Raw genomic sequence first — 144,179 nt, forward strand, 5'->3', positions numbered from 1 at the left:
AACAGTTTGACCAATAGCTTTTTTACTTCCTGGTTTTTATGTTCCACCAGCCCCGCTGGTTGCGGAAGATGTGACGTGTTGTGCTCTAACCCAATCCCCCTTTGTTCGCAGTAGTCCTTGAAGACCTTAGATACAAAGGGCAGGATTTTCATTGGGCCGTGGAGGTGGGATTGGAGGCGTGTGGGGGGTTAAAATCCTGAAATCGGGGGCACAAACCCATCCTGCCCCCAACCCACCTCTATGCCAGTTTCAAAGGAGGCGGGTACCCGCCCCGCACTGGGACCCGCCTCCCCGCGGCGGGAAGGGGATTACTGCCAATTAATTGCCCGTTTACATGAATCACCTGACAATTCTGTTTCTCCCTTCTCGAACGGAGAATATCATCCCACAATGACTTATGTTTTATGGGTTTACCCTTATGATTGGTAAAATTCATTTGTTCCCAGAAAACTAGATCTTGGTTATATCCTCTTTTACAGTAGTCACTATCCGTGCAGATTAGTGTGGGTTTAATAAGGTCTGCCTTTTCTAAAGCATACCATAATGCTGCAGCGTCAGCATATCTTATGGCCAGGGGGTATAGACAGTAATTATTCTGGATAAAAAGAATAGGAATCTTGAAAAGTCCCTACTACTATCAGGCAGTTTTTAGCCTAATCCCTATTTTTAATGTTGAAGTGTGGGATTCCCAAACCACGCCAAGTTAGAGGAGGCGGACCGTTGGGATGAAGGGCTTGGAGGGGTCGAGATGTCCGGTGTTCACGTGAGTGATGGGTGCATGAGTGCAGAGGTAAGTGTGTTTGGTGTATGTAAAGTGTTTAAAGAAGTTTTACTTACATGTACTTACCTTTACAGCCTTCCTTCCTTCAGGTCTCGGGAGTCCCTCTTCTCACCAGCACAGAATGGCTGCGAGCTGTCAAAAATTGCAGCATTCAACTTTCTGTTCCGGGGAGATCTCTAGATCATCCTGAGAGGAAGGAATTAACCTGGAGTACAGATTGTCAGTGTTTGACAGCTTCAAACAGCTGTGAAGCACAGATATTTCATCTGTCAAAAGGTCTTGACAGACGAAATATCAATCTGTGATGTCACCTGTTGCCGAGTGGTCCTTAATTGGCCTGCTGAGCCTGCTGGGTGGGCTCAACAAGGTCAATCAAGTCAAAATCGTGTGGGTTGGCTAGAACTCGATGGAGGCGGGACTACAACCCCGAAAGTTGTAGTCCCGCCTCCTACCCGACTCCTCAATGAAAATCTAGCCCAAAGGCTCCGCCTTGATCGGAGTGTAAGATTTTGGGTGCACCAGCTACAGTAATTATATCAGAAATAGCCCTGGCAAGTGCGTTTTCCAAAACAGTTTTTGTGGGGACCAGCCAGTGCATCCATTTACACAAACGAGAATATGTCTATATCCCAAAGATGGGGGAAGTGGTCCAATAAAATCAATAAAGAATTTTCCCATTGGCTCATCAGCTTTCACAGGAACCAATGGTGGTGGCTTAATTAGTGATGACTTATTGGTTAAATAGCATGGCTCACAATTTGCCACGTATGTTTTACAGGCTTTAAGCATGCCTGGCCACCAATATAAGGGGGTCAATTTGCAGAACATTGTTCTGGCACCACAACGTGCTTGACTTATGCTCTCGTGAGCTTCTTTTACATGCTATTCTCGTTTGTGTCTCGGGGGTACTTCTCAGTTTCCCTTGGGCAACTTTACTAGCACAATACCCGTAGGGGTTTCCGAGGAAAAGTACTTTGGTGGATATCTTTTGTTGGGCCTAATAGCTGAATCAGTTCCTCATCCTGATTAGCTGCCTGTTCTGCCCTAGTTATTACACTAACATTGGCAGGCCCCTCTTGAGGGGGTGTCATGCAGACCGAATGTTTCGCTTGTTCATCTGCAAGGCTGTTTCCTTTTGAGCATTCTGTCCCAGTGGTATGCCCGTTTACATGAATCACCTGACAATTCTGTTTCTCCCTTCTCGAACGGAGAATATCTTCCCAAAATGACTTATGTTTTATGGGTTTACCCTTATGATTGGTAAAATTCGTTTGTTCCCAGAAAACTAGATCTTGGTTATATCTTCTTTTATAGTAGTCACTATCCATGCAGATTAGTGTGGGTTTAATAAGGTCTGTCTTTTCTAAAGCATACCGTAATGCTGCGGCTTCAGCATATTGCGCTGTCTTATGGCCAAGAGGTATAGACAGTAATTCTTCTGGATAAAAAGAATAGGAATCTCGAAAAGTCCCTACTACTATCCCCACCCCAGCTGAGGATTGTTGGGATGTCCCTTTTTTAATAGTCATCGACGATCCATCACAGTAAATAACTTGATGGTATTCTGTAAGCGGTCTCATAGGTATTTGTCTGATTCCCTCCTCCGTATCATCATCCTCCATGATGGGGAGATGCTCTATCTTTCCACACTGATTTGGATGGCATTGTAGATAAGGGTAGCATCTATTTATGAGTTGCTTGAGGAGGTCTTTGCCTCCCCCCTCTAGGCAAGTTCGATCAAGCTGTGTTTGAACATGTTTTTCCCTGTCATCCTGGTCTCTGGATGCTTCTACAGGTCTGGTTGAAATTTGAAGGTAATGTTTCATGTCTGGTTGTCCTATAATGAGGGAACAGGCCAATTGTGGTACCAGTCCTACATCTTGGGTAACCATGATTCCATATATAGTAATAGGTATTTTGTAAAAATTAATTATTTTGGTTTCGTCTTTTGTGAATCCCCTAATGATGTTTTACAAATTGGGCTTCCCAAACCTGTTCACTTAGTTTTTATAATTGCAGGATCTATTACAGTGTAACCAGCTCCCATATCAAACAGGGCTTTTGCTTGTGTGTTTGTGGGCATGGTTGCCAAGGCATTCAAGAGGCCCTGGCTGGGTGCCAGGCCTCCAATCCTGGGATTGTTCATCCTCAGGGTCCTGAGTTTCATTTGCTGCGTTGTCTTTAATTATTTTAACTGATTTTTGTTCCTCCCTCTTGGGGGTTTCATGTTTTCCAGATCCCTGAGGGTGTTTGTCGGACCATTTATTATCTTGATGATCCTCCTGTTGAGGTGGACGTTGGTTCTGCCGAGAATCTTTTTGATCCCAATTTTGGTTTTCTCGGTATCCTTCCATGGCTCTCTGATAGTTTTGGCCAGTGTAAAAGCTGTCCCCATAGGGAGTCCACTGTCCTTCGCTTTCCTTTCGAGGTCTAGCCCCTTGTCTATCCCATCTTTCTGGGGAGAAATCTGTCTCATATTGTGGGCGAGTTGGGGGTGTAAACCTTTTGGAATACCCTCTTGGGGGTCCCGAGCCACAAGTTTGTGTCTGGGCGGGGTGGACTTGAGACTTGGATCTATAAGTCCTTCTTTGAGTACCAAAGGTAACTTCTCTGGTTTTTTCATCCCTAGTTTCTGATCTCATTACAGGTTTAGTTTGGGGTAGACCTAAGAGGTCATGATTTAATTGGATAATGCAATTGACATTATCCCATCTTTGTTGGTTATCTCAATAGTCATTTAGAGCACCCGCACAGGCAAGTTTGAGGGCTGTATTTTTACTTATATTTTTTTTCCACCCCTTTGTTTTGTATCTTCCCTTCCCCCCCCCTTTCCTTTTTTTTTCTCTCTCCCACACGGCAGCTGTCTCCCATCCTGGCAGTACACTTCACATCTAATCTTGCCGTCTTTTGTCTCCACTGTCCTATTACCATCTCGTCTGGTTTTGAATACCTCTTAATGTCTCTTTTACTTCTTTTACTTCTTTTGTTCTATCGCAGCCCTGCCTTTGATCTATTTTATTTCCTTTCCAGTTTGAAAAAGGGTTAGACCCGTAACATCACTCTAATTTCTCTCCACAGATGTTGCCTGGCCTGCTGAGTTTTTCCAGCATTTTCTGTTGTTATTTCAAATTTATCAAGGTTAGTTAGAATCCAGCAGGTTGTTTCCTGGTTGGTGTTTCCCAGTCTACCACACATTGTGTAGATAGAGCTCAGGTTTACTTGACCTAGGGGCACAATTTGTGGTTGCTGGGGTTGGCTTACTGTACCAGTAATCATTGCACCTCCAGCATTTAGATAAGATTGAGCTAGTGCCTGTCGGCATTGTTGTAATGGATTCTAAGCTGTCTATAGTTTTCTTGAAGATTGTTCTCATTTATTTCATCATGAGCTTGCCACCTTAACAGGAATCCACGGACCTCAGGAGCATAGGCTGCTCTGGGTCCTGCTATTTGGCCATGGTTGCCACCACCTTGTTGGGCACCATTCATTAGGCCTCCCAATTGTGCAGGGGTGCACCTTATCATTAAGGAATTTAGTGGATTTGGAGTATTTGTTTGATTATCCCACAGAACATTCTGTATCCCCTGGTTCTGGGGATCAACATCAATTGTGCCATGAGTTCTAAAAGCTCTGGCGGCATCAAAGCTTTCTATTTCAAAAATTATCACTTGGTTTTGTGGAGGTACAGGGATAGGATTATTTCCCCTAATAAAGCAATTGTTTGAATATCCTAATAAAAAAGACTTGGCCAATTCCGACAGGGTTTGCCATTTTGTCAGCACCTAACCTCGGTTAGGGTTTAATATGAACTTTATAAGCTTAATGGTATATTGAGGGAGTTTTGATTTAAGTTCTACAAGGCCTGATCAGGGACTTGTCATCTCTAGAGACTTAAATCTGGGTCTTAGTACCACTGTCAGTAAAACACTTCTTCTATACTTAACAATCTACAAGATGGATATAGATATAAACATAAGTATAGGTTCTGTATCATCTCATTAACACAGACGTTGGGCGCCAACTGAAGGGATAATTACTAGTCCGTATTCCCCAGACGTTCACCTTCACTAAAGTTAGAGATAGCCGATTTCTATAAGACGCTTAATTGGGTCTAAAGGTCCAGGCTATCTCTCTCTAAAGGAAAGGAACGACTTGAAGATGTTACCGTCCTCCAGATAGCACTTTTATTAGTTTAACTACACTGTAACCTTCCGGATATTATGAGGGTCCGGAATACTCCTCCAGAATTCTGTAACTCCTCACTAAAGATGTACAGAGATTGAGTTCGCGAGTTTGATAGAGAAATGCTATGTGAGACAATTCTAAAAATATATTGATTTATTAAAGAACTGGCATGTAGTTAACAACTGGTGAATTCAGTCGCATTAACAGTTCTAAAAATAAATAGCTTACAATTCTTATTCTCAGAGATCCTTATTCTCAAATCTTAACTTCGTTACATTTTTACACTTCTTACTTATTTCTAATCCAGGATATCCATCAAAATCAAATAAAAGTACCCTTTTGATCCCCGAGACTCAAAGAGTTAAAAACTTACAGAGCCTGCCTCTGAAGAGTGAGAGAATCGCTTTGCCCCTTTCAGCGACTTCTGGCTTCCTGTCTGAAAGTTTCATATTTTATACCCTTTCTCAGTGGTATATCCTTTGAAGTTTTCTGCTGATGTAAGCTAATTATCTCTAGTCATTTCTCTGTTGACTTTTTTTCTATTCTTACTGTCAATTCAGCTGTTAGCTTGCAGAATTCTATCTGCTATGTAGGTGTTCAAAGCTTATCACAAAAAACGGTTATAACAGATGTATTTATTTGATGCCATTCTTACGAAGGACTTCTATTCATTTCTTAAATCACTTTAGCTGTTTGTAAGCAGATGTCATGTCTCCTAGTTATTCCAAGTTCAACAGAAACATAATGTGATTGCTTGGTGCATCTATTGATATCATATCTACAAAGTCTTCTGTTGGTATATTTTTCAACATGTAAATTAAAAACACTTCAACTAGGGTGTCCTATGCTTTTCTTAGCTACTTCAATTGGTTGTATTAAGAATTATGTCTCCTGTCTTTCATTTGATGTTACTTTTACAAAGGCACATGTTTCTTTAATGTTTTGTGTTTCTGTTTGAAGTGTTAGTTTATAACATTTTAAACTGGGTAATGTTATTGTGTTTCTCCCAAACTGCAGACATTCTGGAAGCAACTCTTTGCTTCTTCAATAGGGCCATTGTTTTAGTATAAACAACCAATTCCCATTTCAAAAGCTTGTATGGTGTTTACAGCTTTGTGTTAACACTTCATCTTATCTCAGAAGCCTGCATTTCTGTTTACAGCTTGTTTCATTGAGGCTTTTAGATTTTTAACCCCAGTTTGTCATGTTTTAATAAAGTCAGAATTCTGTTCATAGGATGGTGTATTTTTCTGAAATATGGCTATTCCTTTACAACATAAGACATAAGAACATAAGACGTAGGAGCAGGAGTAGGTCATTTGGCCTCTCGAGCCTGCTCCGCCATTCGATATGATCGTGGCTGATCTGATCTTGGCCTCAACTCCACTTCCCTGCCTGCTCCCCATAACCCTTGACTCCCTTATCATTCAAAAATCTGTCTATCTCCACCTTAAATATATTCAATGGTCCAGCCTCCACAGCTCTCAGGAAGAGAATTCCAAAGATTCACGACGCTCTGAGAGAAGAATTTCTCCTCATTTCTGATTTTAAAGGGTTTCCCTTATTCTGAAATTATGCCCCCTAGTGCTAGATTCCCCCACGAGGGGAAACATCCTCGCTTCATCTACCCTTCAGAATCTTATATGTTTCAATAAGATCCCCTATCATTCTTCTAAAAGCCAATGAGTATAGGCCCAACCTGCTCAACCTTTCTTCATAGATAACCCATTCATCTCCGGAATCAACCTCGTGAACCTTCTCTGAACTGCCTCCAATGTAAGTACATCCTTCCTTAAATAAGAAGACCAAAACTGTACACAGTGCTCCAGGTGTGGTCTCACCAACGCCCTGTACAGTTGTAACAGGACTTCGCTACGTTTATACTCAATTCCCTTTGCAATAAAGGCCAACATTCCGTTTGCCTTCCTAATTACTTGCTGTACCTGCGTGCTAACTTTTTGTGATTCATGTACAAGGACCCCCAGATCCCTCTGTACCTCAGCATTTTGTAATCTCTCCCCATTTAAATAATAATTTGCTTTTTTGTTTTTCCTACCAAAGTGCATAGCCTCGCATTAAACTCCATCTGCCAGATTTTTGCCCTCTCACTTAGCCTATCTATATCCCTTTGGAGAGTCTTTGCATCCTCCACACAATTTGTTTTCCCACTTATCTTTGTATCATCAGCAAATTTGGCTACATTACACTCAGTCCCTTCATCCAAGTCATTAATATAGATTGTAAATAGTTGAGGCCCCAGCACTGATCCCTGCGGCACCCCACTAGTTAGTTTGCTAACTTGAAAACGACCCATTTATCCCGACTCTGTTTTCTGTTAGTTAGCCAATCCTCTATCCATGCTAATATATTACCCCCAACCCAGTGAGCTCTTACCTTGTGTAGTAACTTCTTATGTGGCACCTTATCGAATGCTTTCTGGAAATCCAAATACACGACATCTACTGGTTCCACTTTATCCACCCTGCTCATTACATCCTCAAAGAACTCCAGCAAATTTGTCAAACATGATTTCCCTTTCATTAAACTATGCTGACTCTGCTTGACTATATTATGATTTTCTAAATGTCCTGCTATCACTTCCTTAATGATGGACTCCCGCATTTTCCCAATGACAGATATTAGGTTAACTGGTCGATAGTTGCCTACTTTCTGTCTTCCTCCTTTCTTAAATAGGGGCATTACATTTGCGGTTTTCCAGTCCGCTGAGACCTCTCCAGAATCCAGGGAACTTTGGTAGATTACAACCAATGCATCCACTATCTCTGCAGCCACCTCTTTTAAGGCTCTAGGATGCAGGCCATCGGGTCCAGGGGACTTATCCACCTTTAGTCCCATTAGTATGCCTAGTACTTTCTCTCTAGTGATTGCGATTGTTTTAAGTCCCCCCCCCACCACCCCAATTGCCCCTTGATTATCCATTATTGGGATGCTTTTAGTGTCTTCTACCGTGAAGACCGATACAAAATATTTGTTCAAAGTCTCTGCCATTTCCCCGCTTCCATTATTAATTCCCCAGACTCATCCTCTAGGGGACCAATGTTTACTTTAGCTACTCTCTTCCTTTTTATATACCTGTTGAAGCTCTTACTGTCTGTTTTTATATTTCTTGCTAGCTTACTCTCATAAGCTATCTTCTCTCTCTATATCATTTTTCTAGTCGTCCTTTGCTACTTTAAAAAAATTTCCCAATCCTCTGGCCTTTCACTATTCTTCGCAACATTGTATGCTTTTGTTTACAATTTGATACCATCCTTTACTTCCTTAGTTAGCCATGGATGGTTCATCCTTCTCTTAGAGTTTTTCTTTCTCACTGGAATATATCTTTGCTGAGAGTTATGAAATATCTCCTTAAATGTTTGCCAGTGCTTTTCTACAGTCTGTAAGGGGTTTTCTCTCTGAGATCGCAGAGTTTTCTCTCGCCAGAGGCCTCTCACTCTCTCTTTTGCACAGTGAAACCTTGAGTGGTTCGACCCACTCACCCCTTAGGTTCTAGACACTGGACTTAGGTGCAGGAACTACAATGCAGAGAATACTCTTATAGACCAAGTTTAATGAAACAAAATGAAATTTTATTGCATAAGGAAAAACAAATCAAATGCAAGCAAATGAGGGGGTACATGGGAGGGAAAAACAAATCATAACAATACATTACTTAGCTAAAATAGATACAGGCATATTATACCTTACAACAGTCATCACGAAATGGGGAAACACACGGAACATCGAGGGACAACAACTCATGTTAATTATACCCAAAATGACCACCCCCTTTAACCTATCTAGATCCGATTATGGAGGGCCAGAAACATGCTCACCAATCCAACTAGGAATTGCAAGGTTTTGAAACAGGTCTGCGTTTTGATCCTTTCAGGTGTCCTGTCTCCTCGTGGTCATTGGGCTGTGGGAGCAGCGGGCTGCTCAGGCTGATGGCTCCTCTACTTCAGCAAGACGAGCGGATGCTCATCTTGTTCACAGCTCATTTTTTTCCTGTGCTCCAGCCCACGATGTGGTGGGGCGTTTCGTCCTCTCTTCTTCTCCTCAACTTTCTCCTCGTTTTGCCGCGGCCCCAGGGTTTTTGGTCGATGATCTCCCGACGAATACCCCGGAGGCCGAACACAAACTTGAACCACCTTCTTGACTCGGGAATGGCCGAGGCGTTCCCGCTACCGACTTCTCTCTCTGGCTATGAGGTTTTAGCGTGCTCGTCTTCCAGAAGCATCTACAAGCTTCCTCCTAGATTCTCGATGGATCCCCAATGTCATCGGCTATCTGGGCGCTCAATTCTTCAACCAGCAGTCCTGTCTTTTCCCGGGATCCCCAATTATACTTCTCAATCGAGGCCTTATCTCCCGCCTAATCAAGCTTGGTCTTTGTTTAACTTTTGGTGGGCTTATAGCACAGCGGGATAGTTATTATATTCAAACTGCTTTCGGGATGGCCGGTGATGGCCATCTCTGGTCTGGAATGACTTGGTAATGTTTTAATGGTTTCTTGATGTCCTTAACGGGTCCTTGATGTGTTCTTTATGAATATGGAACTGTTCCCCTTTGTCTGGGTAAACATCTAGATGGCCTTTATCTACAGGCCGATCTGACTGGATCTGCATCCAATCTATATGTATGTGTACGTGTCTGGTTTCATTCTCTCAGAAACGGCTTCCAGAACTTACTGTGGGTTGAATCCACAAAGGCTGTCTGGGGACTGCAGGAACCATTTTAAAGTGCCCCAATAAGTCGGTCACGGGGTCTGGCAGCCATCTTATGTGTCCCTTTCCTGGGCTTCTTTTAAAACAGTCTTTTAAAATCAAGGCCTCTTCTGCCAGAGGACCCTTATAGTACAATATTAATTTTGCGAATTCTACAAGTCTTACCCTGTAATATATTTTCCCAGTCCACTTTAACCAAGTCTGCCTTCATACCTTTGTAATTACCTTTGTTTAAGTTCAGGACACTAGTTTGAGACCTAGCTTTCTCACCCTCAAACTGAATTTGAAATTTTATCATGCTATGGTCACTCTTCCCAAGAGGATCCTTCACTTCGAGATCATTAATTAATCCAGCCTCGTTACAAATTACCAGATCTAAAATGGTCTTCTCCCTGGTTGGTTCCACAACATATTGTTCCAAGCAGGTAGTAAGCCAGGGATTATTACCTATGTGGTTCTGCTTTTTAATTTAGCCCTAGCTGCTCATACTCCCTCAGCAGAACCCCTTTCTTTGTCCTACCTATGTCATTGGTACCTACATGGACCACGACAACTGGATCTTTCCCCTCCCACTCTAAGTTCCTCTCCAGCCCAGAGGAGATGTCCTTTACCCTGGCACTGGGCAGGCAACACAGCCTTCGGGACTCACGCTCTTGGCTGCAGAGAACAGTATCTATCCCCCTAAATATACTGTCCCCTGCCACTACCACATTTCTTTTTGCTCCCCCCACTTGAATGGCTCCCTGTACCACGGTGCTGTGGTCAGTTTGCTCATCCTCCCTGCAGTTCCTGCTCTTGTCCACACAGGGAGTAAGAACCTCGTAACTGTTGGACAAGAGCAAGGGCTAAGGCTACTCCACCACTACCTCTTGGGTCCCCATACCTGCCTCACTCATAGTCACACCCACCACTCCCTGACCACGGACCAAATTTGAATTAATTAATCTAAGGGGTGTGACTGCCTCCTGGAACACAGCGTCCAGGTAACTCTCCCCCTCCCTGATGTGTTGCAGTGTTTGAAGCTCGGACTCCAGCTCATCAACACGGAGCCGAAGTTCCTTGAGCAACCAACACTTACTGCAAATGTGGTCGCCGTGGACCTCAATGGTGTCCACCAGCTCTCTCATGTTGCAGCAGTAACACAGCACCTGCCCTGCCATCTCTAATGTATTTAATTAATTAAGTGTTTAAGTTTTGAATGTTCAGTTTTTAATCCCGGCTCTTAATTTAAACCAATACACAAGAAAAGAAAGAAATACTGACCAACCAATCACTTCCCTGCTTTCCTGTGACATCACTCCTTGTTTTTGTTGTCAGGTCTGCTGCCTCTGCTCTCGGGCCTTCCTCTGCTGTGCTGTTTATTTGCTCTGCCTCTGTTCTCGCTCCTGCTCAGGTCCGCTGCCTCTGCCTTTTCCCTGTGATGTCACTTTTTATTTTTCTCCGAATGCGGTTGGGGGGTTTCAGAGCCAAACTCCCGCTGATTCTCTGTCCCCTCTCATACAGATTTTTAACTCCTGCTCTCCTGGAGGCTGACAAAGATAGAAGAAGAAAGGAGCTGTAAGGGGAGGGGTTTTGGTTTGGGGTTTTTGCCTGGTCAGTCAGCTGTGTGTCTGAGCTGTTCCAGCCTCGTGTGGTTCGAATCGCTTCCCCTTTGGTTCTGGCCACCGGACATATTTCAGTAGCGATATAGACAAAACAAGACCAGTGGTTTGGTGCAAAGAAAAACTAATGTTTTATTGAAATGAAGAATAAATTGCTATACAGTGAAAATAATTATGAATACAGCACACTTTTACTTAACGGGGAGGAGAAAAGACGGACACAGCGAGGGAAAATTGACTAAAATTACAATTTAACAAAATTCCCCTTAGTTCCCACCCCTTATACCTATCTAGGTTGCCTTGTAATGGGCCAGAAAGTTTATGCTCACCAGTCTACGATGTTGAAACACCTGCTCCGTGCCCTGCAGACTGCCTTGGATTTTTCACCGCCCAAAGTAGAGATACCCCAGTAATTCAAAAGTAACTGCGGGTATTCCACTTCTTTGGGCGGGCTGTGATGATCCTCTTGGAGGCAGGGCACCAGAGGCGAGGCGGTAGAGAGAGAGAGAATGGCTTCCTGAGGGGCTACCTTTATACCCCATTGGGAGCCCTTATCTTCGCGCCCAAATCTGGACGTATCTGGGTTACACAAAAGGGACCAATCTGTCCCCATTGACCGTAATGGGTTTGAATGTGTTTCCCATTCATTTAACTGGTTTGTGAATGGAGCTGTCCCAGTTTGAAAAATGTCCCACTGGTTTCTTGAGTGCTCGGTAAACAGTACTTGAGTGCTCGTGTAAACAATCCTTTGTCCTGTGAGTGCTCGGTAAACAGTACTTGAGTGCTTGTGTAAACAATCCTTTGTTCTGTGGTTACAGCCTAACCACAACTAGATTGACAGCAATCACTTAAGCCCTTGAGTCAACACTGCTGAAGGCTTGTGCAAACAGAGTCCTTTGTTCCATGTTGAAACTTCCTAACCGCAGTTGATTGACAGCTTCAAGTACCTTGCGTCAGCCAGTGCTGGGAGATCCTGCTTTTATATTCATACAGGCTGTCTTTCTCTTTTGCCACGAGGCCAGCTACAGCCATCTTTAATGTCCTGGGTTTTTAAAGTACATTCCAACCAGGTTTTCTTTAGTCAAATAATCTTTGGGGGCTGCTGAAATTTTGTGAACCTTACAGTCCTCCCTTGGATACTAAAACTTGTTTGCAGTATCCTATTAAAGGTGAGCAAAAATTTCCGACCCCCCCACAAACAACCTTCCCTTATACTTATCTATATCTATCTCTGATCCCTCGACACCTCCATCCCCCTTACCCAGAGAGAATCGCAGTGCACGGTAGGCATCTATCGATAGAAAAACATGATTATTTACAATAATTCAAGCACGGAGGGGTCCAATGCCCCTGCACCACTTGTGACATCATAGAGCTTTATCACGATACAACATCTTTAATGAAATTAACACCAAGCCAAAACATATTTGTTAAAAAATACAAACGGAAGAAAACGAGCTTCCCTTTTTTTAAAGAAAAAAAAACAAATCTGCCATCACTCATGATTAGTTACAATTCGGTCTTATTGACCTCCGAGAAGTCAAATTTGCAGAATTTCTGAAACATCTTTTCTTTGGGGTGATGATTCGTATCCTCGGGCACTGGAGGGAGGCCTCCCCATACGTGAAGCCGTTTTCCCTAGAATATTGGGTTGAATTGGATCCCAATCATCCTGGCCAGCTCCCCTCATGGTCATCTGCCTTCCACAGACCCCTCCCATCGTGGGCTAGGGTTGCTCCCTTGCCCGGGCATCCAAAGGCACGATGGTCCTCCGCACCTTTCGAAACTCTGAAAAAAACTTAAAAAAACATCTAGCCAGGTTCCCTGGCTCGGGGGAATGTGATTGGGTCCCGTGACCTCAGCTCACATAGACAACACTCTGGAACGGTTCCATACTTAAAACTTATAGGTTAATACTTAAAACTACCGATTGCAATATAAAATTAAAATTAACACACTAACTTACTTGTACACATTATTAAACTTAAACAAAGCTATATACAAGCGCCGCCTGTCTCCGGGCGGCTAGCCTAATCTCTGTTAGGACTGTTGCAGGCTACTGCCTGCAGCAAAGCTGGACTGATCCCAACTTCTCGTCCCTGGCAGCTTATGGCTGCTGGTTGGGGACCTCTGTCTCTTGGCTTCTCCCTGACTCGGGAGACCGCCCTTTTTAACTGGAAAGCTGGTGACCATACTTTCCTGGGCTGGGGTACCCGAAGAGACCTCCTAGGGAGTGTCGCTGGTGGGGCTACCCTGGCGAGCAGACCCTTAGCTCGGGTCACAGTCCTTGCTGGCTAGGGACCTTCTCTCTCAGGTCCCTCCCTTCCCAAACCTGGGCTGGGGACGGGCAATCCCTCGCCACTGGCTGCCGGTGGCTGAGAGTCTTCCCCTTCAGATTTAAAACCTGGTTCAGTCTCCTCCCAGGAGTCCCATAAGAGAAGGGGAATCGCTCGGGCCGAGTGCTGGGGAACTTCTCCCTTGAAGCACGCGACTGCGCCTGTGTGTGCAGTCTGTGTGAGTGTACCCGCTGCAGGCTGAGGATTTCTAACCTCAGACCTCATCCCAACTGGCTGCTCTTTCTTTTCGGGTTTAAACAACTTACATCGTTTAATATAACTAGCAGCCTGCCAGTAACCCTGTTCTAAATTCTTTCTCCTTACCAGGGCGGCCTTAAAGGCGGAATCTTGGGCTTGGACCTGCTTTTGTTCCGGGGCCAAAGCTATCCCCTGTGTGCCTCCCTTGTCCCGGATTGCTGCTCTTTTCCTCCTTTCCTGCCCTCCTGCTTGGCTACCTCATCGGTCTTTTGGTTACCCTCCCATGTGGTATGGAGGGATCCTAAACCTATGGCCAAAGGTTTTGACCTTTCCCCAGCATGCTTGTTCCCTTTGGGTCCCATTAAGCTAAATGGGACCTTGTTAGACCGGGGTGAATTGGTCAGGTCTTCCGAATGGACCACCGTGCTGGAAGCTCCAGTGTCCACTGAATATCTCCCCTGCACCGTCTTCACCCCCATCCTAACATAGGGCCTGCTCCCCTCAGCGTTTTCGCGGGGACACAGGTCGACAGGCTGCGCTGGCTCTAGCCATTGCGGGGCGGCAGAGGGGGCCGAGGGAACTACAGCACTGGTGGTGGCTGCTATTCTCCCCTGGCCAGTCAGAAGAGACCGCATTGCCTCCAATAGTGACTCGACCGAGGCGGGAGGAATTCCTGTCTCTACCTTTTGGACTGGGGCTGTGGGATTCTTTGCTTTATTGTCCTTCCAAGGATTTCTACAATCCTTGTGCCAGTGGCCATCCTTCCCGCACCCGTAACAGTTTAACTTAGCCTGGGAGGGATGGTTCCCCTCCTGGTGCCACTCTTTCTTATTCGGGCCCCCAGGTTTAACCTCATGGACTTTTCCCTTGGGTTGGTGCATCTCGGTACCCCTTGTGATAATAATAATAACTTCCGGGAAGTTATGTCATCACTTCCTGTGAACTGTGAACTATGAACTGTGTACATACCTCACTTCCTGTCATATGTCACTTCCTGTTGGACTGGTATAAATACTGGACTGTTCAGTATTGTAAGAGGCTTCTACCAGAGGCATGGTAAAGACCTCTCTTGTATATAGTGTGTTTATAAGTTACTTAAAGCTTACTTTAAAGTTACTTGATGGTAAGACTCCTTTTTCTTACATCAATTTAAGTAACTTAGTATTTACACTCACAAATACTAGACCTTCGGACAAACTTGGAGTTAAGGATCCAGGGAACCACCCATCATGGAGAGAATCCTTAGACCTATTCATCTGGACTTGGACCCGAATACACCAGCAGCTGGCAGGGTATGGAAGCATTGGTACCGTACTTTTGAGAATTTTCTGGATGAATGTAAAGCGGATGCTCCTACTAGATTGAGGATACTTATCAACTATGTGACCCCAAAAGTGTTCGAATATGTTGATGAATGGGATAATTATGATGAGGTGATTCGGGCACTTAAGAAACTGTATGCCAAGACCCCAAATGAGGTCTATGCTAGGCATCTACTGGCCACAGCCCAACAAGGGCCAGGGGAATCAATTAACGAATTCCTGCAAGAACTTCGCAGGCTCAGCATAGATTGTAACTTTCAGGCAGCCTCAGCTGAGCTGTACCGCGAAGAAATGATTCGTGATGCTTTCATCTGCGGGATTGCCTCTCCATTTATACGCCAGCGTCTACTAGAAAGTAAAACACTTGAGCTACAAAAAGCTTTTGACCTAGCTTGTTCTCTGGATTTGGCAAAGAAAAATGCAGACCTCTATCAGCTGCCCAGATCTCGATCTGCTGCTGTAACTGCAACCAGACAATTCAAGCGGTCTCAGGTGAACCTTATCATGGGGGAATCTAATTCTGATAATTCTGATGAAGAAGAGGAGGATGACCCCACTTTAGCAGCCTCTTGGCAATCTAGGAAGGAATGCTTCTTTTGTGGAGATGCTTTTCACCCTAGGAAAACCTGCCCTGCTCGCAATGCAATCTGCAGTTATTGCCAAAAAAAAGGACACTTTGCTAAAGTTTGCCTATCAAGGGCCTCTACGAGGGCCAATCCAGCTAAGGCCTACCGAACTGCCCCAATTAGGGCCTATCAAGATGCTCCAGCTAGGACCTATCAAGCTTCCTCTCGAGCTCTCTCCCGAAGAAGCACACCGAGAGTTTTAGCCACTCTCTGTGCAACGACACCAATTACAGCTGCTTGCCCACAGAACCTGTCTCATGCAGCCACAAAAATTTCAATTAAAGGGCATACCTTAGATGCCTTAATGGACTCAGGAAGTACTGATAGTTTCATTAAGGAACAGATTGTTGCGAAATTGAAACTACATGTCTTCCCATCGGACCAGGCAATTGCGATGGCTCAGTCATCACTTAATACCAGAATCTCCGGCTTTTGTGTTGTTGATATGACACTTCATGGTCGTATGTATCCCTCCACCCGACTTTTGGTGCTCAAGGACTTATGTAGTGATCTCCTCTTAGGGCTGGACTTCCAAAAACAGCATAAGAAACTCACCATTGAGTTCGGTGGATCCAAACCCGGACTTACTATTTCTAATATACCGTCTAAATTAGTGTTTTGTGCATTGTCAGCAGCCTCACTTGATGAACCCTCATTATTTGCCAGTATTCCACCTCGATGCAAACCAATAATAACGAAATCGCGGCGCTTTAATCAGGAAGACCAATCTTTTATTGCGGCTGAAATCTCTCGACTTCTAGCAGAGGATATCATCGAACCACGTTCGTCGCCCTGGCGGGCTCAAGTCGTCATTGTCAAGAACCCTCTAAAACCTCACAAACAGCGACTATGCATTGATTATTCGCAAACCATCAATCAATATACCGACTTGGACGCCTACCCATTGCCACGCATTGATGATATGGTTAATAAACTGGCCGAATACAAAGTGTTCTCAACTTACGATTTAAAAAGTGCCTATCATCAGGTACCCTTGAAGGTCTCAGATAAGCAGTACACGGCCTTTGAGGCTAATGGACGGCTGTACCAATTTCGTCGCCTCCCATTCGGGGTTACTAATGGAGTGGCTGTCTTCCAACGGGCAATGGATGGCCTGGTTAAGCAGGAAAACCTAAGGGACACTTTTCCCTATCTTGATAACATTACCATTGCAGGTCACGATCAACAGGAACACGACGCCAACCTCCAAAAATTTCGGGATGCCCTCCATCGCCGTAATTTGACCCTGAATGAATCCAAATCTGTTGAGTCGCAACCGACCATCAACATCCTTGGCTACTACGTAGGCAATGGTATCATTAAGCCAGACCCAGAAAGACTTCGCCCGCTCCAAGAGCTCCCGTCACCTAAGAATCCGGCTTCTTTACGTCGGGCTCTCAGTCTGTTTGCATACTACGCTAAATGGATTCCTCATTTTTCGGACAAAATCCAACCCTTGCTGTATGCTAGATCATTTCCACTGGGAACAGCGGCTGTTGCAGCCTTTAACCTTCTCAAAAAAACAGTTGGAGAAAGCGGCTGTTCACTCCATCGATGAGAATCTCCCTTTCGTGGTTGAATGTGATGCCTCGGAGGTGGCGATCTCGGCTACTCTGAATCAGGAAGGTCGTCCTGTAGCATTTATGTCCAGGACCTTACAAGGGGCCGAGCTACATTATCCTCCAGTTGAGAAAGAAGCCACAGCCATCATAGAGGCAGTACGGAAGTGGAACCATTTTCTAGCTCGCCAGCACTTTACATTGATCACGGACCAACGATCAGTCACCTTCATGCTCGATAATCGAAAACGAACCAAAATTAAGAATAATAAAATACAACTTTGGAGGATGGAACTGGCCTCTTTTGGTTATACCATTCTCTATCGGCCTGGCAAGGAGAATGTGGCCCCGGACACCCTCACACGGGCATTCTGCTCCACTATGTCATCCTCTACTCTCATGGATGTCCACAATGGATTGTGTCATCCTGGCGTTACGCGCATGCTACATTTCGTACGATCACGGAATCTCCCTTTTTCCACTGGAGATGTAAAGAAAATATGCTCCGAATGCCGGCTTTGTGCGGAATTAAAACCTCAGTTCTTCCGCCCCTCAGATGGTATACTCATACATGCAACCCAACCGATGCAATGACTTAGCATCGATTTTAAGGGCCCAGTGCCCTCTTCAACTCGGAACACATATTTGCTCACCATGATCGACGAATATTCACGTTTTCCGTTTGCCTTCCCCTGCTCCAATATGCTGGCGTCCACAGTAATCTGCTGCCTTGAGCAGGTATTTTCTCTCTGTGGCATGCCGGCTTATATTCACTCAGATCGGGGTCCATCCTTTATGTCAAGGGAACTCAAGGACTACCTCTCAGAATGGGGAATTGCTACAAGCAAAACAACACCATACCATCCCATCGGAAATGGGCAGGTAGAGAGGTATAACGGTATCATCTGGAATTCCGTACGTCTCGCTTTAAGATCTCGGGGCCTACCAGACCAGCAATGGGAAACAGTGCTTCCGGATGCATTGCACTCTATACGGTCCCTGCTTTCTACAGCCACAAATACTACACCTCATGAGCGGTTCTTTGGATTCCAGCATCGCTCATCTCATGGGACATCACTCCCGTCATGGCTAACTACTCCTGGACCTGTATTACTCCGAAGATACGTTCGGACGTCTAAAAATGACCCTCTCGTAGACGAGGTCGAACTAACCGATGCCAACCCCACCTATGCAAACATACGATATTCCGACGGCCGAGAATCTACCATATCATTACGGGATCTGGCTCCCTGCACACCAGGACCTAGTGGGACATCGGGTGATGGCATTTCACCAGGAAACTCTTGGGACCTATCGGGTACCCCTCTCCAGGATCCTGATCAGACACCAACTAGCTTGGTGCCGGTAGAACCCTGTACTCAAAGTTGCGACCCTCCCAGTACCGCGCATGAAAGTACTGATCCACCACAGACCAGCTCTGCACCTCCCTCTGAACAGAGGCAGTCCGACTTTGAACCTATTGGGGCTCGTACACGAAGCCATGATCTCCCCGACCCTTCACAGGGCAATCCAGGCGACACAGACTCTGACCAATGGCCAACCGCATGTAAGCGGACCAGCGACCCTCTACGACGGGAATCCAAACGGGTGCGACTCTTCCTCGTTCGGCGGCTGCAGAACAAAAGGTAGACCACAGCCTCCTAATCCTGCAGGAGGGAAGAATGTGATAATAATAATAACTTCCGGGAAGTTATGTCATCACTTCCTGTGAACTGTGAACTATGAACTATGAACTGTGTACATACCTCACTTCCTGTCATATGTCACTTCCTGTTGGACTGGTATAAATACTGGACTGTTCAGTATTGTAAGAGGCTTCTACCAGAGGCATGGTAAAGACCTCTCTTGTATATAGTGTGTTTATAAGTTACTTAAAGCTTACTTTAAAGTTACTTGATGGTAAGACTCCTTTTTCTTACATCACCCCTCATGTTTCTAAATGCTGCTGTGAGCTGGTGGATCACCGCTTCTTCGGTGGTCTGGGGGTTTCGGGGGTCAAACCAAGCTGCGGCCTGGGCTTGGATCTGGGGTAGGCTGTTTGTCATAAGACAACAGAGCCAGTGAGTCAATTGGGCTGGGTTCAGTGCTGCCCGCCCTGGCATTCCCGGGCATGCGCTCCGGTAGACTGGCCACAGCCTGTCTGCGAACGCCTGCGGGGACTCCCCTGGGAGCTGTACCGTTCTTTCTACCTGGGCGAACGGACTACCATCATTGAGTCCCATGGCCTCCAATATCTCATTCCTCAAATCCTCGTATTCTTTCTGCCCCCTTTTGCATTCGCCAGATAGGGTCTGGAGGAGATCACCTCCCAGGGAAAACAGCAGCATTTTTGCTTGCTCTGCGTCATCACAGTCATTAACACAAGCTGCTTGTTCTATCTCCCTGAAATGCAGAGAGGGGTCTCCCTTTTTAGTGAGCTTGGGGATGTGGCTAACCATGGCCCTGCGCTGTTGGGTGCCATATGGCACCACAAACTGATTCTGGATGGCCCCTGGGTTATCGTCATCAATGGGCGGACCGTACCTCCGTTGTCGGAGGGGGTACACTGGTCCTGGCCTATCTAGCGGGGCCTACTGTGCTTCCTCTACCACCTCATCCTCCACCCCCCTTTGCTGCCAGAGCTCTTGAAAGCTCGGAGCTATGGGTGGCGGTCGTGGGACCTCTGATTCCCTAACCAACTTTGTTCTAGGTGTTGCCTGTGGGACGGTTCTATTTGGGTTGCTGGTAAAGTCCGACTGGCCTATCTTCAGGCTGATAAGACATATCATCCCCTTTGCCCTCTTTAAAGCCATATTCAAGCTTTCTATCTCTTCCCTACAGGGGCCATGATCTGCTTCCTTGAACCCTTGGTCGCAGGCCAGCTTATACGCTGCCTTTACCTCCCTAACCTTTTCCTCCTGCTCTCTTACTTCTTGTATGAGGCGGGCGTTCTCCTCCTGCAGCCTCATCTCATTACTCTTGGCCTCTGTAACTAGGCACTTCAGGTACTCTAACTCGTGCCTCGTGTGGCTTTTGTCCTCGCTAAACTGGTCCACCAGGCGCTCTATCTTGGCCTAGTATTCTTCAATCTCCATTTCCTTTTCACAACTCTTTGTTTTAACTTCCCTAAGCTTGTGGGTACCTAACCACAAACAGATCAGTGGTGTGATAAAAAGAAAACCAATAACTGCTGCTCTCTCCAGACCCAGACCACCGTCTGCTACATCGCATACTGTCGCCGACGGTCCTGCCGCGGTCATCATTGCAAGAGGAGGGGTTTTGGTTTGGGGTTTTTGCCTGGTCAGTCAGCCGTGTGTCTGAGCTGTTCCAGCCCCGTGCGGTTTGAATCGCTTCCCCTTTGGTTCTGACTGCCAGTCTTATTTCAGTAGCGATATAGACAAAACGAGACCAGTGGTTTGGTGCAAAGAAAAACCAATGTTTTATTGAAATGAAGAATAAATTGCTATACAGTGAAAATAATTATGAATACAGCACACTTTTACTTAACGGGGAGAAAAGACGAACACATCGAGGGAAAATTGACTAAAATTACAATTTAACAAAATTCCCCTTAATTCCCACCCCTTATACCTATCTAGGTTGCCTGGTAATGGGCCAGAAAGTTTATGCTCACCAGTCTACGATGTTGAAACACCTGCTCCGTGCCCTGCAGTTTGCTTGGATTTTTCACCGCCCGAAGTAGAGATACCCCAGTAATTCAAAAGTAACTGCGGGTATTCCACTTCTTTGGGCGGGCTGTGATGATCCTCTTGGAGGCAGGGCACCGGAGGCAAGGCGGTAGAGAGAGAGAGAGAATGGCTTCCTGAGGGGCTACCTTTATACCCCATTGGGAGCCCTTATCTTCGCGCCCAAATCTGGACGTATCTGGGTTACACAAAAGGGACCAATCTGTCCCCATTGACCGTAATGGGTTTGAATGTGTTTCCCATTCATTTAACTGGTTTGTGAATGGAGCTGTCCCAGTTTGAAAAATGTCCCGTTGGTTTCTTGAGTGCTCGGTAAACAGTACTTGAGTGCTCGTGTAAACAATCCTTTGTCCTGTGAGTGCTCGGTAAACAGTACTTGAGTGCTTGTGTAAACAATCCTTTGTTCTGTGGTTACAGCCTAACCGCAACTAGATTGACAGCAATCACTTAAGCCCTTGAGTCAACACTGCTGAGGGCTTGTGCAAACAGAGTCCTTTGTTCCATGTTGAAACTTCCTAACCGCAGTTGATTGACAGCTTCAAGTACCTTGCGTCAGCCAGTGCTGGGCGATCCTGCTTTTATATTCATACAGGCTGTCTTTCTCTTTTGCCACGAGGCCGGCTACAGCCATCTTTAATGTCCTGGGTTTTTAAAGTACATTCCAACCAGGTTTTCTTTAATCAAATAATCTTCGGGGGCTGCCGAAATTTTGTGAACCTTACAGAGCCCCTCCTTACTCACCAAACTCGCACGTTTACACTTTGTTACAAGCTGCACTCTGTGACAAACTGCACTCTAGCCTTCCTTATTTATACTACTGATATTTATGAGTCACCTCTCTGGCAGTTGCAGATCCAGACCAGTTAGGCCAGTTAATTAATTAACTAGCCCCATCCACTCTCCAGCACAGAGCTTGCTTTGCCCTGCCCAAGCCTGGAAGAAACTTAAAACTTAAAAACAGTAAATTTAAGTTAAACGATAATGGCAAGCACACAAGACTAGATTTTATTTTTTTTAAAAGATTAACCTTAAGATTCGCTCCCTTTTGTGAGTATGACTATCAGTCAACGTCCCAGACTCCTCCATCACCATCCCTGGGCATGTCCTGTCCCACTAGCAAGATTGACCCACCAGAGGTGGTGGCACAATAGAATACAATCGAGAGGGAGTGGCCCTGGGAGTCCTCAACATTGACTCTGGACCCCATGAAGTCTCATGGCATCAGGTCAAACATGGGCAAGGAAACCTTCTGCTGATTGCCACCTACTGCTCTCCCTCAGCTGATGAATCAGTACTCCTCCATGTTGAACACCACTTGGAAGAAGCGCTGAGAGTAGCAAGGGCACAGAATACCTGCTTGCATCACCAAGAATGGCATGATAGTACCACCACTGACCGAGCTGACCGAGTCCTGAAGGATATAGCTGCCAGAGTGGGCTTGTGGCAGGTGGTGAGAGAAACAACACGAGGGAAAAACCTACTTGACCTTGTCCTCACCAATCTACCTGTCACAGGTGTATCTGTGCATAACAGTATTGATAGGAGTGACCACTGCACAGTCTTTGTGGAGACGAAGACCGGTCTTCACACTGAGGACACCCTGCATCGTGTTGTGTGGCACCAGCACTGTACTAAATGGGATAGATTGAGAACAGATCTATCTGCTCAAAGCTAAGCCTCCGTGAGGTGATGTGGGCCATCAACAGCAGCAGAATTGTAATCCACCACAATCTGTAACTTCATGGTGACATATCCCTCACTCTACCATTACCATCAAGCCGGGTGACCAAACCTGGTTCAATGAGGAGTGTAGAAGAGCATGCCAGGAGCAGCACCATGTGTACCTGAAAATGAGGTGCCAACCTAGTTAAGCTACAACACTGGACTACATGCATGTTGAACAGCAGAAGCAGCATCCTATAGACACAGCTAAGCAATCCCACAACCAATGGATCAGATCAAAGCTCTGCAGTCCTGTCACATCCAGTCGTGAATGATGGTGGACAATTAAACAACTAACAGGAAGAGGAGGCTCCATGAACATCTCTATCCTCAATGATGGTAGAGCCCAGCACATGAATCCAAAAGGCAAGGCTGAAGCGTTTGCAACCATCTTCAGCCAGAAGTGCCGAGTGGATGATCCATTTCGGCTTCCTCCTGGAGTCCCCACCATCACAGATGCTAGTCTTCAGCCAATTCGATTCACTCCACATGATATCAAAAAATGGCTGAGCGTACTGGATATAGCAAAGGCTATGGGCCCGATAACATCCTGGCTGTAGTGCTGAAGGCCTGTGCTGCAGAACTAGCTGTGCCTCTAGCCAAGCTGTTCTAGTACAGCTACAACACTGGCATCCATCCGACAATGTGGAAAACTGCCCAGGTATGTCCTGTCCACAAAAAGCAGGACAAATCCAATTCGGCCAATTAGCGTCCCATCAGCCTAATTTCAGTCATCAACGAAATGGTGGAAGGTGTCGTCTACAGTACTATCAAGCAGCACTTACTCACCAATAGCCTGCTCATCAATGCTCAATTTGGTTCTGCCAGGAACACTTGGTTTCAGATCTCATTACAGCCTTGGTCCAAACATATCAGTTCAAAGGTTGAGGTGAGACTGACTGCCCTTGACATCAAGGCAACATCTGACTGAGTGTGGCACCAAGCAGCCCTTGTAAAACTGATGTCAATGCGGAGAAAACTCTCCATTGGCTGGAGCCATACCTAGCACAAAGGAAGATGGTTGTGGTTGTTGGAGGCCAATCATCTCAGCCACAGGACATCCCTGCAGGAGTTCCTCAGGGCAGTGTCCTAGGCCCAACCCTCTTAAGCTGCTTCATCAATGACCTTCCCTCCAACATAAGGTCAGAAGTGGGGATGTTTGCTGATGATTGCACTAGGTTTCAGCTTCATTTGCAATTTTGCGGATAATGAAGCAGTCTATGCCCGCATCCAGCAAGACCTGGGCAATATCTAGGCTTGGGCTGATAAAGTGGCAAGTAACATTTGTGCCACACAAGTGCCAGGCAATGACCATCTCCAACAAGAGAGAGTCTAACCACCTCTCCTTGACATTCAATGGCATTACTATAGTTGAATCCCCCACCATCAACATCCCATAGCGACCCTAGCCACCATCTTAAGCATTCAATCTTTCCACCACCGGCGCACTGTGGCTGCAGTGCGTACTTTCCACAGGGTGCATTGCAGCAAGGCTTCTTCGACAGCACCTCCCAAACCTGCGACCTCTACCACCTAGAAGGACACGGACATCAGGCACTTGGAAACATCACCACCTCCAAGTGCCCCTCCAAGTCACACACCATCCTGACTTGAACATATATCACAGTTCCTTCATCGTTGCTGAGTCAAAATCCTGGAGCTCCCTACCTAACACCATTGTGTGTGTACCTTCACCTCATGGACTGCAACAGTTGAAGAAGGCGATTCACCGCCATCTTCTCAAGGGCAACTACGTATGGGCAATAAATGCTGGCCTTTCCAGTGACGCCCACATCCTGTGAATGAATAAATTTAAAAAAAGAATCCACACACAGCTGCAGAGCAGGCCTACAACAAGAGCTATGCTACAACGATAAACATCACTGAGTTGTCTCTGCTGCCATGGAAGCTGTCAGAGCTGTCAGCACAGGCACCATCATGGTGGGTGCCAATTTCCCCCCTAAGATGCGCGGGTGTGCAGCCGCGCATCAATCATGATGTCCCGCACAGGCCGCTCACCAGCTGTTCGGCTGGAAAAGAGACCGCGCAGTAAATTTAAGGGGACTGCGCACCAAAAATAAAAATTAGTTGGAACATTGGTGGGCACCACTGTGTTGTTAATGGAGTTGACCGCCCGTTGCATGTTGGACAGAATAGTCTCCATACGCTGTGCAAAGCCTTGGGACAAGTTGGAGCTGGACTCCTCCATGCTCCGCGACATTGTGTGCAAGCTCTCTGACAGGCTGCCCAGTGCACAAGCATTTCCTGGTAGATGCCTTTTTGTTTCCCTGGGTCCTCAAAGTCAGCATCTGAGTCCTTTGTAGCAGAACTAGTATGTGACCTCACCCTTTGGCGAGCTAAAACCTGTAGTATCCTATCCCCCTGCCCTAGCTCCTGCGCTCTTGTGCCTGGTGAGACACCACGTGTAAACACCTCCTCTAACCTAGCTTCTAAAGTACGCGTGGTGCCAGTATCTGAGATGGTGCTTTTGAGAGTCAGATCGAGTGACAGTGCATCTTCCTGAACACTCGCCTCCTCTTCCTCCACTGGCACAAGGGCTTCCACATTCTCAGAAGCTGAAATGAAGGAGTGGGACATGGGTTAGCTTGTGAGGTGAAGGGAGTGCAGGGAGAAGTGGGTGGTGAAAGTATCTGCAGCTTGTCGTGGAGAATGTGTGGGGTGAGATAGAAGTCAGAAGGGACAAAGAGGATTAGGTATTAAGAAACCCTGCGTGATGTCTCCTCCCACGCCGCCAGTCACCACGGCCTCAACTCTGCCCCTGCCCATGATAGCAAGCACGCTTTCTTTGAGAGGGGAGAGGGTGCACTGGTGGACTCTTTCTTCTGAGGTGCTCGCCTGCTGTCTGGAGTTGTAGGCAACCTTCTCTTGCAAGAAGGACGGGAGTGTGTTAGTGAGAGTCTTGTGATGTGTTTGGAGAATGTGCCTATCATGGTAGAATAGCTGATTATCTGTGTGTAACATGTGAGTTGAGGGTAAGTGAGGGTTGTAATAGTGGTCAGTGTGTGAGTATGAGGAGAAGGAGGTGTAGTGAAGTGTGGTGCAGTGAATGTTGGAGAGTGAAGGGAAGCGGGAACGGGAGTCTGATGAGTTATGTGATACGGCATTTCCTATTTTATTAAATCACTTGAATTGTTACTCATTTCTGAATGTTTCTACTACAAAATCAAATACAGCTGCATGTCTGTTAACAGTCAACTAGATGTTAAAACTTGTAAATGCTGAAAAAAAAGTTTCAAATAAATATGGCCTGGCTGAGACTGGGATTTACCGTATTAGAATTGCTGATGTTTTATCTCTCTGTGGCATATTTTGTCAATTCATTAATGTCCTGCATGACTACCTCACAATTTTTAAATGCATCAACTTCCACTATTTATTCAAGTACAATTAGGCATGCTCTCAAATATGCCCAAATAAAGACATATCTTGTCAGGCTAAAGGTCATTTACAATTAAACCTTAAATTTAAATGTGTATTTTTATTGTCAAGAACTGTAAATACTAAATGTAATTACCAGACTATAATTGCCAGTAAAGTTTGTTGGGATTACCCACTGGTTATGACTCTTTCAAATTCATTGCCAGCGCTATATTTCCCAGAGAATGTATCTTTGTCTTTGAGATAATGACATAAAAGTACCTTTTGATGGTAATGCTTTATGTTAAAGTTTAATATTACCCCTGACATAATCAGGAGTCTGATATAATTTAGCTATTAAACATTAATCACATCAGCAGACAAGTTAAGCCATGATACAGCACAGTTAATTGCACTTTAGACTAAAGCTCTTGCCAAGGCAGTTCATGGGGTGTAACACTATCTATATTTATCTTGTGTGATTTAATTTTTAGACAGATCTGCAATTGTCTTTTAGATGTCAAGCAAATGTGTACTTTATTAATGAAAAACTTAAATTTATTAAGACACTATCCTTTTGTGTTAAATAAAACAACCTGCAATTTGAAGCAATGAGGGAAAAAGTAATCCATTATGCATTTAACACATTTAGTTCAATTTCTTACAAATATAATTAGAGTGTGACACAGTAATTACATAGAATTGGTCACTGATTCATACAACTGCATGTTCTTTAGATTAGTGCCAGGACTACTGAGTAAATGGTTGACATAAATAAAAGGGGACAATTTGTTTTTATATAAAATAAATCTCTGGCAGCAATTCCATCAAAGAAATTGTGCTGATGTCACAGATCACAGCTGTGAAGGGTGAACACTTTATTAATGTCATTAGCCCCTGAAATTACTGCCTTAACTTCACTGTCAGGCCTGCTATTCTTATATTATCTATTATTTAATATTTTTCAAATGTGTTTCCTTACTTTCTTTTTTGCTGTTGTACTTTGCGACTACTGAGCATGGAAAAAATACTGTGATGCATGTCAAAGAGTAATAAAGGAAGTTAAAGGAATGTTTCATTGTGTGACAATTACTAAAGCAATACCACTATTGATCCAAGAAAATATATAATACACATTGGGGATAATTTTGCAAAAGTGAAGATCTCGGCATGGGACCTCACTAAATGGGAGATTGGGCCAGAGATTTGGTTATAACACCACAGGTTATTTCTGCAGTCCAGCTGAAAGTCTTTGGCCTAGAAATCCGTTTGCCCCCTTTCGGACAACTGCAGGCAGCGCACAAACTTTGTGTTGCCTGCTCATTTCCATGATTGTGGCGTTCAGCCCAGAGCTGAACTCGCTGCTGAGCAGGGGGCTCAAGTTCGTGTGAGGCTAGCACCAATTAAAGCTAGCCTGCGCTACTTAAAAAGCAGTCTTCACCTCTTAAAGGGGAGGTGCATTCTACCTGAACTGGCTGAGGAACACAGTGGAAAGGAACTATTAATGATGGCAAAACACGGGAGAGACCGTGCACCAAGGTTCTCCTATGTAGCACTGGAGGCCTTGGTGCAGGAGGTCAATAGAAGGAGAGAGGTCCTCTTTCCACAGGGGCCAGGAGGCTCTCCAGGCAAAAGAGCAAAGTCCAATGGAAGCAAACATCACTGCAGTGAATGCCAGCAGTGTAGTCCCGAGGAGCTGGACTCAGTAAAGGAAGAAGTTTAATGACATCACACGAGTGGTCAAGATCAGTGATTGCATCTTCAAATGCCATATCCCACAAACTGCACCACGGGCGTCACACACTGCTCAATTCACCACACACCCATCACTCACCTCCCAACAATCTCTATCAATCATGACTCATGCTCCCTCTCACCCTCACACACTTATGACTGCTGCAAGCCTCACACACGCATCTCACAGTTTTCACAGTCAGCTATTCAACCATGACAGGCATATCACCCAAACACATTGCAGCACACTCACTGACACACTTCCCTTTCTCTTGCAGGAAAAAGTGCTGCATAACCGGCAGCAGCAGAACTTAACTGGTGGGGGACAGGCCTGCATCACCTTACCTCCATGGAGGAGATGGTGCTGGCCATTCTTGGGAGGGGCATGGCTGAACCCGTAGACAGCGGCGGAGCTGAAAGAGCATAAGATGCCAGTATCCGAATACATTACCCACTCCTCTCACCACAACCCTACCCTTGTGCCTTTCTCATTTCAGAGACCCAAGAAATCAAACCTGCCCAGGCAATGGTTGAAGGAGAGGGAGAAGAGAATGGTGAAGGAGGAACACTGTCACTTGACCTGACAGTCGCAGCCACCAGCTCAGATACTGGCACTGTGCGCAGTTTAGAGCGTAGCTTAGAGGCAGGATCTGCACATGGTGAGTCACCGGGCACGAGTGGGCTGCAGCCAGGGCAGGGGTAAGGGTAGCGCAGGTGCCAGCTTCCCGGAGGGCACTGTTGCACATGAGTTCTGCTCCAGTGGACTCAAATGAGGACTTCAATGGAGCAGCCTACAGAAGAATGCTGATGGGTATACATAATGAAATGCTTGGTGCATTAGCAAGCCTGCCAGAAAGCCTGAGTGCATTGTCAAGGAGAATGGAGGGGTCCAGCACCAACCTTGCACAGGGCTTTGCGTAGAGCTTGGAGCCCATCCTTTCCAGCATGGAAGGGGTGGGCAGATCCATTAGCACACTTGTGGACCCGACCAACATGCAGTGTCTGATGGCTGATGTCTCAGCTTCCATTGCAGCACAAGCACAAGCCACCCTACATCTGAGTGCTGCAGTGGAAGCTCAGACTTATGTCATGCAAGCTCAGATTGCTGCCATATGTGTCTGGGATTATCAGTGTGGAAAGGGGCTTGCAGGTTGTCACAGCAGTCCAGTAATCTGTCCTCCAACAGATGGCTAGGAATGTTGAAGTACCACCCCAGGGAAGTGTCAGTGGCTCCATGGAGGATGAACCTGCTGTCCTCTCTCAAGAGGACATCATTTGTCCACCCACCACTGCCAAACCGCCAGTGCCCTTGCTGTTGTCCATCAGCTAGCCAGCCCAGACTCCTGCCACCCATGCCAAGGTGGTGCAGTCTGCAGCCAGGCCTTCTAGGCCCAGAGGTGCTCAAGGTTGTCCTGCAAGGCTGAAAGTCACCAGCCTTCCACCAGCCATGCTGCAGCCAGTGAGGTAACACTTCATTGGAGCACTAGGACAAACAAAGGCACATTGAAGATAGGCACTAAGGGAATGCACAAGGGTGATCAGTTGACTTTGTTAGGTTATATTGGATGGATTGATGGATAAAGTTCGATTGGAACGTTTCTTTTGTGGGGAGCTTTTATTTCAGTGTTGTGCCCAAGAGGATCCTGTGATGGTCAGTAACAGAGGGAAGGGAAGGTGTGGGACTATTGTTGAATGGGGAATTGGGGTTGCGTTCACTCATACCACAGTTGGATGAGTCGATCACAGACAGCCTGGGCAGAAAAGGGCTGTCTGGGTTGCCTCCTCCCTTCTGCTTCCTTCTCCTCCTCTTCCTCCTCCTCCTCAGTTGGTTGCCATATGCCTGGTGGCAAGGTTGCGGGTGAGGTTGTGGAGCATGCAGCAGACCACGACAAAGCTTGAGATGTGTTCTGTTGAGCACTGCAGGGCTCCTCCAGAGTGGTCCAGACAGCAGAAGTGTTGTTGAAGCACGCCAATGGTCTGCTCTATGTGGCAGCATGGCTCTCATTGTACGCATACTGCCCACGTGTGGTTGGGTTGCGGAGCAGAGTCATGAGCTAGGTGGTCAGTGGATAGCCCTTGTCACCCGGTAGCCACCCTCTGGTTTTTCTTGGTGGCTCAGAAACTGAGGGAACAGCGGACTGGCTCAGAATTAAAGTATCATGACTGCTGCCAGGATACCAGGCATTCACCATCATGATGTGCTGAGCATGGTCGCACGCCAACTGTACATTCAGAGAATGATAACCTTTGCAGTTGCGGTACATCTCGTCATTTAGATGCGGTGCCTGCAAAGCCACTTGTGTGCAGTCGATGGTGCCCAACACCATGGGGAAGCCCGCTATCGTGGCAAAGCCTCTGGTCAGAGAGAAGACAATGAAGTCCCCTCTCCTGGCATAAAGAGCGTCTGTCACCTCTCTGATGCAGCAGTGGACAGTGAACTGGGAGAAGTTACAGATGTCGCCTGCTCCAGCCTGGAAGGATCCCAACGCGAATAAATTCAGGTCCACGGTCACCTTCACAGCCATTGGCAGCACTGTCCTTGCCTTGGTGTGAGGCTGCAGGTCTGGCTGCAATAGGTGGCAGAGTTCTGTGAGCAACTCCTTCCTAAAGCGGAGTTACCTCACACACTGCTCCTGGCTCAGGCTGAGGTAAGAGAATTGCTCTCGGAAGACCCTAGGTGGGTAAGGATTCATGCTGAGAGCCTTTCTCCCCTCCTCCTCCTCCTCGCTCTGCAAGCAGCTTGTCCTCTTTTTTGCTGCCTCTGCTCCATCTCCGTCATGCTGCAGGCCAAGGGAGGTGACAACTAGAGCATGTGGTCTGACCAGAACCCTTGAAGTCAGAAGCAAGGCCTTCTCCACTTGCAGCACCACTCCCTGTCACCTCACCAACTTTAAACAACTCTGGAAATCTCCAAACACTTCCACAAACTTACACAGAGCCAGTAGAAATTAATCAGCAACTCACCTGAGAGTGGTTGATGATCCCTTTAAATATTGCTGGTAGGGAGTCCTTACAGCTGCTGAACGCATGTTCAGCTGTGCAAAGTTAACACAGAGCATTACTTCCAGCGTTGAGGATGAAAATGGAAGCGCTGGCGTCAAATTAACGTCATGATCTGCCTACTCTACATAATTCTGCCGCATGCTCCCAGCGCTGACGCTAACGCCCTCACCAAGATTCCGTCCAACGCGGCCCGCACCAGAATGGCACGCTCGGCTTGGATGCCATTTTTGACCCAAAATTGTGCCCAAACTATGGGCATTACGCAAACAAATTTTTAGAACTTTCTTCACTCACAGCCTTGCATGCAATCAATGTACAGTACTAAAAACTTCACATTGAATATAATTGTTTGGTGCATACATCCATATCAGTGTTGTCCGATACATGTGGCTAATTGGGAATCCAGATGTGGCTAATTGCACTTATGATTAGTAAATAAAAAATGACCCACTGTAAAGTGTACCCTGATGCATCAAAGTATCTGATACATTGCTTCAAGATGCCAATAATACACCCTTTAAAAATCCTGGAAGTTGAATGAGCCTCTTTGTATCTGCACTCTGCTTCTGCCTGTGGCTGCTAAAAGTTCGCCATAAGATAGAGCTGAAGAGAGTATCCTTCACTGCTGAGGCGCCACTCTTCCAGTCTTCAAATAAGCCTGGCGCAGATGAGTGCCTTAAAATTAATGCATTATGACTGCTGCCTGGGATGTACCCATTGTGCTAAATGATATGGTGATCTTCATCACTGGCCAGCTGCATAGGGATAGAGTGGAAGCCCTTGTGCCAAGCAGTATTGGGTCCAGCAGTCCACCTGGATACATGTGTGCCATCAGTGACCCCCTCAAATTTGGGGAATCCAGCAATGCAGTGAAACTGGGCAGCTGTGTAAAGGTGCCATTGCTATTTAGTGAGAAATGAGCTGTCCCTGATGAACAATTCATCCGTTACTTCCATGGGCAGAAAAGCTGTTGTTCCTCACAAGAGAGTACCGTTCTAATACTTGAACTCTTGTTATTTTTGCTTGCTCCAAAGATGGTGCTGTAACTATTTGGTCCAGCATAGTTCATTCATCTAGAACGATCCTAAAGTTCTCTCATTTCAGCTCCGGTTGAGAGACAGTTTTCGGACTCCGATCAAAATTTTATCAACTGGGTGGAGCTTGCACTGCGCATACCATGCCCAGTTGATCCAAGTCTTCAGTGGCCTAATCGGTAGTCTTTAAAGGGACGGCTGGATACACCGACAAAAAAAGTGAACTTTTTAATAGCTTTGTTTCTGTGCTGCCATGGGGCGCCGTCTGCCCTTCATGGTGGACATAAAAGATCCCATGGCACTATTGTCGAAGAAGAGCAGGGCAGTTTTGCCTGGCCAATATTTATCCCTCAACCAACATCACAGAAGCAAATTATCTGGTCATTATCACATTGCTATTTGAGGGACCTTGCTGTGCGCAATTTGACTGACGCATTTTCTACATTACAACAGTGACTACACTTCATTGGCTGTAAAGCACTTTGGGATGTCTTGAGCTTGTGAGAGGTGCTATATATTCTTTCTTTTAACCATTAGATCACCGCAATTTAAAATAAATTGATTTTATTTTATTAAGTGGTACAAGACTAATATCGTATAAAGTAAACGTTACAAAAGTATATGGGTAAGGAATGTATGCAAATTGTTATCTAAATTTCATACAGTGAAATGACATTAAATGATATCTGGTCAATTGACACTTTGTTCACACATTGTTTCCTTTTGTCTTTCATGTACAGCCATAGACAGTATTATCTACTTTAATTTGACATTACTTTGTTGCAGAACACAATTATGCAAATGTACTGATTTTAAAACCTCATCTGTTTGAGTGGGCATTATTAGTTACAGTATATAACTCCTGTGAACACATAATTCAGATCAATGAAAGAGTATACAATTATTGTGCATCAGATTTCAGTAATTTCTTTTACAAAACTGCTGCTCACTTTGTTGAAAGTAGATCGATCTAATAATTTCTGATAATACCAGTTCCCAGGATTAGATTCAGGAAAATAGATTATTTGCACATCAGCAATTGTTTATTTAGTACCTCAGATTCATATATTTTTCTTAATGTAAATAAATGAGTACAGAAATAGGAGGATAAAACAGATGAATGCGTGGCTGGAGAGATGGTGCAGGAGGGAGGGCTTTAGATTCCTGAGACATTGGGACCAGTTCTGGAGGAGGTGGGACCTGTACAAACTGGCCGGGTTGCACCTCAACAGGGCAGGAACCAATATCCTCGCGGGGGAAGGGGGGTGGGTGAGGGGTGGTGGGGGGGTGGGTGGGGGCGGCATTGCTAGTGCAGTTGGGGAGTGTTTAAACTAGCTTGGCAGGGGGGTGGGAATCTGAGCGTAGATTTAGTAGGAAGAGAAGCAAAGCTGGAAATGGAAGGCAGTAAATTGGTAAGTGAGTTTGGAAGACAGAGGAAGCAAAGGCTAGAAAACAGACAACGAAGGAGTTTGGCAGTGCTTAATGGTATATTCATCAATGCAAGGAGTCTAGTGAACAAGGCAGATGAGCCGAAGGCACAGATTGACACGTGGAAGTATGATATCATAGCTATTACTGAAACATGGCTTAAAGGGCAGGAATGGCAGCTCAACACTTCTGGTTACAAGGTTTTCAGACGAGATAGAGGGGGATAAAAAGGGAGGGGGTGTCACAATATTGGTTAAAGAAACAATTACAGCTGTGAGTAGGGATGACATGTTAGAAGGATCATCAACTGAGGCCATAGGGATTGAACTGAAGAACAAAAAAGGGGCGATCACACTGCTGGGAGTGTACTATAGACCTCTGATCAGTCAGAGGGAGATAGAAGAGCAAATATGTAGGCAAATTTCTGAGAAGTGCAAAAACAATAGGGCAGTAATAGTAGGGGATTTCAACTACCCTAATATTAACTGGGATAGAATTAGTATAAAAGGTATAGAGGGCACAGAATTCTTAAAATGCTTTCAGGGGAACTATTTAGCCAGTACGTAACAAGCCCAACAAGAGAGGGGGCAGTTCTGGACTTAGTTTTAGGGATGAAGCTGGGCAGGTGGAAGGGGTATCAGTGAGAGAGCATTTTGGTGGTAGTGATCATAATTCAGTTAGATTTAGCATAGTTATGGAAAACGACAAAGATAGACCAGGTGTAAAAGTTCTCGATTGGGGAAAGGCCAATTCTACTCAGCTGAGATGTGATTTAGCCAAAGTGGACTGGAAACTAAAAAGGTAAATCAGTGTCAGGGGAGTAGGAGGCATTTAAGGAGGAGATAGTGGGGGTCCAGAGTAAATATATTCCCACAAAGAAAAAGGGTGGGACTCCCAAATCTAGAGCCCGCTGGATGCCAAGGAGCATACAGGGTAGCATAAGGAGAAAAAAGGGAAGCTTTTGTCAGATACTGAGAGCTCAATACAACAGAAAGCCTAGAGGAGTATAGAAAGTGCAGGGATGAAATTAAAAAGGAAATTATGAAAGCAAAGAGAGGGCATGAAAAAGTATTGGCAAGAAACATCAAGGAAAACCCAAAGATGTTATATAAATACATAAAGAGCAAGAGGATAACTAAGGAAAGAGTAGGGCCTATTAGAGTCCAAAAAGTAACCTATATGTGGAGGCGGAAGACGTGGGTATGGTTCTTAATGAATGCTTTGTGTCTGTCTTCACAGAAGAGTGGGCTGATGCAGACATTGTAGATAAGGAGGAGGAGTGTGAAATATTAGATGGGATAAACATAGAGAGAGAGGAAATATTAAGAGGTTTAGCAACTTTGAAAGTAGATAAATTGCCAGGCCCAGATGAAACATATCCCAGGCTATTAAGAGAGGCAAGGGAGGAAATAGCAGAGGCTCTGACCATCATTTTCCAATCCTCTCTGGCAACAGGCAATGTGCCAGAGCACTGGAGGACTGCTAAAATTGTGCCATTGTTTAAAAAGGGAGGAAGGGATAGACCAAGTAATTACAGGCCAGTCAGCCTAACCTTGGTGGTGAGAAAATTATTGGAAAAATTCTGAGGGACAGTATAAATAGTCATTTAGAAAGTCACGGATTAATCAAGGACAGTCAGCATGGATTTGTTAAAGGAAGGACGTGTCTGACTAACTTGATTACATTTTTTGAGGAGGTAATGAAGGGTCAATGATGGTGGTGCATTTGATGTAGTCTGCATGGATTTTAGCAAGGCCTTGGACAAGTTACCACAGAGCAGATTGGTCAAAAAATAAAAGCCCATGGGATCCAAGGGAAAGTGATAAGTTGGATCCAAAATTGGCTCAGTGGCAGGAATTAAAGGGTAATGGTCGGCAGGTGTTTTTGTGACTGGAAGGCTGTTTCCAGTGGGGTGCCACAGGGCTCAGTACTAGCTCCCTTGCTTTTTGTGATATATATCAATGATTTAGACTTCAATGTAGGGGGGCATGATTAAGAAGTTTGTAGACTATACAAAAATTGGCCATGTGGTTGATAGTGAGGAAGATAGCTGTAGACTGCAGGAAGATATCAATGGACTGGGCAGAAAAGTGGCAAATGGAATTCAATCTGGAGAAGTGTGAGGTAATGCATTTGGGGAGGACTAACAAGGCAAGGGAGTACACAAAAAATGGTAGGATACTGAGAAGCGTAGAGGAACAGAGGAACCTTGGAGTGCATGTCCACAGATCCCTAAAGGCAGCAGGACAGGTAGATAAGATGGTTAAGAAGGCATATGGGATGCTTTCCTTTATTACCCGAGGCATAGAATATAAGAGCAGAGGGGTTATGCTAGAGCTATATAAAACACAAGTCAGGCCACAGCTAGAGTACTGCGTACAGTTCTGGTCACCACATTACAGGAAAGATGTGATTGCACTAGAGAGGATACAGAGGAGATTCACGAGGATGTTGCCAGGACTGGAGAATTTTAGCTATGAGGAAAGATTGGATAGGCTGGGGTTGTTTTCTTTGGAACAGAGGAGGCTGAGGGGGAGACTTAATTGAGGTGTATAAAATTATGAGGGGCCTAGATAGAGTGGATAGGAAGCAGCTAGCAGAGATGTCAATAACCAGTGGGCATAGATTGAAAGTAATTGGTAGAAGGATTAGAGGGGATTTGAGGAGAATTTTTTTCACCCAGAGGGCCATGGGGGTCTGAAATGCACTGCCTGAAAGGGTGGTAGAGGCAGAAACCCTTGTTGCATTTAAAAAGTACTTGGATACACACCTGAAGTGCCATAACCTGCAAGGCTACAGACCAAGAGCTGGAAAGTGGGATTAGGCTGGACAGCTTTTTTTCGACCGGTGCAGACACGATGGGCTGAATGGCCTCCTTCTGTAAATTTCTATGATTCTAAATTAATCTTCACTGTGATAGCCAAACATTCAATTTTTGTATGAAAAGATAACATTTTCAATTAGCCTTATTATAAAAATAATAATCAGTGTCTCACAGAATGCTGCAATTGAGTAAAGAATATGTTTTCAAGGTGAAACTCAATGACAATTATAGCATTTTCAGCTAGCTAAGTATAACCAGCATTTCCCAAAATGTAACTCCTGCTACATGCTATTTTGCAGGTTTTTGAAAGTTGTGTAATTTATTTATAGATACTGTTTTTGGTGGCACTCCATGTGGTTAATGTTAAAAGTAAAATCCCTCAGTTGGAACTTTTCCAAGGAGCTACTGATTCCTAAATTCCACAAGTAATATCTCAGAAAAATTACTCAAAAGTGGCCCTGGAACAACAAAATGACATTGGTGCTATTTCAGGAAGAAATTAGGATTTGGCAAATACTTTCTTTTAGGATCAGGACGTATCAAAGAACTTACTTTTGGCAATTTGTCATAACTTAATTTGCACTCTTTTTAGTTAATTTACAAAGTTTGGGGCATATTACAAACATGATATTGAATTGTGGGGGATAAACATTGCTGGTAACTTTAAGATTAAAGTATGTTTCACCTTGAGTATGATACACAGTAAAAATGAACAATCATTTCACAATCCATCTTTCATCTGTAAATCTATCAGAGTGTATGAGATTAATGTAGCTTCCTCAGCTTTGGATATGAATTCAGCCCTTAACTAGGGATTGTTTCGCCTACATTGACCTTTGAGTAGGGTTGACTTCCCCAGTAAGTGGTCTAGTTATGAAATGGCATTTACAGGAAATGCTGGTCAGGAAAACACAGACTTGTACCCTGGATTTTCCATCCATTTAAATTAACAAACAGAATATCCAGGCTGCAGGCCTGTCATTTCCTGTCCAGTGCTCCCTGTGAGTACTGCACCTTGCTAGGAGCGTTCAATCGGGGTATCAGCCTTATTAAGTCTGCCAATGCTCTGAGTGGACCTGTAGAGGAAATAACAAGCTCATTTTCATCCCAGTGAGGGACATACCCAATCTATTGTAGCAGTCATTGGCATATTATTGCAGACAGGTGTTTCTATGCTGCTAAAACCAGGCATGATAGCATAGCAAAAGGGCACCATTAGGAGACAAGGCCTGCCACTACCCCAACCTAAATATCAATTCCCCAACTCCTGCTAGCCCACGCCACTCATGCAAATACTGCTGATGGGGGCATGTCTCAGGTTCCCAACCCATTTCCCTCCCCTCCATCCCTATTCTCATTGCTCAATGGTATCAAAATGGCCCCAAATGCTGTTAATGGAGACAGATAGCCTAGTAGAGGCCTCCTGTTCCTACAATTTGTCCCCTCAGCCATGGTCTTCAGTTGATGATATCTTTGGGGCCCAGTGGCCTCTCTAAGCTTTTCCCCTGCTTCCTCTGAAGTGATTCCATTCAACACCGCCTGGTTCTAACTGGGAGCCACTAGTGGGCTCCCACTTGCTGCCTGGAATCCCATTGGGAGTCTGGCATGAATATATAATAACCCCTGACCCAGGAATCTGGGCAAAAACAATGGGCTGAAGTCCCGTGGCTCTGTAGAGGCAGGTAAAGGAAAATGCATGCTTGATTTCTATGTTTTCTCCAGAAACATCCAACAGAATACATTTGTGGTGTAGCTGTGACTTTCAAAGAATGATAACACCACTATAATACTTGAAAATCTCCATCATTGGATGAATAGTTCAAGAAATTGCATTACTGTAGATAGTGCATTTCAGATGAAATGTATCTTTTGCATGATTACTTGAATGATACCTTCATTTACTTGGTGAATATGTAAAAAAACTTCACATGTCCATATTCAAGCAGGGCCAAACCATAAGCAAAGCCAAAGATTGTTGGGTTTTTGTTGAGCTTCTCTAGAATCTTGTAAAATTGGTGAAGAAACTTCAGATATGCATGTGAAATAGTCAGAATAAGCTAACAGTTATTTGCTAGAGAAATATTGGGGCAGATTTTCCCGTTCCTGGGACTATCAGACCGCCTGGGTGCAGTGAATGCAAGGAAAGCAGGCGTGGAGGAGAGGATCTCCCCAACAGTCCACCCTATTTTCCATCTATTGATTTCAATTGATAGAAAATCAGGCCCCTTTCTGTCTCTACCTGATCTCCCTGTATTCACTGTGCCCAGGGATCCAATAGGCACAGGAACAGGAAAATCTGCCCAATTAAGTGAACTGTTAAAACTGATGAGAATCTAAACAAACATTTTTGCGCTATTGGGATGACAGGCTGGTGTTTGTGCAACGCCAAAAAGAGAACTGAGAAACCGTTAATGCCATAACATGAATCCTTGCTATTAAAAGGTGTTTTATTATTGCCTTACACTCTCCAGATTTCACCTTCTGCTATGGTACCATTCAAGTGGTTTTGGGTATCTTGTATTTTTCCTGAGGATTGCATTTCATCTATTTCTTGTAAATTGTATTTCCTCCTGTAGTAAATTCGTGATAGCATAGTGATAATAAACATCTCCATTATAAGAAGCTGCTGGTTCATATCTGGAAAAGAGAGAAGTGTAACTTTTTAGTTGAGTGATTTGGCATTTAGGGAAAAGATCTCTATTAATTACAATAGAGGATACCTGCGTCATTAGTGAAAAGGCATAAATAATTCTTAGAGTAATTTTGTGAGGCTCCGCTGTCGATGTGGGGGATTGCTAGTGGCGAGTACAGATTCGAGAACTGGCTACAGTGTTATAGCGCTATCTCCGACCTGAGGGTAAGGCTAGCGAGGCCAGCACCAGTAACAGAGCCTTCATTTGCATGGTAAATATGTAAAAAAGCTTCACATATCCATTTTCAAGCAGGGCCGCACCATAAGCAAAGCCAAATTACACTGTCTATTTGTAAGGTATGTGCTTTTATTCTAACCACACTGAACCACTTAGGAATGTAGGAATGCACAGGACTAGAAAAGATCATTACAGCTCATCTGGCTGCTATCACTTAAATAGTTTTGACAAATAATAAGAAATCTACATGCTCTCTCCTCAACCAGGTAGCAAGGAAAGTCTGCCCTGCAGAATTCTCACAGCCAACCATCAATGCTCATCCTTGCTTGAGTGGAAGGTGATGTATTTCTGTGTAACACGGCTAATGATAAACCCAATGTGGAGAGTCGTAAACCTATCTTTTCTGGTTTTCCGGCACAGTGTTCAAATTTAAATCCAAATGGTATAATTTTTTGGAAATTTACAGTGTATGATAGATTAAAAATAAAATGGCATTACAACATACATCCTCCTCTGGCTGTGGGTGAAAGTGGAGGTGCACAGGCTATGCCCCCTGACAATGCTGTTATGTTGATAATGGCAGCTTGGAGTTGAGTAAGAATAAATGAAATCTGTAGAAAAAACAACAGAAAATTTAAATCACCAAGTATTACATAAACCATGAGAATTGGACCTGTATGGTAGGCTTTAACAAATAGTAATTTCTTGAAGTTTACTTCTTGACTTCGCAGGCCGACCAGTCAATTATTTAACTGATTAATAAAACTGATTGTTACAAGTTTCAGGTCTTCCTTAGAAAGTTTCTTGGGTACATCAGTGTTGGTCAATCCCGTAAACAAACTGAGCATCTTACGTTGAGGAGTGTGCCTGTACTGCCCAACATTTAATTATACAAAAGCTTAACCCAGGGTGTAACAATAGGATCACCTTGTGATCCATATTGGATATTGTGGGGTAGATTTTCCTGAAGCTGTCGGGAAGGAGGTGGGACTACAACTTTCGGGTTTTAGTCCCGCCTACATCGACGTCCGGCCAATCTGCGCGATTTTCCCTTGATTGACCTTGTTAAGCCCGCCCAGCGGGCTCAGCAGGCCAATTAAGGGCCACCCGGCAACAGGTGACGTCACAGACTGAAATTTCATCTGTCAAGAGGTTTTGGCAGATGAAATATCAGTGTTTCACAGCTGTTTGAAGCTGTGAAACACTGACAGTCTGACTTCTAACCTAAGTCCTTCTACACAGACTCAGTTAGAACTGTCACCAACATTGAAAGCTGAAGGCTGTCACTTTTGACAGATCGCAGCCATTTTGCTTTCATTGCCGGCTGAGTGATGGACTCCCGAAACCTAGAGGAAGAAAGGCTGTTAAGGTAAGTACAGGTAATTTAAACTTCTTTACACACTTTAGACACACCAAACACACTTACCTTTGCACTCATGCACCCATCACTCACCTGAACACCGACATCGCAACCCCTCCAAGTCCTTCAACCCGAATGCTCTAACCTGGCGTGGTTTGGAGCCGTCGGGAGTCCCACACGACACCCCTCAAAATAGGAATTAGGCTAAAAACTGCCTGTTAACTACCTGTAAACACGGGAAAGCAATTGGTCTTGACAACATAGCAACGGAGCAGATAAAGCATTTTGGACAGAAAGCAAAGAAATGGCTCCTAGAATTGTTCAACCACTGTCTGGCAACACACAAGCTACCTAATATCTGGCAGAAGGTGTAATGTATGTACCTTTATTAAGGGGGAGAACTACTTTTTACAGCTCCTGTATCCTGTAGTACCGGCAGTGACCACACCTGTATATAAACCCTGAGTAGTGATCTGTACAGTCAGTTGCAGTTTGAACCCTCATTCAGTAAACACCTGTTGATCGTTCCCTGCAGTCTGTGTCTGATTATTGAAGGACACAACATTAAGATACACAGATATAACATTGGCAACGACGCAGATTCGAACCTACCTGCAACTCTGCATCACCTCCCAGGGATTCGCTCCTGCAGAACAGTGAAAGGAGGTCGAGTCCAGAAGCACGGGCGTCGACCACGGGCAACCGCCCAGTCATCCAACGGAGATATGAGCATCGCAGGGGAGGCTGTCGAGAGCCAGGCTTGGCTTTCCAGTCATGGTGGTCCAGCGAAATGGGCTGGCAACAGGTACTGCGCAGGCCCTTCCCGGACAGCGGCGGCTAGAGCCGACCGAGTGGCACAGAAAAAGGCCGAGCAGCGTCGACGGGGGAGAGAGAGAGGGCAGAGCGCACAGGGCGCAGCCGGTGTTCAGGACCGAGCGGCGTCAATGGGGAGAGAGACGAGAGAGAGCAGAGTGCAGCCGGTGTTCAAGGGCCGAGCAGCGTCAACGGGGGAGAGAGGCGCGCAGGAAAACGCGAGGCGCTGCCATTGCCACGAGGACCGCAGAGAGCGGCATTGGCAGCAGCGCAGGAGCAGCGCACAAAACCGACAGGGCGTCACCATTTGCCACGAGGACCACCGAAAGCGGCGTTGGCAGCAGCGCGGGAGACGCCATTTTAAGCCGCAGCGGAGAAGAAAGGAAAGCGCGGGAGACGCCATTTTAAGCCGCAGCAGGGAAGAAAGGAAAGCGCGGGAGACGCCATTTTAAGCCAGTCTAACCACACCCAAAAATGCCGAAGAGTGGCAGTATCACAGCGTTCGACAATGAAGTCGAAGATTAGACGACATATGTCGAACGCATAGAAGTATACTGCAAGGCGAATGAAGTGCCAGATGACAAGAAAGCGCTGGTATTGTTGAATTCAATGGGTGCAAAAACGTATGGCTTACTACGAAACCTAGTAACCCCAGAGAAGCCAGTAGAAAAGGATTTTGAAAACATAGTGTCAATCCTACAGGACCACTTAAACCCCACACCGCTGCTGATAGCAGAAAGATTTAAGTTTCACAAAAGGAACCAGCATAAAGATGAAAGTAATGCTGAGTATTTAACGGAACTGTGCAAGCTATCGAAACACTGCCAGTTTGGAACGGGACTAGCAGATACTTTAAGGGACAAGTTTGTGTGTGGGCTTCAAAGTGAAGGAACCCAGAAACGGCTTCTATCAGAAAAGGATCTTACGCTGGACAAGGCTTTCAGCATTGCAGTATCACATGAAGCAGCAGCACGGGGCGCTGCAGAAATACAACGGAGACCACAAGAATATGGCACAAATGAAATGTCATACGGAACAGTGAAGTGCTATCGCTGCGGCAGAACAACACACGACCATAATGATTGCTGGTTCAAGGACAAAGTGTGCAGACAGTGTGGAAAAGTAGGACACATAGCAAGAGTCTGCAGGTCGGGAAAGAAAACCAGCAGCAAGAAATCTCCACAGGAGAAGTACAAGAAGGTACATAAGGTGACGGAGAGTAGTTCAGACAAACAGAAGAGTGATACAGACTCCGGAAGCAAGGAGCTGGGTTGTCTGAAACTACATAATGTGATCAAAACGGAGGATCACCAAACTATCTGGGTCACGCTCAAGATAGCAGGAGTCCAAGTGAAAATGGAATTGGACACAGGATCAGCCCTAACAGTCATAAACCGAAGGGACTACAAGCAGCTATTCTCACATATACCCTTGAGAGATACAAAGATTGTCTTGAAGACGTACACGGGGCAAAAAGTCTACCCCAAAGGAAAAATAAGGGTGAACGTTATATATAATGGCAAGGAAACACCAAAAATGGACCTATATGTATTGCCAGATGGAGGACCACCACTACTAGGACGTGAATGGGTCCGGAAGATACAGCTAGATTGGCATTCCATACAAGCACTGACTGTCGATGCCAAAAAGGATGACGACGTCACACCTGGACGACTGTCAAAAATGCTAACTGACGCACAAGAAGTGTTCCAGCAGGGACTCGGAACACTAAAAGGCATAACAGCGATGATCAAAATAGAGGAAAATGCAAGCCCAAAGTTTTTTAAGGCCAGACCAGTACCTTATGCGATCCGCCCAGCCGTCAAAGCAGAGCTGGAAGGTTTGGAATGTTCAGGAGTACTGTCCAAAGTGGACTGGAGCGAGTGGGCTACACCCATCGTTCCTGTAATGAAGAGGTCGTTGAGTAATATGCCTGGGGAACCAAAGAAGGTTCGCATCTGTGGGGACTTTAAGGTGACAGTGAACCCAGTCCTTCACACTGTACAATATCCGCTTCCGCGGATTGAAGATATTTTTGCCTCGCTATCTGGAGGGAAACACTACACTAAGATTGATCTGGCCCAGGCGTACCTGCAAATGGAGGTAGAAGAAGCCTCAAAACAGTACCTCACGATCAACACTCATAAAGGTCTCTACCAATACAACCGGCTGGTGTTCGGGGTAGCATCAGCTCCGGCTATTTGGCAAAGGGCAATGGAACAAGTCCTGCAAGGGATTCCAGGGACCCAGTGTTATTTGGACGACATCCTGGTCACGGGCGAAAATGACAGTGATCACCTCGCCAACCTGGAGCAGGTGCTCACTAGATTGAAGGAATATGGGCTCCGAGCTAATCGCCACGAATGCGAGTTTTTCCAGAAGCAGATCTCGTATTGTGGCCACGTTATTGATAAAGAGGGGTTACATAAGTCCCCTGAAAAGATTGAGGCAGTAGTCAAGGCTCCAGCACCGGAAAATGTGTCACAACTGAGGTCGTTCCTCGGGCTGGTGAGCTACTACCATAAGTTCTTGCCGAATTTGTCTACTGTACTACACCCACTGAACACCCTACTGCAAACGGGGGTACCATGGAAGTGGAGTGACGAATGTAAACAAACTTTCCAGAAGAGCAAAGCATTGATCACATCAAAAGAGGTGTTGGCTCATTTCAACCCAGCACTACCAATTCGGTTGGCGTGTGATGCATCACCCTATGGCATTGGAGCGGTGCTGTCGCACAAATTCCCGGACAGCTCGGAGAGGCCAGTAGCCTTTGCGTCTCGGTCACTAACCTCAGCCGAGGTAACTACGCCCAGATTGACAGGGAGGCCCTCAGCCTAGTGTGGGGAGTGAAAAAGTTCAATCACTATCTGCACGGGCAGAAGTTCACCTTGCTGACTGACCACCAACCACTTGTCTCCACCTTTAATCCAAAGAAGGGCGTTCCGGTGATGACTGCGCAACGGCTACAAAGATGGTCCCTTTTTCTAGGGGCGCACTAATATGAAATCGAGTATAAGGGCACGAAACAGCATGGAAACGCTGATGGGCTATCACGCCTGCCACTGCCTACTGCGGAGGAAGCACCAGCAGTGGATCCTGTCGAAATTTTTCATTCGACTATAATTGAATGCTTGCCAGTAACTAACGCTGGTATAGAGAAGGAGACCCGAAATGACCCGACACTGTCTCGGGTATATGATTTGACGGTGAAGGGATGGCCAGCACATGGCGACTCACTGTTGCCAGCATTCTCATCCAGAAGAGAACAGCTGTCAGTATGCCAGGGGACCTTGATGTGTGGATCCCGAGTGGTAATTCCACCCAAGTTAAGGGAGAGAGTGCTCAATGAGCTTCACGAAGGTCATCTGGGAGGGGTGAAAATGAAAAGCCTTGCTAGGGCTTATGTGTGGTGGCCGGGGATCGATCAGCAAATCGAGGACCTGACAAAGAGCTGCTCAGGATGCCAGAAGGTCCAAAATGCACCACCACATGCCCCTCTACACCCATGGGAGTGGCCCTCATCTCCATGGCAACGGGTGCATATTGATTTTGCTGGTCCATTCATGGACTCAATGTTTTTAATAGCCGTGGATGCGCACTCGAAATGGCCTGAGGTGATCAAAATGTCCTCCACCACCACGGAGAAAACTATTGCAGTCCTACGGACCATTTTTGCCAGGAACGGCTTGCCAGAGCAGATTTGCTCTGATAACGGACCACAGTTTGTGTCCGAAGAGTTTCGAAGATTTATGAAAAAGAATGGGGTAAGGCATTACACATCTGCCCCGTATCATCCAGCCACAAATGGATTGGCTGAGAGGTTCGTACAAACCTTTAAAAAAGCAGTAAAGGCCATGTGCGATGACGACATTCCACTGCAGCATAAGGTGGACAATTTCCTGTTAGCCTACAGAAATGCGACACATGCAGTCACCAACCAGGCCCCGGCCATGATGTTCTTTAACCGAAGGTTGAGATCTCATCTGGATTTGCTCAGACCAAATGTACGAAGAGATGTTGAGAGTAAGCAATTCCAGCACATCAACGAGAAGCCGACAAGGAGCTTCAATGTAGGGCAACCGGTCTTGGCCCGCGACTACCGAACAGAGAAATGGCAACCTGGAACGATATGCACACGGCAGGGGCCACTAATGTACACAGTGGATGTTGGGGAGAACATTGTGAGACGCCATGCTGACCAGATCCTAGAGTCACAGGAATGAGTCAACCCCATGTCTCGGCCATACATACCTGGTGAGGAACCCGACGTACAGGTCGCATCTACCTTAGAAACAATAGCATTGGAAGCTGATGAATCAACTGACGACAGGGTGTTCGAATCGCCTCCGCACCAAGAGCGAGACACTTGGGAAAGGCGTTATCCAGAAAGAATCAGGAAGCCTCCCCAAAGACTGAATTTATAAATGGACTATTTTCAGTTAATGTTGCATGTTAAAAGTGTTAATTGTAATTAGTTTGATATTTAATTGTTAAATGAGTGTTATGGTACTGTTAATCTAAAAGGGGAGGAATTGTAATGTATGTACCTTTAAGGGGGAGAACTACTTTTTACAGCTCCTGTATCCTGTAGTACCGGCAGTGACCACACCTGTATATAAACCCTGAGTCGTGGTCTGTAGTCAGTTGCAGTTTGAACCCTCATTCAGTAAACACCTGTTGATCGTTCCCTGCAGTCTGTGTCTGATTATTGAAGGACACAACATTAAGATACACGGATATAACAGAAGGCACATGTAATAGCACTATTAAAGCCTGGAAAAGATCCTTCAGATCCTAAGAGTTTTCGGCCAATTTCACTGCTTTGCCACACCTCTAAGCTGTTTGAACGCCTGATACTCAATAGGATAGCACCAACTGTAGATAAGCTCATTCCAGAGCAAGCAGGTTTCTGCCCTGACAAATCAACAACAAGCCAACTGCTCAACCTCACACAACACATCGAAGGTGGTTTTGAGCAAGGGATGGTAACAGGTGCTGTTTTTGTAGACCTGTCAGCAGCATACGATACAGTGAACCATAGACGTCTCCTCTGCAAGATTCTAGAGATGACAAAAGAGATTCACTTAACAGAGCTGTTAGAAAGCATGCTTCAGAATCGCCGGTTCTATGTTGAACTAGGTGGGAAGCGCATCAGGTGGCGTATTCAGAAGAATGGTCTTCCTCAGGGAAGCGTGCTTGCACTGTTGCTGTACAACATCTACACGAATGACCAACCTATAGACGGTGTTACACGCCGTTTTATATACGCTGATGACTTATGTGTCACTGCCCAAAGCACTGATTTTAACACCGTGGAGAAAACGCTTTCTGAGGCCTTGGAGGGACTAAAATCCTACTATGAAGAAAACCACCTTCGCGCAAACCCATCAAAGACGCAAGTTTGTGCATTCCACCTCAGAAACCGTGAAGCCAAACGCCAGCTGAAAGTAACCTGGCGTGGAGCAACACTGACGCATTGCGAGCACCCTATCTACTTAGGAGTCACATTTGACTGATGCCTCACCTTCAAGAACCACATCGAGAAGACAAAGGCAAAAGTGAGCGTATGAAACAACATCCTGAATAAGCTCACTAACACAAGATGGGGAACAAGCCTGAAAACATTGCGAACCAGTGCACTTACTCTTTGCTATTCCACTGCCAAATACGCCTGCCCTGCATGGGAAAGGTCTACTCATGCCAAGAAGATGGATGCCGTTCTGAATGCAAGCTGCCGATTTATCACAGGTTGCTTAAAACCAACAAACACCAACAGCCTATATATCCTGGCGGGTATCGCTCCCCCTGATATAAGAAGAACGGTAGCCAGCAAGAAAGAACGACTCCGTCAAACATCAGATGAGAGACACCCTCTGCATTGTCATACACCTATACCCAGCTGCCTAAAGTCAGGAAAGAGCTTCATGAACAGTGTTGTTCCATTACAATCAACCTCATCTGAAGCCCGCATCGCCTTGTGGAAAGACTGGCTCGCCAGTCTTGAACAACCCCCAGCGATGGAAATTTTACTTGATGAAAGCCTTCTCCCAGGAGCTAATTGCAACTGGGCAACCTGGAAGTGCCTTAACAGAATTAGGACCGGTGTAGGTTGCTCAAAGGTGTCACTAAGCAAATGGGGATATTCAACCAGCCCGACAACTTGTGAATGTGGAAATGAGGCACAGACTATGCAACATCTCCTGCAATGCCCATCATTAGAGGAACCCTGCACTGTTGCAGATCTTGCCGAATCCAACAACAAGGCGCAAAAATGTGTCCAGTTCTGGCTGGGCTATGTATAGACTGTCCGTGGACACGATAAGAAGAATTACCTGTTAACAGGCAGTTAATTGGCACTAATCAATTCCCGCCTCGGGTCGGCGGGTCCCAGTGCGGAGTGGGTACCCGCCTCCTCTGAAACTTACGTGGAGGCGGGTTTTGGGCGGGATGGTGTCGGGACCCCCGATTTCGGGATTTTCCCCCCCCCAATCACCTGAAACCCCGCCTGACGGCTCCAGGAAAATCTACCCCTGTGTCCTTAACATCTGCCCTCATGCATGCTTTGCCAATCTTTCAAAAGACAGACTGAAACATTTGGTGAGACAAGACCAGATATGAAGAGTTAGCTGCTGTAATTCACAGATGGCAAGTGAACTTACAGAATAACAGTCAAAGAAAATTCCACTTAACTCCATCTCACATGGAATTGGGGGTAATATACTAGCATGGATTGAGAATTGGTTAACAGGCAGAAAACAAATAGTAGGGATAAACGGGTCTTTTTCAGGATGGCAGGCAGTGACTATTGGGGTACCGCAAGGATCGGTGCTTGGGCCCCAGCTATTCACAATCTATATCAATGATTTGGATGAGGGAACTAAATGTAACATTTCCAAATTTGCTGATGATACAAAGCTAGATGGCAGTGTCAGTTGTGAAGAGGATGTGAAAAGGCTTCAAGGGAATCTTGACAGGCTCAGTGAGTGGGCGAGAACATGGCAGATGGAATATAACGTGGATAAATGTGAAGTTATTCACTTTGGTAGAAAAAACAGAAAGGCAGAGTATTTCCTAAATGGTGAAAGATTGGGGAATGCAGATGCTCAAAGGGACCTGGGTGTCCTTGTATATGAGTCACTGAAAGTGAATGTGCAGGTGCAGCAAGCCATTAGGAAGGCAAATGGTATGCTGACCTTCATTACAAGAGGATTTGAGTACAGGAGTAAAGAAGTCTTACTCCAATTATATAGGACCTTGGTGAGACCACAACTGGAGTACTGTGTACAATTTTGGTCTCCTTACCTAAGGAAGAATAAACTTGCCATAGAGGGAGTGCAACGAAGGTTCACGAGATGGCGGGACTGTCGTATGAGAAGAGATTGAGTAAACTAGGCCTGTATTCTCTTGAATTCAGAAGAATGAGAGGGGATCTCATTGAAGCATACAAAATTATTACAGGGCTTGATAGGATGGATGCTGGAAGAATGTTTCCCTTGGCTGGGGAGTCTAGAACCAGGGGCCACAGCCTCAGGATAAAGGAAAGGCCATTCAGGACGGAGGTGAGAAGAAATTTTTTCACACAGAGGGTGGTGAATCTTTGGAATTCTCTACCCCAGAGGGTTGTGGAGGCTCAGTCATTGGGTATATTCAAAACAGATGTCGATAGATTTCTGACTAGTAAAGGCATCAAGGGATATGGCGACAGGGCCGGTGAATGGAGTTGAGGCAAAAGATCAGCCATGATCTCATTGAATGGCGGAGCAGGCTTGAAGGGCTGAATGGCCTACTCCTGCTCCTATTTCTTACGTTATGTTCATTTCTCTCCTCAAAAAAATTGGGAAAAAAATAATAAACCTGTTCCTTGTTTTCGCGTTACCTTTCTTTCTGGATTACTTTGAACTGCAAAAACTGACCTCCAGCATTTCAGCATCCAGCTGTGGACCCGGGCTTACACCACACATTCACTTGTTTTAAAATCTGCCTGTCTATGTGCCCCTTTTTGTGGCCCTTTATTCTTTTTTTCCTGTGGTCCCAGCCAGGGAGAGGGTAGATCTGGTTGAAGATATTCCTGGAATATTGATCACGTGACATCTGACCACATGAGCATCTGTTTACGAAGAAAGAACATCTTTGGCCTTATGTGTTGAGTCTGCGTTTGAAAACCCAGGAGAGTTTAAGCGGTGTGTCGTTTGTCCTTGTATCTCCAGTTCTCTAGTTAGGACTGGCCATTTCCACGTCAAGGTAGCAAAAGAGGCTCTGTGGATTTTTACCACATAAAGTTTCAACGTAGTCTCACTTAAAGGAAGTTTAAGACTTTGGACTCTATTATTTTTAGTTAGTTTAAATAAATGTGTAAGTCAAGAATCATACTGATGGTTATATAAATAAAAGCAACCGTTTGCTTTAATATGGATATCATGCTATTTTCCACCTTTAGAAGTGCACGGTAGAACATGAGTGAGAGAGGAAGTATTAAGGGGTTTAGCAGCTTTAAAAGTGGATAAATCCCCAGACCCGGATGAAATGTATCCCAGGCTGTTAAGCGAAGCAAAAGAGGAAATAGCAGAGGCCCTGACCATCATTTTCCAATCCTCTCTGGCTTCAGGTGTGGTGCCAGAGGACTGCTAATGTGGTACCCTTGTTTAAAAAGGGAGAAAAGGATAGACCAAGTAATTACAGGCCAGTCAGCCTAACCTTGGTGGTGGGAAAATTATTGGAAATAATTCTGAAGGACAGAATAAATCTTAATTTAGAAAGATACGGATTAATCAAGGATAGTCAACACGGATTTGTTAAGGGATGGTCGTGTCTGACAAACTTGATTGAATTTTTTGAGGAGGTAACAAGGAGGGTGGATGAGGGTAGTGCGTTTGATGTAGTGTATGTGGACTTTAGCAAGGCTTTTGATAAGGTTCCACATGGCAGATTGGTCACGAAGTTAAAAGCCCATGGGATCCAGGGCAAAGTGTCAAGTTGGATTCAAAACTGGCTCGGAGGCAGGAAGCAGAGGGTAATGGTTGATGGGTGTTTTTGTGACTGGAAGGCTGTTTCCAGTGGGGTTCCGCAGGGCTCAGTACTGGGTCCCTTGCTTTTTGTGGTATATATCAATGATCTAGACTTGAATATAGGGGGTATGATTAAGATGTTTGCAGATGATACTAAAATCAGCTGTGTGGTTAATACTGAAGAAGGAAGCTGTAGACTGCAGGAAGATATCAATAAATTGGCCGGTGGGCAGAACAGTGGCAAATGGAATTTAATCCGGAGAAGTGTGAGGTAATGCATTTGGGAGGGCCAACAAGGAAAGGGAATACACATTAAATGGTAGGACACTGAGTAGTGTAGAGGAACAAAGGGACCTTGGAGTGCATGTCCACAGATCCCTGAAGGTAGCAGGCCAGGTAGATAAGGTGGTTAAGAAGGCATACGGAATGTTTGCCTTTATTAGCCGTGGCATAGAATACAAGAGCAGGAGGGTTATGCTTCAACTGTATAAAACACTAGTTAGGCCTCAGCTAGAGTACTGCATGCAGTTCTGGTCACCACATTACAGGAAAGATGTGATTGCACTAGAGAGGGTACAGAGGAGATTTACAAGGGTGTTGCCGGGAGTAGAGAATCTTAGCTATGAGGAAAGACTTAATAGGCTGGGTTTGTTTTCCTTGGAACAGAGGAGGCTGAGGGGAGACCTTATTGAGGTGTATAAAATAATGAGGAGCCTAGATAAAGTGGATAGAAAAGACCTATTTCCCTTAGCAGAGGGGTCAAAAACCAGGGGGCACAGATTTAAAGTAATTGGTGGAAGGTTTAGAGGGGATTTGAGGGGAAATTTCTTCACCCAGAGGGTTGTGGAGGTCTGGAACTCACTGCCTGAAAGGGTGGTAGAGGCAGGAACCCTAACCACATTTAAGAAGTACTTGAAGGTGTACTTGGGATGCTGTAACCTGCAGGGCTACGGACCAAGAGCTGGGAAGTGGGATTAGGCTGGATAGCTCTTTGTTGGCCGGCACGGACACGATGGGCCGAAATGGCCTCCTTCCGTGCTGTAACTTTCTATGATTCTATGATAGGCAGCGTGGATAACCTCCAGTGAAAAATAGTGAAGTTAAACAGTAATTGGTAGCCCTCTGGTATGCTATCCCATTCATGTCACACACAAGATTATTAATTTCAGCTCATACACGTGTCCATGTATGGATAATGTATTTTTACAATGAACAAGAGTAAAAAGGAAACAATCAGTGTAGCAATCTTATTGTTTTATACAAGTTTTTAAAAAGTTACTATTCTATAACTTTATGTTTATTTTCTTCGTTAATGCCATAGTTTATGTCGAGTGACATTCAAACCACGCTGTTAGCTAACGTGTTTATTTTTAAGAAATGAGAAATAAACAATGTTTTTAAGTAACGGCAAGGTGCAGAGTCCTTTCCTACCTGATAAAGGGTGAATTTGGGGATTATCTTCTGATTTTTAAGTTCACCTTTGACTTTGTTAAAAACAATCCCAATTGGCCAAAGTGCAACTATTGTGGAGACACCAAGGGAAGTGTTAATCCATATCGCAGGTCCACTAGGCGCAAGCTGTAAAATAATAAATCATACACTGTTATGTTTAGTAAAAATATTTCCATCTATTGTTGTCTCAATACCATAAATTATTTGTTTTTTTTGTTGCATTTTATCAATCATAAAATAGGCAATTTAGTCCTCCTTATGGGGTAATAGCTGGGCTCCACTTGGTACCTGGCCATTGATACTACAGCGGAGGTTGGTAACCCATCATGTATGGAGTCACAGCTTTGAACACGTACTGCTAATCATGGGGCAACATTCCATGATGTGGTATGTTGGAAGTTAAGAGTTATTCAGAGTTCTAAGCCAAGTATTTATTTTAACATAATCCTCTATTCAGATTGCTCTCTAAAGCAGTCTCTTTTAATTTAATCATCTTCACTGAACAGTACACAACAGAGACACTGAGAAATTATGGTGTGTATTTTGAAGAAAAAATTACAGCATTAACTCAGAAATACAAACTTTTAAAAATGTACTGCTTAATCAGCAGATCAGAAAAAGGGGCAAAATGTATCAATTTCCATCCTGCGACTTAAAATATGTCAACTTATCACCAATTTCTTTATTTATCCTATTCAAGTACTAGCATCTAGCTCAACATGGACTAAAGAACATACATCATCAAGGCTAAAGGTCCCATTCACCCAAAGGACTAATGTGATGATCATTAGGACTGGCCGGAAGAAAGCTAGCTGAAATGTTCCCAATTTCAGCAAGAACATCAGGCGCCTAAAAAAAAGAAAGAAGCAGACATTAACCATGTTTAGACAGCAGCTTAAAATGGCAAATATAAGACATTAGTTTGGGTCTTCCATTTACTTTTAGCATATTAAGGGACTTAACTTTTGGCCATTCTGTGAAGCGCCTTGGGATGTTTTGTTGTTGTTGTATTATATTTGGTACTTTGGGTTTGAGTATGTAATCTAATTACTGGATTTTCACATACCCTCTGCTAAGATAAACGGCAACAACAATTATATATATATATTTATTACATATTGGTACAATCACGTGTGCAATTAAGTATTAATGCTAACAAATTTTAACATATTTAGGCCCATCCATTTTTGTGGGTTATTTCTTTTATTTTCCTAAATCCCCTACACCACATTTTTGCATGGTCAAGTATACTACAGATTAAAAGAGTAAAGATTCCATTTACAAAGCCCCAAAATGTCTTAACCCCAAACATACAAGAACATCTCATTGCATCAGTGGGACATTTCCATTTACAAACGGCAGTGGAAATCTGCAACACTCTCCTCCATAAAGGTGTTGAGCCTAGGTCAACTGAAAATTTCAAAGCCGAGATTGATAGATTTTTGTTAGGTAAGAGTATTAAGGGATATGAAACCAAGGTGGGTAAATGGAGTTGCAATACAGATCCGCTATGATCTAGCTGAATGGCGGAACAGGCATGAGGGGCTGAATGGCCTACTCCTGCTCCTATGTTCCATTCGTGAAATGAACATTTAGTACGGAGTTATCGGAAGTCTTTTTGTGGACCTTCAAGGGACTGGGATGATATTATGTGGACTCATTTCAAACAGAACCAGAACAGTTGACAAAGAGAGCACAATCTCATCCCATCATTGTGGGTTCGATTATGGCCCAGATCCCTAACTAAACTGATCAATCATTTGTCACTCAGCCACCCAAACCCCTTACTAACTCTAACTTCAATAACTCAGAATATACAGTGTGTGTCAGTGACAGGAATAATACAAGGCTATAGGTCCAAGAACATTTTTCTCAACCAAGTCTACAGCTCACCTTGAAATCTTTGCAAAAGGCAAACATAGACAGCAGCAACAACAGGGTCCTGTACTAATCTTGACAGGAGTATTTTGAAAACGTTTCAGGAATGCCTCATCACCTCCAAATTCTTCTATCATCATCCGCTGGAACTTATGGATAACAATTGCAAAGTACCTATAGAAATAATAACAAAATTATCCAAGAAATTTATCCAACAAAATATAATTCACTTTAATGGCTTTGTATTCTACCTAGTTGTTGCATAATCCTGAATGTTATAAAATGCCTCTCAGTTACCATGGCCTTGAATTTCTGTGGGTTTACACCATTTCTCTGGAGGTACCTGCTGGTCTCCCGTTGAAGTTAACGCTGAAGTCTGGGCCTATGTCTCATGCTATAAAAATTTCTAATCAAAGGAAACTTGGTAACTAATAGTCAGTGCAAAACTTCCCCTTGTAAAGTTCTGTTCCACGCATGAATAGTTACATTGGATTGTGAGCACTTGGGAAGGTTTGTTCCCTTGAATTGCTGTGGGTGTCACTAGTTCTAATATTGTGCAACATAAATGCGGATTGTAAAAGCTTCTACAAGTATGTAAAAAGAAAAAGATTAGTGAAGACAAATGTAGGTCCCTTACAGTCAGAAACGGGAGAATTTATAATGGGGAACAAGGAAATGGCTGAGCAATTAAACAAGTACTTTGGTTCTGTCTTCACGGAAGAGGACACAAATAACTTCCCAGAAATGCTAGGAAAGCAAGGGTCTAGTGAGAAGGAGGAATTAAAGGAAATTAGTATTAGTAAAAAAATAGTGCTGGAGAAATTAATGGGACTGAAAGCCAATAAATCCCCAGGGCCTGATAATCTGCATCCCAGAGTACTAAAAGAGGTAGCCATGGAAATAGTGGATACATTGGTTGTCATCTTCCAAAATTCTATAGATTATGGAACAGATCCTGCAGATTGGAGGGTGGCAAATGTAACCCCATTATTTAAAAAAGGAGGGAGAAAGAAAACAGGGAACTACAGACCAGTTAGCCTAACATCAGTAGGAGGGAAAATGCTAGCATCTATTATAAAGGATGTGATAACAGGACGCTTAGAAAATATCAACGGGATTAGACAAAGTCAACATGGATTTATGAAAGGGAAATTGTGTTTGACAAACCTACTGGAGTTTTTTGAGGATGTAACTGGTAGAATAGATAAGGGAGAACCAGTGGATGTGGTGTATTTGGATTTTCAGAAGGCCTTAGATAAAGTCCCACATAAGAGGTTAGTGCGCAAATTTAAAGCACATGGAATTGGGGGTAATATACTGGCATGGATTGAAAATTGGTTAACAGACAGGAAACAGGGAGTAGGAATAAATGGGTCTTTTTTGGGGTGGCAGGCGGTGACTAGTAGGGTACCACAGGGATCAGTGCTTGGGCCCCAGCTATTCACAATATATATCAATGATTTGGATGAGGGAACCAAATGTAATATTTCCAAGTTTGCTGACAACACGAAACTAGGTGGGATTGTGAGTTGTGAGGAGGTTACAAAGAGGCTTCAAGGCGATTTAGACAAGTTGAGTGAGTGGGCAAATACATGGCAGTATAACAATGTGAAGTTATCCACTTCGGTAGGAAAAACAGAAAGGCAGAGTATTATTTAAATGGTGATAGATTGGGAAATGTTGATGTACAGAGGGACCTGGGTGTCCTTGTACACCAGTCACTGAAAGCAACCCTGCTGGTGCAGCAAGCAGTTAGGAAGGCAAATGGTATGTTGGCCTTCATTGCAAGAGGATTTGAGTACAGGAGCAAGGATGTCTTACTACAGTTATACAGGGCCTTGGTGAGACCACACCTGGAGTACTGTGTGCAGTTTTGGTCTCCTTACCTAAGAAAGGATATACTTGCCATAGAGGGAGTGCAGCAAAGGTTCACCAGACTGATTCCTGGGATGGCAGGACTGTCGTATGAGGAGAGATTGGGTCAACTAGGCCTGTATTCACTAGAGTTTAGGCGAATGAGAGGGGATCTCATTGAAACGTATAAAATTCTGACAGACTGGATGCAGGGAGGATGTTTCCCCTGGGTGGGGGGGGGGGGTCTAGAACGAGGGGTCACAGTCTCAGGGTACGGGGTAGGACATTTAGGACTGATGAGGAGAAATTTCTTCACTCAGTGGGTGGTGAACCTGTGGAATTCTCTACCACAGAAGGCTGTGGAGGCCAAGTCACTGAATATATTTAAGAAGTAGATAGATTTCTAGACACAAAAGGCATCAAGGGGTATGGGGAGAGAACAGGAATATGGTATTGAGATAGAGGATCAGCCATGATCATATTGAATGGCGGAGCAAGCTCGAAGGGCCAAATGACCTACTCCTGCTCCTATTTTTCTATGTTTCTAAATAATCACGTCGCACCAAGAGTACAAAGCTCCCTTGACAAGAGAAGTCAGAGCTACCTTGCTGAAAACAAAACAAGTTAAAGAGGTATAATGCTGGGTGTCCACAAAGTGATGGGTTGTCGATTTACACCTGCGATTTCTGCACACCATTGTGTTGGCAATCTCATTCATTTTACTGTCAGGGTATGCCAAGCAGAAGCCAATGCTGTCCGCATGTTAGAGGGGAAATTGGAATGACAATCGTCATTAACTTACTATCATGCACCTCGTAGCAGCCCGCCCAGAGCAGCAGTAGCATATATCTGCAAGCAGGTTATCTGCTTGACTGGCAGAGATCCAGGAAAAGAGGATGATTTGAAATAAGTATTTTGCTATGAAGACCAGAGAATGATGCCAATGTTGTCCCTTGAGGGATCATTCTATGATCCTGCAGCCCATGTGGCGATCTGCACTTGTAGGGAGCATGGCTCGGAGAATCAGGTCTACAAAGTAGTAACCCCATCTCCACCCACAGTCCCTATGAGCACAGCTCTCACTTGCAACAGAAAGGTCCTGAAATTGCATCAAGGAATAGTAATGTACAAACATTTAACACGTTCGTTTGAAATTTCTCTCCTTTATTTTAGCACAGATTTTAACCTGTTTAAGATTGTGAAATTACCCATTTCAAAATAAAAACAATTTTAAAGCTGTACGTCACCAATCTTGTTCTTAAATCTATCAACTATTATAGTGTACCTCATAATGAAGAAATTACTGAAAAGGGAATTGTATTCATCTGCATTCTCATTTCATCTTAGACATTATAAAGAGAGACAGTTACACATTTATTGGTGGCTCTGTCTTCTATTGTGTTTTTGTTTTAGAAACATAGAAGATAGGAGCAGGAATAGGCCATTCGGCCCCTCGAGCCTGCTCCGCCATTCAATGGGATCATGGCTGATCATCCAAATTCAGTACCCTGTTCCTGCCTTCGCCCCATATCCCTTGATCCCTTTAGCCTTAAGAAATATATCTAACTCCTTCTTGAATATATTTAATGAATTGGTGTCCACTGTCTTCTGTGGTAGAGAATTTCTCAGGTTCACCACTCTCTGGGTAAAGAAATTCCTCCTCATCTCTGTCCTAAATGGCTTACCCCTTATCCTTAGACTGTGAATTAAAATTCTCATCAGAGGCAGTCTAGAAACAGACATTATCCAATTCCACCTCCAGTGACCATGAAATATGTATTTTTTTGTACAACAGTTAGAGGATTGATTGAGGAGCTCCTGATTTCTTGCTGTAGACAGTATGAGGGGAAAATTCAGTTGGTTTGCGCCTCCCGTTAGCGCCTTAAGAGGGCGCTAATGGGGCGCAAAGCAACTGGCGCCCGTGCACGGCGATGTTTGCGCCGCTCACGAAATTAACTAGACATTTTGCGGTGGCGCTAAACACTACCACCACGATCTCCTGCGCCGGCAGATCGTGACGTCAGTCAAGAGTGCAACGCCTCAGGCCGGATACTGAGTGGCGCCCCCTGCCTTACCGCCTGCCGCTAGCAACGACAGGTTGAGGGGAGCGTTTTGCAGTCAGGAAGGGACTGGGGGAGCGTTATTTAAAGGCGACCACTTCCTGCCTTTTTTTGTTGGTGACATTTTTGCACTATGCATTCTGAGAGAGAGAGAGAGACTTCTGGAGAGGTTCAACACTGTGTGAAGGAGTTTTGCATACTGAGCAGCACTTTGCAGGTTCATTTTGATTTGCCCTTCCTTTTATCGATTTAGAAGAGACTGTGGGGGCTGCACTCTGAGCTCTTTCCCTGGGTCTCTCCATTGTTCTATCCAGCAGATTTGATGTACAGGTCTCTCCAGGCCAAGATTCAAGGCTGCAATGAGCAGGATGTGGATGGAGAGCAAGATCAACCCTCCCCTTTAAGAGCTGGCCGGCGCCAGTGTGTCTGTGTTCCATTGCTGACTGACATCACATGAGTTTCACCAGCGCTCTGAGGTAGCGCCTCGCTCCTCGGCCTTTGCGCCTTAAGGCGGGTGTGAAACGCCTGGTTTTGCGCTCCAATCACCTCCAGGGGCGATAAAAACCAAGTTTGCAGTTGGAGGCGATAATTAGCGCCAGGCGCTAATCTTTGCGCCCGGCCAATAATTGCAACCCAAATGGGGCGATACCAAATTTCTCCCCCTATGTAATTCGAATGCATTTCTACTTCCCAGAATTTAATGTAGACAATTAAAATGTAATGTATTCTAGGAGCAATAAAAAAACCCAAAAGAAATACATACACTGCTGTTGTCAAATCTGTGATCATTGATGCTAGAGGAATCCACATCCCAATACAAGATGTAGACGCTATCACCTGAAACAAAAAAAATAAAGCAACTGTTACTTTTCAATATTCTAAAAGCTAACATTCTTAAATGTTGTAAAGCAGAGTTTCCAAATGGCCTGTATAAAAATACAGTGATTTCCTGAATTGGTATTTGTGGATAGGAAGATGGCTAATGGTGTGCAGGCACATTGATTTTGGGTGTTGAGTCACATTTTAGATAGATAGCTTATTTACTTACTTCAAAATATAGGAATTTTGTTGTTATTCAGGAGGTGCTTTTCATTTTCTTTGCCAGTCGCTTCTGCTTGCATTGTTATTTAAAATGCTACATTGAGCACTCTTGTGAAGGACCTTGCAACAGGAAGGTCCTGAAATTACACCAAGGAATTGTAACATACAGTTAACACTTTTGTTTGAAATTTCTCTCTTTTATTTTAGCGCAGATGTTAACCTGAAGAGAGGAATTTCAGACAAACACATTAAATGCTAATATTCCTCAGTGATTTCAGGGCCACAGGTTTTAAAACAGAATTCCAAGCTCTGCCAATACAATTTATGTGGGAATGTGGCTTTTCCATTTGAAATCCTTTGGGTGAAATCAAGAAGTATATTAAAGCAAGATAGAAAATGGGAGCTTTTTGAAATCTTATGGAGAATTGGAGACAATTCCTGAAAAACAGGAAGAGTATGAATTTCCCAGCTAGATATTGTAAAGTGTACTTACAGGCGCAGCCCCACTGACCCACATAATAGTCGCTCTCCTGTTTGATGAAGGGACTTTTCTTACCAGGTAGATAACTTCCTCAAAATACACAAGATTTGCAATTACAGCCATTAGAGTGAGAACACTGTATAAGATAATAGCAGGCACATTCAAATCTGTGGAAAGAAACAAAGTTAATTACTTTAAATGAGCTGTCTCCATTGTCATTTTGATCAACCATTTCCTAAATGAGTTTATAATGTTTATTTTTATTATTTGAATAAATTATATAGCTATTGGTGGGGAAATTATCAATTAATATTTGTTTTAAAAACAGGCTGCAGTGTATTTACACTTCTGTAAGTAGTGGCACAATTATATAAATGTATTTATAATTTAACAGAAATTAAACTTATTACCGATTTACTTTGAGCAGATGCCATATGATGCAGATATGGGGGGTGATTTTGCCAATGGGGGCGCGTTGGAGGCGGGACTGCTGCTTGGCGGGTCGATGTCCCGCCTCCATCGATTTGTGGCCAACCCACGCTATTCCCTTGATTGACCTTGTTAAGCCCGCCCAGCAGGTTTAGCAGGCCAATTAAGGGAAAGCCCGTTACAGAGATTGTCAAAGTATGACGTTTCATCTGTCAAATACTTTTGGCAGATGAATTGTCATCATTTGACAGCTCTGTGAAACTGTCAAACACTGACATTCTCTGTAGTTTGATGAGTTCTTGAATTCAAGGCCTCATGAAACCTCTTTCTTTTGCAGAAATTAGATGGTTGTTGCATTGGAGAATGCAACTTCCATCTGTCATCTCTGCCGCGGAGGTCCGAGACTCTCCGCATACCCAACGATTGAAGCCTGCAGGAAGAGACAAAGGTAAATACACTTTTTCTAACATTTCCCACTTACCTCACATACTCACCTCTCCACACTTGCACCCATCACTCACCTCTACAGCACACTTTTGGACCCCGCAGACCCACTACTCGCCTCGGTGACCCTGGCGGGGTTCGGAGCCTTCGGGAAGCCTGCACTTTTGTGGGTAAAATGGGGATAATCCTCTTATCTGCCTGTTAACTACCTGTTAACAGGCAGTTAAGTGGCTGTAATCCCCTTCCCGCATCCAAGGAGGCGGGTCAGGGGCAGGTTGGGCACCCGCCCCCAAATTCTGCCATTTTCCCAGCAGTCCCGCCTCCATACCCGCCTCCCCAGGGCTGGCAAGATCACGCCCATGATTAGCTTGATTATACCTAGCCATTTTATTATATTACAGTTGAAGATTGTTAATTGGATGTCTAGATATAAAAGATACCCTCATACTAATTAGATTATATGCACTGAGCAAAGCCCTGCTACAAATACTGCAATAATGGCAGCCAAGAGGTCTGTTAAGAAAGAACTATGGGAACAAAATTTCTCACACTAATGTTTTTCCTACAAATAGGAGCAATTTCATCCTCATGATTCTCTCCATACAGATCTCTTGAATAGAATGCATGACTATATTGTAATTATGCCAGCTGAAAACCAAAGTCATAGATTTTTGACAAAAACTGCAGATTCTTGATGGCTTTTTGAGAATTTTTAAGTAGGATGCAATGGTAAACCTCCATATTCCTACTTGCTGCTGTGGTTTCATGCACTAATTGCATGGCCAATTAGAAACCACCAGATGACCAAATGGGCTCAGTCGTGTATGAAAGGGCAGCATGCACAAGTCCTCTGGCTGCCCTTAAGGAAATTCCAATGCTTTTGGCCACAGATACACCTTTAACACCAAATAAATTAAGTCACGCTGACTCCAATTCTTTACTCCACTTTCTTCCAATACTGATTAAGTGGCTAATTGTCCATGGGCAGCTATTTTGTTACAGAACGCTGCCCAGTCTTTATGTGGAACCCCACCAAAGTCGCACTTTAGCTTCATTCCCCTGAAGCTCACTCCTAGCAGTTCTATTGCCATAGATTTTAGCATTCTTGACTATAATAGGCTTCTCTGCTGCAATCTAGCTCTTGCAAGGGCACGTGGCCCAATACGTTATATTAACAGTTCCAAAGCTAAAAATGGTGATGGCGTGGGATGGGAGGTCACATTTTACACATTACACTTCTGCCAAAATGCACAGTCTACAATGGGGAGTGTGTCATATACATAGGTGTAACATAATGCATAGTGACCAAGAGTGGGAACCAGTGCTGGTTCATTTCCTCCCTAGCCTAGAGGTACTTAAAGCCAATTATAGAAATCCGGTTGATATTTTTCCAAATTTCCCAATGATGGTTTTCTATGGTTCATTCAGTGATTATCTTGCATTGTTTTACAGGTAATAGAGTGAAACATAGAGCAGGATATTTAATTACACAATCATTTCTACAGAAAACCGAGGAACATTTGGGGCTTGATTTTAATGGAGGAGGTAGGATGGAGTCAGGTTGCCTGGTGGGCGGGTTTCGGACCCACTGCCGGTTTCAGCTGCTCCCGGTGTCCCATTTTCACTTAATTGGTCCACTTAGCTTCGTCGTGCACGCTGCCTGCTGCAATGAGTTGCCGCGGGTCTGTTGGTCTGCACTGATGAAGTCTTTGCTGCTCTTGTTTTTAAGGGCTCCCTGTAACCTCAGCGTCACCAGGACTCAGCACACCCAGCACCAGTGCGGATACGCACACCTCGGTGGGTTGTTCGCAACACAGAGTAGTGTTGTCACCTGGTGTATCATAGCTCACAAGTGAGCATCAGCAAATGCCGGAGACAGCGGCAGCAGTGGAGAATCCTCATCGGAGGTCGCAGGACTCTCCTAGCTCAGCGCAGCTGCATATAGGCGCTGTGCCTCTGGGGCCATCCAGAAAGAGAGCGGTGCTGGAACTCCAGGAACAAGTGCAGGAGTCTCTGACAGGGTTTGCATCCAGGGTAACTGCGAGTGTGGAGAGAATGGAGGAGTCCATCTCTAACATGAGCACTACCTTTGTGGAGGCAATGGCGCATGAACATGCCACCATGGAGAGGGTGGCAACCTCCTTGGAGGACATAACTCACCAGACTCAACAGAGCACGGTGACTCTTCTAAATTGATCAGAAACTGAACTGGACCAGCCATATAAATACTGTGGCTACAAGAGCAGGCCAGAGGCTGGGAATTCTGCGGCGAGTGTCTCACCTCCTGACTCCCCAAAGCCTTTCCACCATCTACAAGGCACAAGTCAGGAGTGTGATGGAATACTCTCCACTTGCCTGGATGAGTGCAGCTCCAACAACACTCAAGAAGCTCGACACCATCCAGGACAAAGCAGCCCGCTTGATTGGCACTCCATCCACCACCTTCAACATTCACTCCCTCTACCACCGGCACACTGTGGCTGCAGTGTGTACCATCTACAAGATGCACTGCAGCAACTCGCCAAAGCTCCTTCAACAGCACCTTCCAAACCCACGACCTCTACCACTTAGAAGGACAAGGGCAGCAGACGCATGGGAACATCACCACCTACAAGTTCCCCTCCAAGCCACACACCATCCTGACTTGGACCTGTATCGCCGTTCCTTCACTGTCGCTGGGCCAAAATCCTGGAACTCCCTTCCTAACAGCATTGTGGGTGTACCTACACCATATGGACTGCAGCGGTTCAAGAAGGCGGCTCACCACCGTCTTCTCAAGGGCAATTAGGGATGGGCACTAAATGCAGGCCTAGCCAGCGACGCCCACATCCCATCAATGAATTTAAAAAAAAGATGGTCTGCTATGGAGGATAGATGGGCACTATTGAGGATAGACACCAGAGGTACATGGACGTCCCCGTTATGAGGACTGTCAGTACTGAGTCGGCTCCTCATGGCCTCACTGAGGTGCCGCAGGTTGCTCTCCAGCCACTTGCTAGCAGTGAAGTGTGGGTGACACATGAGAGGGATGTTGGTGGCAGACAACAAGGAAGTGTGGACTTCTCTCCAAGCGCTCACACAACCATGCCACTGCGGAGCCCTCGGTCAGAGCCCCAGGTTCCTCACCGAACTGAGATGGCCGTCTCAGCCCCTGCACAGCCGAATGAAGAGCAGACTGTTGCAGAGCCCTCCAAGGCTCCCAAACCCAGAGGACACCCGCCAAAGGCGTCTAAGCAGGCGCAGCACCAAAGTGAGCAAGGTACCTCTACACCTGCTGAAGCCACAGGGGAAGCACCACGTAGAAGCACGCATAAGAGGAAGTTAAAGCACCAATAGTCACAAGGGTAGTCACTTGGGTGTCTTATAGTGTTGTTCAATATCGCGTGTCATCCTTATGTGATGTAATTAAACAAAAGTGATGGCAAAGATTGACGTTCTGGCCTATGTTTTCTGGGAAATGGAAATTCAAGAGTGAGGGCTCAGGGCTAATTCCATTTATAATGATGGTGCTAAAAGTGAGCGGACACCACCGTTTATTGGACAGATGATGTAAGAGGTTTTGAGAATGTTGGGCTTATATTCATCTCCATCTGCCAGCCACCTGTATTTGAAGTGTAAGCTTATGTGAATCTGGCATGGATGAGTGCATCCCTTGTCAGACAGCCAGCAATGTGGTCGCGTGCGGCTGCATTGGCCACATCCGGCCCCACAACATGTGGCTCCTCGTCCTCCTCCTCGTCCTCTTCTGAGGAGTGTGTGTGCTGAGCCACTTGTTCCTCAGGCAGCGCGAAGCCACGCTGCTGTGCGATGTTGTGCAGGGCACAGCAGACCACGATGATTCTGGACACCCTGGCTGGTGCATACTGCAAGGCTCCACCAGATCTGTCCACGTATCGGAAGCGCATTTTGAGCAAGCCGATGGTTTGCTCTATGGTGCTTCTGTCGGAAATGTGGCTCACATTGTAATGCTCCTCAGCCTCGTTTGATGGCCTCCTCATTGTTGTCAAAAGCCACTTTTTCAGGAGATAGACCTTGTCGCCAAGTAGCCACCTGCAAATTTGGGTTAGCGGATGGAAGAGCTGAGGCACAGTAGACTGGTGCAGGATGAAGGAGTCATGGTAACTGCCAGGGTACTTAGCGCAAACATGCATGATGATCTTACTGTGGTTACACGCCAGTTGGACGTTCAGGGAGTGGAATCCCTTGTGGTTGACAAATACAGCTGGATTGTGATAAGGGGTCCTAATGGCCACATGTGTGCAGTCTATGACATCCTGCACCATTGGCAAACCTGCCATACTGGCAAAGCCAACCGCACGAGCGGCCACACTTGGGCCATCCGTGGAGAAGTGGATGTAATTGTGGGCCTTTGCAAAGAGGGCATCGGTGACCTGCGTGATGCAGGTGTGTGCGGCTGACTGGGAGATGCCGGTGATGTCTGCAGCTGACCCCTGGAAGGAGCCCGAAGCAAAGAAGTTGAGTGCAGTGGTGACTTTGACAGCCACTGGTAAGGAGTGTCCACACGCTCCTCGGGGCTCCAGGTGTTGGTGCAGCATTGCGCAGATGTCAGCGACTACCTCTCGCGAAAGTCTCAGCCTCCTTTGGTGCTGCTGCTCACTCAGTCATGCTGAGGAAGCTCATCCCCTGCCTGTAAACCGGGTGTTGGGGGTATCTCCTGCTGCGAGGTGCAGTCCTGCACTGCGAGGTGCAGCTCTGTGCAGCATCAGGTGGGTGAGGAGGAGGTTGGCACTCCTGGTGCTGCCAAGGCTGCTGTTCCTCCGAATCTGATGACCAGGATGAGAGGATATAAATGGTTTCCATACCATTGCTATAGATTTCAGTTGAGGCAAGCAGATTGCAAGCGCACAGTCAAAGTGGCCTGAAATAATTCCAATCAGGTCACACTGCAGATGGCTGTCAGCTTGAACAGTCACAAGGTTAGTAGAGTTGATAAATCTTATCCCAAACCTCCAACAACAAAGTTGTGGTATTTGAATGTCAGCGATGTTGCAGGAACACTTTTAAGCGGCTGCAGCAATTGGCAACAAATCTTGTCCTCGAGAAACCTGACTCACTGCAGCTGGTGTGTTTCTCAGAAGACGGCAAACAGGAGCCAAAAGCACCAAGATCGGACTCGCTGATTAAAATAGGATTAGCATGGCCGTTATCAGGCTGTTAACTGCCTGTCCCGCCGTTTGCTGTCGGCTCAGTTCAGGAGCTGCTGACCCGACACTGACGAAAGTAGCCTTGGGGCGGGTTGGAGGCGGGTTCATAGGCAACCAGCACTTTTTCTGATTTTCACTGCCGACCCGCCTCCAAACCCGCCCTCTGAGGTCCATTAAAATCGAGCCCTTGGCATCCATCTCCAGGTTCTGGGAGACTGGACAGGTGAATCCAAAATTTTACAATTGAATTCACAAATGTGGAAATGGTACGCGTTTCCTCAATCTTGCCATCAGCCAGACTGCACAAGCTTCGATTCCCTCCTCTGCTGTACCCTCGCATCCTTATTGGTTAAGATGATGCCAATTAGAATCATGTTCGGGGAGAGAGAGCGGGAGTGAGCAGGAGTCGGGGAGAGAGAGTGGGAGTGAGCAGGAGTCGGGGAGAGAGAGCGGGAGTGAGCAGGAGTCGGGGAGAGAGAGCGGGAGTCGGGGAGAGAGAGCAGGAGTGAGCAGGAGTCGGGGAGAGAGAGCGGGAGTGAGCAGGAGTCGGGGAGAGAGAGCGGGAGTGAGCAGGAGTCGGGGAGAGAGAGCGGGAGTGAGCAGGAGTCAGGGAGAGAGAGCGGGAGTGAGCAGGAGTCGGGGAGAGAGAGCGGGAGTGAGCAAGAGTCAGGGAGAGAGAGCGGGAGTGAGCAGGAGTCGGGGAGAGAGAGCGGGAGTGAGCAAGAGTCGGGGAGAGAGAGCGGGAGTGAGCAAGAGTCAGGGAGAGAGAGCGGGAGTGAGCAGGAGTCGGGGAGAGAGAGCAGGAGTCGGGGAGAGAGAGCAGGAGTGAGCAGGAGTCGGGGCGAGAGAGCGGGAGTGAGCAGGAGTCAGGGAGAGAGAGCGGGAGTGAGCAGGAGTCGGGGAGAGAGAGCGGGAGTCGGGGAGAGAGAGCAGGAGTGAGCAGGAGTCGGGGCGAGAGAGCGGGAGTGAGCAGGAGTCAGGGAGAGAGAGCGGGAGTGAGCAGGAGTCGGGGAGAGAGAGCGGGAGTGAGCAGGAGTCGGGGAGAGTGAGCAGGAGTCGGGGAGAGAGAGCGGGAGTGAGAAGGAGTCGGGGAGAGAGAGCGGGAGTGAGCAAGAGTCGGGGAGAGAGAGCGGGAGTCGGGGAGAGAGAGCGGGAGTGAGCAGGAGTCAGGGAGAGAGAGCGGGAGTGAGCAGGAGTCAGGGAGAGAGAGTGGGAGTGAGCAGGAGTCGGGGAGAGAGAGCGGGAGTGAGCAGGAGTCGGGGAGAGTAAGCAGGAGTCGGGGAGAGAGAGCGGGAGTGAGAAGGAGTCGGGGAGAGAGAGCGGGAGTGAACAGGAGTTGGGGAGCGAGAGCGGGAGTCAGAGAGAGAGCGGGAGGATGGAGTCACGGAATGGAGACCTGGAGTAATACACAGGTTATCAAAGCTTCACAAGATGGTGGCCAGCGACCCCGCTCACCAGGACGGTCACTGACCGGGCCTGTAACCGGGGCAAACACGGGGCCTGTGGACTCTTATTCGGGCTTCAGGCCTACACCGGGTGTTTGAGGCCCAGGAGCAAGGCTGGGACCCAGGAGTGAGGATGAGGCCTAGGAGCAAGGTCAAGGCCCAGGAGCGAGGTTGGGACCCAGGAGTGTGGTCGGAACCCAGGAGCGAGGACGGGACCCAGGAGCGAGGACGAGGCCCAGGAGCGAGGACGAGGCCCAGAAGCGAAGACGAGGCCCAGGAGCGAGGATGAGACCCAGGAGCGATTTCAAGGCCCAGAAGCGAGGACGGGACCCAGGAGCGAGGATGAGGACGAGGCCCAGGAGTGAGTTTGGGGCCCAGAGCAAGGACGGGATCCAGGAGCGAGGATGAGGACGAGGCCCAGGAGCGAGTTCGGGACCCAGGAGCGTGGATGACAATGAGGCCCAGGAGCGAGGATGGGACCCAGGAGCGAGGACGAGGCCCAGGAGTGAGGTCGGGACCCAGGAGCGAGGATGGGACCCAGGAGCGAGGATGAGGACGAGGCCCAGGAGTGAGTTTGGGGCCCAGAGCAAGGACGGGACCCAGGAGCGAGGATGAGGACGAGGCCCAGGAGCAAGGATGGGACCCAGGAGCGAGGATGAGGACGAGGCCCAGGAGTGAGTTTGGGGCCCAGGAGCGAGGATGAGGACGAGGCCCAGGAGTGAGGTCGAGGCCCAGGAGCGAGAACGAGGCCCAGGAGCGAGAACGAGGCCCAGGAGCGAGGACGAGACCCAGGAGCAAGGTCGAGGCCCAGGAACGAGGTCAAGGCCCAGAAGCGAGGTCGAAGACGAGGCCCAGGAGCGAGGTCGAGACCCAGGAGCGAGGACGAGGCCCAGGAACGAGGTCAAGGCCCAGAAGCGAAGACAGGGCCCAGGAACGAGGTCAAGGCCCAGGAGCGAGGACGAGGCCCAGGAGCGAGGACAAGGCCCAGAGCAAGGACGGGACCCAGGGGCGAGGATGAGACCCAGGAGCGAGGACGAGGCCCAGGAACGAGGTCAAGGCCCAGAAGCTAAGACGGGGCCCAGGAGCGAGGTCAAGGCCCAGGAGCGAGGACGAGGCCCAGGAGCGAGGATAAGGCACAGAGCAAGGACGGGACCCAGGAGCGAGGACGAGGCCCAGGAGCGAGGACCAGGCCCAGGATCGAGGTCAAGGCCCAGAAGCGAAGACGGGGCCCAGGAGCGAGGACCAGGCCCAGAGCAAGGACGGGACCCAGGGGCGAGGTCGAGGCCCATGAGCGAGGACAAGGCCCAGGAGTGAGGACGAGACCCAGGAGTGAGGTCAAGGCCCAGGAGTGAGGACGAGACCCAGGAGAGAGGACAAGGCCCAGGAGCGAGGTCGAGGCCCAGGAGTGAGGACAAGGCCCGGGAGAGAGGACGAGGACGAGACCCAGGAGCGAGGACAAGGCCCAGGAGTGAGGACGAGGCCCAGGAGCGATGACAAGGCCCTGGAGCGAGGACGGGGCCCAGGAATGAGGACGGGACCCAGGAATGAGGACGGGACCCAGGAGCGAGGACGGGACCCAGGAGCGAGGTTGAGGCCCAGGAGCGAGGACAAGGCCCAGGAGCGAGGACGGGACCCAGGAGCGAGGTTGAGGCCCAGGAGCGAGGACGGGACCCAGGAGCGAGGATGAGGATGAGGCTAATGAGCGAGGTCGGGACCCAGGAGTGAGGACGGGGCCCAGGAATGAGGACGGGACCCACGAGCGAGGACGGGACCCAGGAGCGAGGTTGAGGCCCACGAGCGAGGACAAGGCCCAGGAGTGAGGACAAGGCCCAGGAGTGAGGATGAGACCCAAGAGCGAGGACGAGGCCCACGAGCGAGGTCGGGACCCAGGAGAGAGGTCGGGACCCAGGAGAGTGGACGAGGCCCAGGAGCAAGATTGGGACCCGGGAGAGAGAACAAGGACGAGGCCCAGGAGTGAGGGAGAGAGAACGAGGACGAGGCCCAGGAGCGAGGACAAGGTCCAGGAGCGAGGTCGGGACCCAGGAGTGTGGACGAGGCCCATGAGCAAGATTGGGACCCGGGAGAGAGAACAAGGACGAGGCCCAGGAGCGAGGACGAGGTCCAGGAGCGAGGTCGGGACCCAGGAGCGAGGACGGGGCCCAGGAGCGAGGTCGGGACCCAGGAGCGAGGACGGGGCCCAGGAGCGAGGTCGGGACCCAGGAGCGAGGACGGGGCCCAGGAGCGAGGCAAGGACGAGGCCCAGGAGCGAGGACGAGGCCCAGGAGTGAGGTCGAAGACGAGGCCCAGGAGCGAGGTCGAGGCCCAGGAGCGAGGATGAGGCCCAGGAGAGAGGTCAGGATCCAGGAGAGAGGTCAGGACCCAGAAGAGAGGACAAGGTCGAGGCCCAGGAGCGAGGACGAGGCCCAGGAGTGAGGTCAGGACCCAGGTGAGAGGACAAGGACGAGGCCTAGGTGCGAGGACAAGGCCCAGGAGCGAGGACAAGGCCCAGGAGCGAGGACGAGACCCAAGAGCGAGGACAAGGCCCAGGAGCGAGGTCGGGACCCAGGAGAGTGGACGAGGACGAGGCCCAGGTGCGAGGACAAGATCCAGGAGCGAGGACGAGACCCAGGAGTGAGGACGAGACCCAGGAGCGAGGACGGGACCCAGGAGCGAGGACGAGGCCCAGGAGCGAGGTCGAGGCCCAGGAGCGAGGTCGAGGCCCAGGAGCGAGGTCGAGACCCAGGAGCGAGGATGGGACCCAGGAGCAAGGTTGAGGCCCAGGAGCGAGGATGGGGCCCAGGAGCGAGGTTGAGGGCCAGGAGCAAGGTCGAGGCCCAGGAGTGGCGCAGCATGGACCAGAAGCGGGGTCGAGTGCCAAGGAAGGTGTAGCATGGGCCAACACCCAGGGACGGGAGGAACAGCGAGGCCAAGGCCCAGGAGTAAGGTCGGGGACCAAGGACGAGAACGGGGCCCAGGAGCGTGGTCGAGGCCCAGGAGGGCGCAGCATGGACCAGGGCCCAAGGAAGGTGCAGCATGGGCCAACAGCAAAGCCAGGAGGACCACAATGCATCCTATGAAACCCAGGCAGGGAGGACCTGCAGGAAAGAGGGAGGAGGACAGTAGCATTATGTTTGTGTGTGTGTGCTAGGCCGATGTAGCAGAGCCTGGTCTCCAATAGTCTTGGATCCCCTTGCCATTGGACCAAGACCTTGCTCTGTCAAGCCCGTGTGGTAGCTGGTGTGCAAAGGCCACCCCACGTTAAAAGAATTCTCGCACAGGCATCTTCCACCCTTTAAAATGAAGATCGGGACCTGGAACGTCAGGACCTGTAATGATCAGTAACCTGTCATTCTGGAATGGTACACTAGGTGGTGCTGTATGTATATAAGAGTGGGCTACCCAGGATGCACTAGGCTACCCACAAGGCAGCAGTCAAGATGGAAGCCTTTACAGATACTGTACCTAGTCCACATGTGCTCAATAAAGTGTCTAGCAAAAGCAAGCTGTTCTTAATAAAAACGACTAGTTGGGACCAAGGGCGAGAACGGGGCCCAGGAGCGTGGTCAAGGCCCAGGAGTGGCGCAGCATGGACCAGGGCCCAAGGAAGGTGCAGCATGGGCCAACGGCGAAGCCAGGAGGACCACAATGCATCCTATGAAACCCAGGCAGGGAGGACCTGCGGGAAAGAGGGAGGAGGACAGTAGCAGTATGTTTGTGTGTGTGTACTAGGCTGATGTACCAGAACTGGTCTCCAATAGTCTTGGATCCACTTGCCATTGGACCAAGACCTTGCTCTGTCAAGCCTGTGTGGTAGCTGGTGTGCAAAGGCCACCCCACGTTAAAAGAATTCTCGCAAAGGCATCTTCCACCCTTTAAAATGAAGATCGGGACCTGGAACGTCAGGACCCTCATGGGCAACCCCAACAGCAACAGACCGGAACGCTGTACTGCTATCGTTGCCCGGGAGCTCAGACGTTTCGACATAGACATCGCCACCCTAAGCAAGACCCAGTGGGCAGGGGAAGGCCAGCTCAAGGAGCAAGGCAGTGGCTACACCTTCTTCTGGAAAGGCAAACCTGAAGAAGAACGCCGCCTCCATGGGGTAGGCTTCGCCATAAAAAATAACCTAGTTCAACGCCTCAGAGACTCCCCTTGTGGAATAAACGAACGCCTCATGACTTTTCAGCTCACACTAGCCCGGAGCCAGTGTGAACATAAGAACATAAGAAATAGGAGCAGGAGTAGGCCAATCGGCCCCTCGAGCCTGCTCCGCCATTCAATAAGATCATGGCTGATCTGATCCTAACCGCCAATCTACTATCACAGAACCATCTCCCAAATCTAACAGAATTAGACACACGAAATAGGAACAGGATCAGGCTACACGGCCCCTGGGCCTGCTCCGCTACCCACAGGGCCATGTCCGATCCGAACCTAGATTCATGTCCAAATTCCTGCCCGCTCCCCGTAACCCTTAATTCCCTTTACTTCTAGGAAACTGTCTATTTCTGTTTTAAATTTATGTAACGATGTAGCTTCTACAGCTTTTTGGGGCAGCGTATTCCATGGACCTACCACCCTCTGAGTGAAGTAGTTCCTCCTCATCTCAGTTTTGAAAGAGCAGCCCCTTATTCTAAGACTATGCCCCCTAGTTCTAGTTTCACCCATCATCGGGAACATCCTCCCTGCATCCACCTGATCCAACCCCTTCACAATCTTATATGTTTCAATAAGATCGCCTCTCATTCTTCTGAACTCTAGTGAGTAGAGTCCCAATCTACTCAACCTCTCCTCATATGTCCATCCCCTCATCCCCAGGATTAACCGAGTGAACCTTCTTTGTACTGACTCGAGAGCAAGTATGTCTTTTCTTAAGTATGGACACCAAAACTGAATGCAGTATTCCAGGTGCGGTCTCACCAATACCTTGTACAACTGAAGCCATACCTCCCTATTTTTATATTCTATCCCCCTAGCAATGAAAGCCAACATTCCATTGGCCTTCTTAATCACTTGCTGCACCTGCATACTAAACTTTTGAGTTTCGTGCACCAGGACCCCCAGATCCCTTTGTACTTCAGTAATTTCCAGTTTCTTGCCATTAAGATAACTTGCTCTACGATTTTTCCTGCCAAAGTGCATAACCTCACACTTTCCAGTATTGTATTCCATCTGCCAAGTCTCTGCCCACTTACTTGCCTGTCTATGTCCCCTTGCAGGTTTTTTATGTCCTCCTCACTCACTACTTTCCCTCCCATCTTAGTATCATCTGCAAACTTTGATATGTTACACTCGGTCCCCTCCTCCAAATCGTTAATATAGATTGTAAAGAGTTGGGGACCCAGCACTGACCCCTGCGGAACACCACTAGTTACTGATTGCCAGTCTGAGAATGAACCATTTATCCCAACTCTCTGCCTTCTGTTAGATAGCCAATCCTCTATCCATGCCAGAATATTACCCCCAATCCCGTGATTTTTTATCTTAAGCAATAATCTTTTGTGTGGCACCTTGTCAAATGCCTTTTGGAAGTCTAAATACACTACGTCCACTGGTTCCCCTTTATCCACCCTATATGTTACTTCCTCAAAGAACTCCAGCAAATTTGTCAAACATGACTTCCCCTTCATAAAACCATGCTGGCTTTGTCCTATTAAATTATGATTATCCAAATGTCCTGTTACTGTCTCCTTAATAATGGACTCCAAAATTTTACCTACCACAGATGTTAGGCTAACCGGTCTATAGTTTCCAGCCTTCTGTCTACTGCCCTTTTTAAATAAGGGTGTTACATTAGCAGTTTTCCAGTCTGCCAGGACCTTTGCCGAGTCCAGGGAGTTTTGGATAATTATTACCAATGCATCCACAATCCCTACCGCCACTTCCCTCAAGACCCTAGGATGTAAGCCATCAGGTCCAGGTGATTTATCCGCCTTGAGTCCCATTATTTTACCGAGTACCACTTCCTTAGTGATTTTGATCGTGTTTAGCTCCTCCCCCCCATAGCCCCCTGTTTGTCCAGTGTTGGGATATTCTTAGTGTCCTCTGCTGTAAAGACTGATACAAAATATTCATTCAGTGTTTTTGCCATCTCCATATTTCCCACCATTAATTTCCCGGTCTCATCCTCTAAGGGACCAACATTTACTTTAGCCACCCTTTTTCTTTTTATATAACTATAAAAACTCTTACTATCTGTTTTTATATTTTTTGCTAATTTACTTTCATAATCTATCTTCCCTTTCTTAATCAATCTTTTTGTTATTTTTTGCTGTCTTTTAAAGTTTTCCCAATCCTCTATCCTCCCACTAGATTTGGCTACCTTATATGCCCTTGTTTTTAGTCAAATACTATCCTTAATTTCTTTACTTAGCCACGGATGGCTGTCTTTTCTTTTACACCCTTTTCTTCTCAGTGGAATATATATTTTTTGGAAGTTGTAAAATAACTCCTTAAATGTACACCACTGATCATGTATCGTCTTACCCTTTAATCTATTTTCCCAATCCACTCTACTCAATTCCACTCTCATACCTTCATAGTCTCCTTTATTCAAGCTTAGCACGCTTGTTTGAGATCCAACCTTCTCACCCTCTAATTGAATATGGAATTCAACCATGTTATGGTCACTCATTACAAGGGGATCCTTTACCAGGACATTTTTAATTAATCCTGTCTCGTTACACAGGACCAGATCTAAGGTTGCTTGCCCCCTGGTCGGTTCAGTTACATACTGCTCAAGAAACCCATCCCTAATACACTCAATGAACTCATCCTCAAGGCAGCCCTGCCCAATTTGATTTGTCCAATTAATATGATAGTTAAAATCCCCCATAATTATAGATGTTCCCTTATTACAAGCCTCAACTATTTCCTGATTGATACTCCGTCCAACAGAGTTGCAACTGTTCGGAGGCCTATAGACTACGCCCACTAGTGTTTTTTCCCCTTATTATTCCTTACCTCCACCCAAACTGTTTCATTATCCTGATCTTTTGACCCAATATCATTTCTCTGTATTACAGTGATTCCTTCCTTTATTAACATAGCCACCCCACCTCCCCTTCCTTCCTGCCTGTCCTTCCTGATCGTTAAATAACCTGGTATGTTTAATTCCCAGGCATTGTCACCCTGCAGCCATGTTTCTGTAATGGCCACAAGATCATACCCATATGTAGTGATTTGTGCCATTAACTCGTCTATGTTGTTACGAATGCTACGTGCATTCAGATAGAGAACTTTCAAATATGTTTTGTGACACTTAGTTCCTGCTTTTGCCCTTTTTATTACTTTACCTTTTACTCCATACCTTCTGCCCCTTCCTGACATGCTCTGGTTTTTAATTTCCCCACTGCTACCTAAGTCTATGACCTTCTCTGTTGTCATTTTTATTATTTGCTCTCTAGGAACCTCCCCCCCCACTAGTTAGTTTAAAGCCCTCTCTACAGCCCTAGTTATATGATCCACCAGGACTCTAGTCCCAGCACTGGCCAAGTGAAGCCCGTCCCAACGGAACAGCTCCCTCCTGCCCCAGTACTGGTGCCAGTGTCCCAGGAAGCAAACCCCATTTCTCCCACACCAGTCTTTGAGCCACGCATTTAACTCTCTAATTTTATTTGTCCTAGCCAAATTCGCTCGTGGCTCAGGTAATAATCCAGAGATTATTACCCTTGAGGTTCTGTTTTTTAATTTGACCCCTAGCTGCTCATACTCCTTTAACAGAACCGGCTTCCTAGTCCTATCTACGTCGTTTGTACCAACATGGACCACGACAACTGGATCCACCCCCTCCCACTGCAAGTTTCTTTCCAGCCCAGAGGAGATGTCCTTAACCCTGGCACCGGGTAGGCAACACAGCCTTCGGGACTCTCGCTCTCGGCTGCAGAGAACTCTATCTATCCCCCTAATAATATTATCTCCTACCACTACAACATTTCTATTTACTCCCCCCTCTTGAATGGCCCCCCGTTCCACGGTGCTGTGGGCAGGTTGCTCATCCTCCCTGCAGTCCCTGCTCCTGTCCCCACAGGGAGTAAGAACCTCGAACCTGTTGGACAAGAACAAGGGCTGCGGTTCCTCCAGCTCTACCTCCTGGATCCCCGTACCTGCCTCACTCGTAGTCACACCGTCCTGTCCCTGACCATGGGCTACATCTGAATTAATTAACTTCATAGGTGTGACCACCTCCTGATACACAGAGTCCAGGTACTTCTCCCCCTCCCTGATGTGTCGCAGTGTCTGAAGCTCAGACTCCAGCTCATCAACACGGAGCTGGAGTTCCTGTAGCAGCAGACACTTTTCACAGACGTAATCACTGTGAGCCTCAATGGGGTTCACCGGCTCCCACATCTCGCAACAGTAACACATCACCTGCTCCATTCTATGTAATTAATTAAAATTTTTATTGTTAGTTGTGGACACCCTCTGCCCGATTTTAGATGCTAGTATCCCCTTTAATTAATTGGATTTAAATTAAATCAATCCCTCTAGTTACACCAGTTAAATGGTTTACCAACAGTCACTCTGCACCAGAAAGGCCTTATTAACTACAACCCACAGAGTTAAAGTTTGAAAAGAGCACCTAACACCCCACTTACCCTAACTCACACTTACCCAAACTCAGAGCACTCTTTGATGACTCGCACTCAGTGCTTGCTCGCACTAGGACTGGTCTTTTTATACTACGGTCATCAGTGTGTACGCCCCAACGCTGGAAACCACAGACGAGACCAAAGAGTAATTCTACTCCAGCCTCGAACAATCCCTGTCCTGAGTCCCAACAGGCGACAAGCTGATCCTCCTTGGCGACTTTAACGCCAGAGTTGGAAAGGACAGACCTCTCGGGAGGTGTGATCGGCAGAGAGGGGGTAGGGAAAGCCAACTCCAATGGTACCCTCCTCCTGACGAAATGGTTAGAACATGGCCTTGTCATAACCAACACCTTGTTCTATCAGAGAGACAAGTACAAGGCTTCATGGCAACACCCTCGCTCCAAGCACTGGCATCTGCTGGACTACGTCATCGTCTGAGCGAGGGACCGCAAGGACGTCCGCATCACCCGCGCCATGACAGGAGCTGACGACTGCTGGACAGACCACCGCCTAATCCGCTCTGTTATCACCATCAATGTAGCCCCAAAACAGCAGCGGCAACAGAAACAATGCCGCAGGAAAATCAACACTGGAGCACTCAAAGACCCTGCTAAGAAAGTCCTATTCAGCCTGTGACTCACAACCAACCTGGCGACTCCCAGTGATTCAGAGGCACAGAGTGTCCGCAACGCCTGGTCTGCACTCAAGGCCTCCATAATCCACACCTGTGAAGAGACGCTCGGTCACTCAACCAGGAAACACCAAGACTGGTTCGACGAGAATGACCAGGAGATCCAGGAGCTAATAAGCCGCAAGCGCAAGGCATTCCTGATCTGGAAACAGCAACAGAACTCGAGAGCAAGAAAGCAGCTCTACAGACACCTGAAGGCCGAGGTCCAACAAAAAACTCGTGACTTAAAGAACAGATGGTGGGTGGAGAAAGCGTAGGAGATCCAGCAGCTAGCCGACAACCACGACGTGCGTGGATTCTTTAGCGCAGTCAAGACTACCTACGGCCCAAGCACCCAAGGTCCGACCCCACTGCAGGCCAAGAACGGAGAGGTACTCATCAAGGACAGAGAGGCAGTCAGTGCCCGCTGGAAGGAGCACATCGAAGATCTCCTTAACGGAGACTCTGTCTTCGACGCGAGAGTCCTCAACTCCATCCCGCAGCATGCTACCCGCCACCACCTCAGCACAACCCCAGCCCAGCATGAGATTGAAAAGGCCATCCGACAACTGAAGAACAACAAGGCCTCAGGAGCAGATGGAATCCCCACCGAGGCGCTAAAGCATGGCGGAGAAGCACTATTGGCGTGAATACATGAACTCATTTATTTTATTTGGAAGGAGGCGAGCATGCCAGGGGATCTCAGAGACACCGTAATCGTGACCATCTTCAAGAAAGGTGACAAGTCCGATTGCAATCATTACAGAGGAGTTTCCCTGCTGTCTGCCACAGGGAAAGTAATTGCAAGAATCCTCCTCAATCGCCTTCTCCCAGTGGCTGAAGAGCTCCTCCCAGAGTCGCAATGCGGAGTCCACCCACTAAGGGGCACAATGGACATGATCTTCACCGCGCGTCAATTACAAGAGAAATGCAGGGAACAGCACCAACCGCTGTACATGGCCTTCTTTGACCTCACAAAGGCCTTCGACACTGTCAAGCGTGAAGGATTATGAAGTGTCCTCCTCAAATTCGGCTGCACTCAAAAGTTTGTCACCATCCTCCGCCTGCTTCACGACGACATGCAAGCCGTGATCCTGACCAATGGATCCACCACAGACCCAATTCACGTACGGACGGGGGTCAAGCAAGGCTGTGTCATCGTTCCAATGCTCTTCTCGATCTTCCTTGCTGCAATGCTCCATCTCACCCTCAGTAAGCTCCCCACTAGAGTGGAGCTAATCTACAGAACAAAAGGGAAACTGTGCAAACTCCGTCACCTCCAGTCCAGATCCAAGGTCGTCCTATCCTCTGACGTTGAATTACAGTATGCAGATGAGGCTTGCGTCTGCGCACACTCTGAGGTCGAACTCCAAAACATCGTCAACACCTTCACCAAAGTGTACGAGAGCGTGGGCCTTACACTAAACATCCATAAGACAAAGGTCCTCTATCAACCTGCCCCTACCACACAGTACTGCTCCCCGATTATCAAAATCCATGATGAGGCCTTGGACAACGTGGACCACATTCCATACCTCGGGAGCCAACTCTCAACAAGGGCAGACGTCGATGACGAAGTCCAACACCGCCTTCTGTGTGCCAGTGCAGCCTTCGGTCGCCTGAGGAAGAGAGTGTTTGAAGACCAGGACCTCAAACCCAGCACCAAGCTCATTGTCTATAGGGCAGTAGTGATACCTGTGCTCCTGTATGCTTCAGAGACATGGACCATGTACAGCAGGCACCGGAGAGGTACCACCAATGCTGCCTCTGCAAGATCCTGCAAATCCATTGGCAGGATAGGCGCACCGTCAGTGTTCTTGCTCAGGCCAACATCCCCAGCATCGAAGCTCTGACCACGCTCAATCAGCACCGATGGACAGGCCACATCGTCCGCATGCCCGATATGAGTCTCCCAAAGCAAGCGCTCTACTTGGAGCTCCGACATGGCAAGAGAGCTCCAGGTGGGCAGGGGAAACGCTTCAAGGACACCCTCAAAGCCTCCTTGAAAAAGTGCAACATTCCCACCGATACCTGGGAATCCCTGGCCCGAGACTGCACAAAGTGGAAGAGAAGCATCCGGGAAGGTGCCGAGCACCTCGAGTCTCTTCGCCAGGAGCAAGCGGAAGCCAAGCGCAAGCAGTGTACGGGTCGCATGTCAACCCAAGAACCCCACCCACCCGCCCCTTCAACCACCGTCTGCCCCACCTGTGAAAGAGACTGCAGGTCCTGCATTGGACTCATCAGTCACCTGAGAACTCATTTTTAGTGTGGAAGCAAGTCATCCTCGGTTCCGAGGGACTGCCTAAGAAGAACAGCACAGATGGAGGTCATTTGGCCTGTCGAGCCCGTGCCAGCTCTCTGCAAGAGCACTTCAGCAAGTCCCACTCCGCCGCCCTTTCCCCGTAGCCCTGCAAATTTTTTTCCTTCAAGTACTTATCCAATTCCCTTTTAAAAACCACGATCGAGTCTGCCTCCACCACCCTTTCAGGCAGTGCATTCCAGATCCTAACCACTCGCTGCGTAAAAAAGTTTTTCCTCATGTCACCTTTGGGTCTTCTGCCAATCACCTTAAATCTGTGTCCTCCAGTTCTTGACCCTTCCACCAATGGGAACAGTTTCTCTCTATCTACTCTGTCTAGATCTCATGATTTTGAACACCTCTATCAAATCTCCTCTCAACCTTCTCTGCTCTAAGGAGAACAACCTCAGCTTCTCCAGTCTATCCAAGTAACTGAAGTCCCTCATCCCTGGAATCATTCTTGTCAATCTTTTCTGCACCCTCTCTAAGGCCTTCACATCCTTCCTAAAGTGTGATGCCCAGAATTGGACACAATACTCCAGTTGAGGTCAGACCAGTGTTTTATAAAGGTCCATCATAATTTCCACACTTTTGTACTTTATGCCTCTTATTTACTCCTCAGATAATGAAGCAGTCCATGCCCGCATGCAACAAGACCTGGACGACGTTCAGGCTTGGGCTGATAAGAGGCAGGTAACATTCGCGCCAGAGAAGTGCCAGACAATGACTATCTCCAACAAGCGAGAGTTTAACCACCTCCCCTTGACATTCAATGGCATTACCATTGCCGAATCCCCCACTATCAACATCCTAGGGGGCCACCATTAACCAGAAACTTAACTGGACCAGCCACATAAATACTGTGGCAACAAGAGCAGGTCAGAGGCTAGGTATTCTGCGGCGAGTGTCTCACCTCCTGACTCCCCAAAGCCTTTCCACCATCTACAAGGCACAAGTAAGGAGTGTGATGGAACACTCTCCACTTGCCTGGATGAGTGCAGCTCCAACAACACTCAAGAAGCTCAACACCATCCAAGACAAAGCAGCCCACTTGATTGGCACCCCATCCACCACCTTAAACATTCACTCCCTCCACCACCGGCGTACCATAGCGGCAGTGTGTACCATCTACAAGATGCACTGCAGCAACTCGCCAAGGCTTCTTTGGCAGCACCTCCCAAACCCGCGACCTCTTCCACCTAGAAGGACAAGGGCAGCAGGCGCATGGGAACACCACCACCTCCAAGTTCCGCTCCAAGTCACACACCATCCTGACTTAGAAGTATATCGCTGATCCTTCATCGTCGCTGGGTCAAAATCCTGGAACTCCCTACCTAACAGCACTGTGGGAGTACCATCACCACACAGTCTGCTGCGGTTCAAGAAGGTGGCTCACCACCACCTTCTGAAGGACAACGAGGGATGGGCAATAAATGCTGGCCTTGCTAGCGACGTCCAGATCCCATAAAGGAATTTAATTTTTTTTTTATGAAGCCCAGGATCCCATATGCTTTTTTAACTGCTTTCTCAACCTGCCCTGCCACCTTCAACAATTTGTGTACATATACCCCAGGTCTCTCTGTTCATGCACCCCCTTTAGAATTGTACCCTTTAGCTTATATTGCCTCTCCTCATTCTTCCTACCAAAATGTATCACTGCACACATTTCTGCGTTAAATTTCATCTGCCACGTGTCCGCCCATTCCACCAGCCTGTCTATGTCCTCTTGAAATCTATCCCTATCCTCCTTACTGTTCACTATTCTTCCAAGTTTTATGTCATCTGCAAATTTTGAAATTGTGCCTTGTACACCCAAGTCCAAGTCATTAATATATAGCAAGAAAAGCAGTGGTCCTAGTACTGACCCCTGGGGAGCACCACTGTACCTTTCTCCAGTCTGATAAACAACTGTTCACCACTACTCTCTGTTTCCTGTCACTTAGCCAATTTTGTATCCATGCTGCCACTGTCCGTTTTATTCCATAGGCTTCAACTTTGCTGGCAAGCCTATTATGTGGCACTTTATCAAACGCCTTTTGGAAGTCCATGTACACCACATCAACTGTATTGCCCTCATCAGCCCTCTCTGTTACCTCATCAAAGAACTCGATCAAATTGGTTAAACACGATTTGCCTTTAACAAATCCGTGCTGGCTTTCCTTAATTAATCCACACTTGTCCGAGTGACTGTTAATTTTGTCCCGGATTATCATTTCTAAAAGCTTTCCCACTACCGAGGTTAAACTGACTGGCCTGTAGTTGCTGGGTTTATCTTTACACCCTTTTTTGAACAAGGGTGTAACATTTGCAATTCTCCAGTCCTCTGGCATCACCAATGTATCTAAGGAGGATTAGAAGATTATGGCCAGTACCTCTGCAATTTTCACCTTTACTTCCCTCAGCATCCTAGGATGCATCTCATCTGGTCCTGGTGACTTATCTAGTTTAAGTACAGCCAGCCTTTCTAGTACCTCCTCTATCAATTTTTATCCCATCCAGTATCTCAACCACCTCCTCTTTCACTATGTCTTTGGCAGCATCTTCTTCCTTGGTAAAGACAGATGCAAAGTACTCATTTAGTGTCTCAGCTATGCCCTCTGCCTCCATGCGTAGGTCTCCTTTTTGGTCCCTAATTGGCCTCACCCCTCCTCTTACAACCCGTTTACTATTTATATGCCTACAGAAGACTTTGAATTCCCTTTTATGTTAGGTGCCAATCTATTATCATACTCTCTCTTTGCCCCTCTTCCTTTTTCACTTCCCCTCTAAACTTTCTATATTCAGCCTGGTTCTCACTTGCATTCTCAACCTGAAATCTTTTTCCTCTTCCCTAAAGTTCATCTGCAGATATGTTACATCTTCAGTTTACTAAATATTTGTTGAGCTGCAAGAAATTCAATGTATGCCAGTCTGAGGTGAAACTTCAATAGCAAAATACTGCGGATGCTGGAAATCTGAAACAACAACAGCAAATGCTGGAAACACTCAGCAGGTCAGGCAGCATCGTGGAGAGAGAAACAGAACGTTTCAGGTCGATGACCCTTCATGATGCTGCCTGACCTGCTGAGTGTTTCTAGCATTTTCTGTTGTTGTCTGAGGTGAAACTTGTTTGGCATAAAGTCAAGGTGAGTGCTGATAGGGAACATTATCTACTAAAATACATATCACTTACTGGCAGCCACACAATTTTTCATAAAAGCCATTTGGGTACAGCTGGATTTTCTGCACCCTGGCAAATTCCTGTGGAGCAGGCTTGGTCCCTGCAGGTGCCTAGACTGTATTTTATGTTGGCCTAATTCAGATGTAGATTTGTTTATTCCTTATGAATATGCAAAGTCATACCTGTGTACAGTAGCTACTTATCCACAAATTCAGCAAATGTTTTTCCAAATTTCTTTTAACAAGTAAATGGCAGGTTTAAACACTTCCTTTCAGAATGATATGTGGATAGGGTTAGATGAAGTAGGGTAGTAAGAGGCTCGTGTGAAGCATAAACACTGGCATAGGCCAGTTGAGCTGAATGGTTTGTTTCTGTGCTGTTAATTCTATGTGATAATCATTTACCCATGACACTAATAGTGTTGGGTTATCACTGCAGGGAATTATAAAGTTTCTTTTCACTTCATTGAAGTATTCATAGAATTTTAAATTACAAAGAGGCCAATTGGGTCTGCACTGGCTATCCATTTAGTCCCATTTCCCTGCCAGTTCCCTATACCATTTTAAATGATTATTTGTCAGATATTGATCCATTTCCTTTTCAAAAGCTATTATGGATTCTGCTTCCATTACTGTTTCTGGCAGAGCATTCCATAATCTAACAATCTTATGTTGATGTGGTGAAAGGCAGGAATATAATTGCTGGTGGAGCTATCAAATCAGTGGACACTCAAAGGGCTGGATTTTTTCAGCCCCGAGGAGGCGGGACTGCCGGGAAAGTTGCAGAATTTGGGGGCGGGTGGCAAACCCGCCCCCAACCCGCCTCCGTGCCCTCTTGCCAGTGGGCGGGAAGCGGTCCTGCCCCGGGTCCTGTCTCCTTGGAGGCGGGAAGGGATTAAAGCCTATTAACTGCCTGTTAACAGGTAGTTAACAGGCAGAAAATAGGATTATCCCCATTTTTCATGCTGAAGTGTGGGCTTCCCGACCTGGGGGGAACCCCGCCGGGGTGTAGGAGGTGAGTAGGAGGTCTGCGTGGGTTGGAGGGGTCTGAAAGTGCGATGTAGAGGTGAGTGATGGTTGAAAGTGTGGAGTAGTATGTGAGGTGAGTGTAAACTGTTAGAAAATATTAACTAACCTTTGTTTCTCCCTATAGCCTTCAGCCGCTGTGGAGCCGTAGTCCCCGACATCTCCATTGTAGAGATCACAGGCTGGCTACTGCATCCTCTGATCCAACAGGCAGCTGATTTCTGCAAAGTAGAAAGGTTTGATGAGTCCTGAACACAAGGACTCATCAAACTACACAGAATGTCAGTGTTTGACAGCTTCACAGAGCTGTCAAATGATGACATTTCTTCTTTCAAAAATTCTTGACAGATGACACGTCATACGTTGATATGCTCTGTTACTGACTTCCCTCTAATTGGCCTGCTGATCCCGCTGGGCGGGCTTAACAAGGTCAATCAGGGGAAAATCCCGCTGGTCGGCCAGAAGCTGATGGAGGTGGGACTGAAACCGGGCAAGCAGCAGTCCCGCCTCCAACACGTCTCCATTCATAAAATCCAGCCCAAAGAGTTGTGAATGAGAATTGAGGAAGAAAGTTATTGCAATAATTTGTTTTTCTTCGGAATATGAATGTCAGTCAGAATGGATTTTTTTTAAAGAAATAGAAGTTAACAGCTAAGCATAAATATATTGATTTGGTATCTTCCATAACTTCTGAATTAGTATCTTCTAGAACAGAATAATTAGTGTCAAAGGGAAGACTTGGGGTGAGATAGGAGAATGGAAGCAACCGGGGCAGACTGGCTGTGTGGAAAATTGAGAGATTTCTGAGTGCCCCGGGAATGGTTATATAGTGCTGTATTATCGGCGCTCCCCTTTTCCCATGAGAATCCTGCACCCATTTGGGAGAGCCAGTTTACTCCTGGAAGCTGTGTGGTGACATGATTCATTGTAGAAGAATGCAATATGCATTACCTCTTTTGGTAAATGTTTAACATATTCTGTAAATAATTATGTTGTTAAATATGTTTAGCTACTTTGGGTGTTTAAAATTATGTACTTTATTTTTTTTGTGTGATTCTCTAAGACTTTATTCTCAAATATTTAACAAAACAAAATGTTTAGGAAAAACTAAGAGTAGCAAAATGAACACTCCATACCACAACCACATAACAATAGTCACTGCACTCCAAAAAAAACACATTCATTGTATGAAGTATTTCAAGACCATATAAATGTCACATATGTGCAAGTCTGTTTTCCTTCCTTTCTCATGAAAAAGATGGGCTCCTTCTGTTAAATTAAACTTAAAAGCAACCACACTTTTTGGTAATGTTTTGCAATCACTGGCAACAATTGTGTTGACACTGCAACACGAAGGTCGGGATGTGGTTGAAATATTTTTAATAACTATGTAGCCTGCCAATAAGCCTACTTGGCTTTATTTTGCAGAGCAAGTGAAGCAGTGAGCACATCAATAATTGTATGTAGTGCTCAGAATTGTGGAGTTGTGCAAAGAAGCAGATCCAACCTGCACTGAATCACTTATTCCCAACTAATGCTTTAAATAGAGGCCTTCACTATCAGTGCATTTTCTTTGTTTATTTTGAAAGCAATATTTACTTTCTGCGATTCATAAGTTTTTCCTAGCCCTTTGTCAGTCAAGACAGCGAGCAAGTGAACTGCTCCAGAGACGTTGGCAGTTCTGTTTTTCAACCAGATGCTAGAAATTTGGGGTAATCATCGCAGTACTTCTTTTATTACAAACAGTTACAAAGAAGCATGACTCAATTTAACATCTTTTTCTTGTCCATTTCTGATGTTATGGTACATTCACAATCCACAAGTTCAACATCACTATGAAATAGAAACCTTCCCACCAACTGTAAACTTGGTGCAAAAATTAGGTCTGAAGGGCCGAACTGACTCTGAAGTGAAGCAGAGCAAGACTCCATTCTGCAGGAGTCTCACTCCACTTGGTTGCAGTGTTAGATCAGGTCCAGACACCAGATTCAGGCTGCATTTACACAAAAACTGCAGCTCGTGCCAAGCGAAACCACTTCACATTGACACTAAAGTTGTAACTGCATCAGTACTTGCTGTTAGCATCATGAGAGGAATTGTCTGGAAGTAAGTTACAATACTGACAATATAGAGAAGTTTAGTTAACCCTTGACCTGCTGTATAAACCGGAACAGTATATGGTTAGCATATGCTGTGATAGACAGATTAAGGGTTTATCCACACATTCAACACTATCGTCCCCAACAAGCTGGCCACCAAACTCTACACTCTTGGCCTGAACACTTCCCTCTGCAACTGGACCCTGGACTTCCTAACAGACCCCAGTCTGTCAAATTAGGTAACCACACCTCCCCCCCCCCCGACCCTGAACACGGGGGCCCCACAAGGATGTGTGCTGAGCCCCCTCCTCTACTCCCTCTTCACCCACGACTGTGTGGCTGTTCATGGTTCCAACACCATCATCAAGTTTGCGGATGATACTGTGATGAAATATATGTCTTCATCAGCCCCTGTGTTTTACCTGCATTGTATTGTGTACCGCCCCCTTTTCCCCTATTGTGTGTATTGGCTCCGCCCCTGTCTTTTGTCATATAAAGGTCTCAAGAGCTGTATGAGTCATTCTGCCAGACGAATCCGATGTGGAATGACGTGCAATGTTCTTAGCGATTAAAAGCCTTCAGTTGAATCCTTTAACTTCTTGTCTTTGAGTTATTGATGGCACATCAATTTTAATCGCTAAAACACCAAGATGGATCGACTCCTGAAACCAGAGCGCTTGGATCTGGACCCCCATGCCACAGACGCAGCCACACAGTTCGGACACTGGTTCCAATGCTTCGAATTTTTCATCGAAACCTCAGCCACCGCCATAGCAGCCGCGACCGCCACCGGAGACGTGAAACTGGGAATCCTGCGAAACCGGGTGAGTCATCGGGTCTCCCCTCTCATCCGAGATGCCACCAGCTACGAGGATGCCTGCACCATTCTGAAGGCCCACTACGTGCGGCCAATAAACGAGGTGTACGCCAGGCATCTTCTGACTACTCGCACGCAGCAGCATGGTGAGTCAGTAGAGGACTTCATGCTAAGCCTAAAAGTACTGGGCAGAGACTGTAACTGTAAGGCCGTGTCTGCCACCGTGTACACGGAGGAGCTGATCCGAGACTCCTTTATTGTGGGCCTCAGTTCAAATTACATTCGGCAGGAACTGTTTGAAAAGGAGGGACTGGACTTAAAACAGGCTATGGGCATAGCGCAATCGCTGGATATGGCCCAGAGGAACTCTGAATCCTGTTCCTCAGGCCACGCGGCCCACTCCGCCTCGTGCGCGCCGTGGGGGCCGCCATCTTGGAAGCCATCTTCACCTCCCAGGTCTCAGGCCAGCCCAGCACCGTCGGAGCCCCAGCCTCCACCCAGGAGCCCCACTACTGCCGCGATGCATCGGGGCCCGAAATGCTACTTCTGCGGCCAGGACAAACACTCCAGGCATCTGTGCCCAGCGAAGGGCACCACCTGTTTTAAATGCGGGAAGAAAGGACATTTCAGTAAAGTCTGCAGAGGGAACCCGGCCTCCAACTCCGCCACCGCCACGTGCGTGCCGTGGGGGCGGCCATCTTGGACGCCATCTTGTCCACCCTCATGGAGTCCACCATCTTGTCCCGACTACACGGACCTCCAGGACCCACTGGTGGCCTCAATCACAGTGGCTCAATCCAGGCCGCATCCGTTGTCTAGATCGATGATGGACATAGAGGTAAACGGGAACAAGGTTAAATGCTTGATTGACTGCGGGAGCACCGAAAGCTTTATTCATCCTAGCCTGGTAAAACGACTTTCACTAACGATAGTCCCTACACAGGGCAAAATCGCCATGGCTGATAAGACTCATACCTCAAAAATTACAGGTTTCTGCGCGGTTATGTTGTCGGTAAAAGGCACTGATTACAGAGATTTTAAACTGTTGATAATGCCAGATCTCTGTGTGAGCGTGATCTTGGGTCTGGACTTCCAGTGCCACCACCAAAGTATCACGCTTACCTACGGTGGGTCCCAGCCGCCCCTCACAGTGTGCGGTCTGGCTACCCTGAAGGTCAAGCCGCCCTCTCTGTTCGCCAACCTCGCACCCAACTGTCGACCTATAGCGACCAAGAGTAGGCGGTACAGCTGGGAGGACAGACAGTTCATTGCGTCTGAAGTAGAAAGACTCAAGCGGGAGGGTATCATCGAATGCAGTACCAGCCCGTGGCGCGCCCAGGTAATAGTAGTTAAGGGTAGCGAAAAGAAGCGGGTGGTGATAGATTATAGCCAGATAGTTAATCTATACACCCAGCTAGACGCCTACCCTCTGCCCCGCATAGCGGATATGGTTAACCAAATTGCGCAATACCGGGTGTTTTCCACCATCAACCTAAAATCGGCATATCACCAGCTCCCCATTAGGCCGGAGGACCATCCATACACCGCCTTCGAGGTGAACGGACGCCTCTACCACTTCCTCAGAGTCCCCTTTGGGGTAACGAATGGGGTCTCGGTCTTCCAGCGGGAGATGGACCGCATGGTCGATGAGAACCAGTTAACAGCCACCTATCCATACCTAGACAACGTCACCATCTGCGGCCACGACCAGCAAGACCACGACTCGAACCTCGCGAGATTTCTGAAAAACGCCCTCAGACTCAATCTCACCTACAACGAGGATAAGTGTGTCTTTAGCACCACGCGCCTCTGTATCCTGGGCTGCGTGGTGGAAAACGGGGAAATCGGTCCGGACCCCGACCGATTGCGCCCCCTACGGGAGCTACCCCTACCAAACACTCCCAAGGCCCTGAAAAGGTGCCTGGGGTTTTTCTCCTATTACGCCCAATGGGTCCCCAATTATTCTGACAAGGCCCGTCCCCTCCTGAAATCAACGTCCTTCCCGCTCACGGCCGAGGCCCACGCCGCCTTCAACAGCATTAAACACGACATTGAGAAGGCCGCGCTGCGGGCAGTGGACGAAAACATCCCTTTCCAGGTCGAAAGCGATGCGTCCGACTTCGCTTTAGCAGCCACCCTCAACCAGGATGGGCGGCCCATAGCCTTTTTCTCAAGAACCCTCCAAGGGCCCGAGATCAGGCACTCCTCGGTAGAGAAGGAGGCCCAGGCCATAGTGGAGGCAGTGCGGCACTACCTAGCCGGCAAACGCTTCACCCTGCTTACCGACCAGCGGTCGGTAGCCTTCATGTTTAACAACAAACAGAGGGGGAAGATCAAGAACGACAAAATTCTCAGGTGGCGGATCGAACTCTCCACGTTTGAGTACGACATAATATATAGGCCGGGGGCCCTCAACGAATCCCCCGACGCCCTATCACGAGGGATGTGTGCCAGCATCCAGGGGGACAGGCTACAGGGCCTCCACAATGGCCTCTGCCACCCGGGGGTCACCCGGCTATTTCACTTTATAAAATCCTGTAACCTGCCCTATTCCATCGAGGAGGGACCAGGTCTATGACCAGGGACTGCCGCACCTGTGCGGAATGCAAGCCCCGTTTTTACAGGCCCGACCGAGCCCACCTGATCAAAGCTACACGGCCATTCGAGCGCCTGAGCTTAGATTTCAAGGGACCACTCCCCTCCACCGACCGCAATGTGTACTTTCTCAACATTGTGGACGAGTACTCCCGCTTCCCATTCACCTACCCCTGCCCAGACATGACCAGTGCCACGGTCATCAAGTGCCTCGGCAGCCTGTTTTGCACGTTCGGCATGCCGAACTACATCCACACTGACAGGGGGGGCGTCGTTCATGAGCGACGAACAGCGCCAATACCTGCTGTCAAAGGGGATAGCCACGAGTCGGACCACTAGTTATAACCCCCGGGGTAATGGGCAAGTGGAGAGGGAGAACGCGACGGTGTGGAAGGCGGTCACCTTAGCACTAAGGTCTAAAGGCCTCCCTACCTCCCGCTGGCAAGAGGTCCTCCCAGACGTACTCCACTCAATAAGGTCGCTACTGTGTACTGCTACTAACGCCACTCCTCACGAGAAGATGTTTGTTTTTCCCCGCAAATCAACCTCGGGAGTGTCCCTACCTTCGTGGCTCTCCACCCCAGGGACAGTCCTATTATGGAAGCATGTGAGGGGCCACAAAACGGATCCCCTCGTGGAGGCAGTACACCTACTCCACGCAAACCCACAGTACGCGTACGTCAAGCACGCCGACGGGCGTGAGGACACCGTGTCCATAAAGGACCTCGCCTCGGCAGGAAGCGACGACGACCCATCCTCACCACCCCCAGAAGAACCTCCACCATCCCCAGAGGTATCCTCACCACCCCCAGAAGTACCTGCAACACCCCCAGCACATGGGTATGCCCAGGAGGGCACCACGGACTGCCGGTCGGAACCCGAGGTACTGTTGCGACGTTCAGGAAGGACTATCACACCCCCGGACAGACTAAATCTGTAGAAGGGGTGAATGTGATGAAATATATGTCTTCATCAGCCCCTGTGTTTTACCTGCATTGTATTGTGTGTACCGCCCCCTTTTCCCCTATTGTGTGTATTGTCTCCGCCCCTGTCTTTTGTCATATAAAGGTCTCAAGAGCTGTATGAGTCATTCTGCCAGACGAATCCGATGTGGAATGACGTGCAATATTCTTAGCGATTAAAAGCCTTCAGTTGAATCCTTTAACTTCTTGTCTTTGAGTTATTGATGGCACATCAGATACCACGGTAGTAGGCCAGATCACCAACAACGATGAGTCAGCCTACAGGGAGGAGGTCCAGCATCTCGTGAAGTGGTGCGCCGATAACAACCTGGCCCTTAACATCAAGAAAACCAAAGAAATCATTGTGGACTTCAGGAAGTCTAAAGGCGGAAATCACACCCCCATCCACATCCATGGGGCTGTGGTGGAAAGGGTGGACAGCTTTAAGTTCCTCGGAGTCCACATCACGGAAGACCTCTCCTGGTCCCTCAATACCTCCTCTCTGGTGAAGAAGGCCCAGCAGTGCCTATATTTCCTAAGGAGGCTGAAGGGATGTAACCTGTCACCCCTGATCCTCTCTAACTTTTACCGCTGCACAATAGAGGGCATCCTGACGAACTGTATCACAGTATGGTATGGCAGCTGTAGCTACTATGACCGGAAAGCCCTGCAGCGGGTAGTCAAAACTGCCCAACGCATTACCGGCACCCGGCTACCGACCATAGAGCACATATACCAGAAACGCTGTTTACGGAGGTCATGGACCATCATCAAAGACCCTACACACCCCAGCCACAGTCTGTTCGCCCTCCTGCCATCTGGGAGACGCTACAGATGCATTCGCACCTGAACGACCAGATTTAGGAACAGCTTCTTTCCCAGGGCTGTCATCCTACTGAACTCCACAAATAAACTCTAAAGCCTGCACATCTGCCAATGCACTTTATTATAGTTATGTTAATGTATTACAAGCCAAATGAATGTTGAATGTTTAAATGTCTTAATCTAAATGTACACTCTCAGGAGCCGCAAGCCTACATTTCGTTGTACTGCACTTGTGCACTAACAATGACAATAAAGTTGATTATGATTATGAAAAAAATATGAAAAGGACAGAAAAGAAATAGTTGACCCTGAACTGTTCAAAACTAAAAATGTATAGGCTGTATATCTGCGTGGCTGGATGGATTTACTTGTTGCGCTGATCTAGAAAAGTTCAGCAGCTGCTATATTCCTGTCCTTCACCACATCATCTACAAGAAGGGTTGAACTAACTTATTTAGAGAGGGTAGGGGGCCATTCCTGGGAAGAGGCCGGAAGTTAACTCGGAAAGCCCGTGAGCTTTCTTCTAACGACAGCCACAAAATTGCCCGGCCCGGCCCCGCATCAACAGCCGCTCCTCACCAAGTGCCGCCTGCGGTATCTCCCGCTTACTGGGGCGGGGGAGGCAGCGGCTGAGCCGCCAGACTCTCGCCCCCTGCATCACATCCCTCGGACTTTAGTTCGGGGCCCGGCTCTCCGCTGCTGAGGGCACTTTGGTGTCTGTGCGAGTCCCCAAACCGCTTTACATCGGCAGTTCGAGGGCAGCCGCCCAGAATGAGGACTGCAGCAGTTAGAAGGATCTTCACCATTTTCCTTCCAGTGGGTGATTCACAAGTCCCGATGTTCATAAATTATGCCAGCAAGGACTGAATAAAAAAAAACCCGAAGTAACTTTCATTTTGCCTACTTACTCATTAAAATATCCACGGCTTTGGGTGGGATGGAGCCGCAGTAACGGTCCAGGCTCTGGTTTGCAGCGTCAGTCATCTCTCCAACACACACACTAACTTTCTGTTATTCTTGAGAAGACGGACTGAGACCCCAGGCTCCGCGTCTCTTCCACACGCCGCCGCTTTCCCAACCAGCCTGACTGTAGTTGCACAATCTCGATCTGCTCCGGCGCTCCCCACACCTTGATTCATTTTCGGTTCTTGGGAGTTCACGTTCTTCAGAAGATAAACATCAAGTACAAAAGCTATAAAGTAATCAGAAGTTTACAAGCAAACCCTCTTAAAATTGAAATGTCAACCCCGCCTCTCCCGGCAGCTAAAGATGAAAATGGGTCACCCACCATATCGCAGGAAAAATGCAGGTGATCTAAGTGCAATGACCTGTAGTGCAGTATCCTCCAACACTTATAACTAACCACATTGGTGCTAACAGATTGCCTATTGATTCAGAGCGAGCTCTACCCAGCACTGTTACAGCTAACTCAAAAATAACTTTGACTAAGACCCATCAACCTGTTAACTTTTAATGAGTTGCTTGCAGATTAATAACATTTTAGCAAAATTAAGTTATATGTTTTCTCAAGTGGTGCTGTTTATAGGACAGGGGCTGGGCAATTATAGTTAGGAAATGGAGAAAGGGAGGGCAATTGAGTGACGGTAGGGCCTGAGCCTCCTTTTATGGACCAGTAAGAACATAAGAAATAGGAGCAGGAATTGGCCACTTGGCCCCTCGAGCCTGCTCCGCCATTCAATAAGATTCTGGCTGATCTTGGGCTCAAAGCCACTTTCCTGCCCGCTCCCCAAAACCCTTCACTCCCTTATCTTGCAAAAATCTGTCTATCTCCACCTTAAGTATATTTAATGACCCAGCCTCCACAGCTCTCTGGGGCAGAGAATTCCACGGATTTACGACCCTCTGAAAGAAGAAATTCCTCCTCATTTCAGTTCTAAAAGGGCATCCCTTTATTCTGAAACTATGCCCCCGAGTTCTAGATTTCCCCATGAGGTGAAACATCCTCTCTGCATCTACCTTGTCGAGCCCCCCTCAGTATCTTATTGGTTTCAATAAGATCACCTCTCATTCTTCTAAATTCCAATGAGTATACACCCAGCCTGCTCAACCTTTCTTCATAAGTCAACCCCCTTGAAGTAAGATTTAAAAATGAGCGTAACAGGGCACATTTAGTAGAACGCAATTGCGCAGCAAAATGTTTAAAGATGAAATGTACTAATTATTCGTATGTTTAATTGCAGAAATGACCATACCAGTTTAGAGAGATGAAACTTACAAAAAGAGACACTGACATAACCCTTTTCTGGAAAAACGAAACTTAGTAGTGGTCAAGAGAGAGAGGGTCTCGTTTCTCAGAAATCACATGACCTGATGACTCATTTCCAAGAAATCAGAGGGGCCACAGGCCCCTGCAGTGAAAAGTGAAACTTATGTTATTGGTTACCTTGTAGAAGTTAGGCACACCTAGTTAGTGATTAATGTATAGACTTTTAAATCGATTGGACCTCTGGAGTAGGAGGTCTCGGAATATGTGTATAACTGTGTAAACCTCAAGAGATTCGGGGGAGTTGGAGCCTTGTGTTGGGACGCAAGAGCCATAGCTCCCCAGGCCTGAATAAACCGTTTTTACTTCAATTATTGGGTCTGTCTTTCTTACAACAAGCCAGTGTTGTCGACTTTGTATATCACTCAGTCCACACTTTGGGGGCTTACATCACCCCTCATCTCTGAAATTAACCTAGTGAATCATCTCTGAACTGCCCCCAATGCAAGTGTATCCTTCCTTAAGTAAGGAGACCAAAACTGTATGCAGTACTCAAGGTGTGGTCTCACCAATGCCCTGTACAGTTGTAGCAGGACTTCCCTGCTTTTATACTCCAACCCCTTTGCAATAAAGGCCAACATTCCATTTGCCTTTTTGATTACTTGCTGTACCTGCATGCTAACTTTTTGTGTTTCATGCACAAGGACCCCCAGGTCCCTCTGAACTGTGGCATTTTGTAATTTCTCTCCATTTAAATAATAATTTGCTTTTTTATACAGGCAGCTGTAGCAAAACTTCCCTTTATATTCTAGCCCTCTAGTTATAAAGGCTAACATTCCATTAGCCTTTTTGATTTTTTTTCTTACCTGACGACTACATTTTAGTGATCAGTGTACATGGACCTCTAATTCTCTTTGGACCTCCACTGTTCCTAGCTTTTCACCATTAAAAAAAAATGCTCGGATCTATCCTTTTTTGGCCCAAAATGGATGACCTCGCACTTACCTGAATTGAAATCCATCTGCCACAGTTTGCCCATTCATTTAATCTATCAATGTCTCTTTGTAATTTTATGCTCCTGTCTACACTACTTACTATGCCACCAAAACAAAAAAGGTGAATCAACCGTGGCTAAAAAGGGAAATTAGGGATAGTATAAGATCCAAGGAGAGGACATATAAATTGGCCAGAAAAAGCAGCAAGCCTGAGGATTGGGGGCAGTTTAGGATTCAACAAAGGAGGACAAAGGGATTAATTAAGAGGGGGAAAATAGAGTATGAGAGTAAGCTTTCAGGGAACATAAAAACTGACTGTAAAAGCTTCTATAGATATGTGAAGAGAAAAAGATTGGTGAAGTCAAACGTAGGTCCCTTGCAGTCAGAATCTGGGGAATTTATAATGGGGAACAAAGAAATGGCAGACCAATTAAATACATACTTTGGTTCTGTCTTCACAAAGGAGGACACAAATAACCTCCCAGAGATGTCGGGGAACATAGGGTCTAATGAGAGGGAGGAACTGAAAGAAATCAGTATTTTTAGGGAAATGATGTTAGGGAAATTGACGAGATTGAAGGCCGATAAATCCCCAGGGCCTGATAATCTACATCCTAGGGTACTTAAGGAAGTGGCCCTAGAAGTAGATGCATTGCTGGTCATCTTCCAAAATTCTATAGACTCTGGAACAGTTCCCATGGATTGGAGGGTAGCTAATGTTACCCCACTATTCAAAAAAGGTGGTAGAGAGAAAACGGGGAATTATCGACCGGTAAGCCTGACATCAGTAGTGGGGAAAATGCTAGAGCCCATTATCTATCTATATATATAAAAGACCTCTTCTGTCTGTCTGTCTGTCTGCCTGTCTGTCTGTCTGTCTGCCTGTCTGTCTGTCTGTCTGTCTGTCTGTTCTCTATACGTTCGAAAGTTATAGAGCGTACCTACACGCGCGTCACATCAAAAGAAAGCTTACGATTACGGACCGGTCATAGGCGTATTTACTTTTCCGTCAGACAAAAATCGTGCCCACAGTATCCGAAAAACGTTCAAAATTCCGCTCATTAAATGGGAAAAGTTCCGCTCATTTGCTCATTAGCATTGAGTGACGTGAAGGTTGACCAATCGTGCGGTCGAGCGACCTGACAGTTGACCGACGGTTGACCAATCGCTGCGTCACGGGGGGCGGGTTCATTGCGCGTGCGGGCGGGCCATCCTACAGTTGAGTGTTGAGTGACTTGACGATTGACCAATCCTACAGTTCAGTGACCTGATGGTCGACCAATTGGTGCATGTGTGGGCGGGCCTTATCATTCTGAACCGAGGTGAGTGGCCGCCATCTTGATTCTTCACGATGTTTTTCCCACACTTTCTGTGTGTTAGGGAACTAAGGAAAATAACAATTTATTTGAGTTTTAAATTGTTTTTAGCAACAGTAGGAAATGAAGTGATCCCCTACCCTTCGCCCGGAAGCTCGCCTACTTTGGCGGCCATTTCGAGCGGCTGTGCCGGCGCCGGGCGCGGCCTAGCAGCCCGGGATGCCTGGGCCTTGAGTTGCGGGCCGTGCCAGGAGCCGCCGCGCACAAAACTTCCCCGTGGCGTCAACAGCCCCGCCCCAGAGCCCGACCCAAAGCCACCAGGTTACCGGCCGCGGCGGGCCGTGCCGGGAGCTGCCGCGCACAAAACCTCCCCGCGGCGTCAACAGCCCCACCCGAGAGCCCGACCCAAAGCCACCAGGTCACCGGCCACAGCGGGCTGTGCCGGGAGCTGCCGCGCACAAAACATCCCCGCGGCGTCAACAGCACCGCCCCAGAGCCCGACCCAAAGCCACCAGGTCACCGGCCGCGGCGGCCCAGTCTCTCTCTCTCTCTCACACTGGCAATCTCTCTCTCTCACACTCCCAATCTCTCTCTCTCTCTCTCTCACACTCCCAATCTCTCTCTCTCTCACACTCCCAATCTCTCTCTCTCTCTCTCTCACACTCCCAATCTCTCTCTCACACTCCCAATCTCTCTCTCTCACACTCCCAATCTCTCTCTCTCTCACACTCCCAATCTCTCTCTCTCACACACTCCCAGTCTCTCTCTCTCACACTCCCAATCTCTCTCTCTCACACTCCCAATCTCTCTCTCTCACACTCCCAATCACACTCCCAATCTCTCTCTCTCTCACACTCCCAATCTCTCTCTCTCACACACTCCCAGTCTCTCTCTCTCACACTCCCAATCACACTCCCAATCTCTCTCTCTCACACTCCCAATCACACTCCCAACCTCTCTCTCTCACACACTCCCAGTCTCTCTCTCTCACACTCCCAATCTCTCTCTCTCACACTCCCAATCTCTCTCTCTCACACTCCCAATCACACTCCCAATCTCTCTCTCTCACACTCTGTGGTAAACCACTGTTATACCTGTCTGTAGAGGTATGTGTATTCCACTAGGTACAGGTCTGGACATGCCTCGGCTGACTCCTCCCACTATTCCAGGTATATAAGTGACTACCTCCCAGTCCCTTAGTATTCTGGACGGGTCGACCACTCGAGACAAGACCTTCATTCTTTAGTTAATAAAAGCCTGATTGTTACTCGCTCAACCTCAGTCTTTTGAGTAATTGATGGCGCATCACACTCCCAATCACACTCCCAATCTCTCTCTCTCTCACACTCCCAATCACACTCCCAATCTCTCTCTCTCTCACACTCCCAATCTCTCTCTCTCTCACACTCCCAATCTCTCTCTCTCTCACACTCCCAATCTCTCTCTCTCTCTCACACTCCCAATCTCTCTCTCTCTCACACTCCCAATCTCTCTCTCTCTCACACTCCCAATCTCTCTCTCTCTCTCACACTCCCAATCTCTCTCTCTCTCACACTCCCAATCTCTCTCTCTCTCACACTCCCAATCTCTCTCTCTCTCTCACACTCCCAATCTCTCTCTCTCTCACACACTCCCAGTCTCTCTCTCTCACACTGCCAGTCTCTCTCTCTCACACTCCCAGTCTCTCTCTCTCACACTCCCAATCTCTCTCTCTCTCACACTCCCAATCTCTCTCTCTCACACTCCCAGTTTCTCTCTCTCACACACTCCCAGTCTCTCTCTCTCTCACACTCTCTCTCTCTCTCACACACTCCCAGTCTCTCTCTCTCTCTCTCACACACACTCTCTCTCTCTCTCACTCCCAGTCTCTCTCTCACTCCCAGTCTTTCTCTCTCTCTCTCTCTCACACTCCCACTCTCTCTCTCTCTCTCTCACACCCCCACTCCAATTCCAATTTCCAATTCAAATGCTTTATTGGCATGAAAGTTTACAGAGAACCATATTGCCAAAGCTTACATAGCAAAAAGGTACAGTTTTCCAACATTCTGTAGGTGTCAATCGATTTGACATTTGTTGGGTACATACAATATTACTTTTAAACAATATTAATTTTAAACAGTCTTTCTACTTCATTTGGTACGTTCAATATTAATTTTAAACAGTCTTACTTTTAAACAGTCCTCAGGTTGTGACATGTTGTTACATATTTGGCCCCAAGGTATGGTCTGTCTCCTTCTCCCAGGACTAATCTCAATTTTGACAGGTCATCCAATTCCTTGAAATCTGGGGTTGTTTGGCTTAGCTTGTTGAATAATATGTTTCTTGATGTGTTGAATTTTTCGCATTTTAGGAGGAAATGCATTTCTGTTTCAACCTCGCCGGCCAGACATTGATCGCATATTCTATTCTCTCTAGGCTGCCAGGATTTCTTGTATCTGCCTTTTTCAATTTCCAGTTGGTGGTCGCTTAGTCTGTACCTGGTGAGGGTCTGTCTCTGTTTTGTGTCTCTGATGGTCGTGAGGTAGTCTGCCAGTTTATATTCTCTTTTTAGGGCCCGGTAACATTCTAATCTGCTTTGGCTTTCGGTTATTTTGTTCCAATGTTCCAGGTAGGTTTCTTTGCATTGTTTAATGATTTGGTTCACTCGGATTGGTGTTTGGACGGCTGTGTTGGTCTGGGGCTGGTCAGGGTCCGGCTGAGTACTTAGTTTCAGTAGCAGCTGACTCAGGGGACTCTTTTCTGGGTTTAGCTCTTGGGTCTGAAAGGCTTTGAAATGAAGGGTGTCTGGGGAGCTAGATTTGAGGTGATTTAGGAAGTTTAGTGCTCGTTTTTGGATGTTTATTCTCTCTCTCTCTCTCTCTCTCTCTCACACTTCCACACTCTCTCTCTCTCTCTCATTCCCAGGCTCTCTCTCTCACACTCCCAGTCTCTCTCTCTCACACTCCCAGTCTCTCTCTCACACTCCCAGTCTCTCTCTCTCACACACTCCCAGTCTCTCTCTCTCTCTCTCTCTCACTCCCAGTCTCTCTCTCTCACACTCCCACTCTCTCTCTCTCTCTCACACTCCCTCTCTCTCTCTCTCTCTCACACTCCCAGTCTCTCTCTCTCTCTCACACACTCCCACTCTCTCTCACACTCCCAGACTCTCTCTCTCTCACACTCCCAGTCTCTCTCTCTCTCTCTCTCACTCCCAGTCTCTCTCTCTCTCTCTCCCTCTCTCTCACTCCCAGTCTCTCTCTCTCTCTCTCGCACTTCCAGTCTCTCTCTCTCACACTTCCAGTCTCTCTCTCTCTCTCACACTTCCAGTCTCTCTCTCTCTCTCTCACACACACTCCCAGTCTCTCTCTCTTCCCCCCAATCTCTCTCTCTTTCTCTTCTCCCCCAATCTCTCTCTCTCTTCTCCCCAGTCTCTCTCTCTCTCCCCCAGTCTCTCTCTCTCTCTCACCCCGGCTCTCTCTCCTTCCCTCTCTCTCTCTCTCTCCTTCCCCCTCTCTCTCTCTCTCTCCTTCCCCCTCTCTCTCTCTCCTTCCCCCCTCTCTCTCCTTCCCTCTCTCTCTTTCCCTCTCTCTCTCCTTCCCTCTCTCTCTCTCTCTCCTTCCCTCTCTCTCTCTCCTTCCCTCTCTCTCTCCTTCCCTCTCTCTTTCTCTCCTTCCCTCCCTCTCTCTCTCCTTCCCTCTCTCTCTCCTTCCCTCTCTCTCTCTCTCCTTCCCACTCTCTCTCTCTCTCCTTCCATCTCTCTCTCTCTCTCTCCTTCCCTCTCTCTCTCTCCTTCCTTCCCTCTCTCTCTCTCTCCTTCCCCCTCTCTCTCCTTCCCTCTCTCTCTCTCTCTCCTTCCCTCTCTCTCTCCTTCCCTCTCTCTCTTCCCCCCAGTCGCTCCCTCTCTCTCTTCCAACAACAACATGCCCTCAAAAAAGCCTCGGCACCACCGGGCACCCCCAGCTAGTATATATATAATTGCTCTTCTGTCTGTCTGTCTGTCTGTCTGTCTGTCCGTTCTCTATACATTCGAAAGTTATAGAGCGTACCTACACGCGTGTTACATCAAAAGAAAGCTTACGATTCCGGAACGGTCATAAGCATATTTACTTTTCCGTCAGACAAAAATTGTGCCCACGGTATCCAAAAAACGTTCAAAATTCCGCTCATTAAATGGGAAAAGTTCTGCTCATTTGCTCATTAGCATTGAGTGACGTGAAGGTTGACCAATCGTACGGTCGAGCGACCTGACAGTTGACCAACGGTTGACCAATCGCTGCGTCACGGGGGCGGGTTCATTGGCGTGTGCGGGCGGGCCATCCTACAGTTGAGTGTTGAGTGACTTGACGATTGACCAATCCTATGCTTCGGTGACCTGACGGTCGACCAATCGGTGCGTGTGTGGGCGGGCCTTATCATTCTGAACCGAGGTGAGTCGCCGTCATCTTGATTCCAAACTTTTCATTTCTTTTTCCCACTTTCTGCGTCTTTAAAAAAAAGTTGCTTTTAAAACACATAGGCCTAGAAATTCAGTATAGCCACTTTTGGGGCGGTAAAGTCGGGCGGCCGCTAAAGTTTGCGCCCGGTGCAAAGTCGCACCACCTTCGCCGATATTCAGTCGCATCGCCCCAAGAGGTTGCTGCTGCGCTAAAACAGGCGATACACGACTATCATTAGGCGCTAAGCCGGCGATCCGGGGTGCTAACACCGAGGACGGGCGCAGCGCAGGTGCGGCGACTTGCTCAATGAAGGCAGAGACGCTGGCGCCGGTCAGCTCTTAAAGGGGAAGGGTCGATTTGTTTGGCTGCCATGCCCTGCACACTGCAGCCCTGAAGCAAGGCCTGACCATTGCTGGTTCATCAGTTCCACGCCCTCAACCATGGGGAAGCCCGCTATTCTTCCAAATCCGATTGCACGCTCTTGCTGCTTGTCCAGGGTCATGGGGAAGGAGATGTACTGACGTCTCCTTCTGAAAAGGGCATTGTTCACCTGGCGGATGCAGCAATGTTCCGCGAACTGGGAGATGTTGGCAATGTCCCCAGTAGTGGATTGGAAGGAGCCAGTGGCATCGAAGTTGAGAGCCACCGTCACCTTCACTGCCACTGACAGAGACGTCCTGCTCCTCAGCTGTGGCTGCAGATCTCTGCGAAGCAGGTGGCAGATCTCAGTGACCACCTCCCTTCTGAATCGCATCCTCCAAACACACTGCTCCTCAGACATGGTCAGATATGAGAACTGCTGGCGGTATACCCTGGGTGGGTAAGGCCTCCAGTGCCGACGCCTGTTGGCCAATCTCCGTCTGGCCATGACTGGCACTCTCTCACGGCGTCTCTGATCCCTTTGAATGCAATGCAGAAAGCCAACGTTTCCACCCATTGCAGCCCCCATTATATGTGGCGACTCAAGGCTATGGCACTGAAAGTGAAATCCAAGTGCAAAGCTCTGGCCTGAAGCCACAAATACCTGTGCGAGCGCTGAGTCAAAGCAGAAAGCTCTCTGCCTTTGTCTCTCTCCAAATATCCGTCTCTCACACAGAGGGATTGGCACAAAATGGCTGCCACTTATACGGCAGGAGGAGTCCCCTTTAAATAGCGCCCCCCGCGCCCCGCAGCGACTGGGAACCGTTCCCCTCTACCAGTCGCTGGGGCCGCCAGGCGCAAAGAAGGGCGGCGCCACAGAATTTCCGGTTTGGGGCGCACAAAGGGCATTGCACGATGAAATGACGTCAGGATCTGCGCGCGCAGCTGAGCGCGCGCAAAGGCTTTGCGCCGCCGCTAAATCGTGAGTTAAGTTCGGGAGAGGCGCAGATCGCGCTGCGCCCGGGCACTAGCCGCCTAGCGCCCAACATCTCCTCCTCCTAAGGCGCTAGCGGCTGGCGCAAACAACTGAATTTCTAGGCCATATTGTTTTTTAAAAAAGTTAATTACTTTTAAAATCTTTTATCTAATCTCATTAATTTTCCTACCTTTCCCCGTTTTTGCAGGTAGGCCTCGAAGCCTGGGCGTCTGTTCCCAGCTATGCTGGACCCTAGGCAATTGTTTTGTGGCAAGCTCCTCACACCCCTTACCCCCCCACCCCCCCCGCTGGGCCAGATTCCGAACCAGCGGCCAGCCATCTTGGTAAAGGCTGGCTGGGCTCACTGCAAGCTCCTGGCGCTTCATTCGGGGGGGGGGGGTGGGGGCGGGGCTCGGGAGGGGAGCGGCAGCGGAGAGGGTTACCCTGGCAACCGGGCTCACCAGCCGCAATCGGCCATCTCAAGCCGCTCAGGCCCAGGCCCGGTTTCGGAGATCGGGAGGCGGAGAGGGGAGGAGGGTTACCAAGGCAACCGGGCCCGGCCAGCCACAATCGGCTGTCTCAAGCCACTTGGCCCGGCCTCGGGAGGGCGGGGGCTCGGGCTGACCGGGGCGCTGCGCTCGGCATGTCAGTGCGTGGGGCGGCACAGAGCTCAGCGGAGCCATCGCTGGCAGAGGGGAGAGGGTCTGCTGGCTCCCCCCTCCCTTTCTCCCCCCCCTTTCTCCCCCCTCCTTCCCCCACCTCTCCCCTCCCTCTCCCCCCTCCTCCCCTCTCCCTCTTCCTCCCCTCACCCCCCCTCTCCCCCTCCCCTCCCCTCCCCCCCTCTCCCTCCCCTCCCCCCTCCCCCTCCCCTCCCCTCTCCCCCCCCCCTCCCTCTCCCCCTCCCCTCCCCTCCCCCTCTCCCTCCCCTCCCCCCTCTCCCTCCCCTCCCCCCCTCCCCCTCCCCTCCCCTCTCCCCTCCCCTCTCCCCCTCCCTCTCCCCCCTCCCTCTCCCCTCTCTCCCTCCCCCCTCTCCCACCCCTCCCCTCCTCTCCCCCCCTCCCCCGACCCCCTCCCCCTCCCCCCTCCCTCCCCTCCCCCCCTCCCCCCTCTCCCCTCTCCCCCCTCTCCCATCTCCGTCTCCCCCTCCCCCTCCCCTCCCCCCTCTCCCCCTCCCCCTCCCCTCCCCCCTCTCCCCCTCCCCTCTCTCCCCCTCCCACCCCTCCCCTCTCCCCCTCCCTCTCCCCCCTCCCTCTCCCCTCTCCCCCCTCACCCCTCCACCCTCCCCCCTCCCCCCACACCCCTCACCCCTCCCCCCCCTCACCCTCACCCCCTTCCCCTTCCCCTTTCCCCCCTCCCCCCCTTTCCCCCCTCCCCATCCCTTTCCCCCCTCCCCCTTCCCCCTTCCCCCCTCCCCTCCCCTTTCCCCCCCTTTCCCCCTCCCCTCCCCTTTCCCCCCTCCCCTCCCCTTTCCACCCCTCCCCCCCTCACCTCCCCTCTCCCCTCCCACTCCCTCCCCTCCCCCCTCCCCTTTCCCCCCTCCCCTTCCCCCCTCCCCTTTCCGCCCTCCCCTTCCACCTCTCCCCTTTCCCCCCTCCCCTTTCCCCCTCCCCTTTCCCCCCTCCCCTTTCCCCCCTACCCTCGCCTTCCCCCCTCCCCTTTCCCCCCTTACCTTCCCCCCTCCCCTTCCCCCCCACCCCCCTCCCCGCTCCCCTTCCCCCTCCCCTTCCCCCCTTCCCCTCTTTACCCCCCTCCCCTCCCCCCATCCCCCCCTTTACCCCCCCTTCCCCCTCTTCCCCCCAGTCACGCTCTCTCTCTTCCCCCCAGACGCTCTCTCTTCCCCCCAGTCGCTCTCTCTCTTCCCCCTGTCGCTCTCTCTCTTCCCCCGAGTCGCTCTCTCTCTTCCCCCAGTCGCTCTCTCTCTTCCCCCCGTCGCTCTCTCTCTTCCCCCCGTCGCTCTCTCTCTTCCCCCCAGTTGCTCTCTCTCTTCCCCCCAGTCGCTCTCTCTCTTCCCCCCAGTCGCTCTCTCTTCCCCCCAGTCGCGCTCTCTCTCTTCCCCCCAGTCGCTCTCTCTCTTCCCCCCAGTCGCTCTCTCTCTTCCCCCCAGTCGCTCTCTCTCTTCCCCCCAGTCGCTCTCTCTTCCCCCCAGTCGCGCTCTCTCTCTTCCCCCCAGTCGCTCTCTCTCTTCCCCCCAGTCGCTCTCTCTCTTCCCCCCAGTCGCTCTCTCTCTTCCCCCCAGTCTCTCTCTCTCTTCCCCCCAGTCTCTCTCTCTCTTCCCCACAGTCGCTCTCTCTCTTCCCCCCGTCGCTCTCTCTCTTACCCCCAGTCGCTCTCTCTCTTACCCCCAGTTGCTCTTTCTCTTCCCCCCAGTCGCTCTCTCTCTTCCCCCCAATCGCTCTCTCTCTTCCCCCCAGTCGCTCTCTCTCTTCCCCCAGTCGCTCTCTCTCTTCCCCCCAGTCGCGCTCTCTCTTCCCCCCAGTTGCTCTCTCTCTTCCCCCCCAGTCGCTCTCTCTCTTCCCCCCCAGTCGCTCTCTCTCTTCCCCCCAGTCGCTCTCTCTCTTCCCCCCCAGTCGCTCTCTCTCTTCCCCCCCAGTTGCTCTCTCTCTTCCCCCCAGTCGCTCTCTCTCTTCCCCCCCAGTCGCTCTCTCTCTTCCCCCCAGTCGCTCTCTCTCTTCCCCCCCAGTCGCTCTCTCTCTTCCCCCCCAGTTGCTCTCTCTCTTCCCCCCAGTCGCTCTCTCTCTTCCCCCCCAGTCGCGCTCTCTCTTCCCCCCCAGTCGCTCTCTCTCTCTCTTCCCCCCCAGTCGCTCTCTCACTCTCTTCCCCCCCAGTCGCTCTCTCTCTCTCTTCCCCCCCAGTCGCTCTCTCTCTCTCTTCCAACAACAACATGCCCTCAAAAAAGCCTCGGCACCCCCGGGCACTCCAGCTAGTAAAAGATGTAATAGCAGAGCACTTGGAAAACAGTGACAGGATCGGACAAAGTCAACATGGATTTACAAAAGGTAAATCGTGCTTGACTAATCTACTGGAATTTTTTGAGGATGTAACTAGTAAAATAGATAAGGGAGAACCAGTGGATGTGGTGTATTTGGACTTTCAGAAGGCTTTCGATAAGGTCCCGCATAAGAGATTAGCATGTAAAGTTAAGGCACATGGGATTGGGGGCAAGGTACTGACTTGGATAGAGAACTGGTTGGCAGACAGGAAGCAAAGAGTTGAAATAAACTGGTCTTTTTCCGAGTGGCGGGCAGTGACTAGTGGGGTACCACAGGGATCGGTGCTAGGACCCCAGCTATTCACAATATATATTAATGATCTAGACGAGGGAACTAGATGTAATATCTCCAAGTTTGCAGATGACACAAAGCTGGGTGGGCGTGTGTGCTGTGAGGAGGATGCCGAGAAACTCCAGTATGATTTGGGCAGGTTGGGTGATTGGGCAGATGCAGTATAATGTGGATAAATGTGAGGTTATCCACTTTGGTGGCAAAAACAGGAAGGCAGATTATTATCTGAACGGCAATAGATTGGGAGAAGAGGAAGTGCAACGAGACCTGGGTGTCCTTGTGCACCAGTCGCTGAAGGTAAGCATGCAGGTGCAGCAGGCGGTTAAGAAGGCAAATGGTATGTTGGCCTTCGTAGCGAGAGGGTTCAAGTACAGGAACAAGGATGTCTTGCTGCAGTTGTACAGGCTTGGTGAGACCACATCTTGAGTATTGTGTGCAGTTTTGGTCGCTTTATCTGAGGAAGGATGTTCTTGCCATGGAGGGAGTGCAGCAAGGATTCACCAAACTGATACCTGGGATGGCAGGAATGAAGTATGAGGAGAGATTGGGTCGATTGGGCTTATACTCGCTGGAGTTTAGAAGAATGAGAGGGGATCTCATTGAAACTTATAAAATTCTAACAGGACTAGACAGACTTGATGCAGGAAGGATGTTCCCGATGGCCGGGGAGTCCAGAACCAGGGGTCACAGTCTGAGGATAAGGGGTAAGCCATTTAGGACAGAGATGAGGAGGAATTTCTTCACCCAAAGAGTGGTGAACCTGTGGAATTCTCTACCACAGAAGGCAGTTGAGGCCAATTCATTAAATATATTCAAGAAGGAGTTAGATATATTTCTTAAGGATAAAGGGATCAAAGGATATGGGGAGAAGGCAGGGACAGGGTACGGAATTTGGATGATCAGCCATGATCTCATCGAATGGTGGCGCAGGCTCGAGGGGCCGAATGGTCTACTCCTGCTCCTATCTTCTATGTTTCTCTGTTTCTATGTAATCTTAGTGTCATCGGCAAACTTGGATATATGGCTCTCTATTGCAATATCTTAGTTGTTAATACATATAGTGAATAGTTGAAGCCCAAGCACAGATCCTTGTGGGAGACCACTGGTCACTTCCTTCCAATTTGAGTACATGCTCATTATTTTTTTCTGCCTTCAACCGCCTAACCAATCTCCTAACCAGGTCAATAATTTGCCTTCAATTCCATGAGCTTTAATTTTAGCTAACAGTCTCTTATGTGGATTCTTATTGAATGCCTTCTGGAAGTCCATATAAACTACATCCAAGATATTCCCCTGTCTACTACTTTAGTTACTTCCTCAAAAAATGCAATTGGTTTCGCTAGACATGACCGACCCTTTACAAATCCATGTTGGCTCTATCTGATCAGCTCAAATTTCTCTAAGTGCTCAGTCACTCTGTCCTCAATTATAAATTCCAATAACTTCCCCACAGCTGATGTTAGACTAATAGGTCTATAATTTCCTGGTTTCTCTCTCCCACCTTTCTTAAACAATGGAGTTACATTTGCAATGTTCCAATATAAAGGGACAATTCCTGAATCAAGAGAGCTTTGGAAGATTATGGCTAAAGCATCTCCAATTGACTCACCATCAGGTCCTGGGGATTCGTCAGTCTTCAGTGCCAATATTTTTTTCTAATATTGTTTTCTTGCTTACGTTAATATATCTTGGCTGTATTATTTCATAGTAATCAATCACAGATTATCATTCTATAAACTTGCAGTTATATTGCAGTGATTATCCTTCAGTGAAGGTGTTTGCATGCATAAACTGTAAGAGTAAAATTTATATTTTAAAATAATAAAATATTGCATGTTATTGAGGGGTCCAGTTGATTATGTTTATCATGGTCATATGTAACGAATATCTTAACAAACAGATATATGATGAAGGAGAGCTGAATGCTAAAAGGAAGTGTATATTATTGAAAAATAACCTTTCAAATGATCTTTTTCACAATATATTTATTTTAATAAATATATTTCAAATAAAAACAGAAGCGTTGTGTTATTTTAGGATCAGTATTTTCTAAGCTAAAATTTAAGGTAACAGTCATTTAAGATCAAATCCATACTTCCTATCTAATGTCACAATAACTTGGAATGACTAGGATCTTGATGGTCGCACATGAGTTTTTATCATTTATAATCAGTTAACTACTGATAATGTGATAACTCTGGTAATGTGATCTGCTGCTGAATTTTACTGGGTGAGTATATTCTACACCATGGGAGCAGGCAGTAGAATCCCTACTAAAGGAATCCACTACCTGCAACTGCAGCACCATGATGAATGAGTGTGCATCAATGGAGTCTATCCTGGAGCATAGGGCAGCTCTGTGCTAATCTGCAGCTGAGGCAATAAGCTGATCTTAACCTTACATAGAAATTATAGTACAGAAACAGGCCATTCGGCCCAACTGGTTTATGCCGGTGTTTATGCTCCACAAGCGCTTCCTCCCACCCTACTTCATCTTACCCTATCGGAATATCAACTTCTACCATGGATGCTCTTACTTCTGCCAGTGAGATCTTTGCACCAGAATGGAGAGAGTTATCTCTTCTGGCCTCCAAATTATTGGTACAGAAACACACAGAAGTATCTCTTAAGACTTCAACAATGTTCCCTCTGATGAATGGCCAAGCAGAGCCAGGATCCAGTAGTAGTGGCCAGGCAGGTATGCATTCCCATGATAATACTGTCGTCTCAGGACAATAAATACCCCTGCTGGGTCCTTCAAATGCTACCTCATGTGCCAGAAAGGAAGCGAGGCTGGGCTGCCCTTGCAGCTGCACAAGAGATGTAGCCTGCAGCAGGTCCCACACAGGACTCGGCTGCCCTGAGGCAAAGATCCGCTCAGTCCCCCAAAGCTCCCGGATAAACACAGCAGCTAGCCATCTCACACACTCCTGCCACTTAGGAGAAGCAGGAGGCTAGATTTTAGGCAACCCACCCCTGGAAGGAATGGGTGCTCATTAAAATTATCAGTTGGACTACAATTATTTGTTCAGACATTGTTTTTGGCAAGAAATGGAAATGTTGGAATGGTTTTGAGGTAAAGCCAAGATGGTGCAGGAGTGATAGGTTCATCTCAGCCAGGCAGGAGCAGGTACATTAGTTACCAACGTAAATAAATTGCCTAGCCAAGATTTTATACTGGTCCATGGGGTTAGAGTAATACTAAGAGAAGATTACAGAGCACAAAGGAAAATGCCTAGAAGTAAACATTGTGGGGGGGCGGGGGGGACAAACAAAGGATAAAAGAGAAAGAGGAGGATAATCATTTTTTTATACAAATGCTAGCAGCATATGAAACAAGTTTTTAGATTTGGAAATATTTTTTTGAAAGAAAAATACAATATACTGTATTCAGAATAATGGAAAACAGGTTTAACCGGGAGTTGCCTTGGAGATTAAAATAGCAAGCTATGATCCTAGAAACTGCTGCTATGTGCTATTTAAGGATTATCTGTGGATTACTAAAATTTTATAAGAAAATTAATTTGAACTTCTACAATCCCTTGGTTTCTGCAATTGGAGTAATTATGGTGGGAGTCCTTCAGAACAGTCGAGGAATTTCAGCTCGTGTTGCTGAAAGTGTTCTGGGCCACCTTATTTTGTACATTTGGACAGAATGCTTCGTAAAGGGGAAGCTCAGGCACTTAGCTAAATGTATCTTATATAGCATAAGAACATAAGAAAAAAGAGCTGGAGTAGGCCAATTGGCCCTTCAAGCCTGCTCCGCCATTCAACTAGATCATGGTTGATCTTCTACCTCAACTCCACCTTCCCGCACTATCCCCATATCCCTTAATTCCCAAAAATTTATCGACCTCTGTCTTGAAAATACTCAACAACTGAGCAGCCACAGCCCTCTGGGGTAGAGAATTCCAAAGATTCACAACCCTTTGAGTGAAGAAATTTCTTCTCATCTCAGTCCTAAATGGCCGACCCTTTATTCTGAGACTGTGACCCCGTGTTCTAGATTTCCTAGCCAGGAGAAACATAGCACTTACGACACCAGTCTTCCTGGATGCAGTGATGTGTCAGGAGTTACAACCTTGCAGTTGCTGTCTGCCTTTCCTCCTCCATGGTTAATCCTCTTTGTATGGCAAAATTATGGTGTGTGCGGTAGATAATGTTGATCCTGGCGACCTTGTGTGGGCTGTATTGCTGTGCACCCCCTGATGTGTGCAGGCATTCAGAGTGCTGCTTCAGGATGACAGTGATATGCTCAATAATGGTCCCGTGGCCCCTTTTGTATTGACACTAAGGTTCTGTCCATGGTTGTGACAAGGATGCCATTAGCCAAGCCTGAAATTTGTAGCCTTGATCTTCCAGGAGCCATCTTTCCAGTCTCCTCTCATATTCAAATCAGCCTGGCAATAATGATTGGCACAAAATAAAAATATCGTAGCTGCATCTTGAGAATTGGGCGTTGAGCTGCATGATATTGTGTAATATATGTGGGTAGAACAAATGAAGGACAGAGACAGGATGAATTGCTAGTCCATGTGCTTGTTTTACTAGGCCAGAGCGAGCTGTGCATGCTCATACTAAACCATGTGATAAACCATGCGATAATACATTACACTGCTTTCCCCTTAAAAAATGTATGTATGCCCCTCTCAAATACAACAAAACTATGGTCCTGTGGCGGAGCCACCAGGGGGACTCTGATCTAATGTACATAATTATCTTTAACAAATTATTAGCTATAGAATGAATCTGTATCTTTGTTCATAGCATTGCATGTACATAGCGCGGTCCCGTTAAGAATGAGACCAAACGCGATGACGTCATCATGTTGATCATGTGATCCTCCAGCGGCGGGAAAATGTGATGACGTCATGACGTCGGGCTGGGGAGCCGCCCTAGCCAGTCCTCGTGGAGCCAGCAAAGAGTACAGACCTGTAATGTAGTTCTCCTGTGTTTTCGTTTTAAACTCTGTTGATTAGTATTAAACATCATTTGTTTGATAGACTGACTTGACCTCAGTCCTTTAGTTAGGAATCTAGCCATTCCTACAGTGGTGACCCCGAATTTTCGTGAACAATTTTCGCGGAAGAAGCGAAGCGCGACGAAACATGAATGCGAACTCCGTGGCTTTGAAGCTCCCACAGTTTTGGGAACAACAGGTGGCCTCCTGGTTCGTACAAGCAGAAGCACAATTCGATCTCCGAAACATCGTTGCGGATCAGACCCGTTACCTTTACGTGATCTCCGCAGTCGACAGCTCCACGGCCTCATGGATTATCAGCCTGCTCGAAAACCCCCCGGTTGACAGCAAATATAATACTCTCAAAGCGCGGTTAATACAGGTCTTCGGGCTCACGAAGGCGAAGCGTGCCCGCCGGCTACTCGCTTTGCCCGGGCTTGGCGATTCCAAGCCATCTGAGTTAATGAGCCAGATGCTCACGCTCCTTGACTCAGGACCACAATGTTTCCTCTTTCGGGAGTTATTCCTGAGTCAACTACCCGAGCAGGTTCAGGCTGCCCTCGCCAGATCGGAAGCCACAGATTGCGCAGCACTTGCTGCAGAAGCAGATACGACTTATGCAGTCACGCAGCAATCCTGCGCTGCCACAAGGCACCCCTCCCCCGCGAATGCCGCCCCGACGCCTCCATCCCCCGGCTTGTGTTTTTACCACGCCCGTTTTGGCGCGAAAGCCAGAGGCTGCCGCCCTCCCTGCAGTTTCGCGCCTAAAAAAAAAACGACATCAACACCAGCAGCAACTCCAGAAAAGGAGGACCAAGTCTGAGGGACGTTCCGTGGCCGTGATGGCGATTGGGAATTCTGGGATGCTCCTCTACATTACAGATTCCCTCTCAGGCTGGCGCTTTTTATGCGACACCGGGGCGCAGTGTAGCATCCTTGCTGCCTCAGCACTCGATATTCAGTTTGGGATGCATGGCCCCTCCCTCGTGGCAGCTAATGGCGGGGCCATTCGTTCCTTTGGCAAACGGCGGGTCCAGGTGTGCTTCGGCGGGCAACGGTTTCAGTGGGAATTTATTACAGCCAAGGTTTCGCAAGCCATCCTCGGCGCGGATTTCTTATGCGCCAACAGCTTCTTGCTGGATGTAAGAAATCGTCGATTGGTCAACGCGGCCACCTTCCACTCCATCCCGTGCTTCCGCAGTTCCGCAACGTCGCACACTGTCTCCTGTGCGTTGCCCTCGCCGGACGAGTTCACTCGCCTATTAGGTGAATTCCCGGAGCTGACCAAGCCCACTTCCTCCTCCTCGGCCACTAAGCATGGTGTCGAACACCACATTACTCGGCGCCTGGAACCCGGCACGCTCGCGACTGTGAAGGCAGAGTTTGCCACGATGGAATGGCTGGGGATTATTCGCCAGTCGAATAGTCCCTGGTCCTCGCCTCTCCACATCGTCCCGAAGCCCGGCGGTGGATGGCGGCCATGCGGGGACTACCGATGCCTTAATGACGCCACTACTTCCGACCGGTACCCGATCCCGCATATACAGGATTTCTCCGCCCATTTGGCGGGAAACTCAATCTTCTCCAAGGTCGACCTCGTCCGTGGCTACCAGCAAGTTCCCGTACACCCGCAGGACGTCCAGAAAACGGCTGTCATCACTCCCTTTGGACTGTTCGAGTTTCTACGGATGCCATTTGGGCTCAAAAACGCCGCACAGGCTTTTCAACGACTAATGGACGCGGTCCTGCGGGATCTTCCCTTTTTATTTGTCTACCTTGACGACATCCTGATGGCCAGCTCTACCAAAGAGGAACACATTTGCCATCTCCGCACCCTCTTTCGGCACCTCAGCCAACATGGCCTCATAATCAACCCGGCCAAGTGTCAATTCGGCCTACAACAGATTGACTTCTTGGGCCATCGCATTACTTCGGAGGGCGCAATTCCGCTGCAGTCAAAGGTCGAAGCAGTTACGGCATTCCCAAGGCCGCAGTCCACCAAGGCTCTTCAAGAATTCCTGCGCATGGTGAATTTCTACCACCGCTTTGTGCCCAAGGCAGCACGACTCAAGCAGCCCCTCTACGAGGCCCTCAAAGGCAAGGCCGGAAAGGATACAATAGCCTGGACGGTCGAAATGGACAACGCTTTTGACAACACAAAAACCACTCTAGCCAATGCAACTATGTTGGCGCACCCTCTGCCAGGTGCCACCATCGCCCTTACCACCGACGCTTCCGACTATGCCATAGGCGCTGTGCAGGAACAGTGGGTCAATGGGACGTGGCAACCACTGGCATTTTTCAGCCGCCAACTCCGGCACAACGAACGCAAATACAGCACTTTCGACCGGGAGTTGCTGGCGCTGTTCCTGGCTATCCGCCATTTCCGTTTTTTGTTAGAAGGACGTCCCTTCACTGCATTTGTAGATCACAAACCACTGACCTTCGCCATGGCCAAGACCGCCAAACCGTGGTCGGCTCGACAGCAGCGACAGCTAACTTTCATTTCAGAATTCACGACAGACGTCCAACACGTAGCTGGCAAGGACAACTTGGTAGCTGATTTCCTTTCTCATGCGACCGTACGGGCGGTCCAGCTGGGCATCGATTATGCCCTCATGACTACCGATCAGACATCCGACCCTGAAACACAGGCGTATCGCACCGGCACCTCTAGCCTCCAACCGACCAATGTGCAATTCCACGCTGCAGGCACCTCGTTACTCTGCGGTGTCTCCATGGGAGATCCTCGCCCAATTGTTCCAGTCGCCTGGCGCTGCAAAGTTTTCGACGCCATACATGGGCTTTCGCATCCTGGCGTGAAGGCATCTCAAAAATTAATGTCGGCTAAGTTCGTCTGGAGAGGAATGCGTAAGGATATCCGTGACTGGGCTAACACCTGCGTCGTCTGTCAAACGTCTAAGGTGCAACGTCACGTTAAGGCCCCATTGGCCACGTTCGCAGTACCAGAACGTCGATTCGACCATGTCAACGTGGACCTCGTCGGGCCGCTTCCACCGTCGCAGGGGTTCACACACATCCTCACCATGGTCGATCGTACTACTAGATGGCCAGAGGCAGTTCCTCTGGTGTCTACTACGTCCGCTGATGTCGCCAGAGCATTCCTCTCCTCGTGGGTTGCACGTTTCGGTGTTCCGGCGGACATTTCTTCAGACTGCGGTCCACAGTTCTCTTCCGAGCTCTGGAACGCTGTGGCCCAGGGTCTCAGCACCAAGCTTCACCGCACCACGGCCTATCACCCGCAAGCAAACGGTTTGTGCGAACGTTTCCACAGATCGTTAAAGGCATCGCTGAGGGCCAGCCTCCAAGGCGCCGGATGGGTGGATAAGCTTCCGTGGGTCATGTTGGGTCTCCGCACTGCACCCAAAGAGGACCTGCAATCATCCGCCGCAGAGCTCATGTACGGCCAGCCACTCCGCATACCGGGAGATTTCCTGCCGTTCCAACTGAGCCGTGGTCCGCAGCCGCACAACTCAGCAGCCACCGGGAAACAGCCACGGCTTTTGCGCCTATCCCAACTTCGCATCACGGCCTTCCATCTTCACACGTACCAGCAGAGCTAAAGAATGCTGAATTTGTATTCATTCATCATGATGCCCATAGGGATCCGCTCAAGGCCCCTTACACAGGCCCTTTTCGTGTTCTGGAGACAGGCGACAAGAGTTTCTCTGTAGACATCGGTGGTAAACCCGACCACATATCCATTGACCGTCTCAAACCGGCACACCTGGACATCGACCGGCCAGTAGAGACTGCACAGCCACCACGACGTGGTCGACCTCCCGCTGCATCCACGCCAGACCGAAGGCTTCCATCCGCCAGTCCGCCCGCTGTTCAACAACATCCACTCCAAGAATACAGGAGTCGCTCTGACAGGCTTGTCAGACCTCCTAGTCGATTGACTTTTCCTGTTAAAGACAATTCTGGGGGGGGGCGCATGTGGCGGAGCCACCAGGGGAACTCTGATCTAATGTACATAATTATCTTTAACAAATTATTAGCTACAGAATGAATCTGTATCTTTGTTCATATCATTGCATGTACATAGCGCGGTTCCTTTAAGAATGAGACCAAACGCGATAACGTCATCACGTTGATCACGTGATCCTCCAGCAGCAGGAAAACGTGATGACATCATGACGTCGGGCTGGGGAGCCGCCCTAGCCAGTTCTCGTGGAGCCAGCAAAGAGTACAGACCTGTAATGTAGTTCTCCTGTGTTTTCGTTTTAAACTCTGTTGATTAGTATTAAACATCGTTTGTTTGATAGACTGACTCGACCTCAGTCCTTTAGTTAGGAATCTAGCCATTCCTACAGTCCCACCTTTTCCAGCATTACATGTACTACGTAACAGAACTCCTGGCTTTTTTTTTATGAACTATGTTGTGTATGTAATATGTGTGCTACTTTGAACCTATGGACAGGACTGCACTACTTGTTGGGCGTAGTGATACGCAGTACCACTCCTGGCCATAGGGGTATAAATACACATACTTAACAAACTACAAATGCTACAAATGAACTACAAATCCAGTTTAATAACAGGTTTGCAGAGCCTGCCTGATCTCCTTAAAGAAGGTTTTGGTGTTGAACCAATTTTCAGGCTGTTTTGTTTTGGTTCCGAACTCAAAGATGATCCTGTCTCTATCTCAGACTTGTTTGAACCTAGTACTTCAGTTACTGCAGTCTGAACTGACTCAAACTCATGTATGTGTTCATGATTCAGGGGTTCAAGATCAAGTCTTGGTTCATAGTGGCACGGTGGCATAGTGGTTAGCACTGTTGCCTCACAGCGCCAGGGACCCGGGTTCAAATCTGGCCTCGGGCGACTGTCTGTGTGCAGTTTGCACATTCTCCCTGTGTCTGTGTGGGTTTCTTCCGGGTGTTCCGGTTTCCTCCCACAGTCCAAAGATGTGCAGGTTAGGTTGATTTGGCTATGATAAATTGACCCTTAGTGTTAGGGGGATAGGGTGGGATATGTGTTGGTGCAGGCTCGATGGGCCAAAATGGCCTCTATCTGCACTGTAGATTCTGTGATCTCTAGCAGAGATCATTTGATCTACATGAACACTGCAGATGTTGTCACCAATTTCAACCAAGTATCTTTTGGTTCCACCAACCTCTACTATGGTTACGACATCCCAACTCGACTTTCCAGGGGGACTGAGAACACGAACACACTCATTTGAAACTGCATTCTTTCTGATTGCTGTCATAATAACATTTCTGACTCAACTGTTTATGTTCAACTCTTGAGGCCAAATTTGGTTGAACAAAACTCAATCGTGTTCTCAATCTCCTCTTCATCAAGAGTTCTGCTGGGGTATATCCAGTTGTAGTGTGTGGAGTAGTTCTGTACTTCAGCAAAAAATTTGCCAAACATTGCTTCATGCTGAGTTCCCGAACAACCCTGCAACACTTGCTTTTTGAGAGCTTCTGACTTATGATTCTGACTGACCTATCGGCTGCTCCATTTGAAGCTGGATGATATGGTGGAACAAGAGTGTGTTTGATACCATTCCGTTTCATGAATTCTTGGAATAGAACAGAATGGAACTGAGGGCCATTGTCAGAAACAAGCGCTTCAGGTAAGCCATGACATGCAAAGATATACCTCAACTCATCTGTGGTACATTCAGTTGTAGTATTTGAACCCATGTGTTTCATTTCAATCCACTTTGAGTGACTATCTACAAGTACCAGAAAATAATCATTTGCTTTCTCACAGAAGCCTACATGTACTCTCTGAAAAGGTCTACTTGGCCATGACCAGGGTTGTAGTAGAGTTTTGGATGGTTTGTTTCTGCAATTTTGGCAAACGCTGCATTTGTTGACAAGTGATTCAAGGCCACTTTTCAATCCAGGCCAGTAAACAAAGCTTCTTGCAATTGATTTCACACTAACGATCCCTGGAGTTCGGAAAGAATTCTATCTCTCAAAGAAGTAGGTACCACCACTCTGTTTCCCCACTTGATACAAACTCTGTGATACAAACATGCTCACAAGACAATTCAGTACAATGGTTATGGAATGGTTTCAACTCTGTCCAGACACTGATCAGTCCATCCATTCAAGGTGTTTTCATACACTCTTTTCAGTACTGAGTCCTTTTGAGTCTCCTCTGCAATCTCAGTTGCATTCACGGGAAAGTCTTTGTCAACTACACCGAATGTGAAAATCTCACCTTCGCTCCCAACACACGAGTCTTCATGTGGCAACCTGGGCAAGACATTTGCGACTGCATTTTGCTTTCAAGTACGATATTCAATTGTGTGACAATATTGTGACAACAACACTGCCCAATGTTGCATTCTTTATGCGGCCATTACAGGGATGGGCCCCAATATTGCTAGGAACGGTTTGTGATCGGTTATCAAGGTAAACTTCCAGTCGATCAGGAACTGTTGGAACTTCTTGATTCCAAACACTATGGCGAGTGCTTCCTTTTCAATTTGCGCATAGTTTCTTTCGCTCTTTGTGAGGGTTCGCGATGTGAACACGATTGGTTTCTCTTGGCCGTCATCCATTACGTGGCTTATGACAGCTCTCACATCTTAGCTGAAGCATCACACACTAACTTGAGCTCACACTCTGTGTCGTAGTGCACAAGCAGAGCATCGCTAGAGAGACTTCTCTTACAAGCGTCGTAAGTTTTTTTTGCGCTTTCGTCCACTTCCACTGGACATCCTTCTTGAGGAGCTCGTGCAATGGAGCTAACATGATCGCTAACTCAGGTAAAAAACGTGCGTAGTACTGGACCATTCCAAGGAAAGATCTTAACTTAGACATATTCTGTGGCTTTGGAGCATTGATGACAGCATCAACTTTTTCCTTAACTGGTTGCTAGCCATTTGCATCAACTTTCAAACCAAGCTACACAACCTCAGGTTGGACAAAAGCACATTTGCTCCTTTTCAATTTGACATTGTGGGCATTCAACCTTTGAAGCACTATATCTAACACTTCTAGATTTTCTTCCTCGCTGCTTGTTGCGATCAGCACATCGTCTTGATTGCATAAGCAATTTGGAACTCCTTGCAAAATCTTATCCATCGTAGCCTGGAAGATTTTGGGGGAGGACTTTACACCATACAGCAGCTTGGTGTATGAGTACCGTCCCTTGTGTGTTTTGTGATTGAAATACTGTTGACTCTCTTTGTCAACATTCAGCTGAGTGTAAGTGTGCGACAGGTCAAGCTTGGCGAAAACCTTTGACTCAGAGAGTGCTGCATACAAATCTTGGGATGTAGGTAATGGGTACTGCTCATCATCAACTGCTTGGCTGATAGTAACTGTGTAGTCACCACACAAGCGTACAGTTTGTCTGCTTTGGGCACTACCACAATCAGGGTAGCCCATTCACTTTTGTCAGTTTTTACTAGCATTCCGTTTTCTCTCAGCTTCGCTAGCTCTTCTTCCACTTGACCTTTTAATGCATAGAGGACTGGCCTTACTTTACAATAAACAGGCTTTGCGTTGGACTTGATGCGGATATGCGCATCATACGCAGTGATGCCATCATAACTGTCTGCGAACATGCTTTCGTAGTTGTTCAGCATTGTGTCGCGTCGCTTCTTTGAAGCATCTACACTGAAGATATTTTTCCAGTCTAGTTTTAACTTTCTCAACCAGTCTTTGCCCATGAGGGTTGGCCTGTTGTAGCTCGCTACAATAATAGGCAGCTTTACTGACTGGCCTTTACTGTACATTCTGTAGGGGGTGGTGTTTGGGTCAGCTTCGCCCCTGACTTATGAACGGTTTGAATCACACCCACTCCCTTGGTTCTAGACCTTGGACTTATTTGGGGGGTGTAATGAAATTGCAGCAGACAACTGAATTTTGGTGAAAGAACTTTGATCTTTATTTGAGAAAGAAAATACACAACACAATAATCTTAACACTCTAAATTGGGGTAACACTTCAGAATATATGAGGGAAAATAACAATAGACAGAATACTTCACCCCTCCCAATCCCACTTCACTAGCTAAGTTGGGCTCCAGAGAACCAGGGATAATGCTCACCAAAACGACTTCTTTTGACAGTTGTAGAGGTTCGCGATTTCGGGGTTCTCTAGATGTGGCGGTTGGGGCCTGCCGTACCCTGGACGCGGTAGAGGACTTCACCTGCGTAGCTGGTCAGTCTTCGCGAGTCCGCTGATGCGGTCGAGTGCGTATTGGATCTATCAGGTGAGTACCCAATTTCTTTTGGTTAGAAGTAGGGTTTAGAGTCTTTTCAGTAAAATCTTACCATGGGGTAAGTCAGGATAGTTTGTAGAGTGGAAAAACTTGCGGATCTTTGGTTTTCTTCCGAGTTGGGTTTTGTTGGTCGCGGTGGCCCAATATTACCTGGTTGCAGGTAATATTTGGTTGTTTGTTTCATGGGGCCCTGGTCTGCCGCGAGGTCTCCGATGGTGTGTTGCTTCTTCGAGAGGGAGAACTGCTTCGAGATGCTTCTTCTTGGACTGGGCTGAACTTGATGACTTGATTTGAGATGAATGATGAACCGAACTTCCTCCAGCACTGCTTTCTTGAACTCTTTTCTTCCACTCCCTCTGTGAGAGACAGGCCTTCAATTATACAGATTGAGGCCTGCTAATCTGCGCGCCAAATCAGCTCTGGCTTATTGTTAGTTTTGGCAGGCTCGTTAATATTGATTGGTATGAATTGCTTAATTGGTTTCGGGATAGTTCCATCGATCTTAAGTTGTTTTAAGAACGTGTAAAGTGGTTTCGGGATGGTCCCATCAATTGTTTAACCTCTTGTTTAATTGCAGTAAAGTTGTCTTTTCCTGTGGGGGCCAAGGTTCTTTTGTTGGTTGGTGGCATGTTTTGCATTATGCAAGGTTTTGGATGGTTCTGTAATTTTGGTGGGAATTGCTTTTTTCGTTGGTCTATTGTCAGTATGTAAAATGACTGAGACAGTCTAGATATTCCCCAGACAGCTCGGTTAATCCCAATACCCAAAACTGTCCAGTTACAGAGGCCAATCCCAATTCTTTCGTTGCAGCCTTTTTCCTTCCACAGGCTTGAACATGCTTTTTAAAAATGAAACCAAAATCCTGGGGTCTTTGATTTTAAATCTCCCTTAGGCCCAATATTCTTACACCATTCTAACATGGTTTATTAACAGTCCAAAAATCCCTTCTTTAGGGTAATCTTCTTGGTTTTGGGGGATCTGCTGAATTTTGAGAATCTTACAATTCCATTTGTCCACATGTCTCTGGGATTTCTCCGGAGTAGGTTTTTAACTCTACGGTACTCTTTGTAAATGGTATTTGATTAAACTTACTCTCATATGTGTCCTTACGCATGATAGAGCAGTCCACTGCCGTGTCGATACACACATCAATATATTGCTCGTTAATCAAAAGTTTTATACGGAAGACTTTCTTATGACTGCTAGCATTGCCGCTAGTGGCGTAGATACTGTAGATGTCTAGTTCTTCAACATCCGGTGTGTTTGCTTCAATATTGTGAATTCCTCCCTTTTGTTGTCACAGCTTTGCATTGCCACTAGAATGGTTCTTACTTACTGCTTTAGATCTAGCTCTGCATGATGTTGAAATATGTTCTTGTTTCTGGCAGTGAAAACACCGCATTTCTGTATTGGCAGGACTGCGGTGAGTGACTTCCATTGCAGTGATAACAATTCACCAACATGCTTTTGACTCGGTCTCACAGCTTTAGGTTCGACAGTGGCTTTATGACTGTAGGCCTCAGCTACACTACTCACTTGAGCTCCCTAGCATTCTTAGACACCATCTCCATATATATAGGGCAATTTTGCATGCTATGTCAAATGTTAGATTCAGAGGCTTCACTAACTTGGACTGTGTGCGCTCATCCACCAGTCCACACATAAACTTATCTCGCAACGTACGATCCAAAAATGTGCTGAAGTTACAATGTAAAGACAGGTCCTTAAGAGCTACAATGTACTCACTGATGGTTTCACTTTGTTTTTTGTTTCTGGTACCAGACTTATAGCTCTTTGCTATTTCTAACGGCTTTGGGTCAAAATGGTCCTCGAGTTTCTCGACAATGTCTTCAAGCGATGCATCCTTCGCTTTCCCAGGCACGAGTAGGTTTGTCAAAGTTCTGTAGACATCTGGCCCGATCTCCGTTAGAAAAATTGCTTTCTTCCATTCGTGAATTACTTTATTTTGAGCTGGAACATTCTCATCTGCACCTTCGGTCTCAATAATGTTATTGGCCTTAAAAAACATCTCCATGCACTCAATGTAAGAACTGAATGGTTCCTCGGTCATACATGACAAGGCTTCCGATGAATCCCGTAGGCATGGCCATGATTGTCCCGACCCCATTGAACAGTGACTCAGCACACTACCTGTGTACCTGTGAGAATCAACACCGCCGTTGCTGGCGATACATAGCTTGGTGGAAAAGTAAGCTGTGAGGAGGACGCAAAGAGCCTGCAAAGAGATATAGACAGGTTAAGTGAGTGGGCAATAAGGTGGCAGATGGAGTATAATGTGGGGAGATGTGAGGTTATTCACTTTGGTAGGTAGAATAGAAAAACAGAATCATTTTTAAATGGTGGGAAACTATTAAATGTTGGTGTTCAGAGAGATTTGGGTGTCCTAGTACAAGAAACACAGAGAGTTAGCATGCAGGTACAGCAAGCAATTAGGAAGGCAAATGGCATTTTGGCCTTTATTGCTAGAGGTTTGGAGTACAAAAGTAAGGAAGTCTTGCTATAATTGTACAGGGCTCTGGTGAGACCACACCCGGAGTACTGTGCACAGTTCTGGTCTCCTTATTTAAGGAAGGATATACTTGCCTTAGAGGCGGTACGATGAAGGTTCACTAGATTGATCCCTGGGATGAGAGGATTGTCCCATGAGGAGAGATTGAGTAAATTGGGCCTATACGCTCTGGAGTTTAGAAGAATGAGAGGTGATCTCATTGAAACATATAAGATTCTGAGGGGGATTGACAGGGTAGACGCTAAGAGATTGTTTCCCCTGGCTAGAGAGCCTAGGACTAGGGGCCATAGTCTCAGGATAAGGGGCTGGCCTTTTAAGACTGAGATGAGGAGGAATTTCTTCATAAGAACATAAGAAGTAGGAGCAGGAGTAGGCCATACGGCCCCTCGGGCCTGCTCCGCCATTCAATAGGATCATGGCTGATCCGAACCTAGAGTCACGTCCACTTCCCTGCCCTCTCCCCATAACCCCTTATTCCCTTATCAGCTAGGAAACTGTCGATCTCCGTTTTAAATTTATTTAATGTTGCAGCTTCCACAACTCTCTGAGGTAGTAAATTCCATAGATTTACTACCCTCTGAGTGAAGAAGTTTCTCCTCATCTCAGTTTTGAAAGGGCAGCCCCTTATTCTAAGATTATGCCCCCTAGTTCTAGTCTCACCCATCAGTGGAAACATCCTCACTGCATCCACTCGATCAAGCCCCCTCACAATCTTATATGTTTCAATAAGATCACCTCTCATTCTTCTGAATTCCAATGAGTAGAGGCCCAACCTACTCAACCTTTCCTCATAAGTCAACCCCCTCATCTCCGGAATCAACCGAGTGAACCTTCTCTGAACTGCCTCGAGAGCAGGTATATCTTTTCTTAAATATGGAAACCAAAACTGTACGCAGTATTCCAGGTGTGGCCTCACCAGTACCCTGTATAACTGCAGCAAGACTTCCCTGCTTTTATACTCCATCCCCCTTGCAATAAAAGCCAGGATTCCATTGGCCTTCCTGATTACCTGCTGTACCTGCATACTAACCTTCTGTGTTTCATGCACCAGGACCCAGAGGGTTGTGAATCTTTGGAATTCTCTGCCCCAAAGTGCTGTGGATGCTTAGTCATTGAGTATATTCAAGGCTGAGATAGATAGATTTTTAGACTCCAGAGGAATTAAGGGATGTGGGGATAGGGCAGGAAAGCGGAGTTGAGGTTGAAGATCAGCCATGATTTTATTGAATGGCGGAGCAGGCTCGAGGGGCCGTATGGCTCTCCTGCTCCTAATTCTTATATTCGTATGGTCATATGTAACCATGTGGTAAGTGAGTACGAGACTGCACTCATTACATTGCTAGCCATTATTGCACATTGCTGTCAGAATCAAGGTTTATGCCAAAAGTGATCTCTGAACTATACAGTCAACAAAAGAGAAAGGTAAAATAAAACAGAGGAATGGTAATGTGGGTAAGAGAGAACATAAATAAACTTTCATAAAATCATGTTATTAAATTACCTTATCTGAGAGGGTGCCCACTGAGGCCAAGGGCAGCAAAGGAAAGAGGGTAATTATTGGTTGTTGTTACAGACTTTCTTAACCAGAGGAAAGTACAGGCAAGGTCATGAATGAAATAAAGAATAGATTTGCCTTCCAAAGCTAGGCTTTATTAACTTTAAAATCTGCAGCACATCTTCCCACATCCAGTCCCAACCAAAGCTGGAAAAGAACTGAATTTAAGGTGGCCACAACACATCATGTGATCATCAACTACCAATGAGATTACAACATATATCCCAAGGCAGTTAACAAACAACCAATCACAATACTTTTACTAAACAAGGAATAATCACCACATTCACCCCTCCTTTTAAAATATACTCCAACCTAAATAACCTTTACAATTTATAATTAATTATTTACAACTAAAACTATGCACAACAAGAATAAAACTGTTCACATGACACAATACTAAGTGAACAACAACAAATAGTAACATTGCACATAAGTATTAAGTATCTCTCAACTAAAACAATATACTATAATATTTCAACAATTTTAAAACATTACTATCAATTTAAAAGTCCATTTTCAATCGGTCGACCGGATATCTTGTTCGTGTCGACCTTCTTAACCTTGGTGAAATTCCTTGCCCTCCCACACCAGAAGGCACAGAAGTATCTTCAGCAGGAAGGCTATCCATATCCCGATTTTCAACGGTTTCCGGATTAGAAATCCCATCAGAAGGTAAACTGGGACGGTCATAAACATCTATCAAGGGCTGACGAATAGAAGTGTAATTATCTGCAATCGGATTGGAAATATTCGTAGTATCTGTAACAGCATCCATATTATCTGAATCATGACTATTGTTAATATCCTCAGAAGAGGGCTGGCCCCCACAAGGAGCCAAATCTTTAATTGAAACAGTACTTTCTTTCCCATCTTGGAATCGAATATGAGCATATTGGGAATTTGCCTCCAACAGCTCCACCTCCTCCACCAAAGGATCATATTTTGACAATCTAACATGGCATCGAAGCAGCACAGGTCCCTGCATAGTAAGCCATGAAGGTACCGAATATCCCGTAGTAGATCTCCGCGGATAGTTAAAGAGCCTTTCATGGGGGGTCACATTAGTAGCCGTTGAAAGCAATGATCTAATGGATTGCAGGGCATCAGGCAGTACCATTTCCCACTGTGTATTCTTAAGGTTCCGGGATGTCAAAGCCAACATAACTGCCTTCCAGATCACCCCATTGTATCGTTCGCACTGTCCATTACCCTGGGGATTATACGGGGTAGTTCTACTAGTGGAAATTCCCCGACTCTGAAGGTATTCCTTCAACTGGGAAGACATAAAAGAACTTCCCTGATCCGAATGGATATACACAGGCATCCCAAAGATGACAAAAAGTTGAGTCAGACATTTAATAACTGTAGCAGCTGATACATCTGCACAAGGAAAAGCAAAAGGGAACCTTGAAAACTCATCCACAACAGTAAATATATATCGGTTTTGAGTAGTTGAAGGAAGAGGCCCCTTAAAATCGACACTCAAACATTCAAAAGGAGAAGTAGCCTTTATAAGATGAGCTCGTTGAGGCTTAAAGAAATTTGGTTTACACCGAGCACAGATAGAACATGATGAAGTCATCCGCTTGACGCCTTCAACTGAAAAAGGCAAGTTCTTACTGCGTACAAAGTGTATCATCCTCGTAACCCCAGGATGACATAAGGCATTGTGAAGATTAATAAGCGTATCTCCGTGAATCACAGAACAATAAGCCCTCGACAGTGCATCAGCAGCAACATTATCCTTCCCCGGACGATAAACTATGTCAAAATGGTAACATGCCAACTCAATCCTCCATCTCATTATTTTATCATTTTTGATCTTTCCAAAATGTTTAACATCAAACATAAAGGACACAGATTTTTGATCAGTTACCAACGTGAAATGTCGCCCCGATAAATAATGTCTCCATTTACACAATGCTTCTACTATTGCGTATGCCTCTTTCTCTATTGAAGAATGTCTTTTTTCACTATTGTTCAAAGTACGTGAGAAAAAGGCCACAGGTCTTCCATTTTGGTTCAGAGTAGCCCCAATTGCAAAATCCGAAGCATCCGTCTCGATCACAAAGGGAACCTGCTCATCAATAGAATGCACAACTGCTCCTAAAATATCCTTTTTAAAATTCTCAAAACATGTCCTGGCCTCCCATGATAGAGGATATGTCGTAACCCGAATAAGAGGCCGGATCTTCCGTGAAAAATTTGCAATCCAATTAGAATAATAAGAAAACAGTCCAACAACTCGTTGCAAAGCCTTAGAATTAGTAGGACAAGGTAAATCAATCAATGGTCACAAACGTTCTGGATCTGGTTTAATCTTGTTTCCCGAGATAATATACCCCAATAGATTTACCTCAGTAGTCGAAAAGATACATTTCTCTTTGTTAAAAGTTAAACCAACTTTTTCCGCAGCTTGAAGGAATCTTTTTAAATTAGAATCATGCTCCACCCTTGATTTGCCACACACTGTGATATCATCTAAGTATGAAAAGGTGTCAGAGAGGGAATTATCACTTATAAAAGCATCCATTGCCCGTTGAAAACAAGCAACACCATTAGTAACACCAAATGGTATTCGGCAAAACTGATACCGCTTTCCACCAGCCTCAAAGGCCGTATATGGTTGATCCTTCTTAACAATAGGAATCTGATGATAAGCACTCTTTAAATCAATAGTGCTAAAAACCTTATACTGAGATACTTTGTTGATAAGCTCATCAATCTTAGGCAAAGGGTACGCATCTAATTGAGTATACCTATTAATAGTTTGGGAATAGTCTATCACCATTCGTTTCTTGTGTCTCTCGTTAGTCGTGACAACTACCTGTGCTCGCCAAGGCGAACAACTAGGTTCAATGATTCCTTCCAATAAGAGACGTTGAACTTCAGAATTAATAAATTCTCTATCCTGACTACTATATCTTCTTGACTTGGTAGCAATTGGCTTACAATCCGACATCAAATTGGAAAAAAGTGATAATGGAGAAATAGATAAAGAGGTTAATCCACAAATAGATAAAGGTGGCTTAGTCCCTCCAAATGAAAGACTAAGAGACTCGTGTAACTGAAGCACATCATGTCCAATCAAAATATCCGCACAGAGATTAGGCAAAACAGATAGGCGTATATCAGTATACGTATTACCTAGAAGAATCATCTTCACAAAGCAACAACCAGCTATTTGTGAAGTAAGGGTCGTCTGAGCCATACACACCTGATACGTAACAGGCGAAATTTTCAAATGCTTCTCCTTCGCAAACTGAAGACTTATAAAACTCTCAGTACTGCCCGTATCTATAAGGGCCTTCACGTCCAACCCATTAACTTGAGCCGTAACTATAGCTTTGTTTAGGCCATGAGCAAATGCAGCAGAAATTGATGCAATAAACGCCCTATCTAAAGGCTGAATAGTCACAGAGGAGGTGGTGGAGGAGGGCCCTCCCACACCAGGAGAGGAGGAGGTAATTGAACCTGATGATTTGCACACGCGTGCATAATGACCTCTCTTGCCGCATTTACTACACACAGCCTCCCGAGCAGGACACTTCAGACGAGGGTGCCGGATATTCCCACAAAAATAACACTTCTGAATCCTAGAGGCAACAGCCGCCGAAGTAGAAACTGTTTCAGAATCTAGTAAACCACTCCCATTAAGTCCACATAATTCCTTTTCATCCGAAACTGCCGAAACCATAGTCGCAGGCCGATTAAAAAGAGCATAAGAATCCGAACTTCTCTGAGCCACATCCAATGTAGAAGCTTGCTCAAAAGCACTTTTAAGATCCAAAGTCTTATTTTCTAACAACCGCTGACGAATTGATCTAGACAGTAATCCATTAATAAAAGCATCCCTTACCGATTCTTCCTTATACTCTTCAGCCGTCACAGCCTTATAATTACAGTTAACACTAAGGCACTGAAGTGCTTGTAAATAAGTATCCAAAGATTCTCCCACCTGCTGCCTACGGGCAGATAGAAGGTGACGTGCAAATACCTCATTCTTTGGTTTAACAAAAATCTTTTCCAATGTAGAAATAGCCACTTCATAAGTTTTACAGTCCAAAATATATTTATATACATCCGGAGCAATGTAGTTGATCAGCATATTCAGCTTATTTAGAGACTCTTGATCCAACACGCCCAAAAAGTTTTTAAATGTACAATACCAATGTTTCCATTTATCATCCACTCCAGCAGAATTGGGGTCAGCCTTGAATCGTTCTGGTTGAAGATATCACTCCATTCTAACATAAAGTTAATAAATTGAAATAAAGAATAGATTTGCCTTCCAAAGCTAGGCTTTATTAACTTTAAAATCTGCAGCACATCTTCCCACATCCAGTCCCAACCAAAGCTGGAAAAGAACTGAATTTAAGGTGGCCACAACACATCATGTGATCATCAACTACCAATGAGATTACAACAAATATCCCAAGGCAGTTAACAAACAACCAATCACAATACTTTTACTAAACAAGGAATAATCACCACAATGAAGTCCTATAAAAAAAATGGCCAGAATATCATAGGGAATTACAATTGCTCAAGACGTTGAATGTGAAAATAGGGGAAGAAAAACTAAGGCGCTGTGAGTGTTTCTGGAGATGATGCGGGATTGCTTCCTTACTCATTTGTTCAAAGGCTGATGTGGTCAGTTGCTATATTGAATCTAATTTTCAGTAATGAACCATGTATGGTAAATAAGTTTGGGGAGCTTCTAGGATCTAGTGGTTGTGACACTATCACAATCATTTTGGTTGTCATGATATGTAAAAAGGACAGTGACAAAAATAATGAACTTGAAACAGAGTAGTTTCTTAACGCGAATTTTTTTTTTTTAAATGGTTAATTAAAATGCAGTAATGGTTCGGACAACCACAGTAGAAAAATAGAAAGTATAAGGTAATGAGATAATGACCAGATAATCTGATTTAGTGGTGTTGGTTGAGGAATCAATATTGCCAAGGACACCGGGGAGAACTCCCCTGCTCTTATTGGAATAGTGCCGTTGGATCTTTTACGTCCGCCTTAGAGGGCAGACGTCTCTTAGTTTAACATCTCATTTGAAAGTGGATTAGGTAAATTATAAAGAGAAGCAAACACAGAGATTTTTTAAAAAAACTAATAAGAGAAGGTAAGATAAACATTATTGGCCCAGAAATTTGGATCTCCACGGGTGAGTACGCACGGGGTACTCACCCGTAGGCCCGATGAAAGTGCCGGTTTCCTGCATGCACTGCGCATGCGCGGGAAACCAGCACTTCTGTTCCTCTGATCGAAGGGGTTCAGAGGTCGAACGCGTGCGCAGGAGAGGCTGCGTGTGCGCATCGATCTTTGGTCTTTTTTACAGGTTTTCCCGGGAACGTAAGCCTGCAGAATTTAGAAATGTAAAAAGCAGGTGTAAGGCCTGCTTTTTGAAAGGTAAGTGGTGGGTTAATTAAAATTCAAACATTTTTTCTACAGGTTTATTATTTTTAAATACTTTAAAGCAAGGTAAGTTTATTTTTAGCCCTGTTAGAAAATAAAATTATTTTTTCAAAAATTTAAATTATTGTTTAAATAGTTATTTCATTTAATTTATTGTTTATTTTAAAAATGTGATTAAAAAAAATTATTTGAAGATTTAGTGGTGTTTTGTAAGAAGAAAAGGCCCGTAGTATTTCTAAGTTTGACAGCACTTCCTGTCAGACTTATGAATGGAGCATTCCCTGCTCCGATTGGCTGCCCATGGCCCACGTGATCCGAGGGGATGCATCGAACTAACTGCGCTCCTGGGATACGCAAGCACGGCGTGCCGGAAGCTGGACCAGGTCCCGGATCGGAATTCCACGCGGGCCCACAGCTCAACGGCCGGCACGCAAGGTAAGTGCAGATTGGGGGCTTGCACCCGTGGGAAGCCCCCGACCCGAATTTCTGGGCCATTAGATGTAGGATTCCTGAAAACATTTCAAATAATAATTTCCAAATACACACAGCAAACAAAGGATGAAGGAAAGCATTTATTTTTTGTGGACCTCGACTTGAGCCAAGATGAGCAGTGAACCTGTAGGATTTTTGCAAGCCCAATATGCACATACACTACCTTTAATGGTGTGATTCAGTAACTTTAAAAAAAAACACAGAAAAGCCTGGTTGGCAGTGACTGTTTTTGTTAGTTTGTGCTCGTCTGGCCACTTGTAAATGTCACTTTCTTTGTGTATTTCTTGCCATAGTCCAGTTTCTTTTGTGTGGGAATGAAATCCGGGTAATGGACTGGAAAGGGCCCCGAGATAATGAGAGGCACAAAAATATGTATTGAGGAGGCCAACCTTACTTCCAAATTGAATAACTTGCCCAAACTTGTTTGTTTCTGTTTTTGTCTTTTTTTTTTACCAATTCTGTCATTAATCCTCTTTCTCAAAAGTCTTTTCTACTTTTGTCTGGTTTATTTCTATGTTACAAGAAAACAACAAAGGAATGCAAGTCAGACTATATACAAGCAATCGAAGAAGTGACTAAGTAACCAGGGATAGTCAGAACTGTCACATAGAGAAAAGAAGGAAGGAAGAGAACAGTTTGCTAGAAAGGTTGTGATTATCAGCAATTTGAGAAATTTTTGCAGTATGGTTGTATGGCAGAACAATAACAAATGAGATAGATAAAAGTAACATGCTGAACTTTTGAACAATCATATTTCCCTAAAAATTAAACAAGAAAATTTCTGTTATTGTGAGAATAAACAGTGGCCTAGAAATTCAGTATAGCCACGTTTGGGGCGCTACAGTCGGGCGGCCGTTAAAGTTTGCGCCCGGCGCAAGGTCGCGCCACCTTCGCCGATATTCAGTCGCATCGCCCCAAGAGGTTGCTGCTGCGCTAAAACAGGCGATGCACGACTATCATTAGGCGCTAAGCCGGCGGCCCGGGGCGATACCCCCGAGGGCGGGCGCAGCGCAGGTGTGGCGAGTTGCTGATTGACGGCAGACACTCTGGCGCCGGTGAGCTCTTAAAGGGGGAGGGTGGATTTGTTTGCCTGCCACGCCCTGCACACTGCAGCCCTGAAGCAAGGCCTGACCACTGCTGCTTCATCTGTACAACGCCCAGGACTATGGAGAAGGCCAACGTTTGCACCCATTGCAGCCCCCATTATATGTTTCCAATCAATGCTATGGCTCTGAAGTTAAAGACAAGTGCAAAGCTGTGGCCTGAAGCCACAAGTACCTGTGCGAGTGTTGAGCCAAACCAGAAAGCTCTCTACCTTTGTCTCTCTGCAAAGATCCGTCTCTCACAAAGAAGGAGTGTTGCAAAAAGGCTGCCTTTTCTACTGCAGGAGGAGTGCCCTTTAATTTGCGCCCCCCGCGCCCCGCATCAACTGAGAACCGTTCCCCTCTACCAGTCGCTAGGGGCGCCAGGCGCACAATAGGCCAGCGCCACTGAATTTCCAGTTTGGGGCGCACAAAGGGCGTTGCACGATGAAATGACGTCAGGATCTGCGCGCGCAGCTGAGCACACGCAAAGGCTTTGCGCCGCCGCTAAATCTTTACTGAAGTTGGGGAGAGGCGCAGATCGCGCTGCGCCCGGCCGCTAGCCGCCTAGCGCCCAACATCTCCTCCTCCTAAGGCGCTAGCGGCTGGCGCAAACAACTGAATTTCTAGGCCAGTGGTTTTCTTCAGCAGTTTAAATGCCCCTTGAATAACTAGTGAATATATTTAATTTGACTACTTCTAATGCAAGGAATGTCATATTATATTTCTACTTATACAAAAAAGTCTTGCAAGACTTAAAACAATAGAAATCAATTCCCATCACAAACCTTCATCACAAAGTCAAGGTGACGTTTTTTAATTCTTACATACTTTTGTATGAGTTGAATGATAGCTAATATTTCAACAAAGATAAAAAAAAGCAATAAAATGATCTCACGGATGGTTATCTGTTTGTTCTCCAGAGTGTTGAACTATAAGTTCAATGGTCTAGGAATTCGATCACACCATGCCCATTTATGGCGGGCAGGAAAAGCATGCGCCTTTCCAGCCAGAAGTGCGCCGCCCGCCAATTTAGATCAGGCTTTTCCATTAGCTTCAAGAATGCACATCATAATTATTTAAAGTAATGAATAACTTGGACCCTTTTCCAATTTTGGTCCAGCAACACGTGGCGCTAACTTACAGGAAGGACCCCTCACCAACACTATTTAAAGGGATAATGCAAAACTTACAGATTAGTTGCTGGTTTGTCATTTCAGGCTACAGGTCAACTTCTGGATGTTTCTTGGTGCATTTTATCACTCTGGAAAGTTCATTTTGTCTACGCAGAACAAGATTGCACTGTTGTTGGCTGCCTCAAATAGTTTGACTGCAGTCATGGGTGATCCGAAAGGGCTGCCTTCGGGGTTGGAAGAAGATGGGAAGCAGCAAGGAAGAGGGCAAAGAGCAAGAGCAGCTGCCACATGAGGGAGGAGAGGAAGGCACTGCAAAGGAGGCCATATCTGCAGCAGGTATTCAGGGAGCACTTCTACATTAACTTAACTAAGGAGTAATGTCTGAGGCAGCTTCGTTTCACAAAGGAGGCCATCACTGAGCTATGTCACCTGCTCCAGCCACAACTCGAGCCTTGCATCAGGGCATGGACAGCACTGTCTGTGGCTGCAAAGTCATCGTGACCCTTGACTTTTGTGCCACAGGTTCTTTTCAGGCTGCAGCAGATGACATCAGCGACATATCACAGTTTTCAGTCCACCGCTGTATCAGGGAGTTCACTGAGGCTCTCTACACCAGAAGGAATGCCTACATTTTGTTCCCCATGGACACAGTGAAGCAGGACGAGAGAGCACTAGGCTTTGCCCGCATAACAGGCTGCCGCAGGGTGCACACACATTGCTTTGCATGCTCCCCATCACCAGCATGTCATCTTTATCAATTGTAAGGGAGTTCACTCCCTCAAAGTACAGCTGGTTTGCCACCACAGGCAGCGCACCATTCAGGTCTGTGGTCAGTATCCTGGCAGCAATTATGACTCTTTCATCCTGCGCCAATCACCTGTGATGTCATAATTCTAACCAGGCCATCAAGTTACAGGCTGGCTACTGAGTGAGAAGTACTCCTCTCAGGAACCAGGGCACTGCTGAAGAGTTGGCCTACAATGAGAGCAATGTCACCATGAGAAACATGATCGAGCAAACTTTCGGCGTGCTCAAACAATGCTTCCACTGCCTAGACCGTTCTGGAGGAGCTTTGCAGCGAGTATCCAGATTTGTGGTCATCTGCTTCATGTTCCACAACTCATGAAGGACCAGCCCTTACCACCATCTGAGCAACAAGATGTGCAGCAGGAGCATGACGAGAAGGAAGAGAGGAGGCATCGACCACCAGTGCCCCTAGCTGCCAGAGCTCAAAGAGACCAGCTCATTAAAAAGAGCACTTCACCTAAATCATCCCTCCTATCCCCAATACACCAACAGTCCCACAATCCTCATCATCATTGTTCTTACTACCACCACCCAATTGCTTTCATTCAATCCAGCATTATGGGTCTTGCCCTCACATCACTACAAAGATAAACACCAACACCAATTCCAGAACAGGAAACATATTTATCAAACAACTCAATTCCATCTCTAACAGTTATTGGAAATAATTATGAATAACCCTTCTGAAAGCCTTTAGTGCTTATCTTGTGTGCACGTTTACCTATCCTAATGCTCCAACAAAGTGTTTCCCATTGGCTATAGCTTGGGAGGTGGAAGGCCACTGAGCTTCCATTGAGGACACTTCAGATGGCTGTGGTGCCCTTTCAAGGACTCTATTTCAAGTCCCTATTCACTGCCTAGACCAGGGCATCTAAAGCTCCATCTGAGAAACTGGGGCATGATCTGCAGGTCTAGCAGCCACTTCTTTCCTTCCAAGTGATTCCCTGCTGTCTGCAGCCAAAGTGCACTTCCCTTTAAGAGGTGCTAGCTGCCTTTAAATGGCATCAGAGAAGCCCGATATCCGGCCCCCCAAAACAGACAAGCAACCAATGAATAGCATAGGTAGCACTGGCTGCAAGCCTAAGTGATGATAACCAGCAGGCAGCGTAAATAATAAAGCTAACAGATGTGTGCAATGCGCACCCAGCCCCCTGCACGCCCGTGTTCAGGTGCGATCAATTTCAAGGCCATTATTCATTTAATTTTCCTACAACAGCTTTTAACAAGAAGATCTAGATTCTTTTGTGTTAATGTATCCAGATATTTTCAGGATGTACAAATAAGGCAAACCTTTAATGGCCCATCATTATTACCATATTTTCCTTCTCTTTGGTTACTCCTCTTCTATGAAGCATACTGTAAAAAGGAAATTCAAACTGATTATATGAAAAATTCACATGGAGCATCAGCCTTCCCTCCACTCTGAGTAGTCTTGTGAAAAAGATGTGACAATTAAGCAGCCAGTACTTTTTGGTCTATGGTTAAACTACAAGTCTGGAGGATGGCTGTTGTAGTTCTAATCTTCAAAACAAGTACAAAGGCATGAACCTGATAACCACAGGTCTGTTACCCAAACATTACTCAGGGTAAGAATACTTGAGGACATTCTACATGTGAATATTTAAAGATTATGCAATTCTCATATGAAACATCATGGCCCAGAAATTCGGGCCTCCACGGGTGAGTAAGCGCTGGGTACTCACCCATAGGCCAAATGGAAGTGCTGGTTTTCTGCATGCACTGCGCGGGAAACCGGCACTTCCGATCCTCTGAACGAAGGGGTTTAGAGGTCGAACGCGTGCGCAGGAGAGGCTGCGCGTGCGCTTTGAACTTACGTTTTTTTTGCAGGTTTTCCCGGGATCGTAAGCCTGCAGGATTTAGAAATTTTAAAAGCAGGCATAAGGCTTGTTTTTTACAAGGTAAGTAGTCAATTAATTAAAATTAAAACATTTTTTCCACAGGTTTATTATTTTTAAATACTTTAAAGCAAGGTAAGTTTATTTTTAGCCCCGTTAGAATATAAAATTATTTTTTTCAAAAATTTAAATTATTGTTTAAAATAGTTATTTAATGTAATTTATAGTTTATTTAAAAAGTGTGATTTAAAAAAAAAATTATTTGAAGGTTTACTGCTATCTTTGGGCCGTAGTATTTATAAGTCTTGACAGGTCTTCCTGTCAATCTTATGAATGGGCTTTTCCCTCCTCCGATTGGCTGCCCATGGCTCACATGATCCCAGGGGACGCATCGCACTAACTGCGCCCCTGGGACACGCAAGCACAGCGCGCCGGCAGCTGGGCCAGGCCCCGGATCGGAATTCCATGGGGGCCCACAGCTCAATGGCTGGCGCGCAAGGTAAGTGCAGGTCGGGGGCTTACACCCGCGGGAAGCCCCCGACCCGAATTTCTAGGCCCATATGGTTTAGAAGAAATAGCTCATGGCTTACAAACCTACTGAAATTATTTGAGGGGATAATTAAGCTAATGAGGATAACCCACCCAGTAGATGTAGATTACTTGCATTTTCAAAAGGCACTTGATAAAATTCCGTATGTGAGGTTAGTAAGGTAGCTCAATTCTCGTGGAAATGTTAACAAATTGTCCAGATGCATTGGGAACTGGTTTGGAGGTGATAAAATGGAAAATGCTCTGCCTAAAAAAAAATAACCATTGGTGTTCCACAGGGATGAGTTCTAGGGTGTCTGCTATTTACAATAATTATGAATGATTTGGAACAGGTTGTCTGTAATTGTGCTATTACAGTTGCTAATGACCCATAGCTCTTTGAGTAGGTAACAAGTAGACTATCTTCAGAAAGACTTGTACCAAATAAGCTGAGATATGGCAGATAGATTTTCATGTGGATAAATATAGGATAATGCATATAGAAAAATGTAATGGTAACATGTAAGTAATGTTAAAGGATCGCTCTCCAATGGCAGAGGCCAGAAACAAAACAATTTGGTGGTGATTATTGATCATACTCTGAAAGCATGTAGTCGGTATGAGGCACTTATTATTAAAGTCAACTTGGTTTTATCGAGAGGGTATTGGACTACAGGTCAGAACAAGTCACACTGACATTGAACAGATCAGTGGTAAAGCCAGTTATGTAGAATATGTGCAGTTTTGGTTATTCTACCTTAATCATATAGATGCATTAGAAAGAATTCAGACAGTAGTATTATTGGGATTAATTCAGGCCTAGCAGACTAAATTATGAAGAAAGGCTCAAACAACCAAACTTATTTTCACTAGACAAAAACTGAAGGGACAATTATACAGGTCTTCAAGATAATGAGAGGTATAGATGAGGTGATGAACAAGATATTTAGCTTGCGACAATGGGCATAGGACTAGAGCACACTAGTACACAATCCACAAGCCTCACACAAGATTAGAGGTTAGACAAAGACACTCGCCCCCCCACCACAGGATAGTAGATGTATGGAACAAATTCCCAGAGAATGCAATTGATTCAGAATGATTATTACAGGTCTTCAAGGTAATGAGAGGTATAGATTCAGAATCAATTGCCAGATTTAAAATGTAGCTGGATCAATATGTGTTGAGAAGTAGGATTGAGGATCATAGAGGTATTTAATAACACGTCTTGATTTATTTTTCAGGCGAAAATAAATGAATGCCGTGAAATTCGGCCCATTTGAGCTGGCCGTTAAGGCCGGTTTGGATGAAAAAATGGCAGCCGCCTCGCTTCTGCCCACTTCCGGCGGGTCCAGCGGCAGCTGTCATTTTGGGCAGGTCGGCAGTTCCCTGTTTTCTTTCTCCCTCCTTTTTTAAATAGTGGGGTTGTAGGAACGTGGGTTCCTAACTAAAAGACTGAGTTCTACTCAGGCGATCAAACAAAACGAACTTTAATGAAACAAACAGGTTTTAAGAAGAAACTGCAGGATAACATCGAATGTAGGTCTGCTCTCTTTGGAGGCTCCACGAGGACTGCTCCTGCAGTCCCGTGGCTGACGTCATGACGTCATCACATTTTCCCGCCAGTCGGGGATCATGTGATGAACGGCATGATGTCATCACGTTTTAGCCGCGCTGTTAAAGTAACCACGCTCTGTACAGTTAAACAGCATAAATAAAGATACAGACTCAGGCTGTAGTTAACATGTTGTTAAAGGAATTATATACAAACGATCTGAGACCTTTGGTGGTTCCGCCACATGCGCCCCCCCAGAATTGTCTTTAACAGCAAAAGTGAGGCGTCGAGGAGGCCTGACAAGTCTGTCCGAGCGACTTTGGTAACCCTGCAGAGGAAGCTGATGGACGGTGGTCGAGCTGGCGGGCGGCTGTGGTTGAGCTGGCGTGGCGGGTGTGGTCGAGCTGGCGGGCGGCTGTAGTTGATCTGGCGCAGCGGCTACGGGCAGTCGGCCACGTTTCGGCGGTTGAGCGATGACGACTGGGCGGTCCAGGTCCAAGTGAGCCGGCTTCAACTGGTTCACCGAAATGTGATCCGGCTTTCCTCTGATGTCGACCAAAAAGGATTTGTCTCCTGATTCGATGACGCGGAAAGGACCAGTGTAATGGGGCTTGAGCGGATCCCGGTGAGCGTCGTGGCGAATAAATACGTACTCGGCGTTCTTCAGCTCAGCCGGCACGTGGGAACTCTGTAGGCCGTGATTTGATGTAGGCACCGGAGCGAAGCATCTGGCCGCTTCCTGGTGGCTGACGAGTTGCTGAGAGGCGGACCATGGCTCTGTGGGAGAAGGGAGGAAATCCCCTTGTACTCGGAGCGGCTGGCCATAAATGAGTTCCGCCGAGGACGATTGCAGGTCTTCTTTGGGCGCCGTACAAAGACACAAAAGTACCCATTGTTAAGTCTGTGAATTATTTAGTTAATTAAGACACAGACTAATGAGTAACAATAAAAACAGGTCTTTACTGGTTGGAGGTAGGGACTATACTGAATACAAGATTACTGCACAGTGCTTATATACCGGTGTGTTCACCCCCGGTATTACGTCTACAGCAGCCTGAGAAAGTAGTACATCTCTTAAGGTGGAACAGGCTTAAGCTCTCTTAAGGTGGAACAGGTTACATACACAACACTCCTCCCTTCTTAGCTTTATAGTCATCCCCCCATTTAACCTAACGTAATAACAGATATACATATACAACTTCATGTTTAACGTAACATAATAACATATATACATATATGACTTCATGTCAAAACAGATCACAGATTCAGTCTCTGCGGAAAACAGTTCACAGATTCAATCTCTGTGGTGTAGTCGGTTCACGTTACTCATTCAATAGTCCTTTCATGGATTTAACAGCTTGAACTTCCGAACTGATTTGGCTCCGTTCGGAGGGACCACGTGTGTGATCTGGTAGAGGTGATAATGGTTCAGATGGGTCATCTTCTGTTTTTACTTTTCCTTTTCTGCTTCTTGGAGACTCTCTGGGCTCCATTGTCAGCTGCCACAGCTGCCAGCTGCATGCGCAGTTCCTCCTTCTCTTCCTCCTGTTTCCGTCGTAGAGCCAGCTTCTCCCGATGTTCCGTAGACTTTTGGTGCTCCTCCAGGATTTCTGCACTTTGGGAGTCGAAGTTACAAGCTGGGCAGGACAGGACATCGTAATATTCGGTGTCGTCCTGAGCTAGACCAGTGAGAGGGTCGTCTATTTCCTCCATACCCAGCTGGACGTTAGCCAGCTCTTGTTCCAAATCCAGACATCTTTCCTGAAGAGACTTCTTCATGTGTACCTCTGCATCCAGCTTTTTCTGGGCTTTCAGCAAGTCGTTTACTAGTGACCTCATTTGTGATTTTAATACTTCAACTTCCTTTGGAGATTGATTGATCGGACTATGCAATCCCTCTACCGGAGCAGCTGTTTCAGCGGTCTGTTGTTCTACATTGACGTGAGTCAGCGTACTTTTGGCATCCAATGGCTGCTCTGTTGCAGTCGTTTCAGTCTGTGTCGTCACATCAGCCATCTCAATGACTTTTGAGAGCTCCGAACCCTTTTCCTTTGAAGATCGCAGCTCGTGTTCAAGTTTTTCCCATTTCAGAGTCTTGTCCCTCAGCATATGAAGGAGTTGGCTGACCGTTAACTCTTCTGACACCAGATTATGGCACGCACCTTCAGAACCTGAATCAGCTTTGATTCGTTCGGCCTCCTCGCGCAGATGGTTGGTGTGCTCCTGCTCCATTTTCTCCATCAGTTGCTTCTGTTGCCTTTCCAGATTCTCCCACTCTGTAACAAAGAACTTTTTTATTTCATTCATCTCTTGCTCAAAACAGCGAATCATTTGTTCTAATTGCTGTTGTAGTTTGAAATGGAGTTGAGTTCGAGCCCAGTGTCCCTCAAAAATGTGCATATCAGTAGACTTGACAGACTCAGAATTCTCTGTTAAACTATGTTGTTGTTGCTCAGTGGAATTCTGTGCTGAAACTTTGTCTTTTGCACATGGGTTGGTCTTACCATCATCAGTTCTAGAGTCTGGGCTGATTATCTGCACCGAGTTCTCACTCTTTATGGCTTTTAGCGAATGCCAGTCCATATTTATGTTTCTAAACCACTCCCGGCCTAGTAGTGGTGGACCTCCCTCCGGTAGCACATATAAGTCCATTATTTGACTTCCTTCGCCCTTGTTGGCCACTGCAACCTTTATTGTCCCGATGGGGTACACTCTCTGCCCCGTGTAGGTTGTCAATATAATCTCCGTATCCTGTAGGGGAATATGTTGGAATAACCTTCTGTAATCTTTCTTATTCATGACCGACAATGCCGATCCAGTGTCCAATTCCATTTTTACTTGGACTCCTTCTATCTGAAGAGTAACCCAAATTGTCTGGAGGTCTGCACCCTTACCAACGTTGAGTACCCTTAAGCTAGCCAGTTCAATACTGCTTAAGCCAGCCAGTTCATTACTGCTAGCGTCTGAATCGGACTCCTGTTCGGCCACCTTGTGTACTTTTGCATATTTTCCTTGCGGTGACTTCTTGTTGCTGGTCTTCTTCCCTGACCTGCATACTCTAGCTATATGTCCCAGCCTACCACAAGTTCTACATTCTTGGTTTTTAAACCAACACTGGTTCTGATCATGCGTTGTCTTTCCACAACGATAACATTTGCCAGAACTCACACCCAATTTGTGTGCACTGAGCTCCGGTGACCGTAGCTGCATTACTGCCGTGCCTCTCGCTGCGGCTTCGTGTGCTGCTGCCATAGTGACCGCCTTCTCAAGCGTCAGCTCATTCTCCTTGAGCAGTCGCTTTTGTGTATCCTGTTTAAATAAACCACACACAAATTTGTCTCGTAGTGCATCTGTCAGTCCCGTTCCAAACTGGCAATATTTCGCTAATTTACGCAATTCCAGCAAATATTCAGCATTGCTTTCATGCTGTAGCTGCCTTCTGTCGTAAAATTTAAATCGTTCCGCTAGCATCAGCGGCGTGGGGTTTAGATGATCTTTCAGGACAGTAACAATCTCATCGAACGTCTTATCCGCCGGTTCATCTGGTGATAACAGGTGTTTCAATTGCCCGTATGTCTTCGCACCCATTAAATTTAATAATGTTAGAGCTTTATCTTGGTCACGAATTTTATTGGCCTTACAATAATTTTTTACTCTTTCAACATATATGGCCCAATCTTCGAGGTCACTATCAAAGGTGCTAATATTCCCGTGTTTAGGCATTGTAGATTTGCAATTTCTCAGATTTTCTTTTCTTTACTTGTTATCAAAGATGGCGGCTTCCCGCTCTTGCAGTCGTCCTCCGCCCACAAAATGGCGGTTTTCCCGCGCTTGGCGGTCTTCACCCGTCCCCCGACGCCGTCTCCCTTCAGCCCCCGAGTGCGGCCCTTATCTTCGCCGCGATCGCCCGAGTGCGGCCCTTATCAGCGGATGCGATCGATGGCCCGGCTGCGCCTTGCACTTGAAAGCGGCCCGGCCCTTATCAGTGCTTGCGATCGATGGCCCGGCTGCGCCCCTCACTTCAAAGCGGCCCGGCCCTTATCTGCCGATCGCTATCGCCCTGTACCTCTCTTCGCCAGCCCTGTCTTCTACTCCGGTTCACAAGCTGATGGAGGCTTCAGGGTCCTAATGCCTGTCGCTTCCAGTGGGGTGGTGTGGTTTGAAACCTCTCTTCAACCGCCGTGGAATAACTGCCGCAGGGTAAGAACCTGACTCGTCGCCAGTGTTAAGTCTGTGAATTATTTAGTTAATTAAGACACAGATTAATGAGTAACAATAAAAACAGGTCTTTACTGGTTGGAGGTAGGGACTATACTGAATACAAGATTACTGCACAGTGCTTATATACCGGTGTGTTCACCCCCGGTATTACGTCTACAGCAGCCTGAGAAAGTAGTACATCTCTTAAGGTGGAACAGGCTTAAGCTCTCTTAAGGTGGAACAGGTTACATACACAACACCCATGGGAGTCTGTCCACCCATCCCGCACCTTGAAGACTGGCCCGTAGAGCGGCTTTAAGCGACCTGTGGAATCGCTCGCATAGGCCGTTCGCCTGTGGATGATAGGCGGTGGTGCGATGAAGTTTGGTGCCGAGCCTCTGAGCTACAGCGTTCCAGAGCTCCGAGGAAAATTGTGGCCCACGATCGGAAGAGATGTCCGCCGGTACCCCGAAACGAGCAACCCAACGGGAGATGAAAGCTCTAGCGACGTCTGCCGAAGTGGTGGAAACAAAGGAATTGCCTCTGGCCACCTAGTGGTGTGGTTCACCATGGTGAGGAGATGCGTATAACCACGGGAAGGCGGAAGTGGCCCCACAAGGTCCACATGCACGTGGTCAAAACGACGCTCCGGAACAGCGAACGTAGCCACTGGAGCTTTTACATGACGCTGGACCTTGGCCTTCTGGCAGACCACGCAGGTGTTGGCCCAGTTACAGACATCCAGGTGCATACCCTTCCAGACGAATTTCACCGACATTAGCCGTTGTGAAGCCTTCATACCAGGGTGCGACAACCCATGTATGGTGTCAAACACTTTCCAGCGCCATGTGACTGGCACGATCGGTCGGGGAACGCCCATGGAGATGTCGCAAAGGAGCGTGGTGCCTGCGGCCTGGAAACTGACGTCGGCCGCTTGGAAACTAGAGGGGACGGTTCTGTATGATTGGACCTCTGGGTCCGAGGCCTGATCCGTAGCCATGAGGGCGTAGTCAATGCCAAGGTGAACCGCATGGACCGTCGCGCGGGAGAGGCAATCCGCTACCAGGTTGTCTTTACCAGACACATGTTGAAAGTCCATGGTGAATTCAGAAATAAACGTCAGGTGGCGCTGTTGACGAGCTGACTGCGGTTCGGCGGTCTTGGCCATGGCGAATGTTAGAGGCTTGTGGTCGACAAAAGCCGTGAAGGGACGTCCTTCTAATAAGAACCGGAAATGGCGAATGGCTAGAAAAAGGACCAGCAACTCCCGATCGAAAGTGCTGTATTTTCTTTAATTTCTCTGTAGTTGACGGCATAAAAACGCCAGCGGTTGTCACGTGCCGTTCACCCACTGCTTCTGCACTGCGCCAATGGCGTAGTCTGACGCGTCGGTGGTAAGGGCACCTGGAAGCGGGTGCGCCAGCATGGTTGCGTTGGCCAAGGCGCTATTGGTGTTGATGAATGCCTGGTCCATCTCGATCGTCCAGCTGATTGGATCCTTACCGGACCTGCCCTTGAGGGCCTCGTACAAAGGCTGCATAAGCAGAGCCGCCTTAGGGACGAAGCGGTGATAGAAATTGACCATCCCAAGGAACTCTTGCAGGGCCTTGATGGTTGGCGGGCGCGGGAAAGAGGTAACAGCCTCCACTTTCGTCAATAAGGGGACGGCGCCGTCTGAAGTGATGCAGTGTCCCAAGAAATCGATCTGCTGCAGGCCGAACTGGCACTTGCCGGGTTGATGATCCAACTGTGCTGACTGAGGCGTGTAAAGAGGATACGCAAATGGCAGATGTGCTCTTCCTTGCTTGCGCTGGCGATGAGAATGTCATCGAGGTAGACGAAGATGAAGTTTAGGTCTCGGAGCACGGAGTCCATCAAGCGCTGGAAAGCCTGTGCCGCGTTCTTCAAGCCAAACGGCATCCGCAGGAACTCAAAAAGGCTGAAAGGGGTGATGACTGCAGTTTTTGGGACGTCTTGCGGGTGCACGGGAACCTGGTGATAACCCCGGACGAGGTCGACTTTTGAAAAGATAGAATTTCCCGCCAAATGGGCCGAGAAATCCTGAATATGCGGGATCGGGTACTGATCAGGAGTGGTGGCATCGTTCAGGCGTCGGTAGTCACCGCATGGCTGCCAGCCACCGCCCGGTTTCGGAACAATGTGGAGAGGCGAAGACCAGGGACTATTCGACCGGCAAATAATCCCCAGATGCTCCATCATGTCGAACTCCGCTTTCGCAGCTGCGAGCTTGCCGGGTTCAAGCCTTCTAGCCCGTGCATAAACCGGGGAGCCAGTAGTGGTGATATGAAGTTCAACACCATGCTTCGTGGCCGAGGAGGAGAAGGTGGGCCTGGTCAGCTCTGGGAACTCTCCAAGGAGCCTAGTGAAGTCATCCGGAGATGGGAACGTGCAGGCGATAGAGCGCGACACAGCGGTACCGTGGTGGCACGGAATCGAGTGGAAGGTGGCCGCGTCGATCAGCCGACGGTGCCAGACATCGACGAGGAGGCCGTTGGCACAGAGAAAATCCACCCCTAGGATGGCCTGCGAGACTGTGGCTGTGATGAATTCCCAATGGAAGCGCTGACCACCGAAACACACTTGGACCCGCCATTTTCGGAAAGTTCGAATGACTGCGCCATTAGCCGCCACGAGGGAAAAGCTGTGGTCTCCAGCTTGCATATCGAGATTCGACGCAGGTAGGATGCTACACTGCGCCCCGGTGTCGCAAAGGAAACGTCGACCCGATAGGGAGTCGGTGATGAAAACAAGTTTCCCCGAAGAGCCGATGGCCATCGCAGCCACGGAGCGTCCGTTAGACCTGGTCCTCCTTCGCCAGGAAAGCTGCAGGAGCTTTGTTTTTTTGGAGCGAAAAGCTGCAGGGAGAGCGGCAGCGTCGTGCTTTCGCGCCAAAATGGGCGTGGTAGGAGCACCAGCCCGCTGCAAGAGGAGTTGGAACCACGTCTGTGGGGGCTGGGCGTCTCATGGCAGTGCAGCACTGCTGGGTTACTGTGAAAATCTTATCTGCTTCGGCAGCAAGCTCGGACCTCGGACCTGGCTAGGGCAGCCTGCACTTGCTCCGGCAGTTGGCAGAGGAATAGCTCCCGGAAGAGGAAACATTCCAGTTCGGCACCTAAGAGCATGAGCATTTGGCTCATGAGCTCGGACGGTTTGGAGTCCCCGAGGCCGGGCATAGCGAGAAGCCGGCGAGCGCGTTCCGACTTCGAGAGCCCGAAGACTTGTAGCAACCGCGGCTTTAACGTATCATACTTGCGGTCAGTAGGAGGACTACCGAGGAGGCTGACGATCCACGAGGCAGTGGCGCTATCGAGGGTGGAGACCACATAGTAATAGCGGGTCTGATCCGCGACGATATTCCTGATGGCAAACTGGGCTTCAGCCTGAATGAACCACGTGGCTGGTTGTTGCTCCCAGAACTGTGGCAGTTTCAGAGTCACGGCGTTCGTTTCCATGCTGAAGATCTTCCGCGAAAACCGCGAAAGTCAGGGTCACCAATGTAGGAACGTGGGTTCCTAACTAAAAGACTGAGTTCTACTCAGGCGATCAAACAAAACGAACTTTAATGAAACAAACAGGTTTTAACAAGAAACTGCAGGATAACATCGAATGTAGGTCTGCTCTTTTCAGAGGCTCTACGAGGACTGCTCCTGCGGTCCCGTGGCTGACGTCATGATGTCATCACGTTTTCCCGCCAGTCGGGGATCACGTGATGAACGGCGTGACGTCATCATGTTTTAGCCGCGCTGTTAAAGTAACCACGCTCTGTACAGTTAAACAGCATAAATAAAGATACAGACTCAGGCTGTAGCTAACATGTTGTTAAAGGAATTATATACAAACGATCTGAGTCACAGAATCACAGAATCACACAGAATCCCCACAATGCAGGTAGAGGCCATTTCAGCCCATCGAGCCTGCACCGACACATATCCCACCCTAACCCCGTAACCCCACGTATTTAATCCCCTAACACACTAAGGGTCAATTTATCATAGCCAAATCAACCTAACCCGCACATCTTTGGACTGTGGGAGGAAACCGGAGCACCCGGAGAAAACCCACGCAGACACAGGGAGAATGTGCAAACTCCACACAGACAGTCGCCCGAGGCCAGATTTGAACCCGGGTCCCTGGTGCTGTGAGGCAACAGTGCTAACCACTATGCCACCGTGCCCCCCTTTGGTATCCTTTGGTGGCTCCGCCACAGGGTTACATTTGCCACCCTCCAATCTACAGGAACTGTTCCATAATCTATAATTTGGAAGATGACAACCAATGCAGCCACTATTTCCATGGCTACCTCTTTTAGTACTCTGGGGTGCTGATTATCAGGCCCTGGTGATTTATCAGCTTTCAGTCCCATTAATTTCTCCAGCACTATTTTTTTACTAATACTAATTTCCTTTAATTCCTCCTTTTCTCTAGACCCTTGGTTCCCTAGCATTTCTGGGAAGTTATTTGTGTCCTCTTCCGTGAAGACAGAACCAAAGTATTTGTTTAATTGCTCAGCCATTTCCTTGTTCCCCATTATAAATTCTCCCATTTCTGACTGTAAGGGACCTACATTTGTCTTCACTAATCTTTTTCTTTTTATATACTTGTAGAAGCTTTTACAATCTGCTTTTATGTTCCTTGCCAGTTTACTCTCATACTTTATTTTACCCCTCTTAATCAATCTCTTGGTCCTTTTTTGCTGAACTCTAAACTGCTCCCAATCCTCAGGCTTGCTACTTTTTCTGGCAACTTTATATGACTCCTCTTTGGATCTAATACTATCCTTAACTTCTTTTGTTAGCCATGGTTGGGCCGCTTTTCCTTTTGTGTTTTTGCACCAGAAAAGAATGTCTAACTGTTGCAATTCATGCATTCGTTCCTTAAATGTTAGTCATTGTCTATTCACCGTCATGCCTTTCAATGAAGCTCCACAATCTATCATAGCCAACTCACTCCTCATACCATCGTAGTTTCCTTTGTTTAGATTTAGGACCCTAGTTTCGGATTGGACTTCTTCACTTTCCATTTTATGTAGAATTCTATCATGTTATGGTCACTCTTCCCTAAAGGACCCCGCACAACAAGATTATTAATTAACCCCTTCTCATTGCACAATACCCAATCTAGGATAGCCTGTTCCCTAGTTGGCTCCTCAACGTACTGGTCTAAAACAAATCTCGTACACACTCCAAGAATTCATCCGCCACAGTATTATTGCTAATTTGGTTTGGCCAGTCTATATGTAGATTAAAGTCATCCATGATTACTGTAGTACCCTTGTTACATGCATCTCTAATTTCCTGTTTGATGCCATCCCCTAGATAACCACTACTGTTTGGAGGCCTATAGACAACTCCCACCAATGTTTTCTGCCCCTTGGTGCTTCTTAGCTCCACCCAGACTGATTCTACATCTTGATTTTCTAAGCCAATATCCTTTCTCACTATTGCTCTCATTTCATCCTTTACTAACAACACCACCCCACCTCCTTTTCCTTTTCCTTTTTGCCTGTCCTTCCTAAATATCAAATATCCTTGGATATTCAGCTCCCAGCTTTGGTCACTGTGCAGCCATGTCTCTGTAATCGCAATTATATCATATCCATTTACTTCTATTTGCGCTGTTAATTAGTCTACCTTATTATGAATGCTTCGTGCATTCAGATACAGTGCCTTTAGATTTGTCTTTTTAACATTTTTAGCATGAATTTTGCATGCTACCTGCACCACTTTGAATGGGCATGGGCACATCGTGCTTTCTGCTGCCCACGCCCGCTTTTGGGCCGAATCGAATTTCACCCCCAGTGTCTCTAAAGTCAGGGATGAACAGGTGGCGAGGGGAATCCACGGTGGCATAGTGGTTAGCACTGTTGCCTCACAGCGCCAGGGACCCGGGTTCGAATCCGACCTCGGGTGACTGTCTGTGTGGAGTTTGCACATTCTCCCTGTGTTTGCGTGGGTTTTCTCCGGGTGCTCTGGTTTCCTCCCACAGTCCAAAGATGTGCGGGTTAGGTTGATTGGCTATGATAAAAATTGACCCTTAGTGTTAGGGGGATTAAATACGTGGGGTTACGGGGATAGGGTGGGATATGTGTTGGTGTAGGGGTTACGGGGATCGGGTGGGATATGTGTCGGTGCAGGCTCGATGGGCCGAAATGGCCTCTATCTGCACTGTGGGGTTTCTGTGATTCTGTGAGTAGTCATCACAAGACTCCAGATGGAGCAGGCTTGATGGGCTAAAGGGTCTTTTCTTACGTTGTTAAGATGCTACCAATAGCTAAACATTCTTTCACCATGTGAAGGATTTTTGGACTTTACTTGGATTACAGGAAACTTTGTGCTATCCAGCACCGACGGGACCGAGCTGTTGCCGTCCCATCAAAACTGCCGGACAAACCAGCGCTAATGTTGAAACATACGGAGATTTTGAGCTCCGTATCTGGCAACAAACCCTGTTGCTTAGCAACAGCTTCTAAACAGTCGGCCGTACCTTGCAAGCGTCTCTGTAGCTTAGCAACAGCTTCAGCGAGACCTTGCAGAGCCTGACTGGTGAAAAAAAGCAACAAAAAGAAAACAAACCTAACGAAACGGCTCCTGATTTTTGCCGGTGGCTCGAGCATTCTGGACAGTTAACCTCCAGATAAACCAAAGTTTCCTGTAATTACCTGCTAAAGGAGTGGAGTTTGGTTAAAAGAACCATGAAACTGACTGCTCAAGTGGGCATGCTGGGAAAGTGGACC

General features: G+C 47.0%; 1 protein-coding gene across 1 annotated transcript; it reads right to left on the reverse strand.

Moving 5' to 3' along the window:
• Positions 1-32,459: 32,459 nt before the first annotated feature.
• On the reverse strand, positions 32,460-90,805 carry slc51a (solute carrier family 51 member A). Its single transcript, XM_086006571.1, has 8 exons — positions 90,416-90,805; positions 58,994-59,148; positions 58,223-58,296; positions 53,561-53,719; positions 52,405-52,516; positions 51,647-51,793; positions 39,540-39,645; positions 32,460-38,801 (listed from the first exon to the last, which is right to left on the reverse strand). Exons 1-8 carry the CDS (start codon positions 90,489-90,491, stop codon positions 38,623-38,625), a joined length of 1,008 nt encoding a protein of 335 aa, XP_085862697.1. The 5' UTR covers positions 90,492-90,805; the 3' UTR covers positions 32,460-38,622.
• Positions 90,806-144,179: the final 53,374 nt, after the last annotated feature.

Source organism: Somniosus microcephalus, chromosome 14 (assembly GCF_052327205.1).
Source record: "Somniosus microcephalus isolate GS21.2 chromosome 14, FLI_Smic_1.0, whole genome shotgun sequence".
Lineage (NCBI taxonomy): Eukaryota > Metazoa > Chordata > Chondrichthyes > Squaliformes > Somniosidae > Somniosus > Somniosus microcephalus.

Excerpts from the sequence above, each read along its gene's own strand:
- slc51a (XM_086006571.1), bottom strand. The coding sequence starts at position 90,491 with ATGACTGACGCTGCAAACCAGAGCCTGGACCGTTACTGCGGCTCCATC. Across the intron at positions 51,794-52,404 it reads GGACCTTTAGCCTTGATGAT|CTTGCGCCTAGTGGACCTGC; the intron begins GTATGTTCTTTA and ends ATTATTTTACAG. Across the intron at positions 39,646-51,646 it reads CCAAATTCACCCTTTATCAG|ATTTCATTTATTCTTACTCA; the intron begins GTAGGAAAGGAC and ends TTTTTTCTACAG.